We start from the raw sequence: 142,506 nt of genomic DNA, 5'->3' as shown, positions 1-142,506 counted from the left end.
GGCCTGCTGCTCTGTGTTTGTGAGTGGGAAGCATGAGAGGAAATAATTAACTGATCCCCAAGGCCTCCAATACAGCGGAGGTCAGGCTGTAGAGGGAAAAGTAGCCATCCTCTGTTCAGGCTCCGCCCACACCAAGCTCCACTCACAAACAGTGAGTCACTGACTTCTTGATTAAAAGGATCCGCAATGAAATATGCTGGTGTTTGTTTACATTTGTCATTAGGTTTCAGAGTCAACACGCCATGGTGATCGATGCTCACATCCCTCTTGGAGTTTCAGTCTGTCTACAGACTCAGGCTCACGGCACTGTATGGGCCACATTTTGCAGGGGTTTCTTTGCAGACATAAGGAGAAGTGATAGCGTAACACACAGTATGTTGTACTGGCCAGCACCAGTTCATTAGGACGTCCATTTCCTCCAACGGTCCGATCTCCAAGCATCCCTGCCACCCTCCCTGTGAGCTGGGAGAATGGAACCCCCGCCAATGGGAGACTCCTGCCCCCTCTGGGGGTCTCTTTGCTGAGACTGGCAGACTATGTGCACCAAGGATCCTAGAATATCAGGGTTGGAAGGGACCTCAGGAGGTCATCTAGTCCAACCCCCTGCTCAAAGCAGGACCAATCCCCAACTAAATCATCCCAGCCAGGGCTTTGTCAAGCCTGACCTTGAAAACTTCAAAGGAGGGAGATTTCACCATCCTCCTAGTGAAAAAGTTTTTCCTAATATCCAACCTGAACCTCCCCCACTGCAACTTGAGACCATTACTCCTCGTTCTGTCATCTGCTACCACTGAGAACAGTCTAGAGCCATCCTCTTTGGAACCCCCTTTCAGGTAGTTAAAAGCAGCTATCAAATCCCCCCTCATTCTTCTCTTCCGCAGACTAAACAATCCCAGTTCCCTCAGCCTCTCCTCATAAGTCATGTGTTCCAGTCCCCTAATCATTTTTGTTGCCCTCCGCTGGACACTTTCCAATTTTTTCACATCCTTCTTGTCGTGTGGGACCCAAAACTGGACACAGTTCTCCAGATGAGGCCTCACCAATGTCGAATAGAGGGGAACGATCATGTCCCTCGATCTGCTGGCAATGCCCCTACTTATACAGCCCAAAATGCCATTGGCCTTCTTGACAACAAGGGCACTCTGTTGACTCATATCCAGCTTCTCGTCCACTGTAACCCCTAGGTCCTTTTCTGCAGAACTGCTGCCGAGCCATTTGGTCCCTAGTCTGTAGCGGTGCATGGGATTCTTCCATCCTAAGTGCAGGACTCTGCACTTGTCCTTGTTGAACCTCATCAGATTTCTTTTGGCCCAATCTTCCAATTTGTCTAGGGCCCTCTGTATCCCATCCCTACCCTCCAGCGTATCTACCTCTCCTCCCAGTTTAGTGTCATCCGCAAACTTGCTGAGGGTGCAATCCACACCATCCTCCAGATCATTTATGAAGATATTGAACAAAACCGGCCCCAGGCCCGACCCTTGAGGCACTCCACTTGAGACCGGCTGCCAACTAGATATGGAGCCATTGATCACTACCCGTTGAGCCCGACAATCTAGCCAACTTTCTTTCCACTTTATAGTTCATTCATCCAGCCCATACTTCTTTAACTTGCTGGCAAGAATACTGCGGGAGACGGTGTGAAAAGCTTTGCTAAAGTCAAGGAACAACACGTCCACTGCTTTCCCCTCATCTACAGAGCCAGTTATCTCATCATAGAAGGCAATTAGATTAGTCAGGCATGACCTACCCTTGGTGAATCCATGCTGGCTGTTCCTGATCACTTTCCTCTCATGCAAGTGCTTCAGGATTGATTCTTTGAGGACCTGCTCCATGATTTTTCCAGGGACTGAGGTGAGGCTGACTGGCCTGTAGTTCCCCGGATCCTCCTCCTTCCCTTTTTTAAAGATGGGCACTACATTAGCCTTTTTCCAGTCATCCGAGACCTCAGATCTTCCTTCCCATGCACTTGACAACTGAATAATCAAGGCTAGTAGAAACACACCAGGAAAAGCCCTCCCTGACCATGGATGTGTCATCTCCCAAGGGCTGTTTCTCCTCTGAGGCTGGGGATTTCAGGAGCAGCAAAATGTCCAGAGCTGGGGACCAGTGCCTCTCTCTGGGTCTGGCTGCAATCCCCCGGGGATTCCGGAATAAATGCTTCGGCGAGCCTGTCGAGTGCATCCCCTCGTGCGTTCCCCCGGTCTCAGAGCCCACCCGGCTGCCTTTTCACTGGGTGGGGGCGGAGGCAACGGGCGAGGCGACCTGGTTCTCAGAGGTTGTCCTGCCCACAACTTTCCCAAAAGTTAATTCTCCATTCTCAGAAACAAAGAGCAAGAGAGTCAGAGGTGCCGAGCTGAGGCCCTGAGCAGGGCGGGGGCTGGAACAGTATGTATAGTGGGGGTGCTGAAAGCCATTGAACCAAACTGTATATAATGGAAACCACTTCAAGCCAGGGGGTGTGGCAGCCCCCTCCACACCCTTAGTTCCAGCACCTGAGACTCTCTCGCATGGTCTCCTTCAGGCCCCAGTCACAGATACTCATCTCAGGCTTGAGAAGGGGGTAAATAATTCTTTTTGATTGTCAATGAAAACCAGACCAAGAAGCAGTTTGCCAAGCAGCTCACTGGGCTATGATGTGGTGCTGGCAACTCAGACACATTAGCATCAGGGTGAAGCATAGATGGCTCTTCTTTTATTTTCAAAATGAACCCAGTGCTTTCTCATGCAGCCCATAATCGAGCTGTGGAACTCCCTGCTGCAGGAGTTCTTTGAGGCAAATGCTGAGGCTGGATCACTAACCCAAGATCAGATCCTGAGCACTCTCAATCCCACTGACTCTAGCAGGCATTTCAGGTGTTCAATAGGTGGATAGGATTTGGCCCATCCTTTGTATCTCTGCAAGGTAGGATGATGGTGGTAATCAAATCCCAGGCTCCACCATGTAAGCTGTAGGGGTCAGGAAGGAATCTACCCCAGTCAGGGAATCAGGCACATTGCAGGGATTTCCTCCTCCTCCGAGGTCTCAGATATTATCTAGACACATGCTGTCTGAGCTTGCCTGGCAAATCCTTTGGGCTTGATTCTCCACTACCCTGCTCCTGGTATAGCTGTTTCCACTAGTGCAGCAGTTCTCAAACTGTGGGCCGCGACCCCATTTTAATGGGTTCGCCAGGGTTGGTGTTAGACTTGCTGAAGCCAAAGTCCGAGCCCCACCACCCAGGGCTGAAGTCTTGGAGCTCTGGCACCCCGCAGGGAGGCGGGGCTTGGGCTTTGGTCCCCCTTTCCCAGGGCTGTGTAGCGATTGTTGTTGTCCGAAGGAGGTCGCGGTGCAATGAAGTTTAAGAAACCCTGCACTAGTGCAAAGCGAGCGCCACTATTCCGAGTTGATTCCCACTCCCAGGCAGGGCCATGGAGAATCGGGGTCTATATTCTCAGTCTGACAGCGCTGACACACGCATGCCTCACCACAAAAGCAAGCCCTCAGGGACTCTGGGGCTCTCACATCCTGGTCCTGTGACAGTTGGTCCAGCACATGTCTCAGAGGCTCCAGCTTGCTGCCTGGCTCCCACCCCCACAGTGGCTGTGCCTCACCTGCCATCCGCCCACAGGCCGACTGCTCTCTGATCGGCTGCTCCCCAGGGTCTCGTCTGCACAGCAAACTGTTCCCTATGCTGCGGTGGCTGACGGGAAGGCTCATGCCTGGGTCTAAGAAGCTGTGGGGCCCTGCTAGACCACGCCATGCCCCCCAAGATCGATGAGAAGCACAGACCCACCTGCCAACATGCTGTTACCCTTCCCTGGTAGGGCCAAGCAAGGAGCTCAGTCCTTGGGGCTACATGGCCCTTGGGTCTGCCAGCAAGGAGGCTAACTGGTTCACCCGAGAGACCAAACTTTGCTCTCAGACCCCAAGCAGGGCCCTGCTCTGGGGCAGAGTGGGGAAGCCTGGCCCGTCTCTGCCCCACACTGAGGGTATCAGCCCCTGGAGTCGTCCTGCTGGACGGCTGGCAAACACCAGACTCGCCAGCAGAGGAAGGAAAGTGAACCCTGCTCCTGTAAGAGCAGGAGCCACCGGGGCTGGGGAAAAATGCGGGGAATGTTACAAGTGATGGAGGGGTGGGGAGCCAGCAGGAAGCCCTGAGCCTCAGGCGTCCCCCAGGGGCCTGGACTCCCAGAGAGCCACCCCAGCCCGGCAGCTGCAGCAGGAACAGTCCTTCCCCTTCCCCCCGGATCCTGAGCCAGGGCCACACCTGTCACAACCAGAATCCCTCACAGCCAGGCTCGGGGGGACGTCAGCGGGTGAAGCTAAGTGCTGCTGGGTGGGGGTGCAGCAGAGGGAGTGAGGCAGGGATTTGTCCCTCCCTGAATTGCCTCCCTGATCCCGTGAACCGTGGCCACGCTGCCTGCTCTGGGGATGCCAGCAGCTCACGCGCATGCCCTCGCTTGCCAGACCGAGCTTCTGCAGGAAGCGGTTGTCCCCAAACCAGTCCCTGCTGCATCTTCTCAAGCAACCTAAGGGCTAGGAGCCCCCTTCTGCCCTGCGAGAGCCCCCGGGAGGGGCTGTGGGAGACCTCGTCCTCAAGGCACCAGGAGGCCTGTGCTGTCCCCGGGCGCCTGCTGTAGTCGCCAGCTGCCCTCCTGGGAGCCACCGCCCTTTCCAAGCCAGAGTTGCGACCCCACCCCGTGGCTGGATCCTCCCCTCCCTGGGTGCAGGGTGAATCAGCCAATGCAGTTACAGGGGCAAGGGAGAGGCCACTGAACCCAGAGCTGACCACTAGTGACCCACTAGGCTCTGCAGCCCACAGAACCACAGCACTGCCAACGTCTCTGATACACGGGCACGACTCTTGCCACGATGCTACAGCCTCAGGCCGATGCCAACGTAGCCTCAGTTGCACTGAGGAAAGAGAAACATAACCCACCGTAAGGCGTGTCCATTACAGACCCCCACCCGAGGCAGCAGGGGATGGCATAGCAGGGCAGGACAGGCTGGGCTCCCTGCTTGCATGCGACTGTACTAGGCTGCAGGGGCCTTGAGGCACAGCCCACGCCATTGTATTAATTTGGATGGACGCTGCAGGCCCAAAGCACGAACATGATCCTGTCACTGTCCAACATTAAACAGTGTTAAATGCAGTGGGGCGGGGGGGTAGCTGGAGACCTCGGCCGCTCAGTAACTCAGCAAACACCGCAGGAAATTCATGCCAAAGGCTAGAAATTTACTAACTGAAACCCAGGAAAGGAAAAGAATCAAAACAAGGCAAAACACTGAAACTGGACTTGAGAGATGATGCAACACAAATAATGAAACCTGATCAAAGTCTCTTTCTAGAGAGGGTAATTATGGGTGAGGCTCATTCTGCCAAACAGCCCTCCCAGCTGGAAAAGAAGTGGGTAGTTCCGGTCAATTTTGAGTCACTAACGTCAGTCCCCGCATTCGACAAAACACAGATGCTGAAAGGAGAGGAGAGATAGAATAGCATAGATGGGGGGAAATACAGATTTTGTTGACGTTCGCAGGACACAGGGTGGTTGATCAATTACGAATGGATGCTTTGGGCTGGCAGGCTGGCCGTGACAGCTGCTGTTCTGGGCCCTAGCTTGCCTCCCCAATTGGGGACATCATCTGGTTGGTCACAGCAGGTCCCTCTGCTTCCTTGCGCTTCCTCACAGCCGGCTGAGCCGTCTCCTCTTGCCCTGCGGTGCAGCCGATCCGAGGATAGGGTGAAAAACCAAGAGAGGAGAGCAGGATGATCATGGGGGATGGAAAGACAGCCAGGGGCCGGGCAGACAGAGCAGGATTTCACACGTAGCAGGCTGGGGTCCTTGCTGGTGCAGCACAGATGCTCAAGTGTCATCACTGGAGTATCAAGGTCTGAGCGTCGCAGTAAAAATCCTGCCCCAGCCACGGTGGTGGAAGTCCCTTCCTTTCTCCTCAAGCCTCTTTTAAGGGGCCCCAAAAGGGGCGATGGGTGGAATGGTCCCGCCTCTCACTTTTTGCCTACCCATTAGGCCTAATTTCCAAAGCACCAATTTTGGTCCATTAATTTCCCATCCCCTCCTCCTCTTGTTTACCACTCAATCTTAACCCAGTCCTTGGGGGCAAGCAGCAGACCCCCTCTGTTTACCTTAATTCAGTCTGTCTGTCTGTCTCCTTCGTACGTCTTTTCTTAAACAGTTCTGTAGAACAGGCCCTTGTGACGATTCATGAACCTTCACCATCATTCTGGCCACAGCTACGCACTGGGGCTTTCCCCAGCTCTGACCTCTAGGACTCTCTGCTGCTTCCCATCCGGTGTGAGTCAGAGCCCAGCCCCACTTCTAGGGGAACGGGGAGGGGGGGGGTGTCACAGCTATTGGATGGCCCCTCCACGGGCAAGCTCCACCCAGCTGCCCCCTCCGCCCAGCCCCACCCTATGCTCACACCCCACCTGCACCCTCCCCTGGGCCCAGCTGGACCAGCAGGCAGGCATGGCCCATCCAGGGCATGGTCAGGGAGTCTCCCGAGAGGCACGGTTCCTCCACCACATGCCTTGCCCACCAAGGGGCGAGGATGGTGTTAGCACCCCCAGAACCTTTCCCATTCCTCAGCAGCGAGGATCGCACAGTCCATGGCAGCGACCCACCCATTTGCAGCCGCCGCTGGATGCTGAGGCCCAGACTGGGGGCAGAACAGGAGGCAGCCCGCTGGAAATAGAGGTTTTATTTAAAAGTCAGCGCTATGCGGCCCCCCGTACAGAGCAGAGTCAGCACCACCTCCTCCGCCGAGGTCCGGCCAGACAGCTCCATGGGGGCACTGGCGCCATGATACGATTCTTAGCGACAGAGCAAAATAGGCAGAGAGGTGAAGGGCTCGCTAGGCCACGGTAGTTTGACCCCCTGGACTCCCCCCAGGTCACGCTGGAGGGTGACCCATTGTGGGAACTCACACAGCTGTTACCCATTTGGGGCACACTCCAGAGCTTCCCCCCCATGAGGTCCCAGCACAATGCACCATGACCCAGCTCCAATTACCCTGCCCCACCTGGCTGCCTTCAAAGCCAGGGCAGAAAGAGAAACTTCCCAGCCTCTGTGCAGAGCTTCCAGCCAGGCAGCTGCTTCCCACGCTCTGCACACACCTGCAGCAGGTACCCCAGGCCCCCCGGATTAATCAGCCTGCTGGTCCCTCCCCAGGAGCTTTAGAGTTTGTACTGCGCATAAGCGGCCAGTTCATTGGCAGGAAGCCATGTCATTGCAACACTTTGTCGGGGGGAATGACATCATTTCCTGCCAATCCAGCGCCCCCGCCCCCCATTTCATTCCAGTCACTCAAACTTGGACTTGGCCCTGCCCCCTCTTCCTCGTATGTTGAGCAGCAGCAGGAGACCCAGGCAGATCGTAGCCGGAGCGCACATGGAGAAGGGCTCCTTCAGCACCAGCAGGGTGTAGATGGCACCTGGGGGGAGAGAGAAGAAAACATGCTGGGGAAGTCAGGGGATGGACCAAGGAAAGGTCAGAGCCACTCCTTCACCAACAGCCCAAAGCACCGAGCTCCAAAAGGGAGCCCCCTGGCCTTGAACCGCAGTCATTACACTTCAGAGTCAACAGACCTCATGAGATGGATGGGGGCAATTCACACCTCTAAGAGCTACGGTCTCAGGCACTCTGCAGACTCAGGCAGGGTGCAACACCCTGACTCAGGTGCAGAGGGTTTTCTTTGGGGGATAATTTTTGAACTCCACAGATGCTGACCAGGCCCTGAGGTGCCAGGCCCAGCTCCAGTTTGGGCAGACCTCATGTTCCTCTGCCAGAGATTTATCTCTCAGGGTCTCGGCATTAGCCGCCCGACAGCTAGCTTGGACTGTTCTCCGCACAAGCGCCGCTGGGGCACCAAACAAACATGAGAGGGAAGCCACCGCAGCTCCCCCTGGAGAACCTCGGGGAAGCGGCCCCGGCTGCCTAAGGACAAGGATGCTGGGAGCAGGGGGTGGAAAGGGGACACGTTCCCAGGCTCGGCTCCCGCTCTGCCATTGTGGCTCCCCGGCCTCGCTCAGGAACTTGGCGGCAGCCAGCAACAGCAAACACCTGCGGACAGCAGGTCCCGCCCCACCACCAACCACACAAGCCTCCACAGCATTTCCGAGCAGGTCCTTGGCTAGACTAGAGAGTGCGGGGATACCGCTGCCAACGCAGATAACGCTCCCCTCGGCGGTCCCCATGCTGTGCCCTGCTGCAGCCTAACAGCAGCTCAGCCACTGCACGGCCAGTTTAACCAGCCCCTGGGGAATATCCCCAGCATAGGGGGGTGGGGAACGACATGGATGGACACTGGGTGGGATGCTGCCTGCACAACGGCCCTGCTGGGCTCACCCTGCAGCCCCCAGGGTCATGCTGAGAAGGGGATGGGGGTTGTTATTCTGGGGCCGGGGAGCTGTGCAAATGGGGCGGTAAATTTAGAGCAGCCTCTGGGGATGCTCTAATTTATGCTGGAGGGGGCAGATCAGGTCCCAGCATCCCCAGAGGGGACGTAAACCCCCGTTGCCCCCCCCCACACCAGACCACACTCCTGGGAGCAACACAGCAGGAGTCAGGGTCAAAGGGATGCAAACATGACTCTAAAGTGCTTTCTACTCTCTCTTCCAATTAACCTTGCCACGCAGCTGGTCAAAACAGCAGCAGTAAATCCCCTGCACGGAGCCCTCAGTGCTGGCCACGGGGCTGGGCTAGATGGGGCCCGAGAGGAATCTAATGTCCATCGTCCTGTGACGGGATAGACGAGGCACCACCTGACCTGCACAGCCCCGGGCCTGGCAGACAGGGAGACGCTATTAACATGCTAGATCTGAACCTGATGCGTGCCTGCTAGCCCCAGGAGCTTGCAGGGCCAGGTTACTTGAGGTCAGCTCTGTCATTGCAAGCCAAAGGTCCCCAGTTTAACATGTGCAGCTTCGTGATTTGAGCTGCCAGAGAGTGGTGTTTTGGCCTGTAACTGACAGGCCATTTGGGCACATGGTTATCAGCCAGCCCCCCACTAGGTGAATCCTGCCAGGGACAGGAGATGGACATGGCAGCCTTTCACCCTGGAGAATAGCTTCCCTCTTCGGTTGTATTTCCAGCGAGCAAGGGTGCTTGCACTTGCCTTTAACCCTTAGGTTGCTGGCATGCTGCAAACTGCTGCCCACCTTTCATTGCGACACCCCCATTAACACCAACCCATTCCAGAGCCGCTCTGAGGAGATTTGGTGCGAGAGGGGGGGAGGCGGCTGCCGAGGATTTATACCCGTCAGGGGCTTGGGGGGAGGAGGGGGGCACATTTAAATGACGGAACATAAAGAGCTCGATTGGCTGAGCTTGGACAGTGATAATTAAGAGCCAGGGGAGGCTTGAGAGCTGGCCAACAGGTGTGAATAGGAGGGAGATGGAGGGGGAGGGAGCAGAAAATCTAGGCTGAATATCAGGGCAGAAGGAATTGTTTGAAGTCCCAGTTCCTGCAACCAAGCCAAGCCCCTGGGGAACTTCCCGCAGAAAGCAATCCACCTGCCGAGAGCAGAGACCTGACTGACCTTTTCTATCTCTGGCTCAGGACACTGGGTGTCTTTCAGCGGGTCATGTTAGTCACTCCTAGGCTCGGCCACCGCATAGGCACGTAACAGGGCTCAGGTGGGCAGAGCCTGCCATTCAAGGCGCCGCTGCCCCAGGGGCTGGGGATAGTGTGGGGACCCTGCACCCAGCCCCTGGGGAGCCACAGGGCATCGCCCACCAGAGACTGCTCCAAAGAGAATCCTAGCCCCTTACCCGGAGAGCTGGGAGCTGGGCTGGGAGCTCTGGAGGATGGGGTGGCATCACCGCAGAGGAGAAAAGATCAACTTTGGGGCTCCTGCAACAAAAGCCAGGACCCCCTGGTGGTAGGGGAGGAGAGGGGGTAGCCGGACCGGGGAATTCTCAGTAACGAGCCCCGCTGGCCAGCTCCACCTAGGAGCCCAGCGGCCGACACCTACCGATCATGACAATGGTGAGCACGAAGTTGCTGATCTCCTGCAGAAGCTGCGGCCCAAAGGCCAGCAGCACCCCGGCCACCACCTCGATCCAGCCGACCACCTGCAGGTACTGCTCCGGCTCTGGCTTGTAGCCAAACTCCTTCAGGGGGAAGACGTCGGCAAACTGCACAAACTGGGACTTCTGGAACAGGGAAGGGAGCGTCAGTCAGCGGGTACGGGGCCGCAGCGGTTCCCTTCCCAGGGACAGGGCATTCGGGCCCACGGCACGGCAGGGGCTCAGTCACAGTGCATGGTCCTTGGAGAGAGAAGCTGGGCGGCCCCTTCTACAGCCTGGAGCCCCCAGGGGGCTAGGAAAGGAGCAGGGCGCCCCTTGCTTTGAGGTATAGAAAGGCAGCTGGGTGGCTCCCAATTAAAGGGCCTGTCTGCAGTAGCACTAGGTGCCCCCAAGGGCAGTCGACAGGGCAGCGCGGGCGCAGCACTGCCGGAAATCAGGCCCTAGGCCTAGAAGGGACATATTATTTATTTGTAAAGCACCAACAATCTGCCCTGCAGTGTAGTAAATTCTTACCCCACCTGAAATCCCCTTCTGCCCACCCTCTGACCAGCACCTTCCCATCCCGTAGGATCCCACTTTCCCCAACACCTCCGGTCAGGCTTTCTGAAGCACTCAGGGCCCAGCCAGGCTGTGAAACAGCCAGCCGGACCTTTCAATCCAACAGCAAATTCCACCCTGGGGCGGGGGCCCTCTGTGCCTGAAGAAGCTGGTCCCAGCCTAGCAGCCCTGCGCTTGGAACGCCATGGTGCACGGCTCCAACCTGCATCTCCAGGCTGCTTTTGGATTAGCTCGAGGTTCCTTCTGCGGGGTGAGAGTGGGGGGTGCAGTTAAGAACCCTTCCCACAACCACCCTAGGGCATTTTAATTATACAGGTTCTTACAGTGCATTGAGTGGGGGGCTTAGGCAGCAAGGACTCCTGGGTTCTCTCCCTAGCTCTGACACTAAATCAGTGGGTCACCTTGGGCAAATTACTTCCCCTGTGTATAAAAGGGGACTAATGATACTTCCCACCGTGGATAGCTACATGCTCTTTCGATGGAAGGGGCTATATAAGGACTAAGAATTACTAACATTACCTGTTAGGTTCACTCCCTCTGGGGCACCTGGCATTGGCCACTGTCGGTAGACAGGACACTGGGCTGGACGGACCTTTGGTCTGACCCAGTATGGACCCTCTTCTGTTCTTATGCAAGAAGCCAACACCAGTGCTGCCAGAGAGTATAGGTACCGCGACCCTAATAAATCATCATCGTCAATGCTTCAGGTGAGGTTACAGGTGGAATTTTTCAAGGTGGCAGAGAATGCCTTGCTGCTGAGATATGGACAGTTTATTTCCCTGCAGCTCTAGGTGACACTCCAGTGCTAAAACTCTCCTCTTATGAAGTGAGCTGTAGCTCACGAAAGCTTATGCTCAAATAAATTGGTTAGTCTCTAAGGTGCCACAAGTACTCCTTTTCTTTTCTCCTCTTATGATAATATTGCCAGCTGGCAAAAACTGCCCCTTAGCCACAGAGAACTGGAAACCTCTGCTCTTTGCTCCTCTATTCCCTGTTGGCCTCAGCTTAAATCAAAGTTCATTTATGGTGTGTGTCATATCAGGGAAAGTTCATTGGCAGATTATTTAACTACTTCTTCTCTTGTCAGATTCTGCAAAGCCTCTTGGCAGGGCGCTCCACAGCGATATTGGCAGTTCCTGAAAAATTGCCATAACAATCCCACACTACTAGCCACAGATATTAAGGGCTGTGAGCCAGATGCTGCATTCACCTGTACAGGTGTAAAACCAGTGTAACTCCATGGAGATAGTCTTCATTGACACGGGTGGACCTGAGAGCAGAATCAGGTCCCCCCATTTTCAAGTGCTCAGCACCCACATCTGGGGTCAGATTTTCCAAGCTCAGCACCCAACCTGCTGCTCTCTGGACAGTCCGTGTCTAAGTGACTCTGGAAAGCGCTTACTCTCCCGATAACTGCACCGGTTGAGGCTCAACAACCCTTACGTGGAAAGTAACGTAGAATCAGTTTATCGTAGCCCCGGCACTTCCCAAGCTGTGGTTTATAACCGATCCTTGTGCCTACTGGGGGGGGCTGAATGCAGTTGCCCTGCAGCCAGGGACGGCACTAGATTTTCCAGATTGCGTATGGACTACATGTTGGATGCTGAGCAGAGCTCCTCTGAAAATCTGCGTGCCCACGCCGTGCCCAGTTCACACGATTGGGGCTGAGATGTTTTGGAAAATCCGACCCCAGTGACAGAGGTGAGAAATAGAACCCAGTTCGCCTGACCCCTCGCCACTGGACCACCCCACCTGAGGCCAGTAACAGCCCGTTCAGATGCCACCTCTGGCCTGAGTCCCCCACCAGTTGTGGGTTTGCAAATACATCTTTTGTTTTGTTTTTTGCTTTCCCCTGCTGCTGTGAGAAAGCCACACAACCAACAGGGGGAAAACTTACTGACTGGACAAGGGAACAGGGCAAGAGACTACAGGCAAAATGCTGTTAGACAAAACAAACAAACTTGCTGGAAAGCAAAGATAATTTCTCCAGTCCCTGTCAGTTCTGCCATCCTAGGGTTTAATGCCTAACTAGCGAAGGTAACAAGGTCCAGGCAGAGCCCAATGCTAAGTTGAGGTTTTGATCTCTCTCGATACTGTGTTTGTAAGTTGTGTCAACACTGGCTGATAAATATTTCACTCTGTGGCCCTGATCCTACTCCAGCCCCTCGCACACCGGGGTGCTGCCCCATGACCTGAGCTCTCCCACAACACACAGCACCAACAACAATCTGGGGAAGAGCCCTTGGCCTGCATCTGCGATGCACTTTCATTTGCCCGGGGCAGTTGCCCTCCTGTTCTTTACAACTCGGGGGGGAACCGCCCCACAATCCAGGGGTGCAGTGGGGTGGGGGTGGGGGGGTTAAACGCACGGTGCCAATGGGAAAGGTGGAAATACCCCCAGAGCCTCGCTTGTTGGGGGGGGGGAGGACTTGCCAGCCCGGCTGCCCAGAGTCCCAGCCAGAGCCAGGGAGCGGTCATGGGGTCGGGGCTCGCCACCCACCCCGCTGTGGGCCGGGGTCCGACTCACGGGGAGCCGCTCGGAGGCTGCAGGGGCGGGCGAGCCCCGCTTGCCGAGCCCGCTTCCCGCCCAGGCAGGGAAACGAAACCGACCCCGCTCCCGCCCCGGCGCGACCCCCTCGGCCCCAGCTCCCGGCCCCAGCCCGAGCCCGAGCCCGACCCGCGGCTTGCAAGGACCTGGAACAAACCACACCCCGCCCCCGAGCCGAGCCCGAGCCCGAGCCCGAGCCGCGCTCAGCCGCGGCGGCTTTGCAAGGCGAGCCCCGATTCCCCGGCCGGAGCCGCTGCGAGCCCCGGGGCCGGGGGGGGCTGCGAGCCCCGCACTCACCAGCTGCTGGTAGAGCTCGGCCGAGATCTGGTCCGTCAGCTTCACCGCCCCGGTGAGCAGGAAGAAGAGGCCGAGCAGCACCCGGATGGCGGCGAAGACGAGCGCCATGGCCCCGGGCTGGGCTGGGCTCCGGCGGCTACTCCCCGGCCAGGTCCCGGGGAAATGCAGCGCGGGCGGCGGGTGAAGGCGGGACCCGCCCCCGAGCTCGCCCCACGCGGGAGCGGAGGCGGCAGCTGGTCCCTGGCGCTGCGGGCACGTGTCTCCTGCCGCCCTCCCGGGGGGGCGAGGTGTGGGGCCAAGCCCCGGTCTGCCGTACGCCTACAGCGTGGGTCTACCTGGCTGCGGGTGTGAAAAACTCACCCCCCGGATCGGCAACACTAAACATTAAAAAAGCAGGGGGGGGCTCCCCTCCCAATGAGATTTTTTTTAAAAAATAATAAATGTTGGAAAGTACAAGATCCCCCCCCCCCCCTTTGGCTTCTGGTTTCTGAGCCTTTCGGGTGCACTCTCCTGTCGTGTTTTCAAGCTTTCCTCCGCAAGCATGAAGGCTAGAAACGTCCATTTTTAAACTGAGAAGTCGAGAGGGTCATGGAATCACCTGACTCCAGCAGCTGGAGCTTTAAGCAATCAGGTATTGCAGATTTCATGGAAAAATCACGAGTGTTGGCAGCACTGCCCTGTTCTCCCAAGCCCACGTGCAGCGGAGTGTTTAGATCTTCATTCTGTTAGTAGTGGTATTTGTTTTGCAGTTGGCACCCAGGAGCCCCCGTCATGGACCAGAAGGCCCATGGCAGGAGGTACTGCACAGACACAAAGCAAAGAGCCGGATTAGACCCCTGCCCTAAAGCGTTCACAATCTAAAAACCGGTGCTGGGGTGGATGTGCAGCTGTTCTGCAATCATCACTGAAAACGGGGTCTGGTTATTGGGGTATGCCTGTACAAACACATGGGTTTCATTTGACAGGGGCTGGTAGGAAAAACAACCAGCAAGGGAGAGAACGCCTCAAGATAAGCCACTTCTTGGCAAAAACGTGAAGATTTGACAGTGCCAGGACAGGAAGAGGCACAGGATCCCAGGAGACCTAGAGGATGCTGGCAGGCTTAACAAGAACTGCTGCCAAGAGTGGGGGTAGCTGTTTGGGGGAACCAGGCTGAGACATAGACACTCCCTGGGGTATCTGAAGACGCGAGGCCAGCCTATGTTGTCTTCAGGGAATGGTGAGCTTGTAGATACTGTAAACACACATGTAGATTGTTTGTTGCTTCAGTCTCCTTTTTTTGCTCATATGCTTTGTTTCCACTGCTAAAATAAACAGTACTTTGCGGGTAAGAAGGCTGTCTGATCACTGCATGGCTCTGGGCATGGACTCCCGATGGGCAGAATGGCAGGTGCTCAAACCGAGCCGGGCCTGCAGTGTAAGGGCCGTTGATATCCAGGGTACAGTAGCCCAGAGCCTGGTGTCTGCCCCGGGGATAGGCAGAAGCAAAAGGTCTGATGCCTCAGGGGGTGCATTCAGGGAGACCAGGAAGGGGACACAGCTGCAGCTAGCCCTGCAACCCTGACAGTTACTGCGTACGAAAGCTTAGGCTTGGCCTACACTAGCAACTTGTCAGTATAACTACGTCGCTCTGAGCGATGCAGTTATGCCAACCTCCCTGCTGGTGTGGACGGCAGCACTACGTCAAAGGAGAGCTTCTCCCATCAACCCAGCTACCACACTGCCTCTTGGGGAGGTGGATTACCTGTGCCGATGGGAGATGCCCTCCAAAGTATAATGGAACAGAATCCACTGGTACATGCTACGGCAGCGCCGCTTTAAGTATAGACAAGCCATCTCTGTCCTCATAAGCTGATCCCCCGTCTCCTTTCCTACATGCTTTGGTAAGCAGTGAAAGAGTTAACAATGTGGACATTTATTGGATGGTCTTTGATGCATGGGGCACACCCTCTTCCTGTTGTGTAAATGCAGAAAGGCATCACTGCATCTGCTAATATGTGGGTCCTTGTTTTCAAGGCAACCTGAACAGCTGGGAACGTCCATTTAAAAACAAATAAATAAACCTGGTGGTGGTGCTCTGCTCTGTTCAGTGATGATAACAGTCGGCTGCGTGCGTGTGTTCCCTCTGTGTGCTGCCCCGGCTCTGCAGATCGCTGACCCAGCAGGCCCCGAGAGAACCCCCAATGACCACAGACTCTGATAAGGGACGAAGGCACCCGGCCAGGTTTATTGCCAAACAAAGCACAGTAATAGTTTCCTGCAGACTCTACAGGAAATACTAAGAAAAATGCACCCTGACAATGGACCGGCAGTCCACGGCGGGATTCTCCACTGCCCCCAGGCTGGACAAAGACATCCCCTCAGGGGTGCATTCTTATACACAGGTACAAATAAGTCACACATCACTCCTGATGCATTGAGGTACAACCCCTCTGCGTGTTAGGGTGCTGACTGTCTCCCGGTACAGGTTGGTTCGAACAGACAACTCTATCCATCATATTATCCTTTTGACCCTGTCTTTAGAATGGGCCAGCCAGTTCCTCATTATCTCTGTGGAATGTGTTCGTAACGGGATGTTCTGGTGCCATCCTGGCACATGTATACATGCAATTAGCAGCCTTCTTCTTGCCAACTTCTGTGAGCAGGGCCTGTCTCTGGCTAACAGCTTAACTTTGCTTTATGTTTGCAAAGTCTTGACCATCACTTTAGTTCAGGCCTCATACCAGGCCTCTGATACAAGGGTTTATGTTTCAGGGCCCGATCTTACTACACTGGGCTTCTGGAGACCAAGGAGGCAGCTTCAGGGCATGCCCCTGGCCTTTACAGACTTCAAGGTTTCAGTGGGCGTTAGAGTTAAACACGCGCGTAAGTCTTTGCAGTTCCTTTCCTGAGGCTAAAGCAATCTTTGCTCTCGTGCTGTATTTATTTGGGTCAAACCAGAGTCAGGTTTCTGCATGGATATTTTTGCCATCGGTCCTTCCTTTGAAGAGTTTAGCACGTGGGACTGGGGAATAGAATGGAACAAACACAGCCCAGTTCTGGCTGTCGTATTTTCCCTCCCCGACCCCTCAGATGTTGGAGAGCTGGTCACAGGGCACCAGCATACTAGTCTGCAGCACCCCAAGCTATTCTGGATTGCAAACTAATCAATAACTGGAAATACGGTGGAGACAAGGGCAGAACTCAAGTGGGGTTTTCTGTGAAAGCCTTTTTAAAAATCCTTTCTGAATAATAGATTCCTGCATCAGGCAACCTCGTTCCCTTCTTCCAGGGTGGGATTTTGTGTCCTTAATACCTTGCACATCACTGCATGAAACATTAACCAGGTCTCCCAGGACTCTTGTTAAAGCAGGAAAGGGCAGAAGAGCATAAGCCAGCCTGAGGAAATCATTTTACTTCGGCTGAAAAAGAATCTGCTGGTGTTTAAATAGAGAAGAGGTTTCACCCCAATCTTTTCATGTGTTCTGGAAACTCCCGGTAATCTTGATCCAAATTCTCTCTTGCTGGGACTGCTTAGTGTGCAAAACAGAGGCCTGGTTTTAATTTTTAAAATGCTCCAAGAACCATTTAATTCCCCCTCATCCAAGAACATAAGATGCCCGTTTCAAGTGCCATAAGGATCAAATACCTTGCTGCTGCAACACCCCTAGTCTGGGTGGGGTTATGCTCAGCCTGAATGCTCACCCCCCAGGCATTTAAAAACAGAGATGACAGAAAGGATAACCTCCTAGGTTGTGATTTACCCCAACAGCTTTACATTCCAGCACATCTAAAGATGCTCTGTGCATACCCCACCTCTTCTTAGGAGCACAGAGCCTGCTTTTCAAAGCAGCTGAGTGTGCCCAGTTCACATGGACTTCGGGCTGTGCTCTAAAAATCAGGGCTTCGGCCTCTCTCTATCAGCGGTCAGGATGAGACCTTCACAGGGACAGATTATTCTACACCTTCCTCGGGGGAAGGAGCAGTTCTTCCACCTTCCTCTAAGGCACATGGTGTTGGCCACTCTCAGACAGGACACTAGGCTAGGTCGACCATGGGTCTGATCCAGCCTGGGAATTTATAGGTTACCACACCCCTGTAAATCCACTGACTTCAGCAGCATGAGATCAGAAACGTGCCAATAGGGATCAGGTGTTGCACTGAGCAATCAACGCTGGAGTGACGCTGACATGTGGCGTTCTGGACCATTACTGGAGGGTTCCGGGGTATTGTTTCCTAACACTTCTTTCCGCAACTTTTGTTTGCCGTTTACAAGTATTGCTGAATCAAACCTCGCAGCAGGTCAGTGTTATCCCCATTTTAGAGAAAACGAGACGCAGAGAGGTTAAGGGACTTGCCCAAAGACACACAGCGGTGGGGCTAGGGATACAACCCAGGAATCCTTCCCTCTGTCCTGAACACCCTAGAAAAAAGGATCTCACAAGATGGTTCCCCTCCCCCGCCACCCTCATCATTAGATTTATAACGGAACAGAATCCATTGTTACATGCTAGGGATGCCAAACTGCTATACAGCAGAACCACACCTGAGACTGTATTGCTAATTTCTTTAAGGCCAGACACTAATAATTCCCAGGGAACTAATTCACTTCTCATCTTGCAAGCTCAATGAACTCAGCTTATTGTCCACATCTTCACTCAGCGATTCACAGTCTGTGTTGTCTTCCCCTCTGGGTATATAGACATGGACCTCTGCTCTGGATTTTCTGATCTGGGGCAGCAAAGGCAGATCCCTCCAGGCCAATGGCAGGCAGGTGAACCCACACACCAGCAAACTCTGTGCTGTAGCACCAGGAAAGGGTTTCAATCCTGCTGGCTGCATATTCCTCTGGGCCACTGCTCCTGCTGGGAGGTTGTTCCCATTAGGCTTCGACTTGCTGGGAGATGTCTTGACAGCTGGTCGGATGGGACTGGAGAAGTGCACATAGGCCGGTTGCTTCCTTGGCCCTCGATGGGTTCCTGTCCTCTCCCTCAGGTTGGAAATGCCACCATCTTGTGCTCTGCTACCTGTGGCGTGGATTAGCCCTGGAGGAGGTCTTAGGAAGGGTAACTTGCTGTTCTCTAGGAGGCCTTGCAGAGTGGAGCGTTCACTTTTGGTAAGAAAAGCTTTGCACCTGCTTTAAAGACAAGACCAGGGGTTAGCTCAGGAGCAGGCACAGGAGAGCAAGAGTTCAAACCCCAAACTGAAGACCCGATTCAACACCCGTTGAAGTCCTTTGAAAGACTCTGTCAGGGCCCAGCTGCCTGCCACTTTGGAAGACTGGAGCCCACTTTCCCTTCGCCCTCTCTGCAAAGTCTGGAGCTGCAAACCCCTTTTCCCTCTCTGCTGCTGGCACTTGGGTGAGCAGGTCAGGGATGGCTCCCACTCCAGGGCTGGCTCTGTGCTGGCGTGGGGTTCTTCCCACATCACCACCACCTTTTAAATGTCAGGGTCCTTGCATGAGCTGCCTTCAGCAGGGGCCAGGTACAAGCCGCTGCTGCACCTCTCCGAAATGCTCTGCCCAGCAAGAGAAGCACAAGGGAGAAGTCAGGAGCTGCTATCCGGCTTCTGACACAACAAGGTGACTTATAAAGCTCAGGTCAGTATCGTTATAGGCACAAAGAGGTGAAATGACAACAGCAGGTCAGTGGGAAAGCTGGGCATGGAACCCAGGTGTCCTGACCCCCCAGTATGGCATGATGTCCCCTGCCTCATATGGATACACAAACAGCCCCTGTTCAGGAAATGGAAATCTAGGCAAATTATTGCTCCTGTTGGGGGGTGAGGGAGGATGTAACTGGGGTTGTTGGCTCTTAAAATACAGGCAACACTTTGCTATTGCAGCATGTCTGCAGGTCTGCGCTGGGGTCCATGCCAGAATCTGAGCCAAGGAATTACTGGACAAGAATTTCTTCTTTACAATCCCAGGACAGGAAGGGGCAACAGCAAAGGCTGCAGGGAACGGTCTCTTGGGAGGGGTTATTTCCATTTCCTGCAAGACACGTCCACCCGGTCTCCTTGGAGTCCTCCTAGTGGGCCAAGTGCAGCCCTGGGGGCGAGTTCACCGCCTGCACCAGATTTAAAGGGCTCCCAGCTGTTCTGAGAGTGGGTCTCAGACAACGGTGGCATGGAGCCAAACGCAGGTTGGTGGCAGAACAAGAACCCATGGTGACTACACTGCCTGCATCCACGAAGGGGACATGCCAAGTACTTGTCCAGCTGAGATTTGGGACACCAGATCCCCAAGTCTGAGAACTGGTGATTTTGAGCAGTGGTTTCTCAAGCTCTTCCATCTCCTGTCCCTGGAGGTACAATGCAGTGTAGTCTGGGGAACCTCTAGTACAGCAATTCTCAAACCTTCAGCAACTCAAGGACCCCTATTTTGATTTAAAAAATTTTGGGGACCCCCAAGACACCCCACTCAGCCCCAGGCCCTGCCCCCACCTCACCCCTTCCCCCAAGGCCCCACCCCAACCCCACCTCTTCTTGCCCCCAGCTCACTCCATCCCCCCTCCCTCCGTCGCTCGCTCTCCCCCACCCTCACTCACTTTCACCAGGCTAGGAGAAGAGTGTTGGGGTGCAGGCTCTGGGAGTTTTACTGCAGGAGGGGGTGAGGCCTCTGGGAGGGAGTTTGGGTGCAGGCGGGGGTGCGGAATGTGGGCTCCGGGCTGGGGAGGGGATTTTGGGTGCTGGCTCCAGGAGGGGGCCCTGGGCTGGGGTGGAGGAGAGGGCGAGAAGTGTGGGCTCCGGCTGGGCGGTGCTTACCTTGGGCAGCTCCTGAAAGCAACTGGCACATCTCTCTGGCAGCGGCTCCTAGGCAGGGGAGCCAGGGGGTCTTGGCCAACGGGACCTGCGCAATTGGTACGGGGGGCAGCACGCAGAGATCCCCCTGCCCCTCCCGCCCCTGGGACTGCAGGGACGTGCCAGCCACTTCCAGGAGCGGTGCGGGGCCAGGGCAGGCAGGGAGCCTGCCTTAGCCCCGCTGCATTACCAGAGGGAGAGGATTGATCCGCGGGGCCCCTGTAGTACCCTCAGGGACCCCCAGACCCCCGTTTGAGAAACACTGCTCTAGTACAGTATATAGCCGTAAGGGGGGGCAGGGGAGCGTGAGCCCTAGGGAGCTCTCTGTGACACCCTGAGGCTAACAGCCCATTGCTTTGGACACCCTTGATACAGGCCAGAGCAGGAGTTTGTTACAGGCAAGCTGGGCTTTGTTACAAGCAGGTTAATTCATTCACCTGCATAAAAAGGATAATAAAAGCATGTTGGAGTACAAAGACAATTCATTCCATTAAAAGCTTTTGGGGTGAAGGGGGCAGGGGTGACATTTACAGTCTCCAGTCTTGACTCCCTTTAAAATAGGAAAGATGTAATGGCTTCACCCATACGGCTGGAGTTATTGGCCACGCAGCCTTACAGAGCAGGATGGCTGCTTGCAGGGAGACACTCGGGGTATTATTCCATGAGGATTGCAGAAATACCGTGTCCTGCCACAAAGGGCAGCACTGTATTCGAACTCAGCTAATTCTTACCCCCCCCCCCCCATGGCCTTATTCCCCCCCTTTCCCATCTACCTCAACCGCTGCTCCTCTCTTCCAAGCACTAAGTTCCATCCCACTTCTTTGCAGCTACTCATGGCTCTGTCCCTCTTGCCGTCCTTCTGCACACTTTCCCCACTCCCACCCCCAGACATCTTCCCCCAGCACTACCTGCTCCTCTAGCTGTTTGAGCAGGTTTTCTTGTGCTCTTGGCAGTTCCACTCCCACCTCACTGCATCCTGCCTCCACAATTTGTAGCCCCATTTCTGATCCCCACACATTAAAAATGGCCATTGGGGTCAGACCAATGGTCCACTGAGCCCAATATCTTGTGGTTTTTGTCCAATCTGCTCTTAAAAATCTCTAATGACAAGAGATTCTACAACCTCCCTGGGCAATTTATTCCAGTGCTTAACCACCCCGACAGGAAGTTTTTCCTATTGTCCAACCTCAACTGCCCTTGCTGCAATTTAAGCCCATTGCTTCTTGCCCTATCCTCAGAGGTTAATGAGAACAATTTTTTCCCCCTCCTCCTTGTAACCACCTTTTATGTACTTGAGAACTGTTATTTCCCTCCCTCTTCTCCTCTCCAGATTAAACAAACCCAATTTTTTCCAATCTTCCCTCATAGGTCATGTTTTCTAGACCTTTAATCATTTGTGTTGCTCTTCTCTGGACTTTCTCCAATCTGTCCACATCCTTCCTGAAATGCAGCGCCCAGACCTAGACAATACTCCAGTTGAGGCCTAATCACCGCAGAGTAAAGCAGAATCACTGTTCATGTCTTGTTTACAACACTCCTGCTAATACATCCCAGAATGTTTGCTTTTTTTTTTGCTAATGTTACACTTAACTCATTTAGTTTGTGATCCACTATGACCCACAGATCCCCTTCCGCAGTACTCCTGCCTAGGCAGTCATTTCCCGTTGTGTGCATCCATAACGGTTTCTTCCTAAGTGGAGTATTTTGCATTTGTCTTTAGTGAATTTCACTCTATTTACTTCAGGTCATTTGTCCAGAACATTTTGATTTTTAATTCTATCCTCCAAAGCACCTGCAATCCCTCTCAGCTTGGTATCATCCAAACTTTGTAAGTGTACTTTCTATGCCATTATCTAAATCATTGAAGACATTGAACAGAACTGGACCCAGAACTGATGCCTGCGGGACACCACTTGATATAGCCTTTCTAGCTTGACTGTTCATCTGTGTCTGATAATTCTGTTCTTTACTCTAGTTCCAACCACTTTTTCCAAAACTGAAATTAGGTTTATGGCCTGTAATGGCCAGGATCACCTCTGGAGCCTCTTTTAAAAAAGCCAGCCATTAGCTACCCTGAAGTCATCTGGTAAAGAGGCTGATTTAAGTGATAGTTATATACCAGTTAGTTGCTCCAATTTCATGGCCATTACAATCCATAGCATGGCATTTCTCTACCCTGAAGGCAGTGCGGGGCACAACTCTAGCATCCCTGATGCATTGGGAACACAGCAGTGGTACCTCAAGACTTCTCAAGTACTGCAGCTGCAGAGTGGATAGAGATGCTGGGTTTCTATTTGAGAGTAAAGCAACATGAGCTTGGGTGAGGGCCCAGGCAGCATGGTAAGCTATACCAGGTGAAGACTTGACTTGAGCTGAGCTTCAAGTGCTAAAGCCACATTCCCGCCTCAGGTGTGCATGACCTACCTTTGCTTTCTGACTTTGCAAGGTGGTTTGCAGCAAGAGATAGCTGAGAGTTTGGATTCTTTTAATTGAAAGTCCTGGATTCTATCACATTTAGATGGTGGAATAGTCTCACACAGGGAGTGGTGGAAGCCACACTGCTGGTGACAAAGCTAAGACAAATTATTGCAGAATAGAGTATTTGTCTGAAGGAGATGGGAAGAGGAAAACCAGAGTCCTGCATTAGCCAAGACAGACAAGGCCTATTCTTCCCCTACCCCCATCTCTAATTCTTATGATTTAATCAGGCACAATAAAGATCTCACAAGTATTTAATAAAATATTACACCAACGAACAGCAGGTGGTAGAGGACTCACCTGCTCTCAAAGCCCAATTTCCAACTGCACTGCTGCTGACAAAGGCTAGAGCATCTGTTAGATAGCTGGGGCAACAAAGCCACATACCCAGCATCTGGAAGAGCAGGAGTCCCTTTCCTTGCTTGCGAGTCCAGAACAAGTGGGTTGCTCAGTCCCAAGGATATTTTTGGCACTGCTAAGTGTAACATTCTGCTGCGTTCATTCATTTCACTGACTAACTTCCCAAAGGCAGTGGTGAGACCTAGTCCTGGAAGAGTTCTCTAAGCCTCTTTCCCTGAGCATCTGCCCCCCTCCAGTTTCGCTCAGGTCTAAACGAACATGAATAATTCAGTTCAGCTATGTAATATTCATGAGTGATGAGTAAAATGGGACCTAATTACCACCCAAACCTAAAGGGAAGTTAGCTTGAGTATGTAACATGAGGACTTGCCTACAAGCTTACCAGACAAATGGTTGCATTAACACAAAGAAAATGCAACATTAGACATCCCTCTGCAGCTGAAACCCTCATTTTTTGTAGTTGCTTGAAAGAAACAGCAATGACTGATGAGATGCCAAATAACTGAAATCCCCCTTTTCCTGGGGAGATTGTCCTGTATCTGAACAAATGTTGAAGTGATTGTAGGGATAACTGGAAATCAGCTCAGTACGAGCTTGTTATGATGCAGAAAAGCCTGACAGCAAATTCAGCATTGCTACTGTGGGGCAGGACTCCCACTGCTGCTTTGCCACTACCTCACTACTTGCCTGCAGCCCCCAGCTCTGGGCCTGTTTTGAGCAGGTACTGCTAACCATACTGAACAGGGTGGTTTGTTAAGGATAACTGAGCCCACATGATGGGAAGCTCAAGGCCAGTCATACCACTTACTGTTCCACTTGCTGATGTACTACTTTTGGGAGCAAGGTTAGGAAACCAAAAGCCAAAACAGGAGTCACTGGTATCACACTTCAAGCACCTGTAACATACACGTGGCTGATTGTTCACTTACAGCATGGGTACACCTCCCACAATTATGTATATGCTCCAATCCAGTACTCTCTTCCCCTCCCAAGTAACACCCCAAGGATTGCCAAGAATGTTCCCAGGACGTTTAAGACACTAACTCAATTTTTAAAACTTAGGCCTCCACTGGGCTTACAGTAGGTTTCCTACTCAAATTTCCATGTCCTGTCACGCTGCTGTTCAGTTTGACCCATGCAGCAATGAAGCAAAAGGCTGCTTCTCCCACTACCACCCTTCCACTCTAACCCCTTAATCCAGCTGTTAAGAAATTTTCTACAGCACTGTAGAAACCCATGATTGATCTTTTATTTGAAAGGTTGGTTACATATGGGAAAATTTAGCTGGTATTATCTTAGTGTGGATTAATGGGATGACTAATCTGCGCTGTTCTAATGTTTACTCCCAAGCCTTGGCTAGCAAAAGAATACACACACAATAATGGCTATTGGCAGAGCATAAACATCATCAGCTGCTCCGTATCACATGGCAGGACAAGATCAGAAATATGGATATTCAAAGCTAAACACAGCAATCACCTTCATCCAGCACTGGTTGGGTTGTGGCAGGCAGCTTTCTTGGTATGGACATATTAGAATGGAAGACCAACAAATTCCAGAGTGTGTTCACCTAGGACTGCTGCTACACTGAGTGCAATCACTTGGGTGCCAAAATGTTTGATGGCACAATAAAACTAAATATCCAACCAAACCACTTTAAGGACCTAGATAAATACAGGTGAAGCTTCATCTGCAATGTCATCACATCCCTTTGTGATTCATCATGAAAGCATTAACTTAGCTGCTATCTTGACTCTTTCCTGAAGAGGAAAAGTAAAGACACGATGTGCCTTTTTTGCTAGACTTAAATCCTCATCCACGGACTGAAGCAATAAAGCATTACAACAGGATTGGACAGCTGCAGGATTCATGCTTTCTACACAACCAACCTTATTTTGCAGTAGCTAGCTGGCTCTGGCTAATGAGTAACTGCAATTTTGAGATCTACTGCTGGAGAAGCAGTTGGTCTGATTAAGAACCTGATCTCTGTAAGGAGCACTTTGGAACAAGATGCTTTGTCTAGTAAGAACTTTCAGAATCAGGCTTCTAGTTTTGGAAACATGATAGGCAGCTGCCTATTGCTTTCTAGGCTTCATTGGGATCTTGGGTTTGCCTTCTTCAGTACAGGTGCAGCACAGTACTGGAAGACATTAACCATGCAAATGCTTACACAAGCTCAAAAGACAAGAGTATTCAGTATTCCCCACACACTGATGTTTGGATGCTTAGGGGAAGGGTTCACAGATTCTATCACATTTTGCTACATTCCGCCACCCCAAATCACCACCTCATTTTTAGCAGTGATATCCAAAGTACATAAATACGTTCAACTAAATTAACTTCTGGAGTAAAACTTAAGAAAACAGAAATGTCATTTGTACAGCAATTGAGTATTTTATTGAAGAAAAACATTGCCACTTAAGTCCCTAGGTCCTCTCCACTGGGTTCTGGGCTTCAAACACTGCTTCTTCCTGTGAATGCAAAAACAAAGTTAGCCCCAAAATCTAGAGATGTTACCAGCAATCTTCATACATAGATCACTAACAAATATTGAATGAACACAAAAAAAATCAAGCATCTGGCCAACATGTTCTTTAGCAATGTATATAAGCTTTCAGGATACACCTGGGATTAAGTGAATAGCATAGAAACAGGGACACAGAAGCAGTTCTGAATTGGACCACATAGCATTAGGAATCAACTCGTAAGGATCTTTACATCACTGGTTTCAAAAAAGTGTTCATTCTGTTCAATCTGCCTAAAGGATAGATCAGATGCATACAACCATCAACAGTCCAAAAGAAAATATTTAGCAAGTTTCCCCCGGGCCTGTGGTTTTAAAAACTGGCATAATATTTTGTAAGTGTTTTAAACTGAAGTCTAGTCAAATGGTGGGAGAAAAGAACTCTAGTTTAATTCCAGCTCTGCAGATTCCTCCTTATGGTCCCTGCATACTACCTACTATCTGCTTGCTTCCCCACATAAAAAACAGATATAATATTGATTCACCTACCTTGCTGGGTGCTGTGAAGTTCAACTGTTTGTAAAATGTTTTGAAGATGAAAAGCAGAACTAATTTTTGGCATCGAGTTTAATTTAGGTAATTTTACTCAAGAGCTACGCTATCTGCCCTAAACCTCTCTCCTCCTAATGCACCATGCATTTCTTATGGTGCTTGAAATTAACATGTTAGGTTCCTTGTTTTTGTCTGAGCATCTGTAGAGTTCAGTGAGCAGGGTTTATTGATGCTGCAGAGCCGGAAAGCCTCAAACAATGCTTATCTTGGTTCTACAAAAGAAAGATTAAAAGGTTTTATATAAAATCCATTGAAGAATTACTTCTGACCTTAAGAATCTATATTAAGATCAGGTCAAGTTTTAGGCAGAAACTGCTAAGTACACTTAGGGTCATCTCTTCTTACAAACTCAGTATCCCAAGATTAATCTACTACTCACCCATTCACTTTGCAGTCTGGCTACTCCACATCACCTGACATCAGGTCACAGTCTGGATTGTGCTCAGGCTCTACTGTTGCATAAGGAGAAAATACGTAAGTTATGTCTCCCATAAAATGATTTTATACCCCCCAAATACAAGTCACTTATTTGGTGACTCCATTTGGCCATTCCTTTATGAGGTGCAGTATCTCAGCAAAGTAGAGGCCATGGAATTAAGAGGAAGTTTGGAGTCTAAAGTAGAACATGACCAACCAAAAATGACAGCTTGCCCAATCGTAACTACTTATCTTGGAGGTGTAAAAAGCATGTTAACTCTATGGCAGGGGTTCCCAAAAATGTATTCAGAGGGTGAACCATATCAACAAGATTGTTTGAGAACTACCTACCCTCCCCCATTTGCTATTCTAATGGATTGCCTGTGGCAACTACTGCAATTGCTTACACAAAAATGTAAGTTTATCTTTTTAACACAATTTAGCTACTGGAAACAAGAACCACCAGCACTATGCCACAGCCCTTTAGACAGACCACAGTTTCTGAATGTTTTTTTAAAATGAAAGATTAACAGATATGCTTACTTCACATGGATGAGCACGTTTGTTTCACTCAGCTTGCATCATCTTCACCTAAAGGATAACAACTGAAGTTATTATAAAAATATACACTAGAAAGTTTCTGAAAACAAAGTTTAACCCATTACAAAATTCTAACCTTTAAATTAAAAGTAAAAGTTTAAAAGATACATGGACTGATTAGTTATGAGGGAATTTACAAATTATTCAAAAATACTAGGTGGAAGTAGTGTAAGGGGCAGAAATAGGCTAGTCTAAACACTTGTAAGAAAGTAAAAGAATATGCAGGTGGTTGAGTGAAGAACTGCACCTAATCTGAACACCAAGCCATAACTGCTAGCTTCACCAGTCTGAGTACAATGAAGTTTGATTGCAGTCAGAGGTATACTATCCCTTATGTGAAGGTATGTAACTGTGAAACTATACTAGTTATTTAACCAGTTTGGCTTATCTGTAGTAATCCACGCTCCATATGGATGAAGCAAAAGTGTTCCTGATACTAGCTGTGCCCAGCCCAAGAATCCTACAAGTGCATTGCAATCCAAAGGAAGACACTAGAGTTTGTCATGTGCTTTTCATTACCTTCATTCTGTCACAGCTTCCCCCCTCCCCCGCATATTAAGCCTTTCACTACAGCTATGTTGAGGGCAAACTGCAAGGGGCTGAATGAAGATCTACTCATCAGCAACTAGGGACAAGTCTGTACAAAGTTCCGTGCACATTATTAGTCGGAGGCAAAGCACACTGCCTTCACAATGCTACTTAGCCAGCCAAGGGGATGAGACACCCAAATTTAATATCAAACCCACCTCTTGGTACAGTGTTGACACTGAATTATAAATCGACAATAGACAAAATTTAGTATGCACATTGTTTTCTATGCTGTAGCACCAAACACCATGCATAAGGGATACTATATCTTTGTGCATCTCTTCAACACTCCAGATTATGCACTTGTAGCCACCCCCTTTTCCCCAGATAGCTCTTCAGTACTGGTGTTCAAAAGCAACATTTATAGGTGGGGTATTCACAGTCCACTGTGGGATTGCACAATCGAGTCCTAACTTGTCAATCATTATCTAGCAGCAATGACAGACATGGGAGAAGGCCAATCCTCCCATTTTTTTCTTTTCCAGTAGGCAGCTATTTAAAAACCCCACTAGCTGATATGGAGAGAAATCAGAAGCTGATCAGTTGATTCCAGCCTTGCTAGTAGTGGAAGAAGCCAAGTAACAGTCCAAAACAGCACACTATGCAATTTCTCCAACATGCTTAGCCTCATTTAACATGTTACAACGCACAGGCCTTCCTGATCGTGTCACTGCAGCTGGCAATGATTAACAGAGACATGCAACCCCAATACCGCTCAAGTCCTAAAACTACTCACAGGCCTCAATATTTAGCTGTTTAGTGTTTTGCTATTGGGGAAACTGCAAGCAAGACTTGATATGCTTAATGTTACAGTAAAAGCCCCCATATGCTACACTGTGCTGTGCTCTCCCCTGACAGCACCAGTATCTGATCTAACAGGTACGCATATGTATTCTGGCACCACACTTCCGAGCTTCAGATAAACTTTTGGGAAAAGTATAATTTATAGAGAAAAAGATAAAACCAAGATGAAACACAATGCAAGCACTTCAGTGTACTGTTATTTCTCATACCCACTTATTACAAGTTGTTTGCTTAAAATAGACATGCCCATTTGTTTAAGAAACCTACTGCACTAAGTTTCGTTACTGCAGACAAATCAAAGCTAGTATGAAACCCATTGCTTTGTCACAAACTGCTTGCTCCAAGAGTGTAAAAAGCCTATTACCATTCCAAGTATGCAGAAGGTAGATGTGTCCATATAACCCCTCCATGATGTTCCTGAAGGTAAGTCACGTGCCTAGTAAATACCCAGCACACTGGCAAAACTGAACAGACCTGACTGTTGGTTTAGAGATACCTAATAATCCAATTCTTGCAGTTTCACAGCAAACATACTGCCAATTTCATTACTCAATTTTACTCATAGAAAACTCTAAACAATGGCAACAGCCCAAACTGGCTTAAAGACTAATGGTGTCACAGGTTGAACAGCTTAAGTTCAGCTACACATTCAATGTAACTAAAGAGCTGTTACTATCTGAGTTATGAAGTGCAGAAATTACTTTGATTTTTCAAAAGAACATGAATACGAACAGCAGAGGGCAAGCCTATCTAGTTTATAAACTGCTTACCAATGAGTAAGATTCTTTCTTGGAAGATACAATACAGAAGTATAATGTCCAAATTTAACAAAAATGTACACCAGAAACAAGTATGCAAAGTAAAACTTTGCATCTCAAGTTGAAAAACCCTCGCAATACCTCTGAAAAAGGTTTCTTATGCATTGCCAAGAACCAGATCAGGGGATGAAATAAGGAAACGTATGACATCCAGACCCTGTAATTACAGCTAACTAGCATAACAAAGCAGATAGGAGCTGAAGGTCGACACATTCGGAAGTTTGGAAACATTTAGGTATGTAACCTTTTGAAACACCATATCTGGTATTTCAAGCAGTGAATTTAGAATAAGCACACACTTGAAAGATATTTTGATGAAAAAATTAAGCTACTTTGATCAGTACATTCACTACCAAGATGAATATGTAAAGACAGGAATCCACAGATTCCCAGCATATTCAGTTGACTTTAATTGAACATATATCATGATCACTGTCACCTAAAAATTAAAACAAACATATCTTAAGTTGATAAACCCTGAAAACTAATAATGGAGATATTTGAACAATTTATGACCTGAGAAGTACTTACACCCAGTATTAAAACTCACTACGTGAGTTTTGCATCTTTATCACCTAGTTCATTGAAGGCTAGAGCAATGATTACCAATATATTTTCTAAATAGCCAAGACTCTACAAGGGGATGCACTGCAGATGGGATATTTTGCTACTACAGAAAGTTAATACAAGTGACAGGTTTTCTAGGTGCAAATTGCACCCAGTTGACTAGTTAAATGATTCTAAAATCACATTCCCTCTTCCCCACAGAGCTCACCTAAGAATATCTTCTTCATTACAATGTACTTTAAGAAAATCCACACAAGCCAAGTCACACATGTACAAAGGAATCGGGTCTGAGATATTTATCTAAGAATTGCAATAAGTTGCTTATTGCTGCTGAAAAAGATACAGCTTAAAACCGAAAGCCACGCAACTTTGATGCAACCTAAACATTATACAAGTATGAAGAGTGCTGCACTGTAATTTCATAGTCGGAAGTGTGATGTCAGAATACCCACAGAATAAGGTTACACAGAAAGTCACCAAGTTATATTATATTGCTTGTTACCTACCTGTACGCAGTCGGCAATGAGAATCTCGGAGCAAGCAGGAATACTACATCCGGGTCCTAATGTCCATTGCCATTTGTGGTACTACGTTCCTCACAGTTATGAACTGCAGAAATGCTGGCTAAGTGCAGTTATGTAGCAGGCCACTATTTTTAAGAGTGTAAAATTGCAGTCTCAAAAACTCCAGCAAAAACTTGCTGCCACAGTAAGTGGTTGCCGCCAAGGAGAAGCCAAGAATTTTTCTACCATAAAAATACCACAAAATCTCACAAAAGCAGTTTCAATTTCTCATAAGCTGTATTTCTATTAGGTGGTGTGATGTATCTACATAGTACTGTAGATACGCTCTGTATTCATTTTTAAGGAAGTGTGAAAACATGCAAAAGGATACCCATTTCTATATGCGGCAGATTAAAAGTTTAAATGGGCTCAATTTAATTAAAGCAGACTAAATTGTAAAAGCCAATATTTTCTCTAAGTCCAGTACAAAAAAAAGGTTCTACGTGGTGGTCTAGACCATCTAGAAACGGGTCTGCCAGACCAAGGACTTTTCTTAAGGGATCTGAAAATCCTTTACTTCAGTTATGTAAATCACCTGACTTTGTGAAGACTCCAAAACCACAGAACCATGGGGAAAGACCACAGGAACATGACAACTTCCTTAACACCTCCCACCAACTTAATAACTGGGTATAAAATTTTAAAATTCTGACATTTGTCTGTCAGCTTTTAAGACTGTACCTTTAAAAAGGTTTTGAAATCCAATTGGCCAGAAGCTACTGTATGCCTGTTTAACACACGCAACTCAAAGCAGGACTTGACTGTTTTTTAAAAAGTCTGCTTATGCAACTACAACACTGGGTACACGGTTTAATAAAACTTTCAAATGTTGTAGAAACTGCTGAATCTTTCAGTATAGGTTTGCTAAACACAGTTTTGCAAACTGTCTATTTTTAAGACCTAGCAACAGCTTACATACAAATAGGGGTACTAAAAAGAAAACCTCTGGAAGGTAATGATTTAGGACATCAGCATCCTTCACTCTTCAAAGTTACAGTACTACAAAACAAAGCATTTTAGGATATGTGCCAGCATCTCTTTAATAAAGAATGACATGTAATCTGAAAAATAAACTGAAAAAAATTAATTTAATGTTTACGGTCAGAGTTCCCCATCTCAGACACTTTCACCCTCTGTGGGTGTCCACGAACACCCTTTTGAAAGTATTTGCATTGAGTCCCTACTATAAAATTCATACGAGTTGTAATTGGACTGCTGATTTTAAACTAAGAATCCTATACAAAGGATCCCAGCCACTTGATCATCTCCAGTTTAAGAACTGCTGATCTAAGATTTCCCACATTTCAATTCATAGTGGTAAAGTGTCATCTATCCTCTTTAAAAAGTTCTGGGAAAATAGGAACAGATTTGCCAAACTGGCTGAGTCTCTATTTAGACACTTAATATTTAGTCACACAGCTGGTTATCAACATTTCACAGCTTGCCAGTATTTTACAATTGAAGTTTACAGTCAGCATTTAAACAGTGCTCACTTCTGAAGACAGACTGGTTGTATTCCAAGGTAATGAAATCTAAACACTAAAACTTTATCCAGAGACACAGAATTTAGGATTAGCCAATGCTTAGCACAAACAGTGGAAAAACCTTCTAACAATTAAAACTATTCACAGAATGCTCAACATTTTGGGAGTCAGGTAAAAATACAACCAAACCAAGTAAGTTTACCAACTTTGCACAAGCAGGTTGATGTATCCTGTCTTAACACCAAGGCATTTTACACTGGGAAGCCATGCTCCCAGCTTGTCAGGCACAATAACGGTAATAAAGTCCAGCATACCTTGAATTCTTATGGGGTTTAATTAAGTGGACAGCAAACTAAGTGGACAGCAAACTGTAAATTCATCAAACCATCTCCTCTGTCAGACTCTTAAGAGGGAGTTTTATTTGTACTATGTAACATTAGCTATTGAACTCCAGGTTTAGTCCTACTCTTGCCTTCCAAATGTCAGCATTAAGAGCTGACAATATCAGAACAGGGGTTCTCAACCAGAAGGTGTGGTGAGCTGAGCCAAACTTAAGTGGCACTGTGACCTGGCACATGGGCAGCAGAAGCACCAAGTAAAAAGAAATGCGAAGATTGGGCATGACTCAAAAAAGCTGAGAGCCCTACTACAGCGCAAGAGGCTATTTATTTATCTGAATTTAACATGATGCATTTTAGGATTTAAGTACTACAAGGTCTATGAAAGATAACTTCAGTTTTTACAGACCCCTGACATTAACCCTAGTTGATTTCTGAACTGTAAGAGTTAGTCCACTCAATTAGCATAGATAGCAAGTTATAGAGTACATATTAAAAACCTCCTTGTTTTACTCAATACTCCCTGGTCTTCTTACCAAGCAATTTCAGTTAGGTATTAAATACTGAACCAGGCCAATCCTGCGTCTCAGGCAGACAGCTTAGGTATAAAACTAACATTGTCACATTTACAGCCCTTTAATTGGGAAGTCAATCCAAGCCATTCTGTGGATTTCTTTTTAAAAGTGACCTTTTCAACTTCTTTAAAGATTTCAAGCAGTGGATGCCAAAGAGAAGTCTGTTACCAACCCACCCTCCATTGTTAAAATCTAAAACTCATTACATGACAGCAGCATCATTTGCAGTTTAGTTTCCATTACTGCATCTTACAACACTTGCACAATTTCCATTTATTTCCTTATTGCAGTATAACGAATGCTCTGAAAATCTGTATCCATTGGAAGATCAAGTATCGGTCTACAACTATTTGACCCAAACTTAAAGCTTGAGGCATAACAGGAGGAGGCCTCACCCTTAAGCTAATTTTCCACATCCTGGTCTAAATCAGACCTCTAAATCCAAGACTCATTTCTTCTATGTTGAAAGGTATGGCATTTAGCCTCATTTAGAACCGTGAATGGCGAGTTTAAGATCAGAATAGTTACTACATTTAGTATTCTATTTATTTGAAGCACAGTAAAAAAAAGTTGGTACACTGCCATCAAGTTAGGGATGTTATACATCAAAAAAACAGCTAAATTTTTTTTGAAACACTGCATTACATAATTAAATTTTACTTGTCCAAACAGACCACTTACAAATATTAGGTCACTAGTTTCTAACATCCATAAAAATGTAGCTTTCTTACTAAAATGCAAGAATTAAAAAGTTGGTGTCTAAACAAGGCAGACAAAAACAAACTGGAATGAAACTACTGGTCACATCTAAAACCGGGGCTTTTTGTTTGGGCCTTCATATTCTTCTCTCCCTCTACCATATCCTGCTGGTGTTCCAGGCCCCATTCCTCTAGGGCCCTGGCCACCCACAGGCCCCGCACCTCCCTGCCCAAAGCGTTCAGCACGCTATTGGAACAATATATTAACAGTTCATTATATGTAGTTGATGTCCATGTGTGTTAAGTATATATTTTTAGAAGGTTCCGTAGTCAAGGTTCGTCGATACAATCACCATTGAGCCGATCCACAGGTACCGGGAACATAGAAAGGAAAAAAGGGTAATTTAAAAATTAGTTTATTGTAAAACATGCCTTGAGGTATGTTCCCAACTTGATGCATTCTCATACATCTGTTACAAAGAACAGATATTCCCTGCAGTGCTAGAAATGTAAGCATTAGTGCAGATGTGAATTAACACCCTTTCCAAAATGAGCTCTAGCAATTTTCAACCAAGTTTACGCAAACAGCTTGCAAACTCAACTTTAGTTCAGTACAGGTTTTGTTTACGTCAATAAGTTATTTCCAAATAAACCTAGCCAGAAAAGGCAGATTCAGTTCACTGAAGTATGAGTTGACATTAATAAAATGTCATTGTAAAGAGGATGCCTACTCACCAGTTAATGGCATGTGCTGCATTAGAGACCATGTGCTTTTCAAGATGGGCTTTAAGACTACATCTGCTGACTAAACTGCAGAAGCCTTAAGTAGTAAAACAAACAACTGTAATACAGTGCTACTGGATTACAAGAATGAAAAATGTGAAAGGCTAATAAAGCAGTGATTTACCTAACCAACACAATTGCTTGATCAAAAGACCTTAATTTATTCTCACATTTTCAGGTCTATTGCTATATAACCAAATGTAAAAATGGGTTCACAGAACTACATTTTAATCACAGTGTTTCAAGTTTGCCCTTTGTGCATTTCACTAAGTGCACCCATTAAAGCCCCCCTCCCTTCCCAGCTTCACCACAAGCTCTTGGAAAGTCCACTAAGACTTTACAATTATTAAAAGACTTCAGGGACTGTCTCCCCATCAGAGTTGCAAACAATGAACTGGACTGCAATAAAGCAGAGACTTCAAATATCTTTACTAATGCATCTAGCTGCACTTATTTCTACCAAGCTACCAGATAAGCAAGTAGGTGTGGCTGGCAGCAGATCTCTAAAAGTTACATCAATAGTGTGAAGTCGAAGATAGCTTTCAACTTCCTTTTCAAATAAAAGTTTCACTACCCCCTAAAAGAATAGTAATTTCAATTTACTAAATTAAGTCTGTAAATACAGACCATGGGTTAATTCAGACTTTTCTCCAGTTACTGGCATAGAATTATTTGAAAGTTAGCTTCAATCTTTCTGAGGAAGGAATTTTCAGAAAACAAGGAGTTTCTAGCTTCTCCATAATTCATGTCTTCTTTACAAAGTTTATACACCAACTAAAACCTAATTGCAACTCTTAAGTTTAATAACTGGGACTGCACTTCGTGGCATAGAGAGCCATGTCCTAGGGAACTTTAGGCAGTTAAACCATCTTAACAGCCACATGTTTTGATGGTATCAAGTTGTTTTAAAATATTACGCAAGTTCAACATGCACCTGTACCAAGACTTTTAAAATGAGGAAAAAAATGTACACAGCATTCGCCACAGACTACCTAACTGTTCACTCGACACTTATGAATTGCTTAAAAATGTTATCAGTAGATTATAGATGCATTAAGGCCAGCAGCATCATCTACTGAATCAATGCTCTGCAAAGTTAGATACCAGAGGTATGGTTTCCATAAAAAGAAGATACCTGGTAAGCTACTGTGGTAGCACACCATATGAAGCCAGAGGCCTGAGTACAGTCTAACCTTAAACCCACCCAGAAAAAGATTATCTGCATTTTGTGCCAGAGGGTGTGCACCCTCGACAGGGAAGGTGGAAGCATACTATCATCAACCACTTGACCCAGAATAGACTTCCAGCCTATTAAAGCATTTCTGTCAGCACTGCTCCAGTGGGATAGCACCAAGCAGAATCCAACCCCATGCACACATTTAGTGTGCCAAAAATAGTATTGTTTGGAAACATACCTCTAAACATGAGGTATGCAGTAGATTAAGAACCTGCATCTACAGTCATTCCCAACAAGTGGGAAACAAGAAGTTAGAACAGGCTATCATTCTTTTGTCAGATAGGAGTCACAAAATGACTAAGGTCAAGGAGTTCTGGGAATATCTAAACATGCCTAAAGCTGCTAACTGTATTTCTGCTCTTTTGATATTATGGCAAACATTAGCACACAGAATATGGTATACTGTTTGCCATCTGATTACTCACAAGTTGGCAGTGATGAGTAATCTTTTGCATAAACATACATGAGAGTACAGATTTGCATTTTGCAGTTATCAATGCAAGGGTGCACTGATTTTGTAATTAGGCTTGGAAGGACCAGATTTTAATTGGTCTCAGTAATTACACATTGGAGAAGAGTAGAACATAGCACTTGCTGACAATTGATACAATTATGAAATAGTTTTAGATAGAATTGACACGCTTCAAGCTCTCCTGTGTCAATTTGTTGTAAATTAATTTCTACAGTAATTACATCTTGATAAATAAGCCTTATTTCTTGTTAGAGCAAAAATTTAAGCTGTTGGAAATCAATCCAGTATTTTGAAACATCAAAATTCATGAAAAAAATCCTTCCAAGGCTAAATATAATGCAGGTACTCAAAACCCAACCAGTAACAGGGTTACCAGCACATACACACATTTGAATTTGTTTACAGACAACTTCTGCCTAAATGACCACTCAAAAACTGAATTACTGTACATACTGCCAGACTAATCCTTAATATTGCTATTACGTACACTGACAAAAAAGTCAGTACTTAGAGATTTAAACCATCTACCATTCAAAAATTGGTAGAGTTCAGAATTTCCTGCCTTAATTTCCCCCCTACTAAAGTAAAGCCACCACAGGATACATTACCATGTCACTTCCCATCATAGAACCACTCATGGCTGGTTGGCCAACACCAGGACTGGCTTCATAACCTATGCCGCCACCACCACCGCCACCACCCATAGGTGGGAATTTCTGAGCTGCTGCACCATAGGGATCTAAGAAAGAAAAATACATAATCATATTCTGACAAGTTATATGTTAACATGTAAATGCATTTAACAATCCTTACCTCCCATGTTCATTGTGCTAGCACCACCCATTCTCATGTCTCTCTCTCTCTGCAAAGGCAAAAATAGATCAGAATGAGTAATCAGTTCTGTTCCCCCTTTGAAGGTCTGCATTTCATGAAGGTGCACCATTTAACAGTATCCATTCACCTACCAAAATTACTTGGTTATTAGTTACTTTGAACTATTTTTTGAAACTAAGAAAATCCCAGTAGCATCGCAAATTAGTTTAATTATCCATAAACCACAAGGCTTTATTTTGTTAATACTTACTGGATCCATGTAACCCATTCTACTGTAATTCTCTTCTCTCTGTCTTCTCATCTGTTCTTCCATCTCACGCTGGCGAATCATCATTTCTTCTTCCCGTCTACGACGTTCTTCCTCCTGCCTGATAATTGTGTGTTATTATACCTCAAAAAGCACAATATTTACACCCTTAATATGTATATAACCAACCTGAACATAAAGAGTGAGCATCTTACAATGTGTGTTGGTGACTGGTGGATGAAAAGGCTAAGTGAATTCAACTTCAGTGAGAGCTAAAGATTAACCATGTAATGCTCAGTAGTTTTTGGACACCACTCAGAAAAATATCTACATGATTCAAATCTCATGTTGAAGTAAAAATGATAAGCTAGCTTTAACATGCAAACCTCAACTTACAATTGTATCAGCACACGCACAACTGTCATTTGCACAAAGAACATTGTTGTAGTTAGTTTTTAGTGACAAAATCTTGTTTATCAAATCCAGGCCTACCTCAACTGAATTTCCTTGCGTTTCTGCATTTCTTGATTATGAAGTTCCTCCATACGCCTCAATTCTTCTTGACGCCTCATAAGGTCTGAAAAAAATAGTTTTTCAATATCCCCTTTGTACATATTTTTTCCTTGTATAAGTTTTTACTCTTACAGAGTGTTACCTCACTTCAACCACTTATCCTAGCCCCATTTAAGTTCTACATGGCATACAACTGATACTGAAACAGGACTGCTTTTCTCAGAGTCATTAATAAACCATTCCCCTTTTAAATTACAGTTGGCCAAACAGAATTTGTGCTATGCTCAAAAAAACCCTGAAAAACAAACTGACAACTTTGTGGGAAGCTTTTTCTCCTCACAGCAGCCTACTGAGCAACCAGAATTCCCCATCTCGCAAAGCCACGATAACAATGTACACCCAGACTATACAAAGCCAATTAATAGGCTCCCATATTTTTATGCAAAATAAAATTTACAGGGAACAGGAAGCAAGATTTAAATTGCAAGGTACTTTTTAAAAACAATTCTCAAGCTCCACCTGGCTGTTTACTGTGGATCAGTTAATGAAAACCTAAAACAGAAACATCCATATAATACGACTATTTGTATAGATAGCCCACACAACCAGAAAACAAAGGCAACAGAAGAATTAGTGCCAATCACCTTGACGCAAGAGATTTGCCTGATGTTCATGATAGGCATCTTCCATTTCACTTTCAAGTTTGTCCTTGGCATCTTTCATGTTTTTCTCCACCTGATCTCTTTGCTGTTTTTCCATTTCATCTAAGGATTTCCACCTCTGGGAATATTCAAATTCAAAACTGCCATGCTGAGCAAAGCGGGGTGGAGTTTCTCTTTCCCTACAAATGGAATAGAAAATATTAACTAATAATGAATTTAAAAGAGGAGTTGTGTAACAGGTTCACTTGAATACAGAGTTCAAAATTAACCAGTTTCTTTCTAAGTCACAGTATTTTCAAGAAATATTCGAATTATGCTCACAGTTTTAAAGTCTTTTCTAAAACTCTGCTGCTGACACTACATATTCTACCACAGGCCAGATGTTCAGAAGAATCTAGAAAATCCCACTAATAGAAGCAGTAATTTCTTCCAGGAAATTAATAAACAAAGGAGGAATACATTGTTAGCTAGGTCCAAAACACGTTTTTTATATTAGAATTAGAAAAAATTCTGTTTCACAGTTAACGAACCACAGACTCTGCCCACGAGGATAAGTGACTTAGCAGTTGGACTGAGAAAGGGTATTTACACCCACAGCTCATTGAAAAGTCAAATGATATCCACATCTTCATCACTACAATTCTCTGAAATATCATTTTTGTTTAAACTTTTCTGAATGTGTTGGTTTCAAACCATTAATATTAAAACATTTCATTAAAGTGGCATCAACTTGAAATCTCTTTTTTAAACCATTTTCAGATGTAGTTAAGAATTCCCATTTTCAATAATGATTTGGGTACATCTGAACATTTTACCCAGCATCAGATATTACAACTGCCATTCCAATGTTTGTGCTTTTTTAATTTCCTTCTTCTCTGTTGCTGTGTGAAAACTCCCAAAGTGCTATTAAGTACACAAAGCAAGCAAAGAAAATTTTTTGTATTACTTGTAAAATTAGTAAAGCTATTTTTATACAGAACAGTGATTTTAAAGTTATTTTAGTGGATAGAAAGAAAAAACCTATGAGAAGTTGTCAAATTCAACACTGGCTTCATAGCAAAAATTTTATTAAAGCTAATGTTAAAAAAATTACATTACTACACAGGTTAAGAAAAGAGTGTCTGTACATCTGGGTATAGTGCTTTGATATCCACAAACACAAAGTTTGTTTTAAAAATCATAAGGTACATATGCTAAAGTATCATGTACTGTAATATATCTGAGCATAAGCTTTCGTGAGCTCACGCTCAAATTTGTTAGTCTCTAAGGTGCCAAAAGTACTCCTTTTCTTTTTGCGAATACAGACTAACACAGCTGCTACTCTGAAACCTGTAATATATTTGAGATCAATATGCCTTATCTCTATGCGGAGAAAAAGAAAGTGCCCCTACTTCTGATACATTGGATTCTTCTGAGCAAGCTTTTCTGGAAGACCATCTTCATCATCCAGTTGTTCAAGTGGTTCCACAATAACTGGCCTAGGAGTACTAAACAAAAACAAAAATCAGATTGATGAATGAATGCTGCTTGTAGCTTTTAGAGGAAAATTTGTTTATAACAATTATCACTTAAGCTAACTTGTGATAAAACGGCAGTAAGAAACCTAATGTTTACCTCTAACTGCCATGTTTAAATAAGATACATTTCTATATAATCAAACAGCTTACGTGGTCAACAAGAATACTCCTTCAGTGCACCGTTCAAATGCTTTCCTTGCAGCTGGCTTAGATGCAAATTCAACAATGCCTTTTCCTGTTGATCTGCCACGATCATCTACAATCACAACAGCTCTTTCAACTGGACCAAACTGTGAAAAAGCTTCCTCCAACAACTCATTGGACACATATGGTGAAAGATTACGCACAGACAGAGCAGCAGCATGTGTGGCAAAACGAACTCGAAGCTGTCGGCCCCTCATAGGAATATCATCAAGTTCTGCCTTTGCAATTTCAGCCAGTGCTCTGGATTCCTGAAAAAAATTTAATGAGACCCAGTTTCAACAAAACAATTGTCTCCCCGTAATTTAGCTGAACAATAACAGATTTAAATGGCTATGGTATGAGAACCCACCAATTTAATGAATCCAAATCCTTTCCCCTTGTTGATAAAAACCTCTCCAGGCTCCCCATATTTAGCAAATAATCTTTTGAATTCTTCATCTGTAATATCAGCAGGCAAGTTCCCCACAAACAGACGGCAACGTTGGGTGTAAGTCTTCTCTCCAGGTCGCCTCAGAAGAGACAGATTTGCTTTAAAGCCCTACAAAAAACAAAGACCAGTTCAAAGACGCCTGGCTTTTATACCAGTTGCAAGCCTTCAATCAAAGCAGCTCAAACAGCTGCCACCCTCTTGATCACAGTACGGCCCCGCCCACCAAATATCACACGTCGCCCACATCAATACAAGCAGGAGCCCGTGTGGTCACAGGTAGCCCAGCCAGCCCTCTAGCTGTAACTGGGTTTAGTCACCAATATGCAAACTGCGCCTACGCGGTCTGTCAGGGGGCCTCATTCCCTACTGCAACCCGCCCCGCATTTAGACAAGGCCACGCACCCTCGGCAGGGAGAAGCCCCGTTCAATGGGCCCATAGCACCTTCCCTCCGCAGGGCCACGCCCCCGTCCCCCCGCAGGGGTATCTCCTCACCCCCCCCCAACGAGCACGTCCCCCCACACGGTACGGCCACCCCGGCGCGCCCCTCGGCACATCCCCGCGGCTCCCTTCAAGATGGCGCCGGGCGCGCGGGGAGGCCGAGCGCCGCCGCCATCTTGTAGCGGTGGGGGGGAGGGGAGGGGATCCCGGACTCGCTCACCTCGTCCGTGGTCTTCTCGCCGCTGCCTCCGGCCGAGCCCTGCTGCAAATTGAGGCCCTGCCCTTGGTGCTGCGGGCCCTGGCCGCGCCCGCGCTGCTCGCCGCCCGGGCCGCCGCGGTGTCCCTGCCCCCCCTTGGGGTGCGGGCCGCCGGGGCCCTGCTGGGGGCCCCCCGGACCCTTGGGCCCCCCGCCGGGAGACTGGCCCTGGCCTTTCTTGGGGCCGCCGACAGGGGTGGGGCTCGGCTTCGGCGGCGCCTGCCCCCCAGGGCCGGACGGGGTGGAAGGAGGGGCGGCAGCGGCGCCCGCCGGGGCCTGCGGCTGTTGCTGTCCCGCGGCCGGGGTGGGCCCCGCCGGGGCTCCAGGGCCGGCCTGGCTGCCGGAGGGGCCCGAGGCAGTGGCAGTGACGGAAGCGGACGAGGCGGGCGGCGTGGCGGCCGAGACGGGCGGCTTCGGGGGTTCGGGCTTCGGGACCCCGCCAGGCGGGCCGCCCCCTAAGGGGCCGCGGTTCTGGCCAAGCCCCATGCCGGGCGGTGGAGACCGGAAATCGTGGTTGGGGCCTCCCCGGCCTCCGCCACCGCCTCCGCGCCGGTGGAAACCGCCACCGCCTCGGCTACGGAACCGATCCCGAGACATGGCGCCGCTGTTGCTCGCTTCTCCTCAGGCTCAGCGCCTTGCGCACAAAATGGCGGCTACGCCAAACGGCCTCGCCGGCGCCTTTGTCCGCCCCTTATATACCTTTTCCGCCCCCGGAAACCACCCTCCATCTCGGAGTAACCAATAGAGAGCCGAGAGTGCAAAGACTGATAGATCTAATAGCCAATAGTCCGCACCTACTATGCCACATCTTTTCTCCCGTTGGTAGGAAATCTGCTCCCTGCTGATTGGTCCGTTTGACCTCCGAATACCCGACGGTATGATCCGTTATACTCCTGTGTGCTGATTGGACAATTTGACCGGCAGGCGGGTCGGACATTAGACAATCTGTATTACGATTGGACGGCAGCGGAGTCACTCATGCTCCTAAGCTACCGGCTCTGCAGGGAAGACTAGGAGTCTGTCAACTGCCACAATGTAACCAATGGCTCTGCTATCCGCTATGCAGCCTCAGCCACGTGGTGCGCATGACCCTGACCTGCCAGGCTCGCCTTCCGTGTAGGGGGGGAGGTGTGCTTTTGGCTGTTCCAGTGGCTAATTAACAACAGAAAGGCGGTCACTGATTGCTCCAAGAGGTCCACTAATAGCCGAGGAAGACTCTTCTTGCGGTTATAAGGCACTGGTCTGGCACTCAGCATAGTGGGATTCTCTTTATTCTCTGGCAGACTCACTGCTACCTTCAAAAGCAACTTTCCTGAGTGGGGTTCTTCCATTGCTTGGTCCCCGATTTAGGCTGATTTTCAAAGGGGCTGAATAGCCCCAGCTCCAACTGAAGTCAGTGGTGTCTGGGTACCCAAAAATCAGAGGCCGCTGTTGAATATGTTAAACCAGATCATAGGCCCTTCTGTAAAGTATTATCTCAGTGGGGAGTGCGTATGTACGAGGTGCTCAGATGAAGTGGGTTTTAGCCCACGAAAGCTCATGCCCAAATAAATGTGTTAGTTTCTAAGGTGCCACAAGGACTCCTCGGTTTTGTTTTGTTTTTTTTGGCTGATACAGACTAACATGGCTACCACTCTGAAAAATGTACCATAGAAGAGATTATAAATAAATGTAAACAATAAACAAATGGTGAAATAATTGTAGGCACAATATAAAAAAGCATCAGAATGTAATCACATTTTAATTAGACATATTTTATGTAAGTTTTTTGTGCTTTTGAAGGTGAGATGTTTGGAACTCTTTCGTTTTATCCACGGGACAGTTGATTGGGGAAAATGTAGGGGGTTGCAATCATTAACATTTTTATTAAATTTAACCTGATCTACAGCTCAGGAAGGCATCACAAGTAAAGCTTGGTAAAAAACAGATTATTGGTTTGTTGGCAATTCTGAGATACTGAAAAATCATTTCAGATTGGAAAATGTCCAGCAAATCAAAAAGTTAAAAAATTAATTTTAGGTCAGATTAAACATTTCCTTGTGACCATTTTAAAATGTTTTTTAATTATTTTAAATAAAATGAAAGGAAATGGTGTCTGGGCCTTCAAAATCAGAAGTCACTTTTGAACGTGTTAGGCGACATCTTTTAGTACCAAAATAGGCTCTTTTGTACCATACTTCAATATCTCAGTGGGGAAAATGGAAATGTTTCCTTTCAAAATGTCAAACAAAACATTTTGATATTTGAGGGGGTATTTTTTTGTTTTTTCCTAAATGAACTATTTGGCAAAATCAACACAAATTCACAAAACATTTTGGTGTCACCAAATCTGCATTTTTCACTGCAAAAAAAGCTTAGTGTGAGAAATTTCCCCCAATTTTAATCACAAGTGAAAAATTTTCAAGTTAGAAAAATAAAGCCATTTAATGAACCCCTGCTATTATATAGAACTAGTCATTACATTTAAGCTGTGACCTTAAGCTTTGTGCTAACATTTCATCCAACTGCTAGATTTTAATACCAGCCCCAAGATGGGTGTATGGTAAAAACCCATGTCAATTAGCTGGTGGAAAAAGCAGATTTGGGACCCAAAAGTAGTAACAGAGGAGCCCCACTAGTGAGTTACTCTTAAATGTAATACTACACAGATCACTGCTCCATAATACTGCTGTCACAACATTCTGCAGATCAATATAGACAGTAGGCCAAATACATCCCAGGTGGACAGCACCATTAACTGCAATGAAGTTATATCATGGACTCATTTTGTTTGCTATAATTAGAGGCATGTGGTAGTCTGTAGTTTCAGTTTTGAATGTTTCAATCCACACGGATTTGCAATTTCTCCCCCTCTCCCCTCCATTTTACATTCAGTATTAGGTTGGAAGGAGACCCAAAACTCAAAACAAAACTCAATCAAAACCAAAAAGTTTTGCTTGATTTCACACCGAAACCAAAACATTCATGTGGTTTTGGTGTGAAATTCTAAAGCCGAGCCAGGTTTGTTGAAATTGTTTGTTAACCCTTTGGATGATCCAAGGCAGAGCATGGAATATGTACATGAAACAAAGTTTGGATTCCACTATGACTTCTGATTTTTTAAAGAGAGATTTCTTACAGCTCTAATTATTTTTCAAAACATTATATACATAACAGGCATGATACTTCAATCGACTTAATTCCAGCAGGATGGAACCCAAAATGATGTTTTAAAATGGATGCTCTCCTGAGATGTGAGTTCCAACTGCCAAGAGCAGTAAACATTTCCACCGCTAGGTGTCTCAGTGGTTGTATGACAGGAGAAAGCATTTTTTAACTCAGTCTAACCAAAATACAAATAATTGTCATTTTCTCCCTCACACTGGACTATTTCCTTTCAGTAGGCAGTGAAAACAGAGAATATTCAATATACAGTCAATATTTCTACCTTTGCTGTGTCTTAAGTGAAAACTATTTTTAGTTTAGGGAGCTTCTATTTGACAACATTCTTTGGATTAGATACAAAGTATGAAAGGCAATGGAGAAACAACTATGATCATTTGCTACAAACCTACAGGACAAGAGGTGAGTGGAAACAAGGGGCAATTCTTGGGACCAACTCTCAATGTACTTTTAGTGTCAGGATGCTGTGTTCATGGGGGATGTAAACAAGATATCTTGTGGCTAACAAAGACAGCTAAATAGGCAATATCAAGGACGTCCTTGAGTTGTATAAAAAACAATTTTATAACTCCAGGAAGCAGGGATTCCAATTTGGGGAGACTTCAACCTAGCTCTATTGGGAGGAACTTCCTGGGAATACGAGAACAATTGGGAAGGTTGGACCAGTGACCATACACACAGTATTTGTATTGACCATAGTAAAGAATGAATTCATAGAATGCTGTAGTACAAGGCATTAGACTTCAAGAAAACTCATTTTAGGCAATTATTAAATCTGGTGAGTAAGATGCAGAGAGAGGAATTATTAAAATCCATGTGTGTGAAAAAATGCTAGGGAATCCTAAAAGACACTATAAATGAGGTACTACAACTGCAGTTTCTCTGAAAAGAATACAAGAAATAAGAATCAGTCCATATGACTTCACAAGGTGTTCTGAGGTCAATATCCATATGAACTGGAAATAGAAAAGGAGGAGGCAACCAAACAAGAATTCTCAGAATCAGAAAAGGTATACAAGGAATATAGAAAAACAGCAAAATAAGCTAATGCTATCGAATGGGCTAAGAGGGCTTTTACAAATGTAGAAGAACATGGCATATAGGGAGAAATGAAGTACATTAATAAATGAGGAAGGGGATTAAAGTAGTGATTTGAAAAGAGCTGAGATACTAAACTGCTTTTTAAAATGTTACCAACAAGAAATAAATGTGGCCAGATTATCCCACCTCAAAGGACTATACACAGGAAGGGTGCAGAAAAGATTGAAAACTCTATGCTGTTTGACTCATGGAGTTTTCAGGGAATTATCACTTACCTGTATGTGTAGTAAGTATGACCTTGCACTTTGCACTATTAAATTTAATCCCATTTCACTCCAGTTTCAAGGTCCTCCAGATCTTCTTTTACGATATTCTGCTTCTACTTTGTATTGGCAATACCTCCCAACTTTGTGTCAACTGCAGATTTTATTAGCACACTCCCACTTTTTGTGCCAACGTCATGAATGAAAACGTTAAATAAGATTGGTCCCAAGACTGATCCCTAAGGAGCTCCACAAGTAACTTCCCTCCAGCCTGACAGTTCACCTTTTAGCATGACCCATTGTAGTCTCCCCTTTAAACAGTTCCTTATCCACCTTTCAATTCTCATATAAATCCCCATCTTCTCCAATTTAACTACTAATTTCCCATGTGGAACTGTATCAAATGCCTTACTAAAATCCAGGTAGATTAGAGCTGCTACATTTCTTTTATCTAAAAATTCAGTTATCTTCTCAAAGAAAGAGATCAGATAGGTCCGACATGATTTACCTTTTGTAAAGCCATGTTGTATTTTATCCCAATTACCATTTATCTCTGCGTGGGAAGTGCAGAGAACAAGCCAAATTGAAGAAGTGGCCAACTAATTGTATGAAAAGACTTGTCAGGAAATCTTTGCAGAGAATAGTTCTTAGGAAAGTGCTCATGCATTTGGGGAGGAACAGAAATATTGTGTGTAAGTGCAATGGTCCAAATGTATCCCTCGTGTAACTCTACTAAATTCACTGGAGTTACACTCGGAATTAATTTGACATATTATGTTTCTTCTATATGTTTGACAGTTTTCTTCTGGTAATAATTTGTATAATCTTAGAAAGACTAAATAAAAGGATTAAACACTTATATGAATAAGAACAGCATCTGCAGTGACAGAAGCATGGATGAGTATTATAAAGGTTCTCAGTCCTCATGCTTCAGCACATGAGCAGGTTGACATCTAGGTCAGAAAGAAACCCCTGCTTTCTCCCTGCACCTTCCCCCACTTCCTCATATAAATGACATAGGCCACAAGCCTTCAAAAACTTACACATGTGCTTAAAGTTAAGCATGTTTGTAAGTCTTGGCAGAACTGGGTCCAGAGCGCATAGCACAAGTGGCCTGTGACACAATTCCATCCCAGTCTCAAGAACTCATGAGCCAATTACCACATTACAGCCAATTACCATGACCTAGACCTAGAGCCATGGTTTTCCATGGAGTTAATTCTGCTCTCAGTTAGACGTATATAGATCTAGACTAACTTAACTGAAGTCTATGGAGTAACTTTGGATTTACGCCGATCTAACAGAGAGCAGGATATGACTAAATGTCTCATGACATTATAAGTGCATTGTGAGCATTTTTGATAGGTATGAAATCAAAGAGACATTGGCTAAGCAGTTGGGAATTTTTACAAAATAGCCTCTTTTGACAGTGCCCGTTTTTGTAATTATTCACAATAGGGAGTGTGCTGCTGAAATACAAAAACAAACAAGAAGAAAACCGTGAGACATTCTCCAGACAAATATGCCAAAGACAAATATGTAATAACTAAATAATCAGTGGTATATTGAGAGGAAATGGTGTATGCACACCCATGGGTAAACAATCCTATGCTTGGGCATTACCAATACCAGGCTGACCTTCAGAATGGTGCCGAATGGTCCAGTGGCTGCATCCACAACTCCAACTGAAGTCAAGGGAAGCTGTGGATGCTCAGCACCTTTGAAAATCAGGCCACAAGAGACTAGAGTAGACCAATGGGGACACCCGACTATGAAGAACCTTGAAGGTGAGTACAAGAAGCTTGCACTTGCTGGGTGAAGTGGAGGGATTTGCTATGAACTGGCTATGTGATGCCAAGACTGCACTGTTGATGGGAACTGAAGTGCACAGTGGGAGAAGTAGTGCAGGGGGGCATGTCTGGAATAGCAGGGGAGCTGCAGGACAGGGGTGTACACGGGGAAGCTTGCACGTTTACCCATATTATGCCAGGGTTCAAGCCCAGTTTATGAACGCCAAATTGACCCTTTTATTAAATAAAAAGAATGAGTGAGGGGAAAGACACCCATACAGCAACATCTGGTACATAGAGATAAGAGACAGCAATGCCTAATTACTGCTCTAGAGGCCCTTCCGATCAATTGAGCAACTTTCTTAGGTCACTTGAGAATAGGAGTCCTCCTTCCCATCCTCTACAGTTTTAATTCCTGGCTTGAGCATTGATTAAATCTGCTCTCCAGTGGTATTTCCTGTGCACCATAACAAACATGCCTGCAGGTCAGTTGTTAACCAGGAAGGCTGGTTAGGTGACTGCAGTGACAGTAAGGCAAAGACATAGATCGGGGGCTTAATTCTCCACTCACTAACACTGGTTTTGCTGTGAGTTAGTCCTGATTTACACTGTGGTAAAGGAGATCAGAATCAGGCCCCACATCCTAGGGAAAAAGGAAAGAAAATCCTAGATTTACTAGGGAAACTGTTGTATGAATATGTTGTATTCAAACTGTTGAATGCCATGACAGGGACTGTAAATTCTGTTGGAGACTGGGCAGGGGAGGACAAGGTGAGTTAAGTACTTTCCTGTGTTTAATTTCTCTGGACACGATCCTGATCCATTGAAGTCACTGATTGATTTGCTGCTGATGTCAGTGGCAGCAGATTCAGACCCACAGTGAAAATTCAAAGCTGCCATAAAAGTGACTTACAAAGGAGGAAAAATTGGGCTTGTGTAGTTTAAAGGTGTAGGGGGACAGCTTTAACTTAGGGACATTACAACAGTGAGGAATTGGGCAGAAGAGAACCTTGCTCTGCCATGCCCCCTCCTTTTCCCTCCCTACCATCTTCCTTCTCTGATGGTGGGCTGGGCAGTGCAATTAGTCTAGGAGTCCACACAGGGAATCTCTGGCTGGTTTACATTTACTCTGAGCTGCTTAGTGGATCAGAGAACCCAGCCCTAAGTGCTGATCCTATAAACATTTAAACACCGGCATAACTTTACTTGCTCATTGGCTTCACTGAGGCTACTCATGGGATTAAGTGTTTGTAGAACTGGGATTTAGATAGTGAGGTTGCGGGGAGTGGGAGATATACTGGGACTAAAAGGGAATGAACCCCAGCCACAAAGAAGCAAGAATTATTTTGTGCTTTTATAACCAGAGGTTCATGGGTAGACCTATTTATCTACTGTACTTATTTGGCCCCCATTATCACAGTATCCGAGTACCTTTCTACCTTTAACATATTCATTCTCACAATATCCCTGGGAAGCGAAAGTACTGTTATTCCTATTTTACAGATGGGGAACTGAGGCACAGAGAGACTAAGTAACTTGCCCAAGGTCACACAGGAAGTCTGTAGCAGAGCAACAAATTGAACCCAGCTCCTCCCTCAAGCACTAGGCTAACACCCTAACCGCTCGGCCATCCTTGCCTAACATCCTGACAAGTATTGTCTTATCACTTCCTTGTACTCATTGTCTCATTGTTTCCCCTTTGGTCTGTTTGTATCCATCCGTTGTCTCTTGCCTTATACTTAACTTGTAAGCTCTTTGGGGCATGGACTGTCTGGTTCTGCATTTGCACAGTGCTTAGCACAATGGGGTCCTGGTCCATGACTGGAGCTCCTAGCTGTTACAATAAATAAATAAATTATCCTTCCATCCAGCTGTGTGCATTCCTCACCAGATATGGCTGCATTTCACTGATGGATGGAATGATTCTTGTGTATGTTTGTTAAAGACACACTCTAGCATGCTGAGTGTGCCTCCTGGGAGGGTGGAAGTGCCTTATCTTCCAGATAAGGCAGTTGGGATTAAGGGTGCTCCACATCTTGTAGGAAGCACTCATGTGTGGGCCATCAATTTGTAAAGTTTTTTGAGAGCCACCATGACATAATGTGCTTTAGAAATATAAACTACATCATGATTCTATAGTTAATGCTCTTTCCATTTCTTCTGCTAGGAGAACTTCAAATCTTGTCACTAAAAAGAAATAAGGTATTAAAGGAGTACTTGTGACACCTTAGAGACTAACAAATTTATGTGAGCATAAGCTTTTGTGAGCTACAGCTCACTTCATCACTTCATGAAGTGAGCTGTAGCTCACGAAAGCTTATGCTCAAATAAAGTGAGCTGTAGCTCACAAAAGCTTATGCTCAAATAAATTTGTTAGTCTATAACGTGCCACAAGTCCTCCTTTTCTTTTTGCGAATACAGACTAACACGGCTGCTACTCTGAAACCTATCAAAATAATGACATTTCTACTGAGCAAGTCAAGGGCTGATGGGGAAACAAATACATCAACCATGCAGAAGTTCCAGCAGCCCTGAACTACTGCTTTAGTCAATGTCAGCCTGGCCAAAGGGGTCTGTTGGACAGCAGGGATATGCAGGCTCATCTCTCTCCCTACCCTCTATGCCACACTGCCTCATCTTTCCAAGAATCTTACAGGACAAGTAATTTATTTTCTCTTTCGATTTAAAAAAAAAATTATTTCCAAAATATAAACTTTGCATGAAATGATGGAACATAGAAAACACACACAAGACTAGAGAATTACAAACCCAAGAAAGTACATATCATGGATTTTTAAGAAACAGTATTGTCCCAAGGCACCTTGGGATCATGCTGTTCCCAATTTTCAGGTGCTTTTCAATGGACATAGGGTCCATTGAAGGAGCCGTGCAAAGGAGCATTTTTTAAATTGGGTGTATGCCCTCTTTTTGCTTCTTGATGACGTATAAAAGGGCCTGAAAGGTTGTTTTGTATATACTGAAATTTAAAAACTGGCAAATTCAAAATAGATAAAAGGAAATAGTTTTTCATACAGCACTTAATTACACTGTGGAACTTATTGCCACTGGAAGTTATTGTGGCCAAGAATTTAGCAAGATTCAGAAAGGGGTTGGACATCTGTATAGATAACAAGAATGTTTGGAGTGGTGATAGAAATTAGAAAGGGATGTTAAAACTAATGCTTCAGGCCTCAAGCTGATCTCTAACTCTTGTAGAGCAGGCTGAGAATAATGCGGGGAGCAGATTATCCTACATCTGCTACTGCGCTGTTCTTACACTTCCTCTGAAGCCTCTGGTGTTGGCCACTGTCAAAGACAGGATACTGGGCTAAATGGACGTCAGGTCTGATACATTTCAGGTTTCAGAGTAACAGCCGTGTTAGTCTGTATTCGCAAAAAGAAAAGGAGGACTTGTGGCACCTTAGAGACTAACCAATTTATTTGAGCATGAGCTTTCGTGAGCTACAGCTCACTTCATCGGATGCATACTGTGGAAACTGCAGAAGACATTATATACACACAGAGACCATGAAACAATACCTCCTCCCACCCCACTCTCCTGCTGGTAATAGCTTATCTAAAGTGATCACAGTACAACAATTCTTATATTACAGACACACACTACACACTCGTTATTTATGTTAGAAGTATCAGGAATTGAATATCAATCTGATCTTCCCTGGTTTTGCTATAGGACTTTCTTGTGGAAGGGGAAGCTGGGGTCAGAGATGTGTACTGTGAGCTCACACCTTAACTGAAGGAAAGAGGGTTGGATCCTTAACAAAGCCATCCTTTCTCTCAGTTGTTCACTAATCACTGGACTTCAGTAGGTGTTGACAGAAACAAACAGCAGACATTTAAAACAGTCTGAGGACTTGTGTACATGGGGAAATTTACCAGCAGAACCATACTGGTATAAGTATACCTCTATAGCTATACTGTATAACTCCCCATGTGGACACATCTATTCTGGACTAAGGCCTTGTCTACACTGCCACTTTATAGCGCTGCAACTTTCTCGCCCAGGGAAACCCATAACGCTACAAGTTTGAGTGCTGTAAAGTGGCAGTGTAGATAGTGCACCTGTGCTGGGAGCCGCGCTCCCGGCGCTGGTAGTTACGCCCCTTGTGGAGGAGCCGCGACTACACCGCCATGGCAGCGCTTTAACGTTGCTAGCGAAGACATGCCCTAAGAATGCCCATTTTGGGAGTTATACAGGTATAACTACAGTGCTAGCACTATCCTAGTATAGTTTTGCTGGTAAATTTCCCCGTGTAGACAAGCCTGGAGTAAAATCTTTTCCCCTCTCAATCGCCTGCTGTAAGTCTTGTATATTTAGACGTCATAATTCCAGTCACCATAACTGGGCTATCAAACAGACAGCCCAGGAGCTGGAGCTGACCTGCATGATGTATTTTTGTGGCCCTCATGACATACTCAGATTGTGCAAAATCAAGTTTCATTTTAAAAAATGTAAGCTTCCGCTTTTCCCAGACCTGAAGAAGAGTTTGGTGTAAGCTCGAAAGCTTGTCTCTTTCACCAACAGAAGTTGGTCAAATAAAAGACATTACCTCACCCACCTTATCTCTCTAATATCCTGGGACCAACACAGCTACCACAACAACGTTGCACACTTCTCAGGACTGCAGAGATAACCTGACCTGATGTCGTGAGATCTGCCTGAGCCTGCAAGCAGCCTGACACAATGAATTAGAGAGGTGAACTTCCTGATATCCTATTAATCTCTTTGGAGCCTCACCCGGAAAGCCCAATGAAGATCTATCAATGTCAATGTTAACTATTCCATTGCTGATCAGTTTACCAGATGGAATGGGGAATGGGGTGGGAATAAAGTCTCTGAGGGATGGGAATTGGGAATGGCTGCAGGGAAAGTAAAGCAGAGTGAACAAAACAGGAGATTCACAAAGGCAGAAAAGAGTGAGAAACAGTGAAAGGAAGGTAAATGAAGGGCGGAAATAGCAGTGGCCTAAAGAGGAGCAGACTTTCTCACTCAGACCTGACATACATGTTAAAGTTTTCACGGCATAGCCGTGTTGCTTAGGAGTGTGAAAAAATCATATCCTAATGTAGACACAGTTACCCTGGCAAAAAAGTCCTTTTGCTGGTATAGTTTATTTTGTTCGGGGAACTAGTATAAGCTATACCGACAAAAGCTGTGTCTCCACTAGGAGCATTTGCTAACCCTTACTAGTGCAGACAAGGTCTGAGTGTGACAACAATATACTGAATAATAAATAATAAAAGTTGACTTTTGAAGAAGTGAGTTTTTTACCCATGAAAGCTTATGCCCAAATAAATCTGTTAGTCTTTAAGGTGACACTGGACTCCTCGTTGTTTTTGTGGATATAGACTAACACGGCTACCCCTCTGATACTTAATAAAAGTTGAGTTACTGCATGAAGGTTGTGGTCTCTTCTTGTTCTCTATTCAGACCTCCCTCTGACATCAGTGGGAGACCTGCTGTGTATTGAGAGGATATGAAGTCCTCAATATAAATCCTGGCCCATGGACCATAATTAAATATGGAATCTGGCCCTCTCCACCAAACGAGTTTGACATCCGTGCTCCAGAGTCTTCCAAGGTAGATGAGACCTGAATTTCTAATATAAAAAACAAGCTGCAAATCAGTGGAGGAATGAGTGAGTCATGGGATGATTTGCAAAAAGAAAAGGAGTACTTGTGTATCAGTTTATTAGTTTATTAGTTTTTATCAGTTTATCAGTTTATTAGTGATAAACACCCATTTTTTCATGGTTTGTGTGTATAAAAACATCTTCTGTATTTTCCACAGTATGCATCCAATGAAGTGAGCTGTAGCTCACGAAAGCTTATGCTCAAATAAATTGGTTAGTCTCTAAGGTGCCACAAGTACTCCTTTTCTTTTTGCGAATACAGACTAACACGGCTGTTACTCTGAAACATGGGATGATTTGTTGTCCATTTGTGGGGGTGTGGACCAATAAAGGTTAACACAAGAACATAAGAATGGCCACACTGGGTCAGATCAATGGTTCATCTAGCCCAGTACCCTGTCTTCCAACAGTAGCTGCCGCCAGATGTTTTAGAAGGAATGGACAGAACAGGGCAGTCACTGAGTGATCCATCCCTGTTATCCAGTCCCAGCTTCTGGCAGTCAGAGGCTTAGGGACATCTGAGCATGGGGTTGTGTCCCTGACCATCTTGGCTAATAGCTATTGATGGACTATGCTCCATGAACTTATCTAATTCTTTTTTGAACCCAGTTATAATTTTGGCCTTCACAACATCCACTGGCGATTAGTTCCACAGGCAGACGGTGCGTTGTATGCAGAAGTACTTCCTTTAGTTTGTTTTAAACCTGCTGTCTATTCATTTAATTGGGTGACTCCTGGTTCATGTGTTATGTAGAGGGCTAAATAACATTCCCTTATTCATTTTCTCCACACCATTCATGATTTTATAGACCTGCATAACCATTAGCCTGGACTAGCTTCAGGTGTTTTAAACATGGATTTAGGTGCCTAACTATAGACACCCAAATTTGCATATTTTGGCCACTGTCAACTAAAATTTTTATTATGTAAACAAACAAGTTCATTTTTTAAAGTTACTGACAGTGTGATTTTTTAAAAACTCAGTGTACTTCTCACTGTTTATATTCTCCTTGTTTAGTTTTTGCATTTTTCTCTGGCTGGACAATGAAAATCATTGAAATCAATTTCCCTAATTTGTACTTACAGTCAGTTTCACTTTCAGGATCTTAGCACTGCCATGTTTGTGTTGCAAACACTGAATGTTGGCATATTTTAAAAAAACAGCTGGTTTTCTTGGAATTAAAAAAAAAAAACCGTGGAAGGATTCCACAGGTTTTAGGTTTTATAAACGCATGCTTATACTGATTTTAAATTCTGGGCCAAATTTCGGTTGTCGGGTCCATCCATAGAATAATTCATCTGATGATAGACACCTGATCATTCCCACAGCAAAAAAAATGTTACAGGATGATTGATGAAAATATGGTTGCTTTTCTTCCCTAGTTATTCACATAAGTCCACTCTCTAGTTCCTGCAGTGTTTTGGGGTAATGTGGCACGAGCAAATCAAATCCATCACAGATCTAGAAGTGAATAGCCCATCCTGGGCCGGCATGCCCGCAGAAAGTCCCTGTCGCAAGACCTTATTGACAAAAAAGCAGAAGGGCATCTGTTTGTGGAGGGAAAGCTAGAATATTTCCTTTTGAGTTCCGCTTCCTTCTTTCAATCCACCTCCCATCAGACACTTCCCGGGCATCTCTCTAGCAGGGAGACTGAAGCAGCTGCCTTTTTTTGTTTGCTAATCAGGGGAAGGTTGGGGGAAGGGGATGTTATTCAGTGACAAATCCAGCCCTGCAAATCTGGGAGGCGTGCGAGTGGGGAGTTTAAAGGTGAACTGCAAAGAAAAAAATTATGACCCTGCCATCACTCCTGTGTTCGTGAGTATATGACTGAGCGCCTGCTGAATGCATTTCTTTTTTAAGCTTGGCTTCTGTCCTTTGAGTCTACTTTGTTTCCATGCTTGTTGTCGCTCCCCTTTGTCTTCAGTGCCTCAGGAGACCTTGATTAGTGTAGGCCCGTGACATCACTAGTGCCATGGAAATGCAAATCACCATACTGTAATCTGAACTCCTGCTGTCCCCGCAGTCTGCCAGCTTCCTTCTCCCCACCAATGGTGCCCTGTGCTGGGAGGGTTCTGAGACAAAACAATGGTAACTGTGTAAAAGAAAAACAAACCTAGGCTGCTCCCTGCATTTAATTTCCTGCTTTCTCTCCTGGGCTGCCACGGTACAAAGGTTGTGTCTACACTAGGTTTTTTTCTGAACAATTGCTCTCCATTGCTAACAGTGATGCAGCCCCACCCGTGGGATGCAGGGCTCCAGGAGGCCACCAGCATTTTAAGCACCGTGTAATCTAAAACTACTATCTCAGAGCAAATCTAGAGACTGCCAGCACCTTGTCTACACTAGAGCTGCCACTGCAGCTACTCTGGTGGAGCTAGACAGGAGCAAAGGCTACAAGATCCATAGGCAGTCTAAACTTCAGCTGCTAGATCCCACGAGCTTCTGCCTAGGGAGACAGCCCTGATTCAATCTTAGTTCCCCTTTCCCTGCTGCCATCCTCCTCAGAGCCTGTGAACACTGTCCTCTCCCCACATCCTACCACAGGCAGGAAGGCCCAGCCTCTGCGCATTGCTGTCCCCTCCTCTCAATGATCTGGTCCTGAGACCCCACAGTCCCTTGCTGGTGCCATCCCCGCCTGTGCTTGAAGGGTGAAATGACTGTGAATAGGTGCTTTCCCCTGCCAGGTGTGCCTCCCCAGCAATCCTCTTAGGTCAGGTCTTCACTAGAAATGTTAGCGATATAGTAATATGCATCCGATGAAGTGAGCTGTAGCTCACGAAAGCTTATGCTCAAATAAATTGGTTAGTCTCTAAGGTGCCACAAGTCCTCCTTTTCTTTTTGCGAATACAGACTAACACGGCTGTTACTCTGAAATAGTAATATAAGTTAGGGAGATAGTATTTTGGTGACATTTCTATACCAGCTAAAGTCCTAGTGCAGACACAGTTATACTGGCATAAAAGTGCTTTGGCTGGCATATCTTATCTCGCTTGCTGAACTAGTATAAGCTAGACTGGCAAAAGCACTCTGTGTACAAACTGTGTGTACACTAGGGGGGTTTGCCTGTATAGCCAGGTTGGTATAGCTATACCAGCACATCTTTTCTAATGTAGACCTGGTACTTCATTCACCTCCCTCTCACTGGCAGAGCAAACCTTAGCTCCTCCCCACACTCCCAACCCTCTCCTCCAGGTTCATTTGCATCCCCAATAATAGTTACAGATTTTTCCCTAACATTCACCCACTCCCCCCACCTGCTGCTATGCTGGAAGGAGAGGGGGAGCCAGGAATGCCAATCCCACAACCCATCGTGTTGCCTGAAAGGAGACAAAACAGTCCCAGGCTAACCCCCACATTTCCTACCCCAAGAGTTCCCTGCTGGTCTGTGGAGTGATGGTGGTTATTGAAACAATTAGACACTATGGCATGAATGGATCGAGTGGCTGCTGGCTGGTAGTGGGAGGAGTAAAGGTAGGGGAAATGCAGTGCTGTGAATAAAAAGAAGGCCTTGCGCAGGGTGGCAGGCTTGAGGAGAAGGAAAGAGATTGCACAGCTGAGCTGTCCTGCGAGTTGGTTCGGAAAGCAAACCAAATACCCGGTCAGGATGGTGTATTGTGTGTTTTCATTTTTAACTACTGGGCAGAGTAGTGGCAAATTCTTTTACCACTTCCCTTCCAAGGGGAAAATGAGAGCAGCATGGACTGAGGTTCGCAGAAGGGAAATGAGCTGGAAGCCAAGTAAAAATAGCATGCTCTGTGAAGATCCCTTTGATGAATGTGATTTCTCAACGATGGCGGACATGGCATGACGCTGTGGATACAAAAGAAACCCTCTGAAGAAGAAAGCTGTCCCCAAACTGAGAATACGAGCAACTGCAGGGCTGGCAGCAGGGAGTAGAAGTCTGAGCTCCAATAGAAAGCATTTTTGTGTGCTAAGGGTGTATGTTCAGCGTGACAAGCCACATGGCAAAAATGGTTTAGGAATGATTCGTATTGCAGGCAAGACTCCAATGTAACATTTCCATATTGCATTTCCCAGCCATCCATGAATGCAGAGGTGGATCCAGCGCTTGCTGATGAGAATGCTAGTCCAGGTGTTTCCGAACTTTCTGGGGCAGATGTCAGGAATGTAAAGAACACTGCAGTGCGAGGACAAGCAACAGTGAGTACAGCTGAGGAGGTATCTCTTTAAAGGGGATTCTTTCTCACTCTGAGGTTTCCATAAAAGGGAAAATCAAAGTCACTATTTTTGCTATTAAAAACTATAGGGAAAAAAATGGGTTTGATATAAATAAGCAAAATGGAGCTGAACCCTCCCTATTAACACTGAACCTAAGAGACCGAACTCAAACATCCTTTCCAGATCACTCCAACAGGAGGTCACTAAAGGAAGGTCTTTGCTGAGCAACTTTTCTGTCTAATGTAATTTGTCTAGGTTTGTGCATCAGGCTCATCACCATCATATCGGAGTGTCTCTGTATTATATAAACTTGTGGGAAAGGAGCTCTCTCAGCCACAGATTTCTCACTGGAACTGAGTGAATAATTGAGTTTTGGGTTTGGTGGCTGAACCAAAACTCTGGAAGGAAAAAAAAAGTGTTTCGACCGGAAATGAAGTTTTTTGTTTTATTGCTTACATTTCAAGGTTTTTTTTTACACTTTGAATGTTGTTGTTTTTTTAAAAAAATATAGCTAAATTTAGAAAGGAAACATTGTTTCAGACAAAAAGTGAAAACGTTTCCTTGTGAAAATGTCAAAACAAACTATTTAGACTTTTAAAAAAAATTCAATTTTTTATTCAACCAAAACTATTCACCAAATTCATTCATCATTTAATTGGCCCCAAAGCTGCATTTTTCAGTGTATAGACTATTTGACCAAAATTTTTCTCCCAGACCTATTTCTCATCCCTCAAAAATTGACCTGCTTGTTTGCTAATACAGCAATAAATGTTTTATTCTATAGAGACGTACAGTTCTGTTAACTCCAAACTTCCATTTTTTAAAATCGCAGCTGTTAATATATTGTCCTATTAAGGTCCCAATGTTTCAAAACTGAGCTCCCAACGTGTACACAGTGTGCTCCAGAGCCATGCTAGCCATGATTCTTCCAGGTAATCCCACAAAATAAAGTGAAGATGCTCACAGAATCTGCTTCTAAATTTGGAAGAAAACATTATTATTGTTATTTATTTGTATTGGATCAGGACAATTTAACACTTTTAAATGGTCCAAGTATTTGCAGCTGCAATTCTTTGAATAGAATTGAGTTAAAATAGAGGAAGGAGTGCATAGATAAGAATGTGCAATGCCGAGGGGTTTATTTGGATGATCCACACTCAGCTATTCATGTCTGCGGGTATGTGGAATGATCATGCATTCAATTCATTGAACTGCAGCCTGCACATGATTGGAGTTTCACAATCACTTTTTTTAGAAATGTCAATCATTTAAAGACAAATGCTCTTAAACAGAGGTGTGCCATAGGCTATGGTTTGGGGGGGGTTTTCTGTAAATTAAAAGCAATTATAAATCAGTATACAACTGAGCCCTCACATCTGTCTACCTGTCTAATCTACCTGTCTGTCTATGTTTTTTTTCTCTATAGTGTCCATCACCACGTAATCTAAGTCCTGAAGTGGAGTGTTTATTTTCACGCAGAAAAGTCACAGTTAAGTGGAGTTTCGCTATAACAGGAGAGAGCCTACCTGGTTATTGCTCCCGCTTCCTCAGCCCAGGAACAATGGCAAGGGCTTTCTTCACCCCTTGCATTTTTAGGGGAAATTATCAGTTTTGTGTGTTGTTGCTACCAGTGGGAAGCAGCTGTGGCAAGAGTAATCCAGTTCCTTTTCATTCCAGCCTAAAAACAGATGCACCAAGAGTGGGAGTCAGTGGATGCCATATTAGCCTTTTGCCATGGGATATTGTCTACTTCTCTTAACCCTCCTCTATCACCTAGGCCTGATCCAAATCCTATTTAACTTCCACAGGGTATGTCTACATAGCACACTAAGTCCAGGCTCTGATTCAGATTTGAGCCTAAGCCCCCGTTCCATCCACACACAAAATCAGTCTAACTCGGGTCAGCAAGCATATAGGACCCGGGTTCTAGGATCCTCCTATTGTGTTGGGACAGAGCTTGAATCTCTCTGTGACTCAAGTCCAAGCCCTGTCATTTTGCAGTGTGGATACAGCTCAAGCCACAGACCTGAGTCACAAGGTCAGCCTACTTCAGTATGGATGCGTTACCATGGCTATGAGACTCATATTCAGCAATTGTAAACCCAGGTTTACAATGGAGTGTGGATGCTCAGGTCAGTGGTGCTGGAACAATTTTTATAGTGGAGGTGCTGAGAGCCAATGAACCAAACTGTAAACCCTGTATATAATCGAAACCACTTAAAGCCAGCACCCCTAGTTCCAGCACCTATGGTTCACGTGTGGGCTTGGAAACACACTCCACAAGCACAGGTCTCACAGATCTGGGCTTACAATGCAATATGGACATACCCATAGATTCCCGTGTGCTGATCAGGCCCCTAGAGCAGGGGAGTGGGCAGGTGGTAGTCTCTTTGGAATGCATCTATCTGGTATGAGGGAAATGCTGTACGCCAGGGGACTTAGCAGAGTGGCATCTGAGCACACTGGAGTGAAAAATTACTATTAATGGAGTGACGCTTCATTATAAGAAGATTGAAAGACCATAGAAATGTACTGATGTAATTTAGGACTTTCACTCTACTCCACTGGTAACAATCTTACCTATATGCTGCTGCACACAGTTAACTTAAGATGTGATTTTAAATGGATTTAATTAAACCAGTGCCCAAGGCTGTGTGGAAACCCTTATATCAGTTGAAACGGCTTATTTCAGTTTATCTTAAATCAATTAGGAACAAGTCTAAGCTACATGAATCTAAGTCATTCTTAAACCAAAATAAGAGTGTCCACATGCGGGTTGGCACTGGGTTAATTAACCCAGTGCAAATCTGTGTGTAAGTAAAGCTAGAGTTTTACTATAGCTGAGCAGCGTGTCCTGCAGTATTTTTGGAAGAACAGAGTTATACACAATCTCATATACCAATTTTAATGCAAACATGGTTAATGTTAGGTGCAAGATTAAGCCAAGTTGTGGCAACTTTGAAAATTTGTCCCATCACTTTGCCTACTCCATTCTTAAGAGGGGCTAATGCAAGACTGTACTTTAGAATCTATGCTCCAAGGCTCTGCCTGATCTAGTTTTAAATGTCTCAAGTGACACAATTTTCCCCACTTCCAGTGGGAGATTATTCCACAAAATAATAAACCTCACTATCAGTAACACCGTACCAATACAAGAAAATCCTTTATCAGGCACACTTGTTAACAGCACATTGTCTTGTAACATTCAATTTGAATGACAGGGCCTATTGCTAACAAAAAATATTACTCAGTGTTTTGTGTGCCTTTTCAGTATACTGTCAGATCTGGGGGCTTATGCTGACATTTCCTCAGCTCCTCAGTTTACTTCTTTGATGAGAAAAACATAAGAAGAAACAGCTTATTGTTCCTGTCGTTGTGCGCTGAACAACTCAGAAAAAGTGTCACAGTACTCTACAGCATTGTTCCAGACACGACAGTGCGCAACATCAGTTTTGCAAACACTTGTGATTTCATTGAGCGTCTGGGGATATTTCTTAAAGCCCCAGCTCCTCGAGTCATGTGATTACATAAAAATCTCAGCTTTCATTTCAAGCTCTAGCCCTAATGATTGTGGAGCAAAGTTTGAAGATGTGATCCTAATGCAACTTACAGGCTCAGCAACCAAAAGTCAGAGAAAAAGAACTTCACTTTTTTTTTTAAATAATAATTTTTAAGACAACTTCATCGTATTTTAGGATTTGACAATATTGTTACTCCATTGTTTTGGGCCACTAATAAATATTTATACTTTGCACTTTCATCCATCCAAGAATATTAAGAGAATTTTATAAATATTAATTAAGTCTCACAACAAATTTATTGTTTATATTATATAGCACTTTTCATTGTGGAGGATTCCACAGTACTTTAAGCTGTAACGAACTGATATATAAACTATTAAATAGTTAATTCATTTAAGGATGAAAAGTAAAGTATAATTAATAATTTATTAATAATTTATTAGGATACAGTTTATGCAGGGATCATTTCAACCATCACTGAAATGCAGCTATCTATGGCAAAGAATGTGGCTATTGTTTAACAGCTGTTCAACAACAGTGCACATCAGATTAGGATAGGAAATGAAGAATACTCTATTTAGTAAAAAAAATTAATTAACAATTAGATTATTTAACTAGTAAACAACTGGGATTATGTTGTTCATATTTATTATCCTTGGGTGCTGACAATATGTTTGACACCATACGAGGTAAAAGCTGATGACAGTCTCTAGCATGAAGGATTTACAGTCTTCATGTATTTTTGAAAGGCATATGCCCTGTTACTGGTAGGAGGTATCAAGGTGATGAACACCATTACAAAGCTTTAAAGATCTAAACCCTGCAAAGATTTAGATCCTGCAAAGATTTACATACATGCTAAAGTTTAACTTAAAATCAGTGGGACTATTCATGTACTTAAAAATGAGACCTCTTATGTGCGTAAAGTTAAACATGTGCAAATCTTTGCAGGATTGGGGGATTAGTTTCTGAACCTATGACCAACAGAAATCTTTCTGCAAAATTAGGAAAACTCCAATGAAAACAAATAAATTATCCTCCACATATTTGCAATCCAGGTATTGCACTGACAAAAAGTGAAATTAACTAGAAACTTACTATGATATTATTATTAGCGAATGACATAGCCTGGACACTATAAACAAAAGCAAAACTGACTAATCTAGTTTCACTGGCCAGTCCAAGTGAAGGGCTAACAATAAATAGCTCATCAGGGTAGGGACTCTGTCTATTTTTGTCTCTAAAACAATGGGGTGCTCATCCCAGGATGGGAGGGATGCACCTCGGGGCTCTGTCATAGTATAAATATTAATAATAAAAATAGATTGCCTCAGAGATGAAAGATAAACAACATCCTTTCAGTGCTAATTAACTCAGATGTCATGAGCAACATAGGGGAGGAAATTTGTTTGTAAGAATATATTATTTTTAACTCGCCGGCTTCCTTTAAATAAACAAATACATACTGCCTCCAAGAGTAATGTCATGACACCACGAGGTCACTTCAAGCATGACTTTGATGGGGGCTTGTGAACAGCTTGGTCACCAGGACAAAGTTCCTTATCGCATCTGGCAGTCCCACAGAGGGTGGGGACCTGCAGCCAGTCTTCACTGAGGCCAGTTGGTCCCAGGTGCTAGAGGGGAGGGCACCGTGGCATGAGGTGGGGATGTTGTGGTGTGTGATGGAGGCAGGGGCTCTGGTATCATGGCCTAGCTGCCGCGATGTGAGGCCTACGGTGCGGGTGCCCGAGTGTGCAGTGTGAGCGTCACAGGGCGAGGGAGCACTGTGGCAAGGCTGCCCGGGTGCTGCGGTGTGAGGTGGGGAGTGCGAAATGGGCGGCGGGCGTGCCAGAGGGCGAGGGGGGTAGTGGGGCACCCGGGCGTGAGGGTGGGGTACGGGAGCATGGGGGAGGCCACGGGGGCACTGTGCTGAGGCTGCAGGGGACGCCTTGGCACGAGGTGCCACGGTCCCGCTGCAGACAGGCCACAAGTGCTGCCTGGTGCAGTGCAACCCCTAACAGCACCCCCTCCCCCTCCCTTCAGAGCACAGAGCCCCTGGGTCTCCACTGAGGCTGCAGACTCTGGTCCCCGCCCCTCCCAGCTCAGCCTAGACATGGGCGCGGTGCCCTTTAAGAGGCAGCCAACCTAGACCTGAAGGAGCAAGGGGGGGGCAAGCGCGCATGCGCGGGGAGGGGGGGCGGGGAAGCTGAGCCTCAGCGCATGCGCCCCGCGCATGCGCACTCGGCCCCCCCCCGCGCTGGGGCTTGTTGCAGCTTTAAGAGGTTGGCGGCTTGGAGGGTCCGACCAGCCCCCCCCCCTCCGCCCCCCCCGAGGGAGCAGCCTAGACCCCCCCCTTCCCGGGGAGCCCGGCCGGAGCCCCCTCTCCCGCAGCAGGGCTCGGGGCCGACCCCCACCGCTCCGTGTCACCTCCTCCTCCAGGGGGGCGAGCGGCAGAGACCCCCCCCCCCCGGGGTGTGAGGGCTGCGGGGGCCCAACATGGCGGAGGCAAAGGAGGAGGGACCCGGAGCTCGTGCCAGGGTGAGCGGAGGGGGGGGGCCCGGGGGGAGGCTGGGGAGGTCAAAGGGGAAGGGTCAGGGGCGGGTCAGGGGGAGGGGGCGTGTGGGAGGCGCCGGCCCGCCGAGGAGGGGGCCGCGCTCGCAGGCAGAGGGGCAGGGAGTGGGGCAGCCCGGGGGGGGGGTATCCGGCGTGTGCTGAGCTGGTGGGAGGGACTCGCGCGCCCGCTCCCCTTTGTCCCTGTTAAAGGGATGGGGCAGCCCGTCTCCGCTGTCGGGGGGGGTTGGGGGGCTGATCGGGACCTGGCCCGTGGAGGATGGGGGAGCAGAAGCCACCTTTTAAAGTGGTCTTGAAAAGATGGCTGTCTGGAAACGATCCTTCTTTCTCTTCTCCTCCCCGCCAACCTCCCATGCCAAAGCCTCGGTAGTCTGTGGCAGGAGGTCCTGACCGGGCTGGGAGCGAGATGCCACCATAAAGCCTGCTGGCGATGCCATGACCCAACAAGCAAAGTCCCCACTAATTAAGGGCATGGAGTCCGGTAGCTAAGGTGCATATCAAATGTTGGAAATTTTCTAGGTTTCCCTAAAATTTTCCGGTGCCAATCAGTTGAGCGATATTACCGCTGTAAAATTTTGTAAGGGAGTGTCCGTTGGTCCTCCGGGTGTCATCATTCGAACAACACAGTTCAAGTTCATTAGGTTTCATCATTGGGATTTAATTGTCTCGCTTTCCCTTGTTTAAGCACACACTAGTTGTTTTTAAAAAGTTATGTTAATTGTCCATGCCAAACCAAAGTGAGTTCTCAGCATGGCAGGCTCATCCAGTTCTTAGCTACTCGGACTGCAGCTACTATATGAGTACTATTAGCCCAGCTAATACTGAGACGTGGTCCTTCAGTTTCACAGTTAAGTCTGCATGAATATTAGGCATGTTATTTTACACAGTGATAAGGGATCTCAATCATAGATTTCTTATTCCCTGTGTTTAGTTGCCTGAAGCATAGCTGATAAAAATAAGTTTTAAAGCATTTTTCTAAATAAATGGGCAGCAAGTCAGTGGCTCTTTTCTGTACTTGTATAACTCCAGTTGAAAACTGTCAGTAATAAGTGAATCAATACTAACCTGGATTTGAGCTTCTGATTTAGAAAAGAAGGTTCCTATCCCATTACCATTCTTCTGAGCTGTCCCATTTCCATTGTCTGAAAGATGCTGTTTATGATGAAGTCCTTTCAAGTTTTGGACGTTAGAGACAATGAGAACAGAAGTACTTGTGGCACCTTAGAGACTAACAAATTTATGTATTTAGAGACAATGAGTATTCTCTACAAAACTTTTTTTTCGTACGTGTAAAAGAAGAATAACTTAATTAATTTGCTTCAAATAACATGAACCTTGTGATTGGTTAGTTGGTAGGCAGCATATGTGAATCTTCTGGATGTAATTGGCAACACTGTCTAAGTAGTTTTATATTGCTCAGCTACCCCAGGGTCATGGAACATCAACATAATGTTGTCTTAGATCCCAATCCTTCAAACACTTATACATTTGTGTAGCTTTATACTCGGGAGCAGTCCCACTCAACTTGGTGCAACTCCCCACAAGTCTAAAGGTGTGTGTCAGTGACCAGGCTCTCAGATATTACCAAGGAGTTGGGAGGGTAAGGGACTTGATGAGAGAAATACATTAGAAAATACAAGGCAAAACTTCATTTCCACTCAATTCAGATGTTAGTAATATAGGTCTTCTGTGAACCTATCTTTCTCTTAGGTACATTATGCAGTGTTTATTGCCAAATGTATTCCATCTTTGAGAGGAGATATTTGGGATACGCAGTGGTAATGTATTGTGAAAAGAGGAAAACCATGAATTCTTTTCCTTTCTGGATATCCTAATTACCTTTAAACTTTTTGGTAGCCTGATAAATTATAATGCTTGCATATTCAGAAATTGCTCTAATCTGTGTTAAGAACCTCCTCCACGCCCCCTCCCCCGGCCCCATACCTTTTGCAAGGACTGTCACTCCAGAGTGATAGTTCTGTACATGTTGAAATTGTCATCTTGCTAACTCCATTGGATGCAATCTTGCAACTTGATCCAGGAACATCTGCAAAGAATGAAGGAAAGATGAACTCTTTGCCATTGCAAAAAACAAAAAGCTGGCCTTCTATTTGCTTTTTAATAATATTCTGCAACTTTTAATATTAAAAAAATCACTATAAGAGGAGATTAGTGTTCTCCTCAAAACAACACTGATACATTTTATAAGGAATATAAATAAACCTAGTTAAATTATTATAAAACTACTTTTGTATTTATAAATGCTAAAGGTTTAAGTTGAAGGTTGTCCACTAATATATCTTCTACTAAGGCGTGAAATTCTTTTTTTTTCTTTTTTTTTCAGTGCCTCAAATGTGCATGGCACTTTCCTCTTAGTTAACTGTAATGTCCCTCTCTTGAACAGATTACAATTTAAACAGGGCATGTATTTATTTAGGTTCTTATTCTGTCATCCTTACTAAACTCAGTGGGACTATTTGTGGAGTAAAGTACTAAGTGTGAGTAAAGTTAGGCAGCCTTGGGGCCTTGGAAATTTAAATTAGCGCTGATAGACAAGCAGGCATCTTACATCAATAAGGCAGATATCTTCAAACATTGGTTAACTTCAGTATGATTCTTGTGCCATTGAAAATAGAAGGAAATGTTCTCTCATTTGAGAATTGCTATTGCTGAACCTCCTTCAGTGGTACAAAGACATTATAAACAGCCTTTCATCTTGGCAGGGGGTTAGACTCGTGGTCCCTTCTAACCCTATGATTCTCAAAGGCATTTATTGTCACAGTCCATCTCTCAAAGAACATGTTGCTACCATTATCCTTCCACACTTGGCTGCTATATGTGAATAAAATGGGCCTGATTCTCTTATACATAAAGACCACTTTACATTGCCAGAGCAGTGTAAAGGGGTCTTCAAGTGGAAGTAAAATATACTTAAGCACACTTTAAGGCCCTTCACACAACTAGAGCTGTGTAAAGTGGCCTTGCAGTGAGAATCATGCCCAGCGTTCTTGAAATGGACCTGTTTCCATCTTCACCTTCTAATAATGTCTAAATAATATTGTAGCTGATTCTATTTACTGAATTTTCTTGAAGGACTCCTGTCAATAGCCCCCTCTATCCAGATGGCTGCTGTCTGTCCATTTTATAACGAGTTCCTAGCTGCATAGAAACAGAGCTATTGTAGCCCAGTCCTGTTCTTGCTGATAACAGCTGTGCTTTGTAATCATCTCTACCTGTTAAAGTAAGACTTCTCCAGTAGAAGACTTTTCATCAAACCCTTGTCATTAGGGTGGCAGCTGCTCCTGCTTTCTAGTGTCTTAGCCTATTTTTTGCTTTCCGTTCTATAGTGAAAGCAACATCATGTCTCTACTGGTGAAAAAGGGAGACAGGCAGAGAAGAGCAACAGAAGTGCATTTTTTAATGTCAGATGTCTAAAGGGAACACAAAAAGGATGTGCAAGGATCCATATGGGGAATTACCTGGAGAAGAAATTGAGCTGTGCCACAGGGAAGATTAAATGGATTATATCAGGAATGCAGTAGGAAGTCTGGCGAGTTGGCCTCTTGTGTGGAACTGGTTCCACCAGCAGGTAGTGTCTGCACTGCTAGCAGCATAGTTCACACTGAAGTAAAGATCACATGACAGGTGAGTTTGAGAGAGATAGGAGGTCTGCTACCCTGATTTGCTGTTTAGCCATCTAAGGAAAAAGGACACCCATGTAAGCCATAAGAAAGGTTAGGGAATGGTGCTCCCCTTATAATTTAAATGTCATCTAGTTCTCTATTTACCCTTTCCTTGTTCTTAGTGCCATCTTTCTGCAAATGCTACTTTCCAGAAACTGCAAGGGAAACAAAAATAAAAGTAACTAGTTTTTTAAAGACTTCTTATCTGTAGCTTTAGATTACGAAAATGTTCTTTGTTCAACAAATGCATGCTACTTACTGCCTTTTTTAGACCAGTTGAGAACTGGTAATGTTGTGAATACCATAGCTGCTTTGTATTTTCCATACATTTTTGCTGTATATTAGAAAGCAATCTCAAATGTAATATTTGATTATCAGTGCAAAACTATTGCTTTTCTTTGGCTTTTGGCAAAAAATAAATAGAAAGGTAAAATCACAGTTGGTCACCTATCAAAAATGTTTTTGGTTTTTCTTTTAGTTCATCCAGAGAGAACTAGCAGTCAGATTGTAGGAATGCTCTGACAATAATATTGTCTCTAACTCAATAATACTGCAGTGAAATTGCACATTTAGAAACTTTTAAGTGGCCTTTCAGAAGCATATAAAAATTGGAACACATTTTGAAGTTTCAAAGTGTCTATGGGTAACTCTTAATTTTCATTGAAAAATATATATGATATTCAAATATCATTGTAATTAAAACTTCCTTAACTGTGGTTTCAATTTTATGGAAATCATAGAATTTACCACTTGCTTCAAAAACATAAAATTCTAGCTGTCCAGCAGTTCCTCCCCTCTCCCCCCACCTTCTGTGAAAATCTCTTATTTAGGCCATGATTCATCAGACTGAGATTGGCAAAGTATAAGAACTTCGATAATTTTTCTGATTTGACAAGTGTTGCAGTCGTCTGTGTGTGCCAGTCCACAATGCAAGTGCTGAAATAACCTTTTCACACTATGTTGCACTGCAGGATTTTAAACACAGGAGCATAAGACCAGAGAATTTGGGCTGGATTCTCATTTATAACAGGGCCACTTTACACTGCTCTGGCAAAGGAACTGAAAATGAGAGTAAATAATATCTATGCCAACTTTAAGTCTCGTATTGCATGTGGTACACAGAATATTGTGGCAGGCTGAACTCAGCTGAACAAAAAATTTCATAGAGCAGATGTTCCTGTATCTTTTGTTTAATTTTTTTATTGAAATTTATTCTTATTTTTTCAGTAAGTTATATAAGTTCTCCCTTTGATTCTTGAATATTTTCAAAGTTCCAACAAGTTAAAAAGTAAGTGGAAATTCTTTGCTTCTTCATTCTGGTACGTACTGAAATATTTCAGCTCATGATGAAGTATTGTTTAATTGATACTGGCTGTTAACATGAATGTTCATGAAATTTGATGTTGCCCTGTGAAAGTTGCCATGGTTCTTCATGAAAAATGACACTTTTTCCATGACAAAAAAAATGTAGCATTAGCTAGAAAATTGTTTAGGGAAATCAGTAGGGTTTTAGTAAAAAACAAACAAAAAATATGTCTTTGGGAAGATTATATAATCAGCTTTTACTTCAGTCTTTAATACATTAATGTTCAAAAGACTCTCATCTAAAGCTAAGTTAATAGCAAGTATACAGTGATATAAGTGGGAGAAATAATGTAGAAATATTCATCATATAAATTAAAATAAATCAAGAAATGTTTAGGTACAAACAGTAACAAAAAGTAATTCCTGAAATTAGCATTTGAGACCGATTAAACATATACAGCATTCATAAAATTTCCCCCTTAGAGCTGTATCCATAATTATTCATAAATTACCAAGAGTGGAATCTCCAGTCATGCTCCAGAGACAGCGGAGGCTGGTCCAACTGAACACTGACAGTATAGCACAATGAAGTCTGGGATATGAACCACGAACAGCCTCATTATTCCTCAGGCCAAAGTACAACGCCTCTGTACTAAACACACAGTAATAATAGAAAAATTAAACCCCAGTCTCTCTCAGTTCAGAATCAAAAAATCCTTTTTAGAGCATCATTCAGAAAAAAGTCCCAATCAAACACTACAACAAACATCAAACCTATGCTTTTTCAGTTTAGATGGAAAAGCCAAAACAGAGTTCTACATATAAATTTAATTCTGTAACTAGAAAGCATAAAGTTCATCTACCTGTTTGAATTAAAAATATCTGAAATCATATATACAAATACTCAGGCTATTTATTAAAATTCCACACCAATGTTTATTAGGGCTGTCATGGGATTAAAAAAATTAATAGTGATTAATCGTGCGATTAAAAAAAATAATTAATTAATCACACTGTTAAACAACAATAGAATACCATTTATTTTTAAAAAATTTGGATGTTTACTACATTTCAAAATATATTCATTTCAATTACAACACAGAATACAAAGTGTACAGTGCTCACTTTATATTTATTTTTGATTACAAATATTTGTACAGTAAAAAACAAAAACATCTTATTGTTCAATTCACCTCATACAAGTACTGTAGTGCAATCTCTTTATCATGAAAGTTGAACTTACAAATGTAGAATTATGTAAAAAAAAAAACTGCATTCAAAAATAAAACAGTGTAAAATTTTTGAGCCTACAAGTCCACTCAGTCCTACTTCTTGGTTAGCCAGTCACTCAGACAAACAAGGTTGGTTACAATTTGCAGGAGATAATGCTGCCTACTTCTTGTTCACAGTCTCACCTGAAGGTTAGAATAAGTGTTTGCATTGGCACTGTTGTAGCTGGCATTGCAAGATATTTACATGCCAGATGCGCTAAAGATACATATTTCCATTCACGCTTCAACCACCATTCCAGAGGTCATGATTCCATGCTGATGATGGGTTCTGCCTGATGATGATCCAGAGCAGTGCGGACATGTTCATTTTCATCATCTGAGTCAGATGCCACCAGCAGAAGGTTGATTTTCCTTTTTGGTGGTTTGTGTTCTGTAGTTTCCACATCAGTGTTGCTCTTTTAAGACTTCTAAAAGCATGCTCCACACCTCGTCCCTCTCAGATTTTGGACGGCGCTTCCGATTCTTAAACCTTGGGTCGAGTGCTGTAGCTATTTTTAGAAATCTCATATCAGTACCTTCTTTGCGTTTTGTCAAATCTGCTGTGAAAGTGTTATTAAAACGAACATGTGCTGGGTCATCGTCCAAGACTGCTATAACATGAAATATATACAGACTGCAGGTAAAACAGAGCTGGAGACATACAGTTCTCCCCCAAGGAGTACAGTCACAAATTTAATTGACACATTATTTTTTTAACGAGCATCATCAGCATGGAAGCATGTCCTCTGGAATGGTGGCCGAAGCACAGAAGGGCATACGAATGTTTAGCATATCTGGCGTGTAAATACCTTGCAACGCCGGCTATAAAAGTGCCATGCGAATGCCTGTTCTTACTTTCAGGTGACATTGTAAATAAGAAGCAGTCAGCAGTATCTCCCGTCAATGTAAACAGACTTGTTTGTCTTAGCGATTGGCAGAATAAGATGTAGGCCTGAGTGGATTTGTAGGCTCTGAAGTTTGACAATGTTTTGTTTTTGAGTGAGCTTGAGATTGAGTTTAGTTTTAGCTTGTTTTCCAAAATATCTGCTCCGTAGACCAGCACCTTCTTATTTTTCTGTAAGGGCACTGGAGCATCATGTGCTTGCATTGTGGTATGAATTTCTGTATCTTTTATGTCTCCTAAAATTGCTTCACTCCTTCTGTCGACCATGGAGTGAGTTTTCTGGAAAGTATCACAATGGATGAGGAAGTTCTAGGCTGCTGGTAATAGTCATTTTGAATGCTGTCATAGGAGCCAAATGCTACAGGAGAAACAGTCTAATCTTTACCACTAGGGTCCTCATCTTGGATAGTTGTTTCCAGCATGTTTAATTTATGTTGGCTATTTTTACTGGGGCATCTTGTACAAACTGTCTTGTTTTTGTGCTCCCACTTATTTATGTGGTGCAACAATTCAAAACTGTCCTGTGGAGCATTTGCTGGTGGGTTGCTGGGAGTTTTTGGGTCACATAATAATGTTTTTGGAGGTATCCAGATTATGTATAACAGACATTGGAAACAAGGAGCAGCATCCAGTCTAGCTGCCTCTACTAAGAGCCACAACTATGTAGGAGGAGAAGAGGAAATAGGAGCCAGCCATGGGAACTAGAACCACGAGCTGGACTGGAATTTTAGCCACCAGCTGGAGGGGAATGTCCATGATTATGAGAGTAGGGGAAGGAGAGGATCAGGTGGCAAGGCACCATGTAAAAGAGAGAGGAGGAACAGGCAAAAGAAAGCATCAGCAGGGAAGATGAATTAAAGAGCTAAAGTCAATGTCCTGATTACATTGTTTCAGTAAGGACAAAACACATTGTAGTAGAGGTATCTAAAAACAAATAAGGGCTTTCCTATCTTCCATGTAAGCAACTGTTGTAGTTGCCACAGGACAGTTTTGGGAAGGGAGGTAAAGACCACAGGTCTGTTATCTGGTCCACCAATCAATCTATTAATATAATGTCGACCACATGGTGAAAAAGTCTGAGAATCCCTGAAGTAATATTTCAGCAACCAGAGGATAGCCCATTCCTGTATTTTCTTAATTTATATGCAAAGCCCTCTTGTAGGTCTCTTTTTTGGGGGTGGACTAGAGCCAAAACCAGAAGGAAACAGACTCTGTCTAGAGTTATCACTGTCTTCAAAGACTTATTGTCGTAAAGTTTAATAAAACAACCTATGTTCTGTTTCAGAGTAGCAGCCCTGTTAGTCTGTATCCGCAAAAAGAAAAGGAGGACTTGTGGCACCTTAGAGACTAACCAATTTATTTGAGCCTAAGCTTTCGTGAGCTACAGCTCACTTCATCGGATGCATTCAGTGGAAAATACGGTGGGGAGATTTATATACACAGAGAACATGAAACAATGGGTGTTACCATAAACACTGTAAGGAGAGTGATCAGGTAAGGTGAGCTATTGCCAGCAGGAGAGCAGGGTGGGGCGGGGGGGGGGAGCCTTTTGTAGTGATAATCAAGGTGGGCCATTTCCAGCAGTTGACAAGAATGTCTGAGGAACAGCGTGGGGGTGGGGGGCAGGAGAGAGGAATAAACATGTGGAAATAGTTTTACTTTGTGTTATGACCCATCCACTCCCAGTCTTTATTCAAGCCTAAGTTAATTGTATCCAGTTTGCAAATTAATTCCAATTCAGCAGTCTCTCGTTGGAGTTTGTTTCTGAAGTTTTTTTGTTGAAGAATTGCCACTTTTAGGTCTGTAATCGAGTGACCAAAGAGATTGAAGTGTTCGCAGACTGGTTTTTGAATGTTATAATTCTTGACGTCTGATTTGTGTCCATTTATTCTTTTACGTAGAGACTGTCCAGTTTGACCAATGTACATGGCAGAGGGGCATTGCTGGCACATGATGGCATATATCACATTGGTAGATGTGCAGGTGAACGAGCCCTGATAGGGTGGCTGATGTGATTAGGCCCTATGATGGTGTCCCCTGAATAGATATGTGGACACAGTTGGCTACGGGCTTTGTTGCAAGGATAGGTTCCTGGGTTAGTGGTTCTATTGTGTGGTATGTGGTTGCTGGTGAGTATTTGCTTCAGGTTGGGGGGGTGTCTGTAAGCAAGGACTGGCCTGTCTCCCAAGATCTGTGAGAGTGATGGGTCGTCTTTGAGGATAGGTTGTAGATCCTTGATGATGCATTGGAGAGCTTTTAGTTGGGGGCTGAAGGTGATGGCTCGTGGTGTTCTGTTATTTTCTTTGTTGGGCCTGTCCTGTAGTAGGTAACTTCTGGGTACTCTTCTGGCTCGGTCAATCTGTTTCTTCACTTAAGCAGGTGGGTATTGTAGTTGTAAGAACGCTTGATAGAGATCTTGTAGGTGTTTGTCTCTGTCTGAGGGGTTGGAGCAAATGCGGTTTGTATCGTAGAGCTTTGCTGTAGACAATGGATCGTGTGGTGTGGTCTGGATGAAAGCTGGAGGCATGTAGGTAGGCATCGCGATCAGTAGGTTTCCGGCATAGGGTGATGTTTATGTGACCATCGCTTATTAGGACCGTAGTATCCAGGAAGTGGATCTCTTGTGTGGACTGGTCCAGGCTGAGGTTGATGGTGGGATGGAAATTGATGTTCTGTTAGTAATATAATTTCCGACAAAACAGTTGTTAGTGTGGTTAACTTATAGTTAACCTCTTGGGAGATACACTGAGTAAAGGAAAGTGTGACTCTTAGATTCTGGTATGTTGGTCCTCTGGCCCCAAACAGTATATTTGTAGTCATCATTGTCAGTTGGCTATATTAATTTAAACGCATGGTTTTTGTTTTTTTATAATGTGATCAAAACCTCAATCCTGTGAGATACTGAGTGACCTCCTCAACTCACATTGAGTTAAATGGGAGCAGAGGGCTCTCAGCACCTTGCAGGATAGAATCTCCTAACTGAGGAAATGTTAACTTTTTAGAAGCTGCGGACAAATCCTTCTAAGCATACACTTTCAGTCTGGAAAATACAAACATTCTAATGGGTTAATAAAATATGTAAAGTGAAACTTGGTTTGGAATAATTCATCTAATGAATATCACATCAGTAACATTTGCTGCTAAAATGTATAGGGACTGATTTTGATTTCATCCTGGTTTTATACCATTGTAACTCTGACTTCAGTGAAGTTCCTCCTGATTTACCCCGGTATAAGTGAGAGTTCTTCTAAAATTCAATGTGAGTTGCAGATGTGTTTCACCACAGTCCATGGATTTGGGGGATGTGTGTATAATGACTTAAATGGCAGGAGGAGGAAGGATGTTCAGCATGTAACTGATGTAACCCCCCCAATTCCTCTTGCCCCCCCCCCCTTGTTTTTTTTTGTTTAAATGGTTGTAGGTTCCAGGCATCTAGATTGGCAGGCTTCCGCTCCATGTGCACTAGGCTGGTGGTTTTGCAACCAGCACAAAACTGCTGCAAACCACAGCCTTCCTATTGGGGGCCATTGGGCCGGGTAGGAAGGTTTCCCCCCACTATTGCATTTTTTTGGTGAGGATTTTTTTTATGGGAGTAGGAGCCCCTTCTGCTTTTATTGGGTACAAACTACGAGTACCAAATAATTTGCAAAAATATGCAATAAAGTGTGTGTATGCATGTGAGGAAACCATTTGCCTGACCTCCTATAGCTTTGTTGCAATCTGCAACTGAGATTTCTGGGTGGGTGGGGGTGATGTCATCAGCATAATGCAGGGTTAGGCTTCATGTATAGTAGGAGCCTAGATGCTTGGGTAAAGATGCTAGCAACTCACTGTTAATCTATTAAGGATATTTTGAGAATTTTTATTTTGGTGCTTAGATGGCCTAATAACCTTGGATGAAGTATAGCTTTACATTTTATCGTGAATAACAAGGTCAGAAGCAATACGAAACAGAAAAATGTCTTCCTTGGTATTTTTTAACATGTATGTAGAATTGTTAGGAATTGCCTATGCTTAAAAAGAAAAAAAATAACTGTAATTAAAGGGACATTATCAAGGTTAGGCTAAAATCTTGATTTAAAAAAAATCTGGGCCCAATCCTATGAGTTGTTGAGTATTTACAGTCCCACTGATTTTAAAGGGTACGCCTCACAGTATTAGTGCTTCTATGTACTTGGCAATTATTCTCTAAAATGCATGTTGTAATGCAGTTTCTTTGACTTAAAAAGTAGATCGACATGTTCAGTGACAACCCATATATATTCCCCCCTTCCCCCCAATACATGTGGAGAAATGATAGGGTCTTGTTGATACTTCCCCATTGTTAAATTTAAATTTAGTTGTATTTTTTTTTTCTGTTTCAGAATAGATTTGTATTTAAAAATGCTTACAATGTAGTAGAAATGAAAATTCCAGAGACATGTTATAGCAAAACTTTATTTCAACTATCTCCAGAAATAACACAGAAATACATTACACACCCACTGCAACTGAATGGCAGAAATAAGACGCTAGCTACAGGCAGCTGAAACTGCTGAAGCTGCTAGGGGGCTCTGTAGAATTAAATAGCAGTCTTTAATGCACAACTCTGTGGCTCTCTTATTCACAGATCTCTATGGCTCTTCTGACCTCTAGGGGTTCTCTTCCTGTTGAAGTGCTTCTTTTCCTGTAGCAGGTATTTGCAGCAGGCTGGCTCTTTGTTACCCTCTGCTCTCCTCACTCTCTAGGTGTTTGAAGGTATGAATCAATTGGTCTCTCTGTTATTCTGCAAAAGGAGCCCTAAGAATGGCCCACTGATTAATTTTAACTATTTGTGTTGTACAGGTTTCAAATCTAGGAGGGGCAATGTGATTGGCTGAATGCCTAACAACCCTCCAGTGATGTCATGCACCAAGGGTCAGGGAGCACTTCCTGACCTCGTTATACCTGGGTTCAGGAATATTAATTACATTTTGAATGACCTTTTTTTAAAAAAAATTCTGTCTTCTGTAAAAGTTTTCTGTTTTCCAAAGCGATGTGTCTGTGGTGTGTGCGCACATGGGAAACTGCATAGGAGGTAGGAAACTGTGGAATCTGTGATTTAAAAAATATATATTACAGTTGACCTAGCATCCCTGCTCATAATCAGCCCTAAAACCTATGTGGTGAAAAACTGTGAAGGGAAAAAATATTTCAAGCTTCCAAGGGGTTGTTACAAAGGAACAAGGGAGGGAACTTAATGGTTTGTTTTTAAAAAATGTTATACTTACCTGGTTTGCATAAAAAATGAAATTGCCAGCCTCAAGGCAGCCTTACTCTTTGTATTACACAAAAATAATTATTAGTTAAATGTTTGGTTTATGGATGTTGTTGCCATTTTGAATGACATTGTAATTATGAACAAGTTTTTAATTATTTCAAATTAAAGTGTTTAATACTAAACTACAGTTAATGCCCTTCTGTCACCTAAGCCAGGCAAAAAAAGGGGCTAGTGGTGAGCTTTCTAGTGTCTAATAATTCTGATGTGCCTTGCAACTTGAGTAAAATACTTTTTACACAGCAGTGTGGTGTTTTAGATGCTTAGGCTTAAAAGGAAGAATTAAACTAAAGCACAACATATCGGATTTACTTCAATTAATCTGACAATTCTGCTAAATATTTTGGTGCCCAGCTTATCAAAAGCCTTATTTTCTTTAGACAAGCTAACACCTAAGCAGGCTTCTTGTGTGCGGAGCTGAAGAGCACTTTGGATATGCAGAATACAAGATAATGTAATCTTCAAACTTAAGAAAATACTTAAAATCCATATTCTTCTAAAACATCTCCATTATGAAAAATAGCAACACATAACTTTGCTAGTTTCAGAATTTAGCTGTCATACGCATACCTATCACACTAAGTGCACTTTATAGAAATGACGTGACATGAATACATAGCAAAATAAAACATCCTCACTTAGAAAAAAGCTCCTTGGCTAGCAAAGTGGTGCAGTAATCCTACATCTTGCCTCAATTTATTAATTCACTTTTGGGAATACACTTGGAACATCAGGCACAGACTATTGGAGCTTGGTATGCTCCATCTTCTTCCAGGTCCTTCTAGCTATAACAAATGTGCATCATAAAGAAGTGTGGGTGTTACATACAGTACATGGAGCTCTGCCCTGCAATATGTGGGATACTTGTGGTATGCAGAGTGCCCCCAGTTCCCACCGACTTGAATAGGGGTTGAAGGTGCTCAGCAAGATCAGACCTATAAGCAGTAGGATCTGGTTTCCAAAATAATACTTGCTACTTATATAGCAACTTGCATGTTTAAATAGCTTTAAAGATATAAAGTGATCCTCACAACATCTTCGTGAAGTACTGGCATCCTCATGCTAGTTTGGGAAACTGAGGTGCAATGTTCAAATTAACTTTCTCAGAGTAATGCAGTGGGTCAGCAGTTGAGCCATGATGAGAATTCCTGGACTCCAGTTCCATACTTGGATCACTAAAACACATTGCCAGTGATGTAAGGAGACCAAACTTAGGGCAAAGTGAAGGCAGTGTTCAGAAGAATTTAAAGTGGTATGGACTAACAATTTTCTCATGTTGACTGGAGCTGTAGATCTTACAGTAGAGCTACCGTGAAGTATTGTAGTCAGAGAGAGGATCAGAACATTGCCTTAAATGCAACGCAGCATTTTTTCCAGTATGTATACCATTTAAAGGGAAAAGACTACATGCAGAAGCACCCAATAAGGCCTGTGGTAACTAGTGTGAGGCTATTATGATCCACTGATAAGGAGTGTGTCGATTGTCCTGTTGTCTATTAAAACCTATGTGCAGTCAAGTCAGGAGTACAAAGTGATGTAGTAATGTGAGTAGCAAGAATACTCATTTATCTTATTTTATTGCTAATTTTTGCAGCCAGCTTCCTTAAACTCTGCTTTGGGACAGTGCAGGTCAAGCAGTTTTTGATGGGGAAAAACTTTCCTCCCGCCTCCTCTTGTTTGTTAATTGCAGTTGTTGTGAGTCTACTTATAATATCACACCAGAACATCTGTATTAGCATAATATGGTAATTTATAAAAACCCTGCTGTTTTAGTGTCCCTATATTACTCAGTGCAACAACACTTTGGTTTTGGATATTGACTTTTTCTGTTTCCTATAAGATGGCTATGTTCTCATCCCCGTTTAGAGTAGCTGTGTACTGCTTCTTGTAATCAGTGCTGTGAGAAATTACTCTGTACACTTATGTACTATTTTGTATATGAAAATAACCTCAAACTCTGAAGCCAGCTCTTTGTTCCAGTTATGCAACTATAGGACTATATTATTTTTCTCCTAAAATTTTTTAGAACGAAATTGTGCTCCACTCATCAGAGCTACACTAGTGGTAGAGCAGACACTTGAGGGGTGAGCCGCCTAAGATTGCACTATGACAAGCAAAACATCTGCCTTTTTTGAAAAAGCAATAGCCAATCTGCAGACTTATGTTTTTAGGTCTTGATGATGTGTGGTGCTCAGAACTCTCAACCTTCAAAGACTTCTGTGGGAGTTCATGTCACAGGGTTCTGCCCTTAGAAAACTAGGCAGTCTCGCCTCAACTTTGGAAGGTCAGAGGAGTTTTGGGGGATGGCTGAAAAGGGAAAAAGGAGAATGCAGGTGCTGTACTTGTTCAGTACTTATTCAGTGCAGCAAAAATGAAGGAAGTTGTCTTTATATGCACATAGGAAGAGGTAGGTACCTCTTCTGGAGACAATCTGAGCAATTTGAGCCCCTACCTCCAAATGGCTCTTGGGGTCTGTTCCTTCAGTGCAACAGTGTGATGGTAAAGAAGAGTAGAAGCTTAGATAGACTTAAGGGAGATTGGATAGGTCAAGAACCAGGGCTGCTCCTCAACAAGTTGGGGCTACGCCATTATTAGGGTTTCCTTGGAAGTTCAGTGAAAATTTCTGTTCAATATTCAGGAGTGTTTTTTGTTTAAACTAAACAATATTGGGATGCATAAGGAATGGGATGGAAAAATATGTTTAATATCATTGTATAAGTCAAATATATATCCACACTTGGAATACTTTGTTCGTTTCTTGGCACCTTCTAAAAGGCTAGAGCAGAATAAATAGAGGGCATTCAGAAATAGAGGACATTTGTTTGGGGCATGGAAAGACTTCCATGTGAGGAAATATTGGGACTTCTTAGGGAGATGACAATGAAGAGATAGAATTATAGAAGTATACAAAGTAAAGAAGGTATAGAGAAGGCCAGTTGGGCATTCTTATTTACCCTTTCTCGTAATACAAGAATGGTGGGGGCACCCAAAGAAATTGAAAGCAACAAATTCAAAACTGCTAAAAGATAATTATTTGTTACAACAAAATGTATAAACATGGAACTTACTTCCATGAGATAACATGGAGACATAGAGTTTAATAGGATTAAAAAATGGATTAGAAATATATATGAGTAGTGAGAATATCCACAGTTACATTAGTTAGAGGGGAAAAAAGGAATATAAACCATCACCCTTCAGTGTATAATTAAACCACTGATTGATAGGGGATGTCTTCCCCAGTCGCAATAGGCTGGTCATTGAGTTGTCCATTTTGAGGATTTTTGCACCTGAGGGTTTTGGTGCTGGCCACTGTCAGGAACTGGATACCGGACTAGGTAGACCGATCAGGTATTATAGTCCCTATGTTCTGAAGCTTTATAGTTGGCCTTATTGGCAATAGGCAGAGAAGTTTCTCCAACACATCTAGATTTGGTACCTCTGTTCTCAGTTCTTGCTTCTGCCTTGACCTAAGTAGTTACACTCCAGTATGTCTTTCCCAGGTCAATTACTCCTTGTTCCTGCTGTGGTTGAAGGCTCCTCCAAGTCTGCTAAGAGTCCCAAGAAGGGAACCTATCAAGAAGGATATTTAATTCTCAGGTGGATTGTGTGATATACTGTATATAAAACTAGGGCCTTCAGTGGTTGCCAGCAGGGTAAAACAAAGTAGAAATAAAAACACACTAGTGATCTATTCATGTTTTCATGTATGCCTTGAATCCTGTAAAAAGAATAAATCCAAAAGGATCTACTAATGCCCAAGGAAAACGTACACATCACCTCTCATTCTGACGGCTCCATAGAGGAAAGAGACAAATCCAAACCAGGTTTTTCCTTCAAGAATAATCTGATGGTTGAAAATGTGGTAAACACTTTAAAGAGCCATTCCAAGCCATCTAAATTGCAAATATTTTTCTACCTGTTCAGAGAAGGAACTTTGGTATTGTATGTTGGCGCCTAAAGTCCCATAATGCTAGGTGCTATACAAAACATTTATAGTTTACAATCTAAGTTGAACCTCTCATTTCCCTGAATGAAGCAGTTAGTTTATTGAAGGGGCAAAACTTACAGGTGACAATTCACAGGATCTCTCAGTTTCTATAAAGTGACAAAGGATTGTACAGTACTATGTGAAAGTGCCCAAGTTAGAGAGGTCCTCTACAGGATAAATGTCTCTTTAACAGTGATTTCTTTCCAAAAGACTTCAAGGATGGAAAAATTGATGTGTTCTTGAGGTACAACTTTCCAGCTTCAGCATCCTCCATGTAGACTCCATTATCGTCCGATTCCTTGTCAAATTGATCATGGCAAAGTTTTGAATTCCATAAAGGACACATCCTGCAAATCTGCCATAAAGCAAATATCTCTCTGGCCCCTTCTTCATCTCTAACATTTTATGGTTCTGAATCCCCTCCATGGAGCAGAAGTAATTAGGGTTCTAACACTCCAGCCTCCAGGAACTACAGGACTTCAGCACTTCGCCAGCATGTATGGGACCTGGAAAGGAGGAAGAAGAGCTAGATTCTGAACACGTGTAAGATGACTACCAAAGGCTATGGTGGATCCTAAAAATTAGTTCTCAGAGCTGCTCAGGAGCTCAAGAATCACTTAAGATTTTAATGCAACTCAAGAAGGAGAATGAGTTTGATCTAATGTCTCACCTCCATTGGAAACTTAAAATGCCTCACTAGCAAGTTTTCTCTAGTATGTTCTTTGTCCTCATGAAGAAGAGTGAAAACATTGCTACTGGATCTGGATATAGAACTGAACCTCTTACAGGAGGTTCCAGTATGGATACATACCTGCACACCCTGGGGAAATGGCAGCAAGTGCCTACTGAGAATCTGCTGCCAGGGATACTTCCAGTACTGCATCCTTCTCTCTTGAGTTCTCAACATCTAGGTACCAGCGCTAGGAAGAGTTCTGGATTTATAGATCCTGATTTTATTCTCACAGTGATTTTACACTAATGTAACTCCGTTCACTTCAGTGGAAATACTCCTGATTAACACTAGTGTAATTGAGAAGAGAATTGGGCCCATAGACCAGCCTGAGATTTGCATCTCACCAGACTACCAAATTAATGCATCCAGTGAAGTGAGCTGTAGCTCACGAAAGCTTGTGCTCAAATAAATTTGTTAGTCTCTAAGGTGCCACAAGTCCTCCTTTTCTTTTTGCAACAGTAAAAAAGCTCAAACCTTCCAGGAGCTACACATTACCTAAGGGGATGTCTGTTTGTCTAATCTTATCTTGTGCTCCAGATGAGGGAGGCAAAGATTATTCTAGCCTCGATGGGAAGTTTAACTTCTTTACCTCTTACAGTTGCCTTAAGAAAGCAGATATGACTTAAAAAGGAAGCTTTACGATTTCCACTGAAAGGAAAGATATGTCACCAGAAGAAATAATAATAATGCTGTTGAACATTCTGGTTCTCCTTGGTGGACATTCTTGCTTTGAAAAGCCTCAAAGGATGCTATCAATGTTAATATCTATCAGGGAATGTATAATGAAAACACATGTTCCGTACAATACATAAAAACAAGCACTTTTCAGTTCTGTCCCTTACTCTCATGCACTGTCAAAACTCTTGGGAAATAAGGTGTTCCCTTTTGTGTGTGTTACGGAAAAGGGAAGATTCCCTTGCCAAATGGCAAGAATATCCATTGTGGTTATGCAGCCAATAAGGTCAATGGAAGTTCTGTGTGCTGGTGTCTCTATATTCATAGTGTGCTGGTCACCTTAGTATTTGGGTATGACAAAGGCTAATTTGGACTACATTAGGCCTTAGTTTCCCTTGGGTGGAATCCCTGATCTTTACTTATTTGGGTGTGTGGGGTTTTTTTGTTGGTTTTTTTTGGGGTGGAGAGTAAACTAAATTGGGGGTTTTTTTACCCTTAAGTGAGGCAGTATTATTTCTAAACCTCCATAGCTGTGCTTTTCTGTACACTACTAAAGCAGCTACAATAAATGTCACTTTGCAACTTCTAATGAGTTATATTGCAGAATAGAGTAATCCTAATTTACAAAATCTTGTATTGACAATTTTGGTGGTGGTGGGTTGTGAATTTTGTTGTAGGGTAAGTTACATCACAGTACATCACACTTGCCATGGATAATCATGTAATGCTTTCCTTCTTACAGTTTGAAGACAAATCTAATGCAGTTTTTGACATTACAGAGAAATGTAAGTGCTTCTTTTATTTATGTGTGTATTTACGAGTAAGCTAAAGTTTAATGCTGTACGCATATTCTCTGTTAAACCCAAACATGGTGGTTTTTGAACACTCTTTTTCCTTATTCATAGGTGGTGATATTCTGGATGCAGAAATGTCTGAGGACACGGATCACAATTTAATACCTGCCCTTGAAAGCATATCCTATGAAATGCAGAATCGAACGGGATCTGAAAACTCACTGCTGGATGAAGATGATTATTTTCTGAACTCGGGGGATCTTGCAGGGATTCCAGTTGTTGGGAGTGACAATGAGGACGATCAAAATTTTACTCCAAAAGACAGTCTCCCTTCTACGATTCACACTGAAGATAACCTGGAGGATGGAAAGAGAGTTACAGAACACGAATTGGACAGTGAAAAAGAATTGCAAATACAAAATGCAATCCAAAAGGACATAACTTCATCATGTGACCAGGGCCCTATATTTAAACCCATTCGGAAGGATTTTAGCATAGCAAGAGATAATGGTAAAGAGACTTTTTCAACAAAAGAGAAAAGCAGAGAAGGACCTTTCCAAGAACGTGAAAAACGTTTGGAAAAACTTCCTAAAGAGTTGGATTCCAGATTGAAAAGCAGTTTCCTTGATAAAGCAGGTAACAGTTTAACCCACAGAAATAACAGCTCAGGAGAGGGGAAAAAGAGAACTAGATACAGACCACTCGTAGAGTTAGTTAGGTAACTCATTATCTTGGGGAGGGTAATGTGTCCACTTGAATGCAGGGAAAGTATTTTACATTAAACCCTGAAATCTGACAAATGCATATTTTATAAATTATGTATTTAGGCTCTTCTGAAAATTCTAGCCTTTAGGCATTGGGTGCTTGACTCCCTTAGCTTTCTTCGGAATATCTCAACCTAAACCCTGTTAATTGAGGCTTTATTAAGTGAGCTCAGTGTCACCTTAAACTTTCTTACGGTGATTGTGATCAAGTTCTTTGCAGTCTCTTTATACTTCCATTTTTCTCTTCTGTGATTTTTGTCTTTAAAAGTTTGTCAGTAATGCACTGATACTTCTGTGAAATGCATGCTATTAATATGTGTGCCATTCAAGGAATGTGCCTTTCATAGTGGCAATGGGGGAAGGTTTATTAGAGCTACACTAGTGCCTTCAAGAAGTCAGCTAGAGAGCAGCTTTGAGACACACTCTCTACTGGAACAAGGAATTTGCTTCTTGGACTCTCTCTCCAACCATCATGGACAGAGCCAAAGGGATGCCTGGGGATCCTCTCCTCAGTCAAGGGAGCCTGAAAGTGGTCTAGTGGTCCTGCTACCCATGCACCTATTTCAAACTTCCCAGGCTCTGGAACCCTCAGTACAGTGTGGGATGCAAAGCTTGACAGTAACAAAACAAGCTGAATTAACATATGATCTAATCATGTTCAGAAATCTCTGGGGATGGGGAGAAAGTAGGCTGTAGGACTGGTCCTGGAATGAGAGGTTTCTGATTGCTGCCTTTTAGTGTTCTGCACAATTTACATCTTGGGTATTTACTGCTGTGCATACCCAATCCTGCATTTTCAAAGGCTTGTAACTCTACAAGTATTTTAAAATCAATGTCTTACAATCTCAGTTTATGTCTGAATCACAAAATATTTCTGTCCCAGACGGGCATATTTTGGAAAATTATGATGAGCTTAAAGTTGAAACTCTCAGAAACTCTTTTTGCAACCTTGAGTAAAGTGGCCACTAACTGTGACAACTATAATAAATGTTCACAAACTTGCTAGACTTATGTAAGAAATGCAGTATCTTTGAACATTTTACGAAGAGCATGCACTGAATACATCTCATCATGTATTAGCTGCTAGTACTTATGGAGTGAGGGAAAGGGGCAGAAAAGCAAGAAATAGATGAGTTGTTTTTGTTTCCTTGTTTTGAAAAAACCAATAGCCAGATATAAATGTAAATGCAGAAACATGGCAGGATCCTCAGAGTTCATTCAGATGCAAATAACCCACAGGGAGAATTCAGAATTTTATGACCATTTCACTGATGTGGGGAAATAAATTGTCTAATAGAAGAACAAAAATCTTAATTCTGTTTGAGCATTATATTTGACCTGCTTTGGGAAGGAAGAGAAGGAGAAGTTTGATTATAATACATTGGAGATATTCAGAGACCCAAGACAGATTTGAAGCAGTTTTGTCTAAGAATTGTATTCACTTTAATATACATTTTCCCCAGTTACTAATCAAGTAGAAGAAACGTTACGGACACAGTTAGCACCACAGATTCCAGAAACTAACTTCAGGGTAAGTTATGGATCTCTCAGGGGTTTTTTTTGGTATAGCAAAATGTATTTGTTTTGGGTATTTCAAAATAACTGTTTTATGTGTGAGTGTAACTTTAAAACTGAATTTTTAAAAAATATCTGCAGTTTGTCTCCATATACATTTTTACTACTTTGAAAGATCAAATGCAGATTATTTTAATTTTTCCCACCCTCTTTGGATGGGGGCCCTTGATAGTAAAGTTGCTGTACACATCATTTAGAGACCAACTACTAAACAAGTGGTCCCTGTTTGGTGAGCTCTTCTGCAGTGCCCCGTGCCGTTTGCTCGAAGCTGGGACTGGCGATGGAATGGATCACTTAATGATTACCTGTTCTGTTCGTTTCCTCTGGCTCACCTGGCATTGTCCGCTGTCGGAGGAGAGGGTACTGGGCTGATGGACCTTTGGTCTGACCGAGTACTGCCGTTCTTATGCGGAAAAACTGCTTAATAGATGAAATCCTGACCCTACTGAAGTCTGTGGGAGTTTTACCATTGACTTCAGCGAGGCCGTGATTTCATCCTACATTTGTAGAGCCTGCTGGTTTTAAGTGTCTGTTGCTTTGTTCACAAGAGCCAAAGTATTTGAAGAGGGAAGGGAATAGTTACAGACATACAGGAAATGGTCATCTAAACATTGGATATTGTGTAATTCTTTTTCATATTACTGTGCTTCAGGAGTCTAGCTACCTGTTTGCGAGTAAGGAATCCATTGGTCAGGAGCTGGGGAATTCCTTTGCATCAAATATTAGAATTAAGGAAGAGCCTTTGGATGATGAATATGATAAAGCGATGGCACCACAGCAGGGACTGTTAGACAAAATTAAAGATGAACCTGATAATTCTGAGGTAAGGCTGCCACTACTTTTTATATTCTGGTTTCTTATATCCAGTCCTGTAAACTGGATATGAATTAAATCTTGCACTTGGTTGTTGGTTGAAGCTTAGTCCTACAGGCAGTACATCTTAGTGCAGGGATTCTCTATCTTTTACTAGCCCCAATCCCAAAACCAAGCAACTTTTTTCCTCCCATGACCCCGTATCCCAGAATGTTTCATACTGTTTGTTAGGTAAAAACAAAAATGCTGTAATACATAATTTTTTAAAAACATACCACTGCATATAAGTTTATGATGTCATTTGTGGCTAAAGTAGACACTTCGGTCCAGCCCATGGCAATGTCATGTTTAAAAAATCTAAAGTATAATTCATGGTTTTTATTGACTATTTTGTGAATTGTCACACCTTAGCAGTAAATAAAAATAGACTACATCTGCTGTTTACATCCGAAAGATTACCTTCATAAGCATAAAGGCTAGAAACAATTTTTTGGAAATAGAGCTTAGGGATTGTCTACATGGGGATAAAAAACCTGTGGGTGGCCCAGATCAGCTGGCTCAGGCTTGTGGGGCCTGACCCCAAACATCTACATAGTAGTATTTTCAGCCCCAGAGCCTGAGTCCGATGAGCCCAGGCCAGCTGCAGCTGTGCCCTGGGTCTTTTATCCCTGCGTAGACGTAGCCGTAGAGGCCTTGATTCACAAAAGCAATTAGTCACATGCTTAACTCCCATTGACTTGACTTTAGTTATAGGAACATTTAAGTGTATGCTTAAATGCTTTCTTGAACTTCTTTATAGAAATTTTTGTGACCATACGGAAAAACGTTGAATGATTCTAAGGTTGAGAACCATTGGTCTAATGCAGTGGTGCCCAACCGATGGCCTGTGGGCCATACACGACCCACCAGTGCATTTCCTAAGGCCCGCAGCCTGCTTCAGCACAATATACTAATGGCCGATTCATTAGCGTTTTGTCATCATTTTAGTTTACACAAATATATGAATAGGTTGTTTCTATATACAGTATTGTCGTTCTCAGTGGTTCCCAAACTTGTTCCGTTGCTGGTGCAGGGAAAGCCCGTGGCGGGCCGAGCCGGGCCGGTTTACCTGCCACGTCCACAGGTTCGGCTGATTGCGGCGCCCACTGGCTGCGGTTCGCTGCTGCGCCTGAAGCAACGAATCGCGGCCACTGGGAACCGCGATCGGCCGAACCTGCGGACACGGCAGGTAAACAGCCCGGCCCGGCCCGCCAGGGGCTTTCCCTGCACAAGCGGCGGAACAAGTCTGGGAACCACTGATCTATCTAAATACATACGAAACAAACTGAACTTAAAATATAAATCAGTACAGGTGAGTTTAAATCTTATTAAAATATGTAGAATCTGTTTGGCCTCCCACACAAGATTGTGGTTAGGTTTATGTGGCCCTCCTGTGTAATAAGTTGGGCACCACTGGGCTAGTGGATTGAATGTGGTGGCAGGGGGGCATGGGCAGGATTTTAAAAGTTCTAACCTATCTTTGTCACTTGATTGTTTTGTGGCCTTAAGCAAATCATTTGATTTGACAATGCCTCAGTCTTCCTCATTCCTAATATGGGTATAATATCATCCTCATAGGGTAATTAGTGTTTGCCTAAGGCTTTTAAAAAGAGTGTGTGTGTGTGTGTGTGAGAATAATTCTTCTCTAGGTAAGTGGAGAACAAAGTTAGGATTTGTAAATACTGACACTATTGACACTGCTGCCTGTGTTTTGGTGGTTTTGTTTAGTGGTGGATTTTTTTGTTTTGTTCTTTCTGTACCTTTTTGTACTCTTTCTTCTGTATCTGCCCCTTTTAGTCTTTCCATTTATTTTTCTTTGAAAATCTTTATAAACTTGAACTATGGTGCCTTCTGGGTCCAAGTGAACAAAGATGTTATTCATAGATAAATGTAAAGAAAAAGTTTCCTGTGTACTGGTTAAAGCTGGAAATATCATTTGTAACAACTGTTCATTCAAATTTCACCTCATTTTGTTTGTGCAAAGTTCATGAACATTTTGCGATTATTTTTTTTCTCAAGTGTATGTATTATTCCAAATTATTTGACAAAATATTTCATGAATCTCGTTTACTCTAGGACTTGCTAGTTGGTATCTGTGTCAGTGTTTGGTTGGAGAATACAACATTGATTTATTTTTTATTTATTTTGTTCACTGTAATTTAAACATTCATTCTTGTGTGTAATAATTTGCAGATTCTTATTTCAGGCTGTATGGGTTTGGCTATGAAAGCAGAACTTAATGCAGGATATCCTTTGCTTATCAAAGGTCATATTGATCAATGTCAGTGAAGACTTGGAAACTAAGATATATGAAGTTTAAATTCTTAGACACAGAAATCACTTGGGTAAAAGAACGCTATAGTATTCATCTTTATTTGTTACTGAGGATGTGGAAGCTGGTGAGGATTTTCTTAATTTGGCTTTGTTAAATTGGGAATGTGTTTTTTCTTCAATCTGAAATACACAGCAGACTTTGCTGCAAGTGATTTTCAAGGCTGATGCTTTCTAATTTTTAGCTCAATTGTATTGCTTTGAAATTTTGCTCTCTAAGAACCTAATCATGCATGATGGACATCAGGATGTGATCCTGTTCCCATTACCAACAGTGCCTGCAGCTAACACTATAATTAAAGTTGTTAAAATGTCTGTTTACAGCTGATTTGTAAACCTTAAAAGTTGTAGTGGTTTTCAGTTGTTTTACAGTTGTTTTTTTTTAATAGTAAAAAAAAAAAAAAAAAAGCTCTGTTCTGGTGCACACAGATAAAACTTCACTTTAAAAAGAGAAGAACCTTTAAATGTTGCAGTCCATCAGTTCCCAAAGGGAACTAGTATCCCTGGGTGTTCTTGTGGGAAATTCTAAGAGACGTAACTCAGTTGTCTTAGTAAAGAAGTTTGGAATTCTCCTCCATCCCCAATAGAAATATTATAAAGCTTGACATTATACACAGTATGTGGATTTTACTGCCCCCACATGCCTGGAAATAGGATAAACTTTATCTGCCTTGTAGATTGCTTTATAGAACATTGAATGTGTTGTGTGTTTTGAAAATTGTTTAAACATTTATATAGTTCCATGAAACTATTGTTTTAGACTTTAGAATCTGCATATAGAATGTGCCTTGCTTCTGGGTGGTGGCTGCTGTTTGGTTTAAATGTCTGGAGAGAGCAAGTAGGGGTGCATGGTCTGAATAGAAGACAGGAACACCTCATTTTAGTTCCGACATCTACTCTCTTTAAGTGACTTCCTCATGTCCATAATCTCTGTTTTCTCATATGTAAATTGAGGACTATACTTGCCTCTATTTTACAAGGCAAGGGCAAGAACAATACGTTGCAACATGCTTTGTAACTGAAAAGCTCTCTAATAACTGCTAATTATTTGGGGAGAAACATGGATTTGTTTTAAGACTTGGCCATCAAAGTGTCTTGAAAATATAACTGAGGAAGGGGACGTACAATTCATGCTATGAAATCTCCACACAGCACTACACAATTTGCGTACACCAATGTGAGCTTTGAGAAGGCAGTGGGTATATATATGGTTTTTGTATGCAACAATGTCTGGTATGTCTCTGGCCCTTGATTTTTGACATAGAAGTTTATGAAGAGTTCTCATTTGTTTTGGTTTCTTGGATCTTGTATTTAGTAGCACATTATGAAGGAATTGATGTCCTTTCATTTGTTTTAATGTCACTTTTTGTTAGGTTTGTTTATTTGGTCTCCTTTTCCCTTTGTTCAGGAGTACGGCCAGCAGCCAAAAACTCAGGAAGGGGAGCTGAAGATCAGTGCTGTATTTTCAGTCAGTGGCAGTCCTCTTGGTAAGGAACAGGAAAGACCAAATGTAATTAAATCTTCCACATGTTTCAACTTCAAAAAATGACCCCGTGGGTTAGCATGCTTTTCATTTGCTATCTAACTGCAGCAGAAATGAAGTCTGGTTGAGCTTCTAGACACTCTGGACACTCTTCAGTTGGAACCTACAAAACGCTTGTATTTCAGAACCCAAGAGAGAATTAAATCTGGAAGGGATGTAAAAGTATGTATTTAATTATAACAATGGGTGGAATTTGCTCCTGTGCAGAAGGCCAGCACAAGGCGCATATATACGTATGTATGGACAAAGCTTGTGCATTACTGAAATCCCAGTTAGTCCCTCAAATGCAGAGGCTGGCCTTCTGCACAGGGTGAATTTCACCCAGTACATACTGGCTGTTAATATATATTTCCTCTTGTTTTTCTAGCTCCACAGTTGACATCAGGTTTCCAGCCTGCTGTGGCATCCTCTGGCATGAGTAAAATGCTGCCTTCAGTTCCAACCACAGCCATTCGGGTTTCCTGTTCTGGCTGTAAAAAAATCCTCCAGAAGGGACAAACGGCGTACCAGAGGAAAGGCTCTACTCAGCTCTTCTGCTCCACACTGTGCCTCACTGGATACACTGTTCCAGCTTCTCGTCCACCAGCTTCTACAAAGAAGACGTGCTCAAGCTGCTCAAAGTAAAGCAGTGTTCTAGCTAGTTCTAGTAATAACTAAAATTCAGATGAATAATTAAAGGCTTTGTTTGTGAAGAAAAGTTAGCTTGTTAGGGATCACTATTTTACATCTTCTCCTTCCTCCTCTGGCCCCCCAGTATCCACTTCTACCACCAGTCTTTCCTTTCAGAAATACATTTCATTCTCTGCCTCTGCTGATTGAGCTGTCTGCAAATGGTAGTGTGAACTGGGTTTTCTGTCACTGCAAATGGGCTGTTGTATGCAACTACATATATTTTTTAAAACGCTTACCCTGATATGCACACCTTCTTTTTTTCCAGTTAAAATCAACAGGAAATAAAAGTTTGCCTCTCAAAAGGTACTTGGTCCCCTTCCCCCATTCTAAAAATAATCATATACAAAATTAGATTTCTTCAAGTTTTAAATATATTTTGAGAATGCATTTAACAGATGCTCTTCAACTTAAAACAATTAAATTACTAAAGTCAATGAAGTAAAATCAAGTTTAGTAGTTGAATGTAATTGATAGCTTGTATTTCATGAGATTCCCTACAAATTCTAGCTCTCTAAGCTATTTATCGAACTTAGCAATAGGGGTAATCTCTCCACTTTGCAAGGTTATGTTTTGTCCCTTAAGTTTTTGACCAAAGAAGCCACCTGAGAGCACGCAGGTGGCACTTCATTATATAATATCTAACCCTTGCTGAGTTGAAGAAATGAAATTATTGAGCATGAAATAAGTTTCTGGTTATGGGGATATCATGACCTAAATCAGATGCTCACAACTCCTGTCAGGTATGGAGAAAGAAACTTTGCCCTTTATAGGCATAATTTGAAAAACCTGTTCTGAATAAGAAAGTAGCATTGAACCAGGATTTGTTGTCTACTGCTACAGAAGCAGTTTTAATGCCTATAAACCATATCTTCTTTTGTGTCCTTATCTCCAAACTAAACCAAGAGAAATTTTGGGTGTAGCTGTTCAAGCTTTCATCAATATCTAATATATACCATAATCTGAGGCAAATGAATAGCCTCTGAGCCTAATTGTGGCAGGATCTGATTATCAAGGAGAGTTATTCATATGTGGTATTTTTAGTTACAAAAGTCACTTTTCATAATGAATGCTACTTTGTTTATATTACTGTGACTTCCTCAATAACAGATTTGTTACCTTCAGATTTACAAGGTCAGCAATTTGTTATGTTGGTATGTTTAATGCATTACTGAGAACATACAACAATTTTCAGTTGTCTGCTGTTCATATTTGTGTTCAGAAAAGTAGTTCTCATCTGCAATAAGTGCAGTGTTATTTTAAACTTTATTTTACTGTCAGAAGCCTTCCATCAAGAGCATTGGCATAGAAGATTTGCTCTTTAAGAATTTTAAAGCATTTTAGCCAAAAGAGTTGCAGTAATTAAGAGGGCAGGCAGGGCAGGAAATAAGAGGAAAAACTAACTCGTCTCTGTCAAATTCAGTGGTTAAGAATCAAATAGAGCAGCACAAAAGGTGAAAAAAGGAAGGATTGGAACAGCACTGGTCAAGCCATCACAGGCTTCACAGTGATCAGGAGTTGTATTTTGTTGTTGTTTTTCCCCTTTGATGAGTATTTTCCTTGTTAAAGGAACTCTCTTCTGAATTTAATTTAGGTATCCTGCTTTCTGAAGTTTCTGACAAATGTTTCTCTTGCTCTTTCTCAGTCTACATCACCTTATTTTCCATACTACATTTTAAAGCAGAGTTACTTAGTGACATGTAAGCAAACTGGTTTGTCTAAGTTAATGTGTAAAGCAGTCACAACAAGAGCAAAAACACAACCCGCCTTGAGAGTAAGATTTTTAAACAAAGAAGTTTGTCTCAGTGTATTCTGCGGGTTTTATAGTTGAGAAAGGCTACTGTATTGAAATAAAGCCCATGGGAGTGAGAGACTGTCACACTCTCTTACTACTGCTATTACAGAGAATGCGTTTGGTCTGCCAAGGGCCACAGATGTATCAAGCTGGTCTTTTTTTTTTTTTTTTTTTTTTTAATTTAAATAGAGAGATCCTAAATCCAAAGGATGTGATCACTGCGCAGTTTGACAATACAAACTCCAGCAAGGATTTCTGCAGCCAGTCATGTCTTTCTACATATGAATTGAAAAGGAAACCTGTTGTTACTATTCATACTAACAGCATTTCAACCAAGTGCAGCATGTGCCAGAAGAATGCAGTGGTAATTCATATGTAACTTCTACTTTCTAGTTTGAATTTCCTGCAGATCAGAACAGTTTAATATCTCAGACACTAACTATTTTACCTTTTTATTCTTTTAGATTAGACATGAAGTGAATTATCAGAATGTTGTACACAAACTCTGCAGTGATGCCTGCTTCTCCAAGTTCCGTTCTGCTAATAACTTGACTATGAACTGCTGTGAGAATTGCGGGGGCTACTGTTACAGTGGCTCTGGCCAATGCCACGTTCTTCAAATAGAAGGACAGTCAAAGAAGTTCTGCAGTTCAACATGTGTTACCGGGTACAAACAGGTACTTTTTTTTTGATACTTCTAAAACTTCATGTGCCCCATCGATTGAGAAGTTACTTTAATTGATAAGTGTAGACTTTAGAATAGACCAACTGAAGGCTTCAGTTCTCATTAACTCTGTCCTGAATACATCTCTGCCCTTTAATTTCTCAAGCTCTGCTCAAACATGTCACTTTGTCTCCATACCTTTTTTCATGCTACCTTGCATGCCTAGAACGGCTACCAGCAGATGCTAAGCTTCCTCTGACTCCACCTCTGATAAACTAGAAATAGACCTGAACCAAAATCTCATATCCAGACATCACCAACTTTGGAGAAATTCAAATTGACATCCAAACTATATCTCAAGCCTGTCTCTAAGAGAACCCTATGTTGAACACTCAAGCTCTAATGGCTATCCCCCTTGTTTTGTTGTCTTTAGCTTGTAAGTCCTTAAGTGTAGGGACCAGTTACCTGTTTGACACCTACCTACCACAATATGGTGCCCTGTAGATTTGTAGCACTGTATAGAAGATAAATAATAAGGCCCTGATATTTTAAATGTAACCTCCATTTTTGCATTGTCCATTCAGGTATCACCATTAAGATGTCAAGATACTTGACTCTGCCTGCAAATCAGGTACTTGGCTGATTAAATGGTGGCATTTGTATCTGCAGGTAATTGATGTGCAGATGCAAAAATGTACCTTCAAAAACAATGATCACTGCTGAAAATTGTAGCCTAAACCTGGATGAAAGAGCAAGGAACAGGTCTTAGATGGAAAGGAACTGGGAAAAGGGAGAAATATGTGTCTTTATGCAGTAGAAATCTAGGAAAGAATGATTTCAAATTTAAGTTTTATGTTGTGTCTCATCGGAGAAACCCATTTGTACTGCATAAATGAGTTACAAACATGTATCTCAAACATTTTCATATGACAGTGAGTTGAGGGGCTTTGTTTCCTCTCTTCCCAACCCTGCTTAATTCACTGCCCTTTCTGATCCTTTTAACTAACTTTTTTTTTTTAATAATAGCTGGCTAATTGTTGCTTTCCAGTGTGAATAGTGAATATTTTATAGCTCTACAGCTAAAAGCCATTAGCTCTATGAAATAATTGTTTCAGTATCACTGGTATATATTTTGTTTTGACATTTCCAGAGAAAAATCTCCATTAACCTGGTGTTACATTTTGAGAGTATATATCAATAATTGAAGGGTACAAAATCACAAGAATGTTTTTATCCCCAAAAAAGGAATGTGACTCCAAAAAACTAGTTAAGGCTAAACTTAAGCAATCAAACAATTTAAAGAAATGTATAGTAAAGGCACCCACACAACTGTAACTGTGTCCTCTACTAATGTCAGCCTCCAGCCTTCCTTTTTTTATTCTTTTATTTCTTAGGTTCTGTTCCTGCAAACGATGCAAATAATCCCTCCCCCCTCTCCTTCTCCCAGGACTTTAAGAAATTCAGTCTATGGCTGAGCATATTTTAAGTTTTGGTCACTTGCATCCTCCCTCTTTTTTTTTTTTTTCCTTCCTCTTAATTTTTTATCTCCCCTCTCCTTTTTAGAAGAAATTTTTAACACAATGTAGTTGTACAGCTTGTACAGTTGCAAATCAGTGGTGGGACTTAGATGTCCCTCTGCGCCCTCACATCTCTAACAAACCCACATCCCCACTCTCCTCTTCTGTTCCTCCAACTCCAGAAAGCAGTGTTGTGGGGAGCCAGTGGGAGTGGAGAGATGACTGTGTAAAGGGAGTTGGGTGAAGGGGAATGTGGGAGGGGACAATGATAGGGTCATTCATATCTCCCTATTCATTTATCTTTACCTCTGATATTATAATGGTACCTCTTAAAGACACGAGCTTTTGATTTATAATTAAAACAAAAATGTTATGACAAATAGCATCTAAAAAAATTAATTATTTTAGAAAAAAATTCCCTCAACTGTAGCTAGAGTAAGCATGCAGTATGTAATTTGAAGAGCCTGCGGTTCCGTTATTCAGATTACATAAGTCAGAAAAAGGGGATGAATTTCAAAATGATTTTTTTTTAAGTGTTTGTTCTGGAAAAGTAGGAACATGTCATCCAGAAAATGACCTGGAAAATTAAATTGTCTTCCGAAGAGCTGTTGGGACAAATTAAGAAACCAAATTAATTAAACAGTGAAAAAAGGGATTTTAGTTCTGTTTGTACGAATCTCAGTATAACCTTAACTATGGAGACCTTACTGGCACCACCATAATATTTACAAAGCTTATAAAAAAAAGAAAATGAAAGGTTAATAAATCTTTTATTGCTTGTATATAACTTATGCCCAAAATATATTTATCGCAACTGATAAACCAGTTCTAACCAACTGCTTGTCTTTGATAGTTTAAATGCTTACATTGTATATAGTCTATCTTTCCCTTATGTTCTTCCACAAAATTCCGATATTACTTGATTACAGAACAAAATGCATTTTTAAGGATAGGAGATGGTAGTTGACTCTAGTCTCAGCCCTGCCACTGACTGTGTCCCATGGCAAGTAACTTCACCTGTCTGTGCCTTCGTCTTTCCATCTGCAAAAATGGCAATATTGCGTACCTACTTCACTGGTGTGTTGAAAGTTAACGTTAGTAAAATATTTGAGACACTCCAACAAAAGCTACTAGATGAATGGAATTGTTGGTGTTGCAGCAGTGGCTAGAGGCCCCAGAACTATTATGCTAGGGGCTTACAACCTAGACATAAAACAAGGAGTACAAACAAACATGAGGGAGCATAAGGTTACAGTGAAGAAATGCATTGTAAGTAATAAACACTGCAATAACTTCATAAGAAATCAAACTTCACATACACTGGCTCTCATATTTTATGTACTAGAGTGATTAATGTGCAGGTTTGATACCAATTTTAAGCTTCAAATGAATGACTTATTTTATTCTTTCCACAGAAATCAGCAAAAATCACACCCTGTGCACTGTGCAAGTCTTTGAGATCTTCAGCTGAGATGATAGAGAGCACAAATAATTTAGGAAAGACCGAACTCTTTTGCTCTGTTAACTGCTTGTCAGCCTACAGAGTTAAAATGGTTACATCTGCAGGTAACTGTATTCCTTTGTTTTTGTTTTACATCCGTAGTTCCATCTAGTTTAGATCAAATTTAGTTCATCCTGAAAACAAAGCTTAAAAAATCATTAGAGTAATAGGCTGAAATAAGAGCTATGTTTTTTCCTTGTTGTATACACAACTATTAACTTTATAGTGCTTCCAGTTTAAATATTATCTTATTTTGCCAGGAAAAAAGAATAGAAGCTAAAGTTTTATCAACTATTAGTTTACTACCTCTTTTTCTTTTTATGTACTTGGGTGTAAACTTACTTGCATGCTTTGAATGCTGATAGCTCTAAAAGTGGATCTATCTGCTGTGTTGATATCGAATTCACATCCTGTTCCCTGTCTGCTAGAATAACAACCTGTGCAGAATTTCCTATGACTTCAGAGAGCAGGAAGATACCTGTAAATCTTAATGTACTTCCTCTTCACAAGCATGAAACAGACAGGTGTGGTGTGAGTGGCAGGGTGCACTACTCTAGTGCACCGTTTTGTCATGGGCATGCCTACAATTGCGATGAAATTGTGCATAAATGATGGTTCTGAGGTGATGACCAGTGCATGATTTGTTGGTTTGTTTGTGGGCCTTTGTTTGTAAAACACTCCAGTTCTTTGCAGGCCAAGTTCTTTCTCAGCCAGTTACCATGGGATTTTATCAAGGAACATACATTCTTTCGCATTCTGCATACACTGTGTTCCAGTACTACAATTATAATTTTAAAAAATTATAGCTTTTCATATAGTCAAAAGCACTGGGAAGACTTTAATCACTCTAGTACTCTGCTTCCTGTATCTTGTACATAGGTCATCATGTTTCTGCCATACCCTTCAAATGTATTATTGTTTAAACAGCAGGTTTTGTATTTTTATTTTTTGTTGTAAAAGGGTTGAGGGTTTTACGTGTCACAAATGACAGGTGAGGGCCTCGGAACTTTTGCATTTTAACATTCCAGATTGACACTCATTCCCCCTTTGGCTTTAGCTTCTGTCCCTCTGATGCTTCTCTTGTAAAATGGGCAAATGTTTACTGACCTGCCAGCAATACTGTGAGCATTAATTAACAATAAAGTACGATGCAGGAACCTATGTACCACCATTGCAGTGCTCATGCCAACATATCATAAAGTGCTCAATCTACTCTGGCTGCTGCTTTTTCTATAGGATGTTGGTCATATTCTTTCTTAGATATATCTAACTTTGTCATTCAGAATGCTTGGTGTTTTTTTGTACGCACAGCATAAAGCCATTTGCAATGCTTTTAATCATGGGTTTATTCACTAGGTTTTCTTTTTTCATTGTTTTTCCATCAGGTGTCCAAGTTCAGTGTAACAGCTGTAAAACTTCAGCAATCCCTCAGTATCACCTGGCTATGTCAGATGGGAGTATACGCAATTTCTGCAGTTACAGCTGTGTTGTAGCTTTTCAGGTATCATGTCTAGACTTTCTTTCAAAGTTCAATTAATAGAATGGCAGACTAGTGCTATAATCTCCAAGACATGGGTTTCCTGTTGCAAAATATACCTTCCTCAATTGCTTTCCAACAGAACTTGTTCAACAAGCCTGCAGGAATGAACTCCTCTGTGGTGCCCCTGTCGCAGGGTCAAGTCATTGTAAGCATTCCCTCTGGGGCAACGGTATCAGCATCAGGTGGCACTACCTCGACTGTCTCCCCCAGTTCCATGAGCAGCTCAGCTGCAGCTGGTCTCCAGAGGCTCGCTGCTCAGTCCCAGCAAGTCACTTTTGCCCGCACTGTTGTGAAACTCAAGTGTCAGCACTGTAACCGACTGTTTGCAACCAAACCTGAACTGCTTGACTACAAGGTAATAAAGATTAGAGCTTTGCATGCAGATCTTTCTGAATCAGAAACGGACACAAAACCCTAACAAGGGGCAATAACCTGACAATAGTCCTTTGGTGTCTTGCTATGGCCAGCTATCCTGGGATTTGGGTAGTAGGTTCGGTACAGCAAAACCACCATCAAAATTGGCATTGATTTGCTTCCTTTTTGATTGCCTCAGAAGAAAGGCAAAGGATTAAATGACTATGTAGGCAGCTTTCCTTCTTGCCTCTAGAGATGATCCCTTTGATCAGGAGTGAAGAACATTGATGGGTGCATCTGTGGGAACCTTTCCACTCCCACCTTGTGCTGCACCTGTTCTGCGGACTTTATTCTGCAGCATTATCAAATGGTGACTTTCACCAGCACTAGAAATACCTTACATGTTTTTTTTTGTTTTGTTTTTTAACTATTTAAAAATACTGGTTTTGGAGGGAAAACAAGATTTTGCATAATTGAATTATTCTCATGTAATTACAGGGTAAAATGTTTCAGTTTTGTGGAAAGACCTGCTGTGATGAATATAAGAAGAGAAGTAGTGTAATGGCAATGTGTGCATATTGCAAAATTGAGAAGATTATCAAGGAGACAGTGCGATTCTCAGGAATAGACAAGCCATTCTGTAGTGAAGGTAAGAAAAGGCAGGCCTGTGTGTCAGGTAAATCCTATCAGAAAGCATCCTGCCATAAAATTAGGGCAAGAAAATGAGAAATCTCATCTGTTAACCTTCCTAGGTCTTTACCATACTTTACGATAATTTATTAAAATTGATCATAAAAGTCACAATTAACTGCAAGAACTAAATAAACACCTTAATTTGATATAAAAAAAATTTTTTTTTGTTCTTCCTTTGATGTCTTAGGTTGTAAACTGCTCTATAAACACGACTTGGCTAAACGTTGGGGAAACCACTGTAAAATGTGCAGTTACTGTTTACAGGCTTCCCCCAAACTGGTCCAGAATCACTTTGGGGGGAAGATGGAGGAGTTCTGCTCAGAAGAATGCATGTCTAAATTTACGGTTTTGTTTTATCAGGTAAGTAGCTTTCATGCGTCACTTTCTGAAATTTAAATGCCATAACAAAAGAACTTCTGAAGCCCAAGAGCTGCGTGAAACTGTCTACAGTGGACCTCTGCTTCCGTTAAAATCGTGCATATCTGTGGGAGCTGAATGAAAAAGAAGTCTTTGTTCTTTGGTGTTTTTCATTTACTGTCAGAATTAGTCAGGTTATTTGGGTCTTCAGCCCTGCTTGTTCTCTGACTCACTCTGGGGCACACTCAGCTCACCACCCTGTGCCTCTTTAATTATAAAATCCTGTTTATTGGCTTTGGTGCTGCTCCTAGGCTTTGCAGGGGAGATAGCCAAAGGCAGAAAGGGGAGTTGGGTGCCAGGTTCCCTTTGTGGCTTTGAATGCCTCCGACCCCCCACAAGTTGTGAACACCAGTTCTACATATAAAGGAACCTCGCAGGAGAACACCATATAATGCTCTCATTCCTTAGGCTGTTTTGTGGCAGTGCCAATAAATGTTGCAGCCATTATAAAAGTACCAGCATATAAGCTGAAAAGTTTTTTTGGAGGTAGGTGGGAAGGGGGTCACTTATATGCATGCATTGTTATCCTGGTATTTGAGTTTTTTTTAATTTTTTTCCCTGTGCTGTTTTTTTTTTAGATGGCAAAGTGTGATGGTTGTAAAAGACAAGGTAAACTCAGTGAGTCTATGAAATGGCAAGGGGAGATCAAACATTTTTGCAACCTGCTTTGTATTTTGATGTTCTGTAATCAGCAAACTGTGTCTGAACCCCCACCTCAGAACAACACAGGTAAAATAGGATGTGAATTAGAACATAAGAACAGAACAATTGCTTTGGATAATGCAGTATGTACATTTCGGGGGAAATTCAGTTCAGTGGATCTTTTCATAAATAATGTACGCACACACCCCCTACTGAGAGAATAGCCATTGGATGGACTCAGGTATATCCCGCATCTTGGCAGGGGGTTAGACTAGACCCTAGCAGTCCCTTCTAAACCAATGATTCTATGATACAGGGCCATGTTTCTCAACCTTTCTGTGCTGGCAACCTGCTTTGGTCTTTAAAATAAATAAATAAATAAATTTTTTACCTCTCTACTAAGCCAAAGCCTGAGCCCTGCTGCCCGGGGCTGAAGCATATAACTTAGCTTCACGGGCCCCCCTGTGGCATGAGGCCCCAGGCAAGTGCCCTGCTTGCCACCCCCTAATGCTGGCCTTGCACTTGTGATCCCTCCTCACTCAGGTTGAGAAACACTGATATAGGGCTTTTCTGCCTCTTGTTACTTGAATCCTCTGTAGCGGAGAAACAAGATTTCTCTACGTGTTAAGTAGACATAAATGCTCAATGTAGAGAAAACGAGACAAATAAAAAATTACTTTTTGAGTGTCACTGTTTGCAAAAGCACATTCGATTAGAGTAATGTCTGTTGAAGAGATATCAGGCACCTGGTTTTCTTGAAGCGGCCCACATGGCAGCATCATATTTGGCAGAATCTACGTATTAATTAGAAAAAATACATTTGTAAACCTCATGATTGTGAAGACAAACTTTCAAATGTGAACTCAGTTTAACCAGTGCTGGGTTGTCTTCCCAAATGTGCAGGCATTTTGAAACAATGACTCCGAGCTCCAGTTTCGTTAGGTGTTGACTCTTAAAATATTAGTGTTAAGCTTGATGTAAGCTGTAGCTATTCCTCACTGATTATTTGAGCAGATGGAATGGGAAGGAGGGTGAAAGTTCATCCCAAAGGAATAGGAACTGTGAGTTGCTGTAGGGAATGAAGTGTTAGAGGGGAGGAAGACAGGAAGAGGAAGAGAAACAAAGGGGAGAAATAGTAGTGGTCCTAAAGAGGGGCATATTCTGCCAGTGAATGATAGTGACTGCAACACTGTAAATTACTCACCAAATAATAAATAATATTAAAGCATATTGTATGCTTCCAGGCCATATTCTACCCTTGATCCTTGTGCAGATCTCCTATTGATAGCAGTGGGACTTTTGCTGTGGATTGAGGGTAATATGTAACTCAGTAATTTAATTTATACTCTCACACCGTCACTAAAACATTTGACACTCCTGGTGTAGTGTAAAGTTTGTCAGTTAGTGTGTTTTAAGTAGTAAGGATAGGGATAGGTACCATGGCCCTGATTTTCAGAAGTTCAGGGTACCTGCAACTTCATCTGAAACAGAAGTGCTACAGGTGTGCAGTACTTCTGAAAATCTGGCCTCATGTCCGGATTAGTACCAGAGACTCCTGGGAACAGTACCTTTTGTGAAATATGGTAAACATGGGGATTATGAATGTCAAGGACTTAAACAAACCTTTGATAGTGAAGAGTCTTGTAGGGCATGGTTACAATTCGCCTGAGTTGTTTAGATTATAAGGATTTTGGGGCATGGACTGTCTCTTATACTACAGTTTGTACAGTGCCTAGCACAGTGCGGTCCCGTTCTCAGTTGGCCCCATGGCACTTATGTAATAAAACATAATAATACAAATAGAAACGTCCTTTCATGCTGTGATGAACATCTGAGATGTCCTACTGATTGGGTAGCATGGTTTGCATATGGAATTTAAAGAAACAGATTTTTTTTAATCTAAATTGAAAACCTGCAGTTGACACTTACACAAGCTTTTAACTATAAGAGTGTATATATTGGAGTGGAGGGTGGGTCTTGCATCATATGTTAGACTAGCTATGAATACGCCCTGTTATCAGTAATATTAATGCTTACACTATATTTCTTCTGCTTTTTCTAAACAGCAAACCTTTCCATGACACCAACGTCTTCATCAGGCCCTCCTTCTCTAAGGAAGGATTCAACTCCAGTTATAGCAAACGTGGTATCCCTAGCAAGTGCCCCTGCTGCCCAGCCCACGGTTAATTCCAACAACGTCTTACAAGGTAGAATTCCTCAATACTCAATTTCAAAGTCTTTATATCTTTTTTTCTTGGGCTTATATTTTGGTTGCTCATAGATCTGATAGGCAGCATTAGGTCCTGCTCCCATTGAAGATAACAGGCCCAATTCTTCATTGCCCTGCACTTTGTGCCTTCACTTACACCACTGCAGAGCAAATGTAAAATGCTACCAAATTAGAATGGCGAGGGTTTCACATTCACTTTGCACAGGTGTAAATAACTATAATGTTAATTAAATTCAACAGAGAATTGGGCCCAGTGGGGATTAAGACTTGACCTCTGTAGGAAGAGGGCCTTGCTGTTAGGCAACACAGAAATTAAGTTTATGCTGTTCTAATTAACAGGTGCAGTTCCTACTGTGACAGCAAAGATCATTGGAGATGTAAGTTTTTTGCAAAAGAACCTTTACGCTTCCTCCTGCTCCCCCTCCCCCCGCTTTGCTCAGACACACTAATTTGTTAGAGACATTATCCAAACATCAGATATCTCTGTTCCATATGTAGTGTTACAGCAGTTATTTAAACTGATCTTTTTTCTGACAGTGACTGAGATTCAAAATACGTCCAACGTGTTAACATCTTCATAGATAGCTAGAATTTGTGCTGCACAGAGAAGTCTTTCTTCTGGTGTACACGGGTAAACTGCTGATTTGATGTTCTAAACTAAAATATGCCCATTAATGCAAATATATGTTCCCCCCCAGTGGAGTCTCTACTGTAATCTGATCATGCTATTGGAATAGATGATGAAAGAGAGAGATATTCAGCACAGTGTGCAGGAAATTAGAAACAAAACTAATCAGTCTGCTTACAGTCAAAAAAGTGATCCTAAGATTGACGGGGTTGGTGTGTTCTACTTTTATATTTTTTCCCTTTTAGTGACTTCACATGAGTTTGCCTAGCTGATGGGATATTTCTAATTGCATTCCCCACATGGCATCTGAAAACTAAGCTGTGTTCTTTCTGGGTCTTAGATATTTGTTAAACAGTTAAGGTTTCAAATCAGAACTTAGCCAGCGTTATTTGTTATCTAAAACAAGACACTCTTGCAGGTTTATTCTCAGCAGTGTTGACAGCAATAAACAAAACACCCTTTGCTTCACTGACAGAAATAAGAGAGAGATGTAAAGACACACGAGGAGCAAATAAGATACCATTTTTGAAAATTTTTTGTGGTCATCACACTTTAACAGTAAAGCATGTTGCATACCAAATTCTCCATTTTTTAAATTATATCTGTCTTATATTGCAGGAGGCTTGTATCTCATATTGTAACAAAATACCATAGCCAAATGTATTGAACTTAACATACTTTCTTTTCTGTATTTAAAACCAGGCTAGTACTCAGACAGACGCCCTGAAACTACCACCATCACAACCTCCAAGGCTTTTAAAAAACAAAGCATTATTGTGCAAGCCGATCACCCAGACCAAGGCCACGTCTTGCAAACCTCATACCCAGAATAAGGAATGCCAGACTGGTACGTGTCAGATTGCCTTCCTTTTTAAAAAAAAGGCCTGTATTGCAGGTGAATGAGTAACAGTGTGTGTGACAAGGATTTCTAATATTAAAATAAAAGGGTTTTGCTTGATTGCATAGTGCTTTTAAGCATCATTTTCTGTTATAACTATATAAGAATCTCCATCTGCATTTCTTGAAGTCCATGAAAACTGCATGTGGAATGCACCTTGGAATCAGCTCTAACTTTCACAAGGGTGCTATCATCATGTTATAGACATGGAAAGTGAAGCAGGGAGGTCAAGAGACATGCTGAAGGCTACAGAGGGACCTTGTGTTGCTCTAGGATTAGAATTAAGGAGTTTTTGGCTCCCAATTTGAGTACAAGACACAAGATCGCGCAGTCTAGTATTCATTTCAATCATCCTTCTTCTGATAGAACAGCGTATGAAATACCTTTCTCCGCAATTGTTCATGTATATGGTCACAGTATTGTTTACATCTGAATTGTACACCTAACAGTTTCTAATAACAGCACTAAAGTTAAATGTCACTTCCAAGGAAGATGCAGGGGATTTGCTAGAGTAAGTCCATAAAAAGAGTGGAGTGTCAAACCCAGTGTGGGTGAATTAAATAGTTAGTTATGGAATAATCCACCTGGCATGTGTAGGTGCAGTTTTTCAATAAAATGCTGGCTTTTACTGATGCAGACACAGGCACAAATTTGGCAAATTTGAATACTTGCCCTAAACGTTTTAAGGCTACATTCCAATTCAAGTGAAATCAATCGTAAAACTCCCATTTGACCCTTTGTGACCAGGATTTAGCCCTTGCCATACAAAGGGGGTGGAAGCTAGTCCGGTGAAGAGTGGTCTAAGTCATAGCCCTTGACTTTCTATGATACATACATTTATCTGTCTTGACAGGAATCCTGTCCTGTTTCAGGTAAATCTGTCTTATTACCTGGCATGTAATCCTCTGTTAAGAGCTAGGGGCAGGAGGTGTGCGCACAGCTGTGTAGACGTGTCAGTCACTGGGATGAACGTACAAGGTTGTGCATGGAGAGCTACAAGCAGAAGTCGCTGTTAATGGAATTATTAATAATAATTCTCCATGGACCACTCTGAGATATTACTGAGTTGTCAGACGCTCCCTTGCCTCTGGGAACCAAACCACTTTTTTTTTTTTTTTTTTTTTTTAAATATGACAGAGGAAGATGAAGTTCGACCCCAAATCCTTGTGGTGCCTGTTCCTGTACCAGTGTTTGTGCCCGTGCCCCTTCACCTCTTCACCCAGTATACGCCAGTTCCACTTGGGGTCCCAGTACCTGTAAGTTACCCTTCAGTTCATCCGACAACTCATGGTTATGTTCTATGGCCTGCAGTTTACAGATTGGTCTCGCTAGAACAAAGAACAGTGAGGGTTATATTTGTTCTTACTCTGTCTAAACACATCCCAGTAGGCAGTATTCAGGGGGAAAAGATGGTTGCAAGAGCTATAGTCATCTCCCATTGCCTTAGAGGTCACTTAAAATTTAATACCCATCCTCAAAGAGCTCCTCTGCTACTGTACCTTAAATTATAACCCTGGGGTCCCAACTTCATTATCAAAAGATTTGAATTAGAGAGAGATTTCCTAAAATCTTCGGCCTGAGTCTCTCTTATCTATAACCAAATACCCGCTTATGTAGCGTTTCTGCTACTGTCCCAGGGTGCTTTCAGAACCTCTAGCAATGTAAATACTGTAAACATCCTTTTAGGAAAAGAGTTAGCATAGGCTAATCCAATGTGAGAATCTTGGGTTCAGATTCAGATCCTGGGGTCTAGGTCCCAGAGTTTTCAGAGGCTGGAAGTGCCACAAAGGCCATGTGTTCATCCCATCCAGTCCTCTTCCGCTTGATTTGTTTTGGTCATTTTGCAGGGTCATAAAGCTGGGCAGTAGGGGAAAGAGGTGGTGGTAAAAGGAATCGTTCCGGTTATTGCAGAGATACAGCAAGTTGTCCCATCTGCAGATAGACTAAAGGGGCAACACAGACTAAGAGCCAGAGGAAGAAAAATAGCTGGATCCTCTTCAATGCATTTGGTACACAAAAAAACTACTTCATGTACAACAAAACAAGTCATTGCTCGGAAATCTAAACTTTCCTGTGTGTGTTTAGGTTCCAGTTCCCATGCTTATCCCAACTACTCTGGACAATGCCGATAAGATCATAGAGACTATTCAGGACATCAAGGAGAAGATTCCCACAAATCCATTTGAGGCTGATCTCCTTCAAATGGCAGAAATGATTGCAGAAGATGAAGAGAAGGAAAAAACGCACTCTCATGGAGGTATGTGATCATTTTAAAAAGGATATTAAAGGAAGGATTTCTGTGAAAGGTAGGTAGATGTCAGCTTTGCCTGCATTGGACCAGATGCCCCTGCCTCATGCTGTGATAAGCCTTCCTTTTGCCCCATCAGCAAGCTGCTATTTTATTTTCCCACGGGCAAATGCAGTGAAAATGGTCTTCCTCCATAAGGGATTTTGGTTACCCGTCTCTTAAAGCCAGGATGCTTTCTTGAATACTTTAAACACATAGTCCATTTAGAAATAATTTTGCTTCCATATCCTGTCGCCTGTTTTTTTGTTGTTTATTTTGAGGGCATGTTTGTTTGTTTTCTCTTTAAAATTCATTTACGGTTGCTGCTCGGTTCCCATTGCAGGTCCTGATCCCCTCACTCACAAGTAGCCACATGTGATTTTTTCAGGGGTTTATGGGCTAGAACCTTGGGTCTGGTTGAGCTGTACTTGTCAAAGGACCAGAGGAGGTACAGGGGGCCAGAGGTGGCGACGTGGCATTTTTACACTTCCCTGATCCTGGGGGAAGCCAGGGGCTGGTCTCACTTGCATTGGCAGTAAGAGACCCCAGGGGGTGCGGAGCTGTTGCCCCAGAACTTTGTGCATTTTCAGGCGGTGTGCACCAGGAGAGTAGCATAGAGCTGGTAATGCCACCCAAGAGTTTCCCAGCTGTCTAAGTCGGGTTTTCATCGACTGGACTGTAGACGGGATTGGGGGGAGAAGGGGGAATCTCCCCTTATGAAAGATGGGAAGCAACCTGAAAAGACAAAACAAAGATCCTGTTTGTCTGCAAATGACCCCAGTAAATAGTGAGGTGAGGAAAAAAATTAAGAAAATGGTGTGTGAATGATGGGGGGGTTGGGTTTATTTTTCCATGAGATGACTGGAGTCCAGGTTAAGGTGTATTAGTAGAGCTATAGTGGGGAGTATAGAATCTGCACAGCATCTGCCCGCACTATTCTTTGCCCAAGATTGACCAGTTAGTCTCCTGACCTTTTGGATCAATTATATGAGCTAAGAAATTCTGCATTTCAGCTGCTGTTTTAAATAAGTAAAATACTTCATGTCCATACGAATTGTAGTTGTATTTTTTTTTCTCTTAAGGATCCCAAACATCTGAGCATGAGCTGTTCCTGGACCCTAAGATATTTGAGAAAGGTTGGTATTTCATTTGCAGAGAGGACTTGGGTCCTACTGTACATCTCTTTTTCCTTTCGGTGCATTTTGTACATGGGTCCTCTTAATTGCAGATCAAGGCAGCACCTACAGTGGAGACCTAGAATCGGAAGCAGTGTCAACTCCACACAGCTGGGAGGACGAGCTGAATCACTATGCCTTACGATCAAATGCCATGCAGGATCCAGACCCCGAGCTGAGGCAGTTCTCTAAAGGGGACATGGAGCAGGACCTGGAGGCAGACTTTCCCTCAGGTTTGTGTAACATGTAGAAAAATGCACTGTCACGTATTTAAAAAAAAATCTACATGATTTGCTGGGAACTAGCCTTCCGTTATCTTTAATGCAAGAAGTTAATTTGCCCACGAAGGGCTTATGTTTGTTACTCAGTACAAATGCATGTTGTTAAAGCTGCAATACATCTTCTCTAATAGAGATACTTGGACCCTATAACATAGAGCACATGTTTGCTTACACTTTAAAAAGACATCATTTAGAGGATTTGATAGAGAATAGTGGTTACTCTTCGTTGACTGCTTGTGAATTTGACACCTCTCTGTCCTGGTGGGAGTCTTAATGAGTCTTTCATGAGTACAAAGGATATCAGTTTCTTATGTAGAGAAGCACATCAGTATGTTGGGGCTTTTCCCCCTACCCTGAGAATTCCATGTCCCTTACATAGGAGTCCTCCATCTCCGAGCTTCCTTCTAGCTGACAACCTCGACAGAGCTGCTTTACAACTTAATACCACTGCTTAACTATCCAGTGGTAATGCAACAGGAATATCCAGATGTGGCATCTCGAATTTTAAGATACTTCGTAATGTCTGAAACTCTCATTTCTAGATGGCCCCGTTAAATCATATAATTAATTTAACTTGTGCTGATGTTGTTTTGACTTTAGACTCATTTGACCCACTCAGTAAAGGACTGGGTCTCCACTCACGTTCACGAGCAAGGCGGAGACATAGAGATGGCTTCCCACAGCCAAAAAGACGGGTAAGAAAGCATCCTTCATTCATATTAAAAACTCCATGTATCTAAGGTGCTAATCTTACATACATATTTACTTCTCGTGAGTTTGAACAAACACAAAATAAGGAAACAAAGATCAGGATTGGAAATATTTTATCTACATTTTATGTTTATTCTATAAAATTAGGTATTTTTGTTAGGAGGAATCAGTGTTCTTTTTATAGGGTAGCATTTAAAGAGTGTGTAGCATTTAAAAGCAACTTTTTTGGAGCCTATATTTTTATTTGTATAATAATGCACAGAAAACTATCAAGTTGTACTCGTTTATGCATTTTAATCATGGGCTGTGGCATTGCTGTCCAGTGATTAGGGCAAGAGACTAGAAGCAAGGAGACCTATGTTTTGTCTCTGTCGTTGACTTGCTGTGTGTGCAGAACCTCCCTGTGCCTTAGTTGTCCCTTCTTTAAAATGAAGTTAATATTTCTCCACTCTTTTATGAAGTCCTCTGACACTCTGTTATAACAGGAGCTTCAGGAGTGTAAGCGTTTTCTAGCTGGTCAAAGCGTAATGCACTTTTCCTGTGAGATCAGGTTAAAAGGGGTCCATAATTGGACAGTGTTATATGAGCTTTTTTGGATTTCCTGCAGGGGAGGAAGAAGTCCATAGTTTCTGTGGAGCCTCGGAATCTTATGCAGGGTTCCTATCCAGGCTGCTCTGTTTCTGGGATGACCCTGAAGTACATGTATGGGGTAAATGCCTGGAGGAATTGGGTCCAATGGAAGAATGCACAGGAAGACCAAGGGGAACTAAAATTTGGAGGTAAACTTGTTTCTGTTGAAGCAAAACCTGCTAGTTGGAGGGCACCTGTTGTGACGTAGCTTTCAAGATGGAGTTAGAGGCGTGCCATTGATACTGAGGCCCAGGTCCCTATGAATAAGGATTTTAGGAGTAAGGATTTTAGGAAACGGGTCTCAAGTTTCATGGCTATTGATTTTTTTTTTTTTTTAAAGCATCTTTTTTGTCTGTTGCTTTTAATCTATTATGTCACCTATCGAAGCAGGACTCGAAATTTGGAAGTTGAACAGTATAAATATTACAATCACTCATGTCCCTACAAGTGTTCATTTTATGCACATTTGTACTTGATTTGAAGCACAGGTGTGTTTATAGAGGTGCAGGGTTCTGATTGAGCTAGCACAGGGTATGACCCTGTACTGACCTTTGTGTTGTCCCCATCTGTTTCTCCAGAATTTAAGTATTCATATGCCAGTTTTGTAACTCTTCACTGGTTTTATAGTGAATGATGAAGCAGAGAATCAGACCCTTCATTTCTTGCCCTTACAGTTGCATAGAAAATCTTCCAAATGTTTCCCAATGCTATGCTACAGCTCAGAAAGGCACGAAGCATTCCTTTTATACCACTGGTACGTTGGCTCTAGAGCCTAATAATGATGTCTGAAATGTCAACATTGTTAACATTTTCACTGGTGATGATTTTTAGCAGAAGCATCCAGTAATTCTGGGGTTCTGGCAGAGGCTGAGTCCAATGCCACTGCTTCCCTTTCCCTCTTCCCTAGTCTGACCTAGGAATACACCAAGAGTTTTATGGGCATGCTTTCTGAGGCGAACTGGATTAATAAATCCATTAATTTAGAAATAGTAGTTGGGAGTTGTGGAGGGGTTTGGTTGCAGGGAAGAGAACAAACGGATAGATTTTAAAATACTTTTGGGGAAATAAATTAAAAAAAAAAAAGTTTCTGAAACAGAATGGGAGGGGTTTATATCAGAAAGGAAAAATCTTCGGATTAGGAAGAGAACTCTTTCCCCTGCTCCTTTGGAATTTTTTTGTTATATAAGAACAGCTGGTTGTAGGTTCCCACAGAAATGCAATCCATTCAGTTTTTGTCTATCCTATGTTTTGCGGGTGAGGGAACTCCACTCATCTTCCTGCATACTCCCAGGAGCCGCCTCCATACCAAAACTTACCCCACAAAGGCTTTCTGTCTAGTCTGCAGAAGCAACTTGCCTATGGGATGGAGGGAGCAAGCCCAGTGCATTCGCTCAGAGTTCTCTGACCATTTATTCTGGAACCAACTCTTATGTTTGCTCTTCTTCCCACTCTCCATATCCTGACCCTTTAAACTCTTAATTCCTTCCTCCCTTTAAGTAAAGGAGTCAAACATACTGCACCCAATTCATTTCCGGAGCTGCTAGGAAATGCTCAAGATCATTCTCCCACTCAAGATTCCCCTGAATCCAGCTATAGAAATGAAATTGATTTATGAAACCTACACTGCCAGCCTAAAGTATAAGTCACTATTTCTTGGGTTCAGTGATCACACTACTATACAGTCTTGCTTAGTTTAAGTACCCATTTTCTTATTGCTCAGTTAAAATTTGTATTGGTTACATATGGTGGCAGTTAAGGTTGTTACTAAATACTCAGAAAACAACAACTGCATCATAATTGTTAACTAACATGGGAAAGTGATGAACTGTTATTTTAGACGTGAGATGAGTTGTGTGTCGGAGATGGATGTTGTAACAACTCTGCTCATGTGATGTACGGGACCAGGAAGTACAGAAGGATGGACCTGCAGAATGGGGTCTTATGTCTCCTGTACTTCTATTCCCCACAGTTCGACCTGTGAAACTCAAGGAGGATATTCTCTCATGCACTTTTGCTGAGCTGAGTTTTGGCTTGTGCCAGTTTATCCAAGAGGTGCGGAGACCAAACGGTGAAAAATATGATCCCGACAGCATCTTATACTTGTGCCTTGGAATTCAGCAGGTAACTCATTGAACCACTGCATTGCCAAGTATGTAAATAAGATGTTTTTTAATGTAGTGTCTATAGTAATTGTTGGCTTTTGGGATTTTATTTTGGAGATGAGGGCCACTTGGTTACCCCATTTTTAAGGCTTATTCTTAATCCCTCATACATACCTCAAAAACCTGTCTGGCAGCCAGGGCAGGCCCTATCATGAGTGGTTAAGCATATCTGGAAAAAGTCTTGGACTGCCATTGCTAGGCAGTTAGTTATCACAGATATACCGCTTAAAGAAATAATATCATGAGAACAATAAAATTAGAATTAACCAATAGGAACAAAAAATGTAACTAGTTATTGTGGCCTGCTTGTTTACCGTAAGCTGAAACAATGACAAAAAACCCCCAGAACCTTATAACTAGCTCTTCAAAATGCAAACTGACTCAGTTCAGGGTGGGGCCAGTTTTTCCTTAGGTAGCATATTTGTTCACTCTCTCCAGTAACCATTCAGAGATTTAGGATCAAATGCTTTCCTGGGCATTAAACCTCATTTGGTTGGTTGGTTGACTTGTCACCTTAACGTTTTTCACCAGACATGCTTGACAAAATGGAAGAAGAGCTATAAATTTGGTTTGCCTGTGACCAGCATCCAGGAAGCATCAGAAATTTCTTTGGATTGCATTTCTTTTTCAGGCTAACTTTTTTTTTTTTCCAAACTGCAATAGAATGTTTGTATCGTAGTCCATTAGCCATTAAAGGACAATACTTTCATGATGAAGATTGAACTCTTTCCCCCCCCACCCCCAAAGATTACTGAGAACAAGCCTGCCTGTGACATCATAATAAGTCTGTGGTTGTGCCCTTTGTAGGCTTAGGTGCTGTCTGTGTTGGCAAGAGACACTGTGTTAGCATATTTAAGCCCAGTTTATTAGAAAGAGGGGCTGAAATTATTACGCTGGCATCTGTAGACAGAGCCATATTTGGGGATGTATTTTGTTGTGTTCAAGGATGGTAAATTTTCAGAACAGTGCTCTAGATCTGCGCATTAATAATAATTTGTGCCTGCATCTCCCATTTAATAAGAGAGGCCACTGTCCCTGTGTTTATCATACCTGGGAAGCCAGTAAAGTGATTTGGAACATAACACATTTGGAAATGCACATTCATTTTTAGCGTAATTGTAAAAGGAAGGCAAAGAGAAATACCGTAGGAGAGAACCAAAATAAATCTGACACCCAGTAACCTGTCAGCACTCTTCTATGTAACTATGAATTGTATCTCTTCCTTTCTTTTCTCTTGTAGTACCTGTTTGAGAATGGTAGAATAGATAACATATTTACCGAGCCCTATTCCAGGTTTATGATTGAACTTACAAAACTATTGAAAATCTGGGAACCTACAATACTTCCAAATGGTAGGACAATTATTTTTCATATTGTGTTGTTTTTATATACATGCATGACAGTGAAACCCATCTTTATAAATGAATGAGTTCTCAAGGGTGCTCCTTCCAGTACATGTCATCTGAAGAGTGCTGGGGCGAAAGAACAGCAGCACTGAACTACTCCATTAAGTCTACCATGATTAGGTGCGTGATCTGTACTGTGAGGTGCTATCCTCCTCCCCTCTCCACAACATGTAGTCATTTGTGAGAGACGGGAATCCTGGATTCCATATTCAACTCTGCCACTTACTTACTATGGGACCTTTAGCAAGACACACTTAACCATCTCTCTGCCTCAGGTTATGCCTCTGTAAAATGGGTATAACGCTTCTCTTAGCCATATGTCTTGGAGCTTCATGAATTAATTTTTGAATGCTCTTCATCTAGCATCTTTCATGGGAGGCTTTCAAAGTCTTGTTATAAATCCTCCCTCTGTTTCCTGCAGAGTTGGCTGGTTGGTATACTTGAGGGGTGCTGAATGAGACAAAGGTGGTAATTTTATAAATACAACTAAAACAGCTGAACGCTTTTTTTTTTTAACACTGTAATTTGGATAGAGGAGCTTGGTTTCAGGGTACCAAAGAACCTTTAGTGATTGTGGTGACTGCATACCTGGATCCATGACCATCTTTCTGTGTATTTCTTTTAATAAAAAACAAAAGAAAACCCATGCATTTACATGGTTCTACGTCCACCAAGACCTCTGGTTGCCTAACACATCTGTGATTAGAAAAGGAGTACTTGTGGCACCTTAGAGACTAACAAATTTATCTGAGCATAAGGTTTCGTGGGCTAAAACCCATTTCATCGGATGCATTCAGTGGAAAAAACTGAATGCATCCGATGAAGTGAGCTGTAGCTCACGAAACCTTATGCTCAGATAAATTTGTTAGTCTCTAAGGTGCCACAAGTACTCCTTTTCTTTTTGTGAATACAGACTAACACGGCTGCTACTCTGAAACCTGACATCTGTGATTAACCTCCATAAATTCCTTTTCTTTACCTGCTCTCAAGTTCACTATGTCACAGCAGTGTATCTCCAAATGGAGGTATCACGTCACTATCCATGCTCCACGCCCAAGAAGTGTTAATGTGTAAGGAGTTGATTGGGCTACATAACATGAACCTGTGCTGAGGTCTTACTGAGATAAATAATGGCTGCTTTAGACCCTTATTTCCATTTGCTTTTGAAAAGTCTCACTGATCAATAGCGTGGTCTTCCTCATGCTTGATGGGTCATGTTTATCCCTTGTGTAAGTGTATGCAGTTCTGTTGATTTCAGTCAAGTTAAATCTACTTACTGTAGGTCTGAGTTCGACCTGATGTACAGGTCATTGATGCATCAGGTTGTCTGGGAGGATTTGATTTATATTATAATTTGTCTGGCAGGACCTGCCTTTTTCATGTAACTCCTCCCCCATCCAACAGGGGTTTATTGCTTTCCTTAAACCTATGAAAATCTTCAGGGATCACATTGTGCCCCCAGGTCACTGCTGAAGCTGCTTACTCATATCTGAGAGCAGAGAGTTGCCCTTACAATGAGATGGTTGTTTAGTAAAGAGCTGATTTTTCCTTTTCCTTTACCCATTATCCTCAGGTTACATGTTCTCGAGAATTGAAGAGGAACATTTATGGGAATGTAAACAGCTGGGTGCATATTCCCCTATAGTCTTACTGAACACACTTCTGTTCTTCAATACCAAATACTTCCAACTAAAGAATGTCAGTGAGCATCTGAAGCTGTCCTTTGCCCACGTTATGAGACGCACCCGGACTCTGAAATACAACACCAAGATGACGTACCTGCGTTTTTTCCCACCTTTTCAAAAACAAGAGGTAGAATCAGGTGTGTTGCTGCTTTCTAATGACTTGAGTGGTTTTAATTTGGATTTTCGTAGCCCCAGCACCATTGCCAATGCTTCATTTTAAAATGGGGGAAAAAATGTAGACGTGCATTTTGCACATTTACTAATATTTGGGATTCTGCTGATACTTTAACTTCCCTCCCCTTGTCCTCCCCCCCCTTTTCTTTTTGACTTCCAGCTGGGTTTAAACCAAAATTCTGTATGAGCCCCGACAGCTGATAGAAACCTGTGAATGAGATGCCCAGAATATTTGACAGCTTTTCACTAATCATTTTTAGAGCAGCAAAAGCACATCCAGCAATTCAAACCTAGAATAAGATTCATTCCCTTCCTGAAGAGCTGATAGCACGAAGGACCAGGCTCCTTAAGGTGCTGAGCACCTTTAACCCCCATTGAAGTCAGGGGCACTTGAAGTTAGTCTGCTTAGTTAGGATCTGCTTTGTAGTATGCACACCCTATCACACTGGAGCAGGCCTAAGACAGAGCAGCTGGAGGACACATAAAGCCAAGCCAGCCAGAGCTGTTGACACACATGAAATGCAGGAGGAGGGAGTGGAAACTGTCCTTTTGCAGGCCCCAGACATAGAGAGAGAATGCAGCTTTCCTTCGCTGCAGTAGTGGTTTAACAGCTCATGGGTAAGCTGGGAAATGCTAAAGCTAAATCCGATTCTGTGAGGGGTGGCAATGAGCCCTGGGAGAGGAGCTGTTGGTGGGACGGTGATGTTTGACTTGTTTGTGAATTGAAAACTTGGTGGAAGCATGCTGACTGCCACTGATCAGAGACTTTGTAAGGACAGCAAGCAGGATCATCAAGCTACTGGCTACTTTAGTGAATTTTGATAAGATATGAATTCTCTCTATTAAGATAGCTGCTATTGTTGGTCTGCTTTTGCTTGGTGCTAGGTCTTCTTAACTTCTCCAGGAGGGGAGTAACACGTCTACTTTTCCCTCCTAGAGTTGAAGTCCTTGATAAGATTGATAACATGCACCACTTATTTTCTAAATGAGTGACCACAAAGTCCTTTTTAAATGCCTGTCAGGTGGTTTCTGCTATTATGCCATTTTATTATTAATAGCATCTTTCACAGGGGAGGTATTTTGTAATATGTCTGGTCTGATTGTTCGATGGGCTCTGGAGGATACTGGGCCAATTTCTACATTGACTTACACCATGTGTAGCTCCATGGATTCCAATAGTGTTACAAGTCCATACAGAATTGAGCCACTATGTCTTAGGCTATGTCTACACTACAGCCTATGTTGGCAAAACTTAGTTGCTCAGGGGTGTGAATATTCCACCCCCCTGAGCAACATAAGTTACAGCGACATAGCACTGTTTATACGAACACTTAGGTTGGTGGGAGAGCTCTCTTCCATCGGCATCGAGCATCTTCACCACATGTGCCGCAGCTGTATAGATACAGGTACACTACTGCAGTGCTGTACACAGAGACGTATCCTTCGTTTCGGAACTTATCCAAAATTCATTCTGTGTCCTGGCAAAGGTCATTTGCATAAGCAAGATATACTGCGTGGTAGATCTTTATTTCATTTTTATATAACTACTATTAAAAGCAGTGGGGGGTGTCTGCTCTGAAGGTGCAGCAGAAGGAGATGGGGGAGAAAAGGATAGTGGCTGGTAAGTGGATCTGTCTTTGAAAGGATGTACACACTCTGAGGTAGATGGGGAACGGGCACACCGAGGATGACCGTGCACTGGTACGATGGTGTTCTAGCACTTGAGCTGTGGATGGGGGCAAGGGCTCTTATCAGTCCCTATAAACCAGCATTAACAAGGTGAAACTAAATATTTTTTAAGCCATTACATTATCCTGATCCAGCATTTAAATCTGTGTAGAAACAGATCCTTTCTATTATGTTGGGCTCCTTTTTAACTGTCAGCGACACAAGTGATGGCATTCATTTGACAAAGTTGTTTCCAGTGTTTGACTTGGCAGTGTCAGTTTGCGTGAAAAGCGATCCTATCAAACAGCACGTCATGTATGCGCTGCTCAAAGCCCCATCAGGGTGCAGAACTAAACCAAACAGCTTCAGCTTACTCTCACAGAGGAGGACTGTTCTCCACTGAGCTCATGTGGTGTCATTTTCCTGTATCCAGATAAGTTATCTGTAGGAAAAAGGAAACGGAGTGAGGACGAGGAGGTTCCAACAGCAGTGGAAATGGCTGAAAACACAGATAACCCTCTGAGATGTCCAGTCCGACTCTATGAGTTTTACTTGTCAAAATGGTGAGTGATTGGCACAGCCTAATTTTGGATTATACTTGGACCAGATTGTGTCCTCCTGCAAGGAAACTTGTGGTGGGGTAGGGCAACTCTGCGGCTCCTCTTGGGGAGTTTTCTCCAAACACCGCACAAGAAGGGGGTTCCACGCATTCAGTTACCCTGCAAAGAAGCAAGGAAATGATCCATCCCCAAATCCCTATCGAGTTCCTCAGGACCAGGGTCACCCAGCCCTTTGCCTCTGCACAGGCTCGGAGGCTCCCTACTCCTCCTCAACAACATCACAGCTCAAATGGAGCCAGGTTCCCCGAGGTTCAACCAGTGATGGGGAAATGCTGTCACATGGTAATACAGCTGTGGTTTGCATTAACTTTTCCAAGAGTTCCCCGGGCTGGGTGGAGGAGAGGGGCAGAGGAAGATGCAGTAACCCCTGCCATTCCTTTGCCCTCACGCTCACGGATCCTGGACCCTGCAGAATGACTGTAATTTGGCCCCTTGCTCCAAGAAGTAGAGCCAAGCTCTACAATGCAGTAATCTGTTGCTCAAGATAAGCAGCATCTCAGTAGCACTTTCCTCATAAAGCAGGGTGGAAAAGTATGATTTAGAGGTAACAGCAAGAGATGTTTCAGAGTAGCAGCCGTGTTAGTGTGTATCTGCAAAAAGAAAAGGAGTACTTGTAGCACCTTAGAGACTTACAAATTTATTTGAGCATAAGCTTTCGTGAGCTACAGCTCACTTCATCCGATGCATGCAGTGGAAAATACGTTTTCCACTGCATGCGTCTGATGAAGTAAACTAGAGATGCTGACATTTACTTGCTGAAAGATGAGATTAACTTTACTCCAGGAGTCACAAAGGAAGCTGCAGAACAAGGATGAACATATAAATCATTCAGTCTCTCCCCCACTCTCCACTTAAGATCATTGAGCAATGGAGTTCAGTATTATTCTCTCTCAAAAGAACATACATGCCAGAGAGCGACATCTCATTAGTGCCCGCTAATAGCCCTGTAAATCATTATTTGAAACACACACACACAGCCAAATTAGTGCAAAATAGCCCTGCTCAGGCAAAGCTATGTCCAGCAACCCTCTCCACTCCCTTCTCCTTTCGCACATTCCTTGTGTTCACTCGCATACTGTCAGAAGGTGTCATTCTGAGCTATCACACATTTGCTGCACCACCTCATATGACATCATAGTTCAGCCTCTGCAGAAGTGGCAGTGAAAAGCCTCTTTCACTTTCTGGATTTTAATGTGACAATTGTAAAGCCCAGCAGGGAGCAGAATCCTTTCTGCTGAGGGCTTTACTCTTCTTGCTAGGCAAGACTGCAAGGCACTCTCCGATTCTGAAGGCCAGTCTTTCAAGTGAATGGGTTCACCATTCTGCTATCACTAACAGGCAGGCTAGGCTCTGGTACCCTCAGTATCCCAAAGAAGGCTTCAAAAGTTATCCAGTGTCCTGGGAAATATCAGTAATGCAGTTAGTCTGCATATACTTACAGGAGCTCCCATGTTGCCTAGAACACGAGAACCAGTTTTATTCAGAGATTGAACGTTAATTATGTTAAGACGGTGATATCATGTAATGGGATGAAACTGCAACTGAAGAACCAGCTCCATAAGGAGACGCAGCTATTCTGTTTGGTTCTATAAACAGCTAATGCCCTTTAAACTGGAGACGGATTGTCAGCTCACTGCAGTGAAGGGCGGAGATTGAGTCACTAGAATGGAGATCCAAATTTTACTGTTTAAATTGTAGTGATTCCGTCTCAAGGTAACATCAGGTAATAGGGCTGAGATACTTTCCCTTTGTGTCTTGAACTGTGTTGTAAACAGGATTGATAAAGCTGCCTTCTGATATACAGTCTTCCTTTCTTTACACTAACAGTTCTGAAAGCGTGAAGCAGAGAAGTGATGTGTTTTACCTTCAACCTGAGCGGTCTTGTGTACCTAATAGCCCTATGTGGTACTCCACGTTGCCAATAGACCCCGGGACCTTGGACATCATGTTAACACGTATTCTTATGGTGAGGGAGGTACACGAAGAACTTGCCAAAGTCAGATCAGAGGACTCTGATATTGAATTGTCAGACTAACTGAAGTGGGGTATTTTCCTTTCAATACCCGTTGCAAGTACCAAACTGTGAACACATCCAGCCTTCAGAAAACGTTGTGTATCAAATAAGCCAAGTTAACATCACTACACAGGCATATTTTGAACCACAATGGATGTGCAAACTGGAATCAGAAGGAAGCAAACTACTTTAAGCTGCAAGAAACGCCCGTGTCCAATGCAGTGATAAATCCTCTAAACAAACTCAAGATTAATTAACCTGTTCAAGCGGTGCATAAATCCTTCATTTGTTTGGGATTAAAACAAAATTGTGAAATATTTTTAAGCAAACTGTTGTATAAATTCTACCATAGTAACCATGGGCATAGAGAACTAGACTGTGGCTCACATGACTTTGCAGCCCAATGGCTGGCAGCCATTGCTGCCAAAGAGCCTGTGGAGATCCTAGAGATCTCCATGTGGACAGGAGACAAAGTGCAGTGAGGTCTAGACAAATAGACACCTTCCGTTATGTATACACACACTTTTTTAGTTTTATTTTATTTTTTACTGGGATCAAAGATTAAGAAAGATATTAAGCCAGAAGTCAATGTTATATCTGCCAGATTACTACCCTAGTGGACGACTACCTGGGCTGCGTTCAAACAGTCACATGACCCCAGAGTCTAGCTCTTAGTCCATGCTAGTAACTACGACTCTGTTGGATCTCTGATGTGCGGGAGATGCTGTAAGTCAAGCATCAGAGCAATCACGTTATGGGACAAAAAATCTCTGGAATACATATAGGAGAGCGAGAGTCTAGGGCTATGTGCAGAAAATCCCCTGAATAGCCTCTGCAATCTGTTGATGTAATCTAGCAAATGCTGTGGTGCGCAAAAATAGTTGTTTTGGAGGGAGTTGTTTTGGTTTGGGTTTTTTTTTTTTTGTCATACGGCAGCTTTCCTTCCCTTTTTCTCCCATTCCCCCCTAATTCTTTGTTTTTATACCGTGCAAGTCTGGAGGGCCTTGTCATTTCAAAGTGAAGATACTCTTTCCACCCTTGCAACATGTGCAGTATTACTTTTGACAACAGAACTGTGGTAGAAAAGTACCTTGTGTGTTTTTTTACCCCACCCCACCCAAAGAAATTTAGTGATAGTGTTGGAAATTGAAATATTTTTTTCAATGGCTTGGCTGTTACTGTATCTTTTAAAAGGGGAATCTCCCATACTGTATCCAGAGGACAGGACACTGATTAGATAACATCTGTCTCTCCATTTTCTTAAGCTTAAGATGCTCATTTCTGAGGACGACAGGTCATAAATACAAGACTATTTTTAAAGAGAATTGTACTTTTTTTTTTTTTTTTTTTTTTTAAATCAGTAGTTGCAGCCAGTTGCCCAACTTCTGTAGCAGGGGTTTTGATATCTGACCCTCTCACTGCAGTTTCAGGAGTTGAAAATCAACAGCCTTGAATTAAATTTGTTTTTTTAATTTTCTTTACTTTTAGCAGTAACAAAGGTAATTTAAACAATAAAATTGGAAAGTAGTCTATTGACGTTGTGTACTCGGTAGTCCTGTCCCTGCCTGTAACGGATTTCACTGATGTATTTTTTAATACAGAAAACTGTGTGAAAAGTAAACCTGCCCCTGATTCTGTATGATCCAAGTCCATCTGTGTCTGTCATTTCTGATGGGAGACTGTTTATTTCACATCTTGTCCTAAAGCTGTGGGGGAAAATACCCTGGCCGTTATTACCCTACCAATAAACTACCCAGAGACTTGGAGGCTTAATGATCTCAATTACATTAATTTTACAGTGTTTAAATACTAACCTTCTCCCTATAGTAATATTAAAAGTAGGTAGATAGCAAACACACAGTTTGTGTTCGGACAGCTGATGTTTTTTCAAGAAGAAAAAATATCCCCATGCCTTTAACTGACGACAACAGATACTGTATGGTTGGAAAAAACAAAAACCCACAACCCCATTGCCCCGAAAAAACAGAACAAAAGTGTCTCAGTTGCATGCAGGTCTACCCAGAACCTCACATCACAGGAGATATCCATGAATTATTGTAATTCTTGGACATTGCTCATGAGGGCAGCTATAATGTCTTTGTCAGGTTGTTTTTTCCCCCCCCTTTCTATTAGGGAGTTGTGTGAAATTTTTTCAATGAATAAGCAAGGGAAACAGTCAAGACATCCTGTTAGGTTTGTTTTTAAACAAAAATTTCTGCTTTTCCCTGGATAGAAGTTACAGAAATATTCCCGTAGAATAAAATCGTATCTTTGTAATATGATGGGTGACTTACTCATTTTTCTTTCTGGCTCTGGAGAACCTCACTCTTGGCTGTCTATGGAACTACAGGATGTCAGTTTGTTCCAGGTTCTTGGAATGAAAAATAATTACCCCTCATATCCTCTTAGCAAACAAATCTATACCACTTTAGCTTAACTGACTGACAGCAATGTTGATGAATGTTGTATTTGTCTTTTTATTTAATTTTTTATATGATAAACAGTTCATTGCCGTTTTGGTTCTTTTTGTCCCATTAACAGGACCGTAGTTTAGTTTTTCCCAGTGTAACAACTTCTGCTTGGTGGCTCTTTGTAAGAGACAATATGCATTTCCTTGATATTCCAGTGCTGCCTCAGCCTCTCAGATCTGTGGTCATTTTGATTGGACTCAACACTGGGGCAAGACCTGTTGCCTCGAAGAGTTCAAGAGATATTAACTACACACAGTTTCAAAGTTACTGGGTTTCCTGAAACTCTTACTTTATTTTTATTATAAATAGTTCTATCTGTATTGCTTGCTGCCCAGGCAATACTGCTCGTAACTTGAAATGTTCTATTTAAGGAGAAAATAAATAACTTTTTTAGTCTGCACGTGGCAAAGAAAGGACAGTGGTGAATGCAAGCAGGACAAACAGAAGGTGCTGCTTTCTGCCAGTAGGGTTTCTTTGCTTATTTTTAGGCCTCCTAACCCAATGACACGATTTTCAAGTGTTTCTTTTCTGGGCACAGATAGGACAGCATAGCTGTTAAGATTGTTTAGCTTGAGGGCCTGGAAGCCAGGCTGCCTGGTTCCATATTACAGAGTATATTACATAGTGAATTACAGCCAGAGCCAGTAATTTGAGACTGTCCATTTTGCAAAGATTTTAAAAATGCCTTTTTGGGGCCTGGTTGTCCTCTGCACAATTCTGATATTTTCTAGTGAGATGTATCCTGAAATATGCTGAGCACACTGTATGTGCTGATCTCCATCAGCTTCCCTTGACTTCAGAATCCAGCACAAAGGAAAGATGCATGTTGCATTAATTATTCCATTGACCTCATTAGTCACTGATCTAAAAAAATCTGCATGCATCTGGCAACAGGCTCCAGTTCAGTAATGTCGCCTCACAAGCTTAAAATAAAATGGCATCAGTGGTATCGGTTTCTTACTTCCTAAGGGTACAGTAATATAATGGCCAAGCAGTACTGAGGGAGCTTTACAGCCAGGGTTATGAACTGTTGCCTTACAAAACAGCTACTGTGTATAAGACCTTGTATACTGTGCTCCTCTTTTCATCTTCAGTCTCCATGCTTTATGTGTAAAATGAGGGCATTTGGAGTTTGGCTGGCCTCAACAAAGCATGGTTGCATTCTCTTGGTGCTTTGTGTGTTCTCTTATTTAACGTTCTTGATCAATCCAGTGGATTCAGAATCTGGATTTGCTCTCCTCTCCTGCGTAGCTGCTGCTCTGCAGTACGTTCCAAGCAGAAGGGAACATCTCTGCAGGCTCGTTTGCAGGCCTGAAAGAAGCAGGTAGTTTTGAGCAGCCAACTTAGCAGACAAGTAGCAGAGAACTGATAGAATCTACCTATCTTCACCGTATATACTGGGTATATACACCTCAACCACTGCAGTGGCACCAGCCGTGCAGTTAGACACTACCTACGCTGATGGGAGGGGCTCTCCCTTCATAAGTAGAGAGGCAGTAGCTAGGTCAACAGAAAAATTCTTCCATCAACCTAGCACTGTTACACCTTGGGGATTAAGTTACATTGCTCAGAGGTGTGGATTTTGAGAGCCGTAGGTATGCCAATGTAAATTCCCAGCGTAGACCAGCCCACTGTAAATCTTTTTTGAAGTCGCAAAACTTTTTAATTTCCAGGACAAATCCTTACAAACAGTCAAAGCCTGCCAAATCCTTCTCTAGTTGTAAATTGCATCATTTGTCCAGAGAGCAACATGAATCAGTCTTTTCTCAGTTCTCAAGTGGCAGACCACCTGCTGGTTTCTTATTTCATGTACCGTGGATGAGAGTTTTACCTTTCTTCTGCAGTAGTAAAGCTGAATCATGGAATCCAGTTTTGCCCTTAAGAGCTGCAACTTTAGAGCCAAAGCCTGCTTGCATTACACAAGTATTACCACTGGAGTAAAATTTGCACTTGTCAGGGCTCATCTACATTGGGAACTTACACTGGCATAGCGATGTCTTTCTCAGGGTTGTGAAAAATCCACACCCCCGCGAGAGATTGTTAAACTGACCTACCCCTGCCATAGAGAGCTCTGGAGTGGCAGAAGAATTCTTCTGTCAACCAAGCCACTGCGTCTCAGAGAGGTGGATTACCTATGTCTACACTGAAGCATTGCGGCTGTTTAATTGTAGGTATATCCAAAGATAAGCAGTCTATTGCCATTTTATGTCCCTGCTCATAGATGCCTTGAAAGATGACCGAGCAAGATGAGATTTTACACAATTGCAATCCCTTAGTCTGTTATGGTCAGTACCTTGAGAACCATCTGTAGCTCAGTAAAGCCAAGGAAAGCCCGTCCATGAATTAGCCCTAGCCATACATGTACCAGAAATAGTCATATATTTTTGCTCAGGGAAAATTGACCTGGAAAACGGAGGGTACACATGTTTTGTGCACAATAGGGTTGGATTTATGACTGTTTGGAGTAGTTGGCTTTTAAAGCTGGGATTGCCAGCTGTAAATCTCAGAGATGATAATCTAAAAGGGAACGTGATGATCATCTAGTCCAGGGATCAGCAACCTTTGGCCCGCGGCCCGTCAGAGGGCTTACCACATGTCAAAGGTTGCCAATCTCTGATCTAGTCTGACCATCTGCTTTAACACAGCCCATAGAATTTCACCCAGCAATTCTCCCCAAGCCCACAGTGTCTGGTTGAGCATGCATAAAATCTTGTGTGTTATTTTCAACAAAAAGTCTCTTAATGCTCTTTGGGTGTTTTTGTGTTGCCTTAGAAGGAAGTTCTTTTGCACTTGCCAAGGGGTAATGGAATATTTAAATAAAAGTGGAGAACCTGCAGCTGCTGCACTGTGTTCCCAAGAGCTCTGCATTGCAAATACTTTGTCATGTTTGGCTTTGGAGTCAGTTTATGCGGACAGGTGATTTTTGTATAGCAGGTGAATAATGTTAGATGGGCTTAAGGTGTATGCGTCCCATCATTCTGCATGCAATGTTTCTTCTTCAAAGAAGGTCCAACCTAATCAACCACACGATGCACGTATGCACTTATAGCAGAGATGGGACAAGTCTATGGTAGCCCTAATTTAGACGTTCATAGGTTGAGAAGTCCAAGCTCTGTCTAATATGTTTTTTTGCTATTTAGATTTGAGGAAGAGGGCTATGATGGTGTTCTGGCCAGCGATTATTTTTTTTTAATTTATAAAAGTTAGAGGCCACATCTATTGAAATCAACAGAACTACACTTATTTATACCAGTTCTAGATCTGCCCCAACATGCTGAAAAATTGTAGAACGGTTTTAAAAGTTTTAACGGTTTCATAAAATCCAGACCCCTTGGATTCTCTGATGCCTAGTTCTTAAACACCGATAAGATGGTAACATTCAGCTAAAGATTTTCAGCGCTAATTGGTGGAGGTTTGTGTTTAACAACTGGAATTTCCCAACCTCACTCTTGACTGGGGGGGGGAGGGGGGTAAAAAATAAAATGCAGAGGGCAGCTCTTGAAAAGTGGTCAAGTTTTAAAAAATTTATAATCAGATCATAAAGGTACAGTCCATTTCATTGACCAGAATCCAGTCTGCATTCTTGGTGACCAGACGATCTGTGTCCAGCAGCTGGATTGGGTATGGAATGGATGGCTCTCATTGCTTATCCACAAATGAACAGACTATCTTGGGTGGAACTGCTTCACATTTTAGTATTTCCTATATGTGTTTATAACCCTAACAACCAGAATACACCAAAGGGCACAGTCTGGATCTGTTGGGCAGCTAGTGTCCTTAACTAAATTCTTTAGATGTTAGACAAAAGGATTGAGACAGGACTCCTCCGTTCTATTCCCAGCAATGCAATTGGCTCATCATGTAGCCCTAGATCTAACATACATTATAAAAACTACTCCTGTAGTGTAGCTGAAAGCCTTATTTGAGTCACTTGCCCCTCTGTACCTCAGTTTCCCCATCTGTAAATTGGATATACTTTCCTACCTCATGGGTGTTATGAGATTAAATTCTGTAAAGTGTCTTGCAGTCCTCTGAAAGGTGCTATGCAACTGTAAAGTATTACTTTAAAAGGCCTAAATGGGTAGATAGTGAATAAAAACCTCTCCTAAAAATCAGCTTTTTAAAAAAGTGGAGATTGGTGTAGTTAAATGTGTGACACCTAAAGGACAGGTTATTCCCTCGCCAGATGGGCTGGCCAGGTAAGGATGTTCTTTGTTGATCAGCAATATCTGTATTCTGGAAAAATGACTAAACATTTTTCAACCTGTCTGAAAGGTTAAATCCTTGTTTCGCAAATAATGGCAGGATACCAATTTAAAGCTTATGCCTTGTAACCTGTTTTTATTTTTAAAAAATCCAAAGTTTAAGCTCTTCAGGGCAAGGACCATGTTTTCCTGTGTGTTTTGTACAGGACCTAGCACAATGGGACCCCATCCTGGTTGATGTCTGAGTGCTACCATAATTATACAGAGTTGTGGCACACACCAGCAAAAGCTGCGGGGGGGAAAAGGTCACTTTATCCCCCTATTCTTCTATAACTATGTGCCACTAAGCCCAAGTCCTAGTTTTCCTTTTCTATTTCCCTGCTTTACAAGAGCATTTTCATATACATCCTATTAGAACAATTTGTAACGTCTGCCCCTGAAGGCTTTGGGGATCTTTACGCTACTTATGTGGACAGATTTACAAAAGAACCAGGCGACCTGCCATAGTAATAAGCCATCCATCACTTTGCTTGATGGTAACGGTAAAAATAAAGTTGCTGAGGATATAAGTGCAGTTGCTGTGTGAGAGCACAACTGGCATTACCCGTCTGCTGCTATGAATGTCATGTAATAATCCTTAACAGCCAGCTCGATTCCTTGGTACAGGACAACTTAGTTTAGCTGTTGCCCCTGAAAATCCACAGCTACAGTTTATCCTGATCATTTAGCTGTTTGCCAGAAGCTGGGAACCAGCGACAGGGGATGGATCACTTGAGGATGACCTGTTCTGTTCACTCCCTGTGGGGCACCTGCCATTAGCCACTGTCAGAAGACGGGAGACTGGGCTAGATGGACCTTTGGTCTGACCCAGTGTGGCTGTTCTTATGTTCACATCACTTTAGCTGGGGGGGGGGAAAAAAAAACCAATCCAAAATGCGGTGTATGCCCTCTAATAGGTACAGTGAAATTCTCCAGTTTTTCTAATTAGATCCACATTTCTCCTTTGTATTTAGATACATTGGGTGTGGGAGGCGAGTGGGAGTGTTTTTAAGGCCCTGATTCAGCCAAAACTTGCATGTACTTAACCTGAAACACATGAATAGTCCCGTACTGACCCACATGAGTACACGTAAGCATGTGTATAAGTGGTTGCAGGATTGGGACCTAAGTGGTATATTTGCAGCCTACTAGCAACCCTTCCTCGTTCACAGAAAGCATCTTAAAGTCGAATGACTGTTCAATTTAAACTTGCTGAACACGACTAAGTGCCGGAAAAGGTAAGAGAAACGATACACCACTGGTCACATTTCTGTTTAGACAAAGAGATAAATTTATAATAGTGCAGTTAACATTTGCCACACCAAATAACTGTCCTGAGAGATTTCAGAGTAGCAGCCGTGTTAGTCTGTATCCACAAAAAGAAAAGGAGGACTTGTGGCACCTTAGAGACTAACCAATTTATTTGACCATAAGCTTTTATGGGCTACAGCCCACTTCATCGGATGCACAGAATGGAACATAGAAGAAGAAGATATATACACACATACAGAGAACATGAAAAGGTGGAGTCAGAGGCTAATTAATTAAGATGAGCTATTATCAGCTGGAGAAAAAAAACTTTTGTAGTGATAATCAAGCTAGCCCATTTAGACTGTTGACAAGAAGGTGTGAGGATACTTAACATGGGGAAATAGATTCAATACGTGTAATGACCCAGCCACTCCCAGTCTCTATTCAAACCCAAGTTAATGGGATCTAGTTTGCATATTAATTCAAGCTCAGCAGTTTCTCGGAGTCTGTTTTTGAAGCTTTTCTGTGAGAGAGTATGTGTAGTATTTACACACACACCCATTTTTTTTTTAAGCACTAAATATTGCACTAATACTGTTTAGTGATAAACTACTGAACCACATGGGTTTCCTCTAGGTAGACCAAAGAGTGACCAGATATTTTAGACCCACTTCCAAAGCTGTAACCTGGGTTCTTATGAAGCCAAATATATCAAGACAAGTTATGGAAGCTCTGTATGATTTTTTTGGTATCTTTGTAGCGTCATTTTAAGGGAGCCAGACATAAGCATTAACAGCTGGTGTTCACTTAAGGAGACAGAAAAGGTTAAACCAAGACTTTTATTAAAAACAACGGCATGCGGTTTGAAAAGGTCGTAGCAAAACTATGGGAAAGGCAGCTCGATGACCAACCCCCTTGGTTAACGCATTTATCCTAGGTAGTTTATTGTAGAAGATCTAGTAACTGGAATACAAATGTTAGAAACAGAAAGCCTTGTACACTAATGTAGTATAAGTGTATAACACTGGATAAGGCTCCCTTTTTATAAATGCTTCAAAATACAAAAAAGTGGAGTTTTGGGGGGGGGGTTTAAAGAAAAACCCTGTGCTTGCTACACCTGGACATAAGGGAGGGCATCAGTATTGGTGCAAAGGAAGAGAAACTACTCTGAACTCTATTTCAAAGGGAACACAAGGGACGTTTTTCGGCCCCAGGGAAAAGTCTCACATTAATATAAAAAGAATTTAAGATACTTTAGCAAATCCATTCGAGGTAGTACATTTTTATTGTTGCTCTTGCAATGATATTTTTCTTTTCCCCACGATTTAGGCTCAAATCCCAGAGATACTCACGGCCTTAACTTTAAACTTGTGAATAGAACCCTAGATATGAATGAGACTATTCTTGTGCTTGAAGTTGAGCATGTGCATAAGCGTTTACAGAGTCAGGGCCTTAATTATATACAAATAGGATTTAAGCATTAGTCTACTTCCTTTATAACAAAGCGTTTAGTCAATTAACAAATGATAAATCCACACAAGTTCTTGGGCTGGTCCATATTATTGCAATGATTTTTTTTTTTTAAATAACCAACAGTTGGTCTTTGCTATCTGTGTGCATAGTGGCTATGTTCTGAGGAATCACAGTGGGGTGGGGAGGTTTTGGAGAAAGTGGCAGGTTTAAGTGTGTGTGTGTGTGTGTGTGTGTGTGTGTGTGTGTGTATTAAGCACCTACTGCATTTGTGGGGGGTTTTTTTTATATCGTTCTGATAAAAAGTTCTCATTTCACGTATCAGTCCAGTCGGTCATCTGTCACCCTGTACAATTTGAATTAAACACTGTTTATAATAAAACTACCTACATCTTTGTCGGTGTCTCATCTGTGTGTGTGGAGACAAAGGGCTGGTCAGATTCTGCTCTTACACCAGTGTGAATCCTGAGGCATTCAGGATTTACACTGGTGTAACTAAGTGCAGAACCTGGCCCCAAGTATTCTTCCCCATTTATCCTGCATGTTTAACGTGTGTCCAGCCACCCATCTCTCCCTACCCATTCTACCCCCAAAGCTGGGTCTGATGGACTCATGCAGACCACTCCCGAATTAGCGTATAGAGGTTGCATGGAGAGTGCTCTGTACAAGTTAACATTCATTTGTACGTCAGCCCTATGTTGACTTAGTCTGGTTAGGAAAAGAGGAAAGAGCCTTTTCTTAAGCCCACCTGAAAGGAATTAGTTTCTATATGGTGCTTAGGTGCTTTACTTCTCCACCAGGTGCCTTATATTAGCGTGTGAGCTTTGGAGGTGCTCAGAGGAGGTTTCAGGGGGAGGTCAGCCATTTGTAGGAACAGTAACAAAGGGAGAACTTTATATTCTGCAGCCTGTAAATATTTTGCTGCTTGGTAAAGGTGACCTTTGCCAATATGAAGGTCAAGCCAGCAGGCGCGCTGGAGAGACCCTACTGCTAGCCTGACACGCTGGACCTGCCGCTTGCATAGCCCAGGGAAACTGCCTGGGCTTGGGTGAACAGGGTGAGGTAAGATTGTCCTGCTTGGAGATTCTTTACATCAGGTGTCATGTGAATATGCTTAACTGTGCAACAAGGCTCAGACGGGAACCCATGTGCTCTCTACTGTTGGGGTGAAAGCCAACAGGGTAATAAAGATGAGGTGTATCCCACACAGAGGCAGGGGGTTGCAGCCTGGGGTTGCTGGAGAGGAACCTGGGGTCCTTTTAACCCCCCCAGAGCTGTGGAGTCTGGAAGTAAACTTGTTTTTTCTCTGCATCAGACTATCATGCTACCATGGATCAGCACATTGACCAATGAGAAGTTGTCTTCTACAGGCGTCATCTAGAAGTTTAGCATTGAAATCTGGTCCCGTACCAGTTTGCTGCCGTAACAGAGCTGGTCTGCAAGGTTGTTCTTTGATTTTGGAGGGTCGCTTGAGAGCTGAGTGAGCCAGTACTGCGTTGTTAGCATCCTAAGGCTGGCTGAAAGGCTGTCTTTTTAAGAATTAAAAAGGGTGGGGGGAGATGAATGAGTGAGCAAAGTACCTTCCGATGAAAATGTGGGAAGGTTCCCCAAGCCTTTTTATATATATTTTTACACCCACCCACCACTTGTTTGCAGAACAAAACTACTGCCCCTTCACTCCCTTCCATCTCAGACTTGTCTCCATGGCAAGGAGTCCGACAATAAGGGGTCGGGGTGAGAAGGGAATAAGCTGATGTGCAGGCTTGTTTATAGGGCGTGAAAGAAGGCAACACTGGCAATGAGCTATAGGCCTTCCCAGCACTGCTGCAGGAGCGGGCTAAACTCAGCTGCCCTCTTGAATGCAGTATAGTATGCACCCACGGGCCAGTTTACCATGAGTGGCTGGGAGTGCCGTAAAGCTTTAAATCGGCAGCCACCCTAATCCAAGCCCATGGTAAAGTGACAGTCCCCCTGCTCTGTCCTGCCCCTCTGGGGTCCCAGAGACTAACTCTTGTGGACATCTGTGCATCAGGAACCTCCTGATCTTGTTAGCTCATTGCTCAGAGACTGCCGATAATGACTTCTGGTCAGTGCTGACGCAGGCTGGATTCTAAATAAGCTGTTTGGGCCAGGACCTGCCTTTCCGTTATGTCCGTACAGTGCCAAGCACTGTGGGGCCCTGATCTCTGTTTGGAATCATCTAAGAGCTGCCCTAATGCAAGTGACCCAAAATAACCTCAGTGCCGACTGCCCTGTGCCATCAGTCTGTCCCCTGGCTCTCTACACACCTAACTGTACAACCGGCTGCACTAAGTCAGCCTTTAACTTGGGTAGCGGCCTCTGTAGGTGTAGTGAGCAGTGAGACCTGGGGAAGCTGTGTGGTCTCTCCAGGGTACTGGGTGAGGCTTGAGGGGCTGATCGTCTCGAAGAGCAGGAGGAGACTAGGTCCTAGGCTATTCTCTCTCCGTGGAGAAGATTTTCTGGATATTGAAATTAAGGGAGAGTTAGGCTCATTCTATTGCTCCTACGTCTATCCCTGGCGCGTAGGGCGCTTTATGGAGCCATCACTGGGTAAACCCTGCTGGGTATTGTAAGGTGTAAAGAACAGAGTTTGACTTTTTGGTGGTTTTGAAACACGTAGGTAAAGCACTAGGCTGACGGCTGCTGCTTCCAAATCAGAAGAGTGGAGATTCTCCGGCAGAAACAGTGGGCTATGGGCTGAACTCATGGATTAGAGCAGATTAGGGGATTCCTGGCATCTGGCCACCAGTTAACTATTGTCCTCCTCCTGTTTTTGAATAAATTATGGTAAAGAACAGATGTTCCATTTTCACACAATCATGCAAAGCTGTATATTCAGAAAAACACACACCCCACAATTTCCCTTGTTTTAAAATAGCTCCAGTTACTTGGGGTAGCTTTGTGACTCTCTGAAAGTTGGCATCAAACTTTTTAAAAGTGAATTGGTCACACACAGTGAAGTAAAGGATGAATAGCAGGTTGGGGAGGTGTCATGCTGCTGGCCCTCTTGGCTGGGTAACTGGCTTGTGTGTAAGCAAATGTGGGACACAGTGAATGACAGACCCCATGAGAGAGACATGAAAATGTATCCATGCAGGACCCTCAAAGCGCGGTGGGGATGCCTTCCTTTACAGGAAGGGCTATTGCCACCTCCAGCCGTCTCATGATTCTACAGGGCAGAACGCAAATAACTTTCAGTGCTAAGAGTGAGAACACACCAACTCTGCATGGAGTAATTTGACAAAAAAACCAAACAAGCGACATCCCGTAAAACGAGGGACAGTCGAGCGGTGTCTCTGAGCAACGCTGGTCTTAAAGCCTGAACAGGTGCTGGGCTCTCTGCTCTCACCACCCCCTCTCATCCTCCAGAGGGGAGCGCTGCCAGCAGAAGGAAACCCTGGATCCCTTCAGAAAGTGCCGGCATGACCTTGCTGGACTCCACTGGAATTAATCAGGGGAGTAGTTTGAGTCAGCATGTTTCCACACTTGGGGCACAAAATGCAACCAAGACTTATGCAAATATTAGCAACTGTGTGGGAGAGAGAATCTCTCACTGGCCACAAACCAGCTTTGAGCGCACGCAGGAGGCCCTGATACTTCTCCCTCAGCTCTGAAGTGAGACAGGGCAGGGTTCCCCCATCATTGCAATGCTCGGCCATTAAATAGCAGCGATTAACATATATGCATTTAAAGAACATCCTTCTCTCAAACCCTTCCCCCCCCCCCCACCATAAGCTACTTGTCTTCCCTTTCAAGCCCTTGACAGTCTCTCCCCATCCCACTCGTCATCAGGCCTTTGCTACAGGGATGTCAGCTCTGCCTCCGTTGCCCATTTGTTACATTTTCAAACAAGCCCCTTTGTACTTCCACCCCCCCCCCCGACCCCCACTGCCCCTCAGGTTTGGAGTTGCTCCTCCTGAATATAAACAGCGCTACCATTGTCAACCTTGAGTTCCTCCCTTAAAACTCTCCTCTTCTGTGACACCTATGAAAAAACCCCTTAAATTCAATCACTGGTGTGCTGAGATCACTGCTCATCATGCAGCCCAATATTATCTCCTCATATCTGTCTGTACCCACCTGTTGTCTCTTGTTGCTCTCTGGGGCAGGGACCCTCACAGTGTTCTGTTTGTACAGTGCCTAGCACAGAGGGGTTCGGTATGCAGTAATGCAAGTAACAAGGTTTTGCACCAAAACTGTAGTTCCTGCTTTCCTAAACACAGGTTATCACCAGGCACCATTGTCCATCAAAGGTCAAAGAGATGAAATGGCATGGGCCAGCTCCTCAGCTGGTGTAGATCAGACTGCTGTCATTCACTTCTGATTACACCAGCTGAGGATCTGGTTCTGGTCCCAGGCTGGTAGCTTGGTGCATGCATTGGAGAACTAGGCTCCGATACTTTACGAGTAGACAGGTGACGGATCGGTTTCCTGATGCTGCAGAACACCGATCAGTTCCCTTGGGAAGGGCAGCTGACTGGTCACTTCTCTGTATTTGGGGAGGGTGCTTACCAGAGACCCTCTCTATAGATGGAGTCTGCCTGAAGTAAAGCCCAAATATCCAGGGTGCTGTGGAGGCAGCATGTTCGATCTCTCGGCAAGAGCTAAAGGATGGGAGGCCAGGGGCTAACCTTGCGTGGACTCCCAGCAGAGCTGCTGGCTTGCTCGCTGTTTGAAATGCATCTTTAAAGTCACTGCATGGAATGCTAGTTACAGAACAGCGAGCAGCGGGAGCCACTGACCCACAGAATAACCACAGGCAACAAGGGGAAAAATGCTCTTCTTTTATACACGGAAAAAGGGGATTTCGAGTGGGGTGTTACTCTGCAAAACTGGCCTTTTGGGGTCCTAGGTAGTCAGTTGACCAGACTCAGACTAAATGTGGTCAGGCGGCAAGTTAAAGAGATGCCTTTATCTAACTTCCAGCCCTGCAAACCCCCCCCCAGATCAGAGAGTGGAGCTGGGGGGCTTTACTTATATGCCTTCACCTGCAAGAGGTTTTACAGGCCAAATTCCACGCACAGCGACCCCTCTGCAGTCGCACGCAGGCCTGGAGCCTGGTGCGCAGTTCTGCTGAGGACGCACCAGACGGAGCTGAAGCCTGCTCATGCATCTGCAGCTGGGCTGGGGATGCAGAGCTCAGCGTAAAAGCCACATAAAGCTACTTGGTCACCACAACAAGTGCACGCGACTCTGACCTCACACCGGGAGCTAGGGTGGGGAAGGGAGCCATGTTTGGATAAAACAGCAGGTACGAGTGTGACTCACCAGCCAGCCCAGCCCCAGGGAGCTGCTCATGGGACACAGGCTCTCCTTCTGCATCCCTTGCTGAAGGCACTGGGGCCCTGGTCTGCTTCTTCTTGCGGCTCGGCCCTCTGGCTGGTCACGCATAGTCCCACTCCTTCCACGGTAAACCAATGGTCCGACAAGCAGTCCACCGACCTCGCAATGGGCTTTGGGTCTGACTCCAGTTTCACTAGTCCTTACACGTAGCATCAGGGGACTTCATCAGTCCTCCCCCCTTGTTGGGGGGTTTCTGCTCCACCTTACTTAGTGGGCGGATAGGGACCCTTGAATCAGCAGCCAAGGCCTGACTACGCAGACCTCTTGCTGTCTCTGTGGAATCTCTTCCTATGTTGCTGTGTCTTGGGCCTCTCTCACAGCCTTTTCCCAGACTCTTGGTGTATCAGGGCCACTCCCTCCAAGCCTCTTCCCCAGGCTCCCTGCAGAGCTTCCTGCTGGCCAGCTGATTCTGCAGGAGGGAAGTTCTCTCTCTCTGGAAGGGTAGTCTCTGACCCAGCATGCAGCCCTGGGCAGACTCACTCCCTGCCACTTCCCTTCCCAATTGCCTTGGGCTCCCTGTTGCAGGCCTAACTACCTTCAGGGAGACCCTGTCTGCCAGCAGGTCACCTCAGCTCCTGGCTCCGGCCAAGCTTCCCTGCTTGAGTGAGAGCCAAGCACCTGCTCTCCCTCATAGCCAGCCACACCTGCACCAGGTTCAGCCCTTTAATGCCTCCCTCCAGGCTTGACACCATGGCAGGTGTAGCAGGGCAGGGTTGATTGAGCTCCTGCAGGCTCTCACTAACCCCTTCTGGCCCCGGGTGGGGTTGGTACACCCCATCACCCTCCACTGAACTGGCCTTGTTTACGAAAACCTGCAGTAACCGTTCACTTTTCTGTGCACACCACCAGGGCCAGCTGCCTGAGCTGATCAAACTCAGCCTCTGTGCCGGAGGCTAATGGTCACCACGTTAGCGTAGGTTAATCTCTCTCTGAGAAAGCTGGTGGAGAGTATTTTTATATGATGGTAGAACTAGTTTTTACCTTTGCATCAGATCTCCGGTTCCCCATAGCAGCTCCTTAGCGTCTTTGGTATTTGCTGAGCCAATAAGCACTGGCTCAACTCAAGGTAACAGATACTAGGAGTCAGAGTAACAGCCGTGTTAGTCTGTATCCGCAAAAAGAAAAGGAGGACTTGTGGCACCTTAGAGACTAACCAATTTATTTGAGCATGAGCTTTCGTGAGCTACAGCTCACTTCATCCGATGAAGTGAGCTGTAGCTCACGAAAGCTCATGCTCAAATAAATTGGTTAGTCTCTAAGGTGCCACAAGTCCTCCTTTTCTTTTTGCAGATACTAGGAGCTGTTTTACATGAGCATTAAGCTCTCAGGCAGTTCGATCTCGTCCAGCTACACGCAAAGATCGGTAGTGTCAGCATTTCAGCGAAGGGGGGTCTAAGTCAGGCAGCGGCTTCTGATTCAGCTGCAGCAAGGGAACGCGCAAGATGTAGACGACCAGAATTGATGATCAGATTACGCTTTGTTCCCACGGGGCGGCAGGTGAATAGTGGTCAGCACAGGGGCTGGAATTAAGAGCGCAGGGGGTGCAGGTGCACCCCCCGGCTTAACGTGGTTTCCGTCATATCCAGGGTTTACAGTTTGGTTCAATGGCTCTCAGCGTCCCCACGCTACACATTGTTCCAGCCCCCCAGCAATCAGGATGTGAAATAGTTTTTGTGCCATTGGGCTAGCTGGAGACACCAGCACACTGGCCTGGACGCAGGGGACCATTTGTGATCTCCACTCCAGAGGGGCCTTATTGGCAGACACTAGTTCTTGTTGGAGCTTTCCCCTTTTGGGGCTTTGCACACAGCTGGACTACAGAAAAGATCCCTACGAGCCCGGAAAGAGAGGTAGCATCGTGCTCCCCAGCACCCTGCCCCTGAGTTAGGAATGGACACGAGCTGGAACCCCAAATGCCCTGCAACGCCCTCTTCTGGGAAGGTGCTGGGCATGAGCAGACTCCAACTGATCGTGGCTGTGGTCACACTTTGACAACACTCAGCGGGTGCGTGTGTGTGTCACACATGCACAAACACCGTGGCCAGCTTCCACTCTGCCACACACTCAACAGCTGTCAGCTCTGTAACGACATTTAAACCAGCAAAAGGCTTTTATTGTTTTCTCACATTTCAGCCAGCAGGAATAACTCAGTCACCAGCCAAACCAACTGTAAAGGCTGTTTGTGGAGAAGGCAGAAGAAGCAAGCGGCAGGCTGCAGTGGCTGTTTCTGCAGGAGGAAGAGCAGTCGTAGCGTTCACTTTGGAAAGAAGTATGCAAGCGCTCCCCCAGCAGCTGCCAGGATACCTTTTGTAGCAAGAGAAAGTCCTGCAGCACCTGAGAGGAAACAGAGGAAATGTTACCCCAGTTCCTGAGCTCTCTGAGCAGGCCAGTTAACCCCTGCCTGTGGTACATCCATTTCCAGCAAAGCTCCTGCCGACACAGTCTGACTGGGGGCACAACAAAACAAATAACCCTCCTTCGTTTTTGGCATGGATGTAATGGATTACGTTCTTAAATCGGCCTGCCGTCACCAGGACTAGTAAGAAAAGCTGTGTGCTTTGTTCCCCTGTCTTCACAGAACACACTGGAATCTGCGTTCCTCTAGCTCGGGTCATTTATGTCTAATGCAGAATAGTGAGTGAGCCCAGTCCACAGCTAGAGTGGAGTTAATCACGTCTGGCTTCCTTTTGCCATCGCCTTTAAGGGCCTTCTGTGGATTTATATGAGTAACAGCAGCTACTTTCTAATCTCTTCCCCTTCCCCTCACTCCCTTCTCCTGGGCACTTAGAAAACCAAAACACTTTCTTTCAAGCATCTGCTTGTTTGTGTTCCTCTGCAGTGGAGTGGCAGCCGAGTGTAACTGCACATACACCCGGTTCGGTGTTGGGACAAGGCTAGCGTCCCTGGCTTAATTTCTCCTGGCTGGCTAGAGCTGTGAGATTGAGGAAGCACCCCACATGGCAATGTGGAATTCCACCTCTTGCCTGACAGCATTTGCAGCTACAGGTCCTGTATCTGACGGTTTCCCCTTTGCAAGAAGATCGTGAACAGGATCCTAGGTGAGTGCAGGATAAGGCCAGTGCTAGTTAGGCAGTGAGCCCAGGTCCCCCCTAGTGAGACCACTGATAACAGGATAGCATGGAGGACCATACGAACAGGGAGGAGCAGAGCTCATTTGCCAAGACAGTGGAGGGACAGTTCTTTACATGCAAGAGAAGTGAGAGCAAATGTGGAAATACTAAGATCATCTTTCACTGCAGAATTGTTTGCCAGATCAGACACTGATGCATATGAATGAAGCGCAGCTCCTAATGCCTGCTAGACTTACCTATGGATTGCAGGGTTGCCACAGCACTCCCAGCGGCTACCCCTCCTCCATTGGCTACGGCCGCCGCTGACATCATCTTGGCAGCAGGTGTCCCAACTGCAATGCCTGCTCCAGTAAAGCCTGCTGCCCCGAGCGCTGCTGGGACAACAACGGTGGCAACTCCTGCATGACAAAAAGTGCTGCACAATGGGATCCCAGAGCACTGCGTCTCCAGCTTCGGTCCCCAGAGCCACCCCCAGACCGGCTCCCTCGCTGCTTCAATTGCTCATGCTCTGAACCACCACCCACGGCTCCATTTTTGCAGTGGCAAAATTCAGTACAGGGCTTGTACATTTTCAAGCCCCCACCCTGATTCCACCCCTTCCACGAGACCCTGCCCCACCCCCTCCCACCCCTGCCTACCCCCATTCCAACCCGTTCCCCAAAGTCCCCACCCCAACTCCGCCCCCTCCCTGCCCCTATTCCGACTCCCTCTCCAAATCCCCTCCCCTGCCCCAGCTCTTCCCTGCCTCCTCCCCTGAGTGCGCCACCTTCCCGCTCCTCCCTCCCCTCCCGGAGAGGCCAAACAGCTGTTTGGCGGCAGCCGGGCGGGCAGCGCTGGGAGGTAGGTGGAGGAGCGGGGACACGGCGCTCTCAGGGGAGGAGGAGGTGGGGTAGGGGGAAGGGAGCTTGGCTGCCGGTGGGTGCCGAGCACCCACTAATTTTTCCCCGTGGGTGCCGCAGCCCTGGCGCACCCACGGAGTCGGCGCCTATGTCTCCAGCCCCTCTCCCTGCTCTCCTGTGAGCGCCTGCAGCTTCGCATGGCTTGGGGCAGGCATCAGACAGCCAAGCGCCGCAGCATTCTGCTCCACACGGGTCATAAGGGCCAACACGTTCTCAGTAGGCGAGACCCCTGTGCTTCGGGAGAGCAGATGAGCCAAGTAAACCCAAGGCGCAATAAATCTCAGTTACAATCTCAAGTGTTTTGCAATATTGACCCACTGTCCTGAGCTTGCAACTTACCTAATCCAACAGTCGCTCCAACAGCAATGGGGATAAATCCTAGGAAAGGAGATGTTTATACTAGTGAGCCATCAAAGACTTCAGCGGACGATCAGCAGGTAAGAATAGAAATGGGGAGAGGCCTGTGCCGCTGGTTAGCGTGAGTGACCTGGATTTTGTTTGAACGTTCCCTGTCTCTAAACATGCTGGATTCCACTTTGCCGTCATCTTTGAACATTTCTACTCGATGATGAGCTATGTACTCAGGGCTCCACTCTCTGAAAGGCTCGCTCATTCTCTTGATTCAAGAGCAATGACAAGCCCCAGGGCTCCTGGTAGGGTGACCAGACAGCGAGTGTGAAAAATCGGGCCGGGGGTGGGGGGTAATAGGTGCCTATATAAGACAAAGCCCCCAAAATCTGGACTGTCCCTATAAAATCAGGACGTCTGGTCACCCTAGCTCCCGGTGAGGCCAGCAACGCTGGGAAGATGGCTTCTGGGATCCTCGGGGCCGGGTAGGCGCAGCAGTGAAAAGGGAATAAAGGGATATTTTAAAAGGATCAGATAAAGGAGAACCAAGGGACCAGTGAGATCAGTGGAATGACTCCCGATTTACACTGCAGTACCTCACCAGAATCTGGCCCCCTCCCAGTCTTTCCAAGCTAATGCTTGTCCCAGTAAGCCGTTCTCTGCCCTAGTTCAATGGCAAACAGATCCTCACGCAAGCCGCGCTGTATGAACAGACCACTGGGCTGCATTAGAAGAGCAAGTTTCCCGGGCCTGCCCATGTACATAGGAATTGCCAAACTGGATCAGACCCGAGGTCCATCTCCATCCAGTTTCCGGTCTCGTACAGGGGCCAGAGCCAGATGCAAGAACCCCTGTTCTGGGCTTGCGGGGTTACTGGCTGCCTGCACGATACCCTGACGCATTCGTGGTGCCTGTGACGGAGACCGTTCCTGGTCAAAGCTCAGTTCGTGAAAGAGAAGGACCTTACCGACCATGACTCAGACTCTGACCCACACGCCCTGATGACTGGGATAGCAGCTCCGCTTCGTCAGCCCTGAGCAAAAAGCCAAAAGTACGCTTAGACCAGGCCTGAGACTCCACCCACGCCCCACGCCTCGGGCAGGTGCCAAAGGCCTGGGGTTACGTCGGCAACAGCATAGGGCAACTCCCTCCTAGCAACGCCCAGTGCAGCTCTGGGGAGGTGTCCCAGAGCCGCTAACACAAGAGAGCCTCAGCACAGGCCTCTTCCTTTGTGGAGCCTGCGCTAATAGCTGGGGTAACCCATCCTCCTCCTGCATAGCTGAGCCCCACATGGAGGGTGTGGGACCTTGTCACGGACAAGTGAACTCCTAGCTGCAAGGAGTCATGCCCAGTGCACGTGTGGGGAGCACAGCTCTGTTGGGGAGCTGCACACGCATCAAGAAATTCTAGGGTAACAACCACGGCCCAGCCCCTCTTCTGCTCTTCCCTTCCCCTGCCTGGACTGCCACCACCTCAGCATAGGGTTGTCTTTGTCCCTGTCTCCTTCCTTTGGCGTGTGCAAATTCCTCCCTTTCTATAGCAGCTGCAGTGTAAGCTGGGATGTGGCTTCTAAAAACCATGTAATGAGCCAGCTGGGATAAAAGCCCGGCTGGTCCCTCGGTGGGTGAAGCCAGACAATTGCTGTGCTCTCGAATGGACTCACATGAAAATGATAAAAGACAAAATGTGCTCTCACCCGGGGGGCGAACGCTTCTCACCAAAGGCTCACTCTGTTGTGAGCTCTCACGCTCAGGCCTTGTCCTCAAAGGAAACCGGCACCCTCAAAAGACAATCCTGGGAGCTTACATTCATAATTTTGCTAGCCCCTAAAAATCTTGGGCTTCGTAAAGACGTGGGTTTCGGGCGTATGACAACAATTGGTAACCCACTCACCCCTTTGTCCTACGGCCACAGGGGCATTAAAGGGGCCACATCACCTGGACTGGTCCTGTAGCCTAGGTGTCAACTCCATATTCTAAACAATCTGTGCCACCTTGCATTTAGCTGTGACACCCGGAGTCCCTGTCCCAGACCTGACGAAGAGCCTTGAAAGCTCATCTCTCACACCAACAGGAGTTGGTCCAGGAAGAGCTATTACCTCACCCACCTCCTCTCCCCTAAAAGCTGGTAGAAGACGGAGATTCAGAAGCTTTGAAGAAGCATTTGCCCCCCTCTCGGCTGTAGCTACACAAGCTCTAACAGGACCATGTTCCCAGGGCTTCTCTAAGCTGATTGGCGCAAACAGAAAGCCTGCTTACAGCTTTGTGCGCAAACAACACAGGAAACGAAACTGATTTCTTAGGTTTCTATTTTCCAGCCCAAGTTGGACTTTATTCACCCTGAAAGAATTTTTCTTCCAAAGCCCAAATCAGGAATGCTGGGTGCTTAAAGTAGGATTTCATGTAAAGGCATCATTCACTTCCCCGGCAGTTCGTCTTTCAGGAATTGTGTATAAACGACATAACACAGTTTGGTGATTTTTGCCAAGACCCACTGACCCATCCACCCCTTGTAACCCTGAAGCAAACAAGCAAAATTAAGCCCCACCCCCACCCCCACAATGCTTTATGTAATTTATAGGCATCCCCTCACTTCTCCTTGAATCATCACCCACTGCACGCAGATTCCCGTGCCCTGGACAGAGATAGAAGTGGTAGGTCAGGGCTATTAGAACGAAGGGTCTCTTACCCTCAGAGCAGCAACTTACCTCCAGCACCCGGTGAGCAGAATGAATTGATTGCTGTGCAATGCAGCTGTATCAGGAGCCAGTTTCCAGGCGTCTGCTACTGCATGGGTATGTGTGTCGCAAGGACGAAGCATCCTGCACCAATAACAGGGATGGCAAGAGCCCACGCCCTGCTCCCCTTTCACCTCCCTGCTGCCGGACACCCGGACGCTGGAGGATTTGCATGTCAACATTTGTAGGGCACAAATAGAGAAAACCACTTGCAGTGCCTCCCCTTGTGATCCAGACCCAAATGGTACAGTCCTTCTGTGCCAAGACAGTAAACCACATCCTAGCCGGGCGGGGCACCACCTCCCCATCTCCTTGCCCAAGAAACGTTCTGTAGATACAAGCTGCAAAACAACTGCCCCCCTGGGGTTCCACCCTCTTCTGGGCGGCTGTAGAGTGGATAGAGGGGACCTCTGTGGTTTAAAATCCTGCTTGGTTGGGGTTTTTTTGCTTGTTACATTAGCCTAGAAGATTCAGTGGTCAAGGTGAACTAGTGAAATGGTGACATCACAAGAGGCTGAAAGCTGAATAATTGGGGGGGGGGGGAGGGATTTTTAGTGACATGGCCCAAAACTCTGTTTTCTGTTTGATTTTAATACCCACGTAACTCTAATGCCTGGACTAGACAGAGAATGGCTTCATCCTGGTTTGAGACTGTCACAGTAATGGGGGATTGGAGGACCAGCTGCATCAATCCACTCCACGAGGCCCTAGTAGCAGGGGTGCTCTTCTTAGAGCTTTCCCATCTCACCATATTGCATGTCTTGGGGCTGAGTCATCAAGAAACAATAAGGAACAATACTCTACTGAGTAACCCACCATTGAGCTGGGAATGACTAGCCATAGCCACATTGAGTGGCCACAAGATTAAACCCCAGTTTATTGCAAAGCCGGCTCTGGATAGATCTATCTCTGGCAGAGGTCTAGAGCTTCTAGCTCTTTTTTCCACTTTGACAACACTTTGCTTTGGTCCTGGCAATCCAGTGGCATGAAGGTGTGTGTGCACATTCGGTGAGCTATTTTTCCACTGACACACAATCAACAATTTTCAACCATAACAACTCAGGGCATTTAAATTTGCAAAAGTTTATTGATTTCTCACATTTCAGCCAACAGCATTAATTCAGCCATAATCCCAACAGAACTTGACGTCTGTTGTGGAGAAGGTAGAACAAGCGACAGATGTGCGGGAGCTGTTTCTACAGGCCACTTGTTTTTGCATTCAACTACAGAGCCATTTCTCTAACTTGCTACTTGATGCATAAGCCTGATGGTGCCATTGAGAAACTGCCAGCGGACGCGTCAGTGCGTCTTCCAGAGCATAAAGGAGCCGTTGGACCTTTCAGAATAAGGCACTGACTGCTGCCCCGACACCTACTATCGCAGCTTTGGCAGCTACAGGGAGGCCTGCAGCACCTGAGAGGAAACAGAGAATCAGCTAGTCAGTATCACGACGTTATACCAGCAGGCCAGTTATCCCCTTCCCACGTCCGGGCACTACAGAAGTCATGACTCTTTGTGCTTTCTGTATGGATGCAATAGGTTACACTGTTGCTTGGCAGAATCCCTTTTGCCAAGAGGCCGGTTCTGTACTTTGCTGACCAGCCTTGTTGGTGCGGCCTTGAACAGGAGTGGGATTTTCAAACACTCAGGGCACTGACACTGTTCCCCTTAAAGTCAATGGGGCGCATCCCCAGCGAGAACAGAGTGAGGTGAGTGAACGCTGAGCGCCTCTGAAGATCCCATCTGTTCCTCTACAGCAATGGAGGCGAGCGATGGTACCCAGTGAACAGAGAAGCTAGAGCATGTCGCATCTAAGAGCTTAGCAGTTTATTAGCAGGCTCTGTGGGGAGCCGGTTTGGCCAGTCAGGGGAGAGACTCATTCCTCATTACCGGCGAGAGAAGTCAGAGCCACCGCAGAAATGCCAGACTCTCTCCATGCAGAGTTGTTCATAGGGCAGGAGTGCACTACCAGACACACGTGCATTTCAGTGACAGGTTAGCTCCCCATTACTTACCAATGGATTGCAGGGTTGCCACAGCACTCCCAGCGGCTACCCCTCCTCCATTGGCTATGGCCGCTGCGGACATCATCTTGGCAGCAATGGACCCAGCTGCAATGCCTGCTCCAGTAAAGCCGACTGCCCCGACTACTACTGGGATTCCAACGAATGCCACGCCTACGTTCATGACACAGTGATGTTAAGCAAAGTCCAGGCTCCTACAGCAATTGCTTCTGCAGCAGAGCCAACCCTCCATGAACCTGCACCCATCCACCCGCCCAGCTGCTCTCCTGGGTGGTCCAATGGATCGTGTGGTTAGCAACCAGGGAGGGCAACAGGGTCAGAGTGATATGAGAACCGCTCCCTGAACTGAACTTTCGCTAATCTGCAAAGCAAGCCCTAGCAGGGTGCACAAGTGGAGCTCAGAACAGCATCTTGCCTTCCTATCTCTGCTCAGCAGAGTGCATTGATGCTACAGGCCTTGCCATACCCCTCTGGGGCCGGTCGCCCCTGGAAGGACAGCACCAGGGCAATGGCTAGGGATGGAGCTCTCACCAAGGGCACGTACTGTATAAGGAAGGCCTAGGCCCAGTATAGCCCAGTGGGTACAGGCTCTCCATTTTCACACCAGCAAAATGAACGGTGGGCTTGCAGGGTTTGAAAGGGATTGTCTCCAGCCCCTGTCCCTGCTCCCACGGCGACCCTGCGGTCTCATGTGGGCTGGGGAAGAAGTCAAGCCGACGGGCAGAGTTCTTGCTCCCCACCGGTCAATAACGTCGGATGCCTGACTCTCCTGAGGTTCATTCGCACTAGGAGGGATCCCTGCACTGCCGGGGCAGCTGGTGAGCCAGGAGAGTCCCTGGCCGAATAAGTCTTTGATAAGTACAGATGTCAAGTGTCAACCAGTCAGTGCCATGGGTTAGCCCCTTACCTGCTCCAATTCCTGCTCCAACCAAAGTAACAAGACTGTCTAGGGAATGAGAATCTGATGTTAGTGACCCAGCAAAGACATTCACGTGCTATAAACATGTAATCATGCAAAGCTGGGGAGGTCGGTGCCATTAGTGAGCACCAGGATATTTTTTTTATTCGAACCTCTGTATCTAAAGCAGCTGGAGGGCCTGTTTCCAATGTGAAGTGTTTGATAAGGAGAGTGATGCCTCTGGGGAATTACCTGATGGGTTCCCTGTCTCTGTAA

At 44.0% G+C, this 142,506-nt stretch overlaps 4 protein-coding genes and 2 long non-coding RNA genes across 34 annotated transcripts; 1 reads left to right on the top strand and 5 right to left on the bottom strand.

Annotated features, from left to right (window-relative positions):
* Positions 1 to 6,684: 6,684 nt before the first annotated feature.
* On the bottom strand, positions 6,685 to 13,964 carry TMEM35B (transmembrane protein 35B). The gene is made up of 3 exons (XM_037881958.2): positions 13,433 to 13,964; positions 9,975 to 10,155; positions 6,685 to 7,432 (listed from the first exon to the last, which is right to left on the bottom strand). The coding sequence occupies exons 1-3, from the start codon at positions 13,538 to 13,540 to the stop codon at positions 7,302 to 7,304; spliced, it is 420 nt and encodes a 139-aa protein (XP_037737886.1). The 5' UTR covers positions 13,541 to 13,964; the 3' UTR covers positions 6,685 to 7,301.
* Positions 13,965 to 25,428: 11,464 nt separating this feature from the next.
* Positions 25,429 to 41,853, bottom strand: SFPQ (splicing factor proline and glutamine rich). 22 transcript variants are annotated; one of them, XR_006286517.1, is made up of 13 exons: positions 41,137 to 41,853; positions 40,397 to 40,585; positions 39,994 to 40,295; positions 39,718 to 39,813; positions 38,309 to 38,505; positions 37,644 to 37,728; positions 37,155 to 37,272; positions 36,884 to 36,932; positions 36,679 to 36,809; positions 27,087 to 33,825; positions 26,506 to 26,578; positions 26,064 to 26,338; positions 25,429 to 25,521 (listed from the first exon to the last, which is right to left on the bottom strand). XR_006286517.1 is itself a non-coding variant. In XM_043532035.1 (11 exons), the coding sequence occupies exons 1-10, from the start codon at positions 41,767 to 41,769 to the stop codon at positions 27,111 to 27,113; spliced, it is 1,824 nt and encodes a 607-aa protein (XP_043387970.1). In that variant the 5' UTR covers positions 41,770 to 41,853; the 3' UTR covers positions 25,429 to 26,581; positions 27,087 to 27,110. The 22 variants fall into 22 exon arrangements, 3 of the variants coding, with proteins under 3 accessions (XP_043387970.1, XP_037737988.1, XP_037737990.1); XR_006286518.1 differs by having other exon boundaries at positions 26,506 to 26,575; XR_005222852.2 differs by having other exon boundaries at positions 25,429 to 26,338; positions 27,087 to 27,134; positions 30,427 to 33,825.
* Positions 41,854 to 62,998: 21,145 nt separating this feature from the next.
* Positions 62,999 to 118,772, top strand: LOC102941947 (zinc finger MYM-type protein 4). 7 transcript variants are annotated; one of them, XM_043532471.1, is made up of 30 exons: positions 63,129 to 63,321; positions 75,127 to 75,254; positions 81,955 to 81,997; positions 82,118 to 82,642; positions 84,234 to 84,301; positions 84,998 to 85,168; positions 88,937 to 89,015; positions 89,439 to 89,691; positions 91,725 to 91,899; positions 92,000 to 92,212; positions 95,132 to 95,282; positions 96,603 to 96,718; positions 96,837 to 97,112; positions 97,610 to 97,760; positions 97,992 to 98,164; positions 98,800 to 98,830; positions 100,930 to 101,070; positions 101,433 to 101,470; positions 102,424 to 102,568; positions 103,757 to 103,875; positions 104,705 to 104,876; positions 105,989 to 106,042; positions 106,135 to 106,314; positions 106,963 to 107,057; positions 107,681 to 107,852; positions 109,673 to 109,824; positions 111,106 to 111,217; positions 112,845 to 113,093; positions 115,232 to 115,361; positions 117,246 to 118,772. In XM_043532471.1, the coding sequence occupies exons 4-30, from the start codon at positions 82,141 to 82,143 to the stop codon at positions 117,451 to 117,453; spliced, it is 4,326 nt and encodes a 1,441-aa protein (XP_043388406.1). In that variant the 5' UTR covers positions 63,129 to 63,321; positions 75,127 to 75,254; positions 81,955 to 81,997; positions 82,118 to 82,140; the 3' UTR covers positions 117,454 to 118,772. The 7 variants fall into 7 exon arrangements, with proteins under 7 accessions (XP_037737994.1, XP_037738000.1, XP_037738002.1 ...); XM_037882067.2 differs by having other exon boundaries at positions 63,132 to 63,321; positions 98,800 to 98,950; XM_037882071.2 differs by lacking the exon at positions 75,127 to 75,254 and adding an exon at positions 66,702 to 66,999 and having other exon boundaries at positions 63,132 to 63,321; positions 98,800 to 98,950.
* Positions 64,332 to 67,029, bottom strand: LOC122463364. The gene is made up of 3 exons (XR_006286633.1): positions 66,834 to 67,029; positions 65,299 to 65,401; positions 64,332 to 64,582 (listed from the first exon to the last, which is right to left on the bottom strand). It is a non-coding gene; the product is annotated as an uncharacterized LOC122463364 (long non-coding RNA).
* On the bottom strand, positions 114,639 to 133,393 carry LOC119564000. 2 transcript variants are annotated; one of them, XR_005222860.2, is made up of 2 exons: positions 132,158 to 133,393; positions 114,639 to 121,214 (listed from the first exon to the last, which is right to left on the bottom strand). It is a non-coding gene; the product is annotated as an uncharacterized LOC119564000 (long non-coding RNA). The 2 variants fall into 2 exon arrangements; XR_006286632.1 differs by having other exon boundaries at positions 114,639 to 115,240.
* A 930-nt stretch (positions 133,394 to 134,323) lies between these two features.
* Positions 134,324 to 139,523, bottom strand: LOC114019678 (interferon alpha-inducible protein 6). Its single transcript, XM_043532467.1, has 5 exons — positions 139,279 to 139,523; positions 137,543 to 137,604; positions 136,563 to 136,601; positions 135,561 to 135,722; positions 134,324 to 134,566 (listed from the first exon to the last, which is right to left on the bottom strand). Exons 1-5 carry the CDS (start codon positions 139,488 to 139,490, stop codon positions 134,487 to 134,489), a joined length of 555 nt encoding a protein of 184 aa, XP_043388402.1. The 5' UTR covers positions 139,491 to 139,523; the 3' UTR covers positions 134,324 to 134,486.
* Positions 139,524 to 142,506: the final 2,983 nt, after the last annotated feature.

Source organism: Chelonia mydas, chromosome 19, assembly GCF_015237465.2.
Source record: "Chelonia mydas isolate rCheMyd1 chromosome 19, rCheMyd1.pri.v2, whole genome shotgun sequence".
NCBI classification, from domain to species: domain Eukaryota; kingdom Metazoa; phylum Chordata; order Testudines; family Cheloniidae; genus Chelonia; species Chelonia mydas.
Note: the sequence above shows the minus strand (reverse complement) of the source record. Positions and strands in the feature narration are given on the sequence as shown.

What these genes read in the sequence shown, in the direction of transcription:
- SFPQ (XM_043532035.1), bottom strand. Translation starts at nt 41,769, where the DNA reads ATGTCTCGGGATCGGTTCCGTAGCCGAGGCGGTGGCGGTTTCCACCGG. An exon ending in CGCAAGGAAATTCAGTTGAG is followed by an intron (nt 37,273 to 37,643) that starts GTAGGCCTGGAT and finishes CACAATTATCAG; the next exon opens with GCAGGAGGAAGAACGTCGTA. An exon ending in CTATGATGGGAAGTGACATG is followed by an intron (nt 27,135 to 36,678) that starts GTAATGTATCCT and finishes GTTATCCTTTAG; the next exon opens with GTGAAGATGATGCAAGCTGA.
- LOC102941947 (XM_037882066.2), top strand. Translation starts at nt 63,280, where the DNA reads ATGGCGGAGGCAAAGGAGGAGGGACCCGGAGCTCGTGCCAGG. An exon ending in ACCTACAATACTTCCAAATG is followed by an intron (nt 111,218 to 112,844) that starts GTAGGACAATTA and finishes CATTATCCTCAG; the next exon opens with GTTACATGTTCTCGAGAATT. An exon ending in AAAACAAGAGGTAGAATCAG is followed by an intron (nt 113,094 to 115,231) that starts GTGTGTTGCTGC and finishes TCCTGTATCCAG; the next exon opens with ATAAGTTATCTGTAGGAAAA.
- TMEM35B (XM_037881958.2), bottom strand. Translation starts at nt 13,540, where the DNA reads ATGGCGCTCGTCTTCGCCGCCATCCGGGTGCTGCTCGGCCTCTTCTTC. An exon ending in CCGAGCTCTACCAGCAGCTG is followed by an intron (nt 10,156 to 13,432) that starts GTGAGTGCGGGG and finishes TCCCTGTTCCAG; the next exon opens with AAGTCCCAGTTTGTGCAGTT. An exon ending in GCTCACCATTGTCATGATCG is followed by an intron (nt 7,433 to 9,974) that starts GTAGGTGTCGGC and finishes CTCTCCCCCCAG; the next exon opens with GTGCCATCTACACCCTGCTG.
- LOC114019678 (XM_043532467.1), bottom strand. Translation starts at nt 139,490, where the DNA reads ATGTTGACATGCAAATCCTCCAGCGTCCGGGTGTCCGGCAGCAGGGAG. An exon ending in TGGAGCGACTGTTGGATTAG is followed by an intron (nt 135,723 to 136,562) that starts GTAAGTTGCAAG and finishes TTTGTCATGCAG; the next exon opens with GAGTTGCCACCGTTGTTGTC. An exon ending in GGCAACCCTGCAATCCATAG is followed by an intron (nt 134,567 to 135,560) that starts GTAAGTCTAGCA and finishes GTTTCCTCTCAG; the next exon opens with GTGCTGCAGGACTTTCTCTT.